At 36.1% G+C, this 142,867-nt stretch overlaps 12 protein-coding genes and 3 pseudogenes across 16 annotated transcripts; 6 read left to right on the top strand and 9 right to left on the bottom strand.

Moving 5' to 3' along the window:
- Positions 1 to 2,213: 2,213 nt before the first annotated feature.
- On the top strand, positions 2,214 to 6,865 carry LOC137739605 (receptor protein kinase TMK1). Its single transcript, XM_068479231.2, has 2 exons — positions 2,214 to 4,878; positions 6,143 to 6,865. The coding sequence occupies exons 1-2, from the start codon at positions 2,559 to 2,561 to the stop codon at positions 6,670 to 6,672; spliced, it is 2,850 nt and encodes a 949-aa protein (XP_068335332.2). The 5' UTR covers positions 2,214 to 2,558; the 3' UTR covers positions 6,673 to 6,865.
- A 398-nt stretch (positions 6,866 to 7,263) lies between these two features.
- On the bottom strand, positions 7,264 to 8,839 carry LOC137741034 (U-box domain-containing protein 21 pseudogene; annotated as a pseudogene). Its single transcript, XR_015966509.1, has one exon. The product of XR_015966509.1 is annotated as a U-box domain-containing protein 21 pseudogene (transcript).
- An 11,307-nt stretch (positions 8,840 to 20,146) lies between these two features.
- On the top strand, positions 20,147 to 22,438 carry LOC137741165 (zinc finger protein 4). Of its 2 annotated transcripts, XM_088699547.1 has the most exons (3): positions 20,147 to 20,427; positions 21,338 to 22,012; positions 22,162 to 22,438. In XM_088699547.1, the coding sequence occupies exons 2-3, from the start codon at positions 21,432 to 21,434 to the stop codon at positions 22,382 to 22,384; spliced, it is 804 nt and encodes a 267-aa protein (XP_088555673.1). In that variant the 5' UTR covers positions 20,147 to 20,427; positions 21,338 to 21,431; the 3' UTR covers positions 22,385 to 22,438. The 2 variants fall into 2 exon arrangements, with proteins under 2 accessions (XP_088555673.1, XP_068337075.2); XM_068480974.2 differs by having other exon boundaries at positions 20,152 to 20,427; positions 21,338 to 22,438.
- Positions 22,439 to 26,291: 3,853 nt separating this feature from the next.
- LOC137738909 (protein GAMETE EXPRESSED 1-like) lies at positions 26,292 to 28,726 on the top strand. The gene is made up of 6 exons (XM_068478380.2): positions 26,292 to 26,808; positions 26,900 to 27,487; positions 27,559 to 27,685; positions 27,774 to 27,960; positions 28,050 to 28,197; positions 28,286 to 28,726. The coding sequence occupies exons 1-6, from the start codon at positions 26,330 to 26,332 to the stop codon at positions 28,536 to 28,538; spliced, it is 1,782 nt and encodes a 593-aa protein (XP_068334481.2). The 5' UTR covers positions 26,292 to 26,329; the 3' UTR covers positions 28,539 to 28,726.
- A 96-nt stretch (positions 28,727 to 28,822) lies between these two features.
- LOC148694475 (pentatricopeptide repeat-containing protein At3g14330 pseudogene) lies at positions 28,823 to 29,375 on the bottom strand (annotated as a pseudogene).
- Positions 29,376 to 33,853: 4,478 nt separating this feature from the next.
- LOC137740315 (putative oxidoreductase At4g09670) lies at positions 33,854 to 35,908 on the bottom strand. The gene is made up of 2 exons (XM_068480176.2): positions 35,361 to 35,908; positions 33,854 to 34,547 (listed from the first exon to the last, which is right to left on the bottom strand). Exons 1-2 carry the CDS (start codon positions 35,826 to 35,828, stop codon positions 33,921 to 33,923), a joined length of 1,095 nt encoding a protein of 364 aa, XP_068336277.2. The 5' UTR covers positions 35,829 to 35,908; the 3' UTR covers positions 33,854 to 33,920.
- Positions 35,909 to 72,443: 36,535 nt separating this feature from the next.
- On the top strand, positions 72,444 to 80,021 carry LOC137741071 (transcription repressor KAN1-like). Of its 2 annotated transcripts, none has more exons than XM_088700774.1 (6): positions 72,444 to 73,981; positions 74,128 to 74,204; positions 74,740 to 74,785; positions 75,283 to 75,457; positions 78,367 to 78,463; positions 79,556 to 80,021. In XM_088700774.1, the coding sequence occupies exons 1-6, from the start codon at positions 73,162 to 73,164 to the stop codon at positions 79,667 to 79,669; spliced, it is 1,329 nt and encodes a 442-aa protein (XP_088556900.1). In that variant the 5' UTR covers positions 72,444 to 73,161; the 3' UTR covers positions 79,670 to 80,021. The 2 variants fall into 2 exon arrangements, with proteins under 2 accessions (XP_088556900.1, XP_088556899.1); XM_088700773.1 differs by having other exon boundaries at positions 78,364 to 78,463.
- Positions 79,835 to 83,975, bottom strand: LOC137740748 (BTB/POZ domain-containing protein At2g13690-like; annotated as a pseudogene).
- A 5,512-nt stretch (positions 83,976 to 89,487) lies between these two features.
- LOC137740085 (uncharacterized) lies at positions 89,488 to 92,824 on the bottom strand. The gene is made up of 3 exons (XM_068479884.2): positions 92,241 to 92,824; positions 90,405 to 90,642; positions 89,488 to 89,951 (listed from the first exon to the last, which is right to left on the bottom strand). Exons 1-3 carry the CDS (start codon positions 92,532 to 92,534, stop codon positions 89,797 to 89,799), a joined length of 687 nt encoding a protein of 228 aa, XP_068335985.2. The 5' UTR covers positions 92,535 to 92,824; the 3' UTR covers positions 89,488 to 89,796.
- Positions 92,825 to 97,775: 4,951 nt separating this feature from the next.
- LOC137740298 (transcription factor MYB1-like) lies at positions 97,776 to 100,808 on the top strand. The gene is made up of 3 exons (XM_068480158.2): positions 97,776 to 98,124; positions 98,449 to 98,578; positions 100,199 to 100,808. The coding sequence occupies exons 1-3, from the start codon at positions 97,995 to 97,997 to the stop codon at positions 100,677 to 100,679; spliced, it is 741 nt and encodes a 246-aa protein (XP_068336259.2). The 5' UTR covers positions 97,776 to 97,994; the 3' UTR covers positions 100,680 to 100,808.
- Positions 100,809 to 113,605: 12,797 nt separating this feature from the next.
- Positions 113,606 to 115,750, top strand: LOC137740158 (transcription factor WER). Its single transcript, XM_068479976.2, has 3 exons — positions 113,606 to 113,801; positions 114,473 to 114,602; positions 115,097 to 115,750. Exons 1-3 carry the CDS (start codon positions 113,675 to 113,677, stop codon positions 115,572 to 115,574), a joined length of 735 nt encoding a protein of 244 aa, XP_068336077.2. The 5' UTR covers positions 113,606 to 113,674; the 3' UTR covers positions 115,575 to 115,750.
- Positions 115,751 to 116,555: 805 nt separating this feature from the next.
- Positions 116,556 to 118,058, bottom strand: LOC137740872 (protein C2-DOMAIN ABA-RELATED 4). Its single transcript, XM_068480676.2, has 3 exons — positions 117,778 to 118,058; positions 117,124 to 117,219; positions 116,556 to 116,987 (listed from the first exon to the last, which is right to left on the bottom strand). The coding sequence occupies exons 1-3, from the start codon at positions 117,886 to 117,888 to the stop codon at positions 116,697 to 116,699; spliced, it is 498 nt and encodes a 165-aa protein (XP_068336777.2). The 5' UTR covers positions 117,889 to 118,058; the 3' UTR covers positions 116,556 to 116,696.
- A 6,243-nt stretch (positions 118,059 to 124,301) lies between these two features.
- On the bottom strand, positions 124,302 to 127,143 carry LOC137741013 (protein C2-DOMAIN ABA-RELATED 4). 2 transcript variants are annotated; one of them, XM_088699523.1, is made up of 2 exons: positions 126,775 to 127,143; positions 124,302 to 124,929 (listed from the first exon to the last, which is right to left on the bottom strand). In XM_088699523.1, exons 1-2 carry the CDS (start codon positions 126,883 to 126,885, stop codon positions 124,540 to 124,542), a joined length of 501 nt encoding a protein of 166 aa, XP_088555649.1. In that variant the 5' UTR covers positions 126,886 to 127,143; the 3' UTR covers positions 124,302 to 124,539. The 2 variants fall into 2 exon arrangements, with proteins under 2 accessions (XP_088555649.1, XP_068336922.2); XM_068480821.2 differs by having other exon boundaries at positions 124,302 to 124,926; positions 126,775 to 127,140.
- An 8,683-nt stretch (positions 127,144 to 135,826) lies between these two features.
- Positions 135,827 to 136,947, bottom strand: LOC137740935 (protein C2-DOMAIN ABA-RELATED 4). The gene is made up of 2 exons (XM_068480739.2): positions 136,710 to 136,947; positions 135,827 to 136,439 (listed from the first exon to the last, which is right to left on the bottom strand). Exons 1-2 carry the CDS (start codon positions 136,818 to 136,820, stop codon positions 136,053 to 136,055), a joined length of 498 nt encoding a protein of 165 aa, XP_068336840.2. The 5' UTR covers positions 136,821 to 136,947; the 3' UTR covers positions 135,827 to 136,052.
- A 3,968-nt stretch (positions 136,948 to 140,915) lies between these two features.
- LOC137740305 (protein C2-DOMAIN ABA-RELATED 4) lies at positions 140,916 to 142,102 on the bottom strand. The gene is made up of 2 exons (XM_068480166.2): positions 141,831 to 142,102; positions 140,916 to 141,539 (listed from the first exon to the last, which is right to left on the bottom strand). Exons 1-2 carry the CDS (start codon positions 141,939 to 141,941, stop codon positions 141,153 to 141,155), a joined length of 498 nt encoding a protein of 165 aa, XP_068336267.2. The 5' UTR covers positions 141,942 to 142,102; the 3' UTR covers positions 140,916 to 141,152.
- Between the last annotated feature and the right edge of the window lie 765 nt (positions 142,103 to 142,867).

The following is a 142,867-nucleotide window of genomic DNA, read 5'->3' as shown; positions in this document are numbered from 1 at the left end:
GAGCTATTGGCTAGCCAGGATTGATGAGATATGGATAAGTCGTACAGGTCACTATAGGTGACTCCGACTTATATGCTAGCCAGGATTGATGAGATATGGATAAGTCGTATAGGTCATTATAGGTGACTCCGACTTGATGAGATATGGATAAGTCGTATAGGTCATTATAGGTGACTCCGACTTATATGCTAGCCAGGATTGATGAGATATGGATAAGTCGTACAGGTCATTATAGGTGACTCCGACTTATATGCTAGCCGTGATTGATGAGATATGGATAAGATGTACAAGTCATTTTAGATGACTCTGACTGATATATCACTTTGTATTGATTTAGTTCATTTGGCATACTTATTAATGTATGGTGGAGTTGATGGCAAACCGTGGTTTTGGTCATTTCTGAGTATGGTTTGGATATATGTATATATGTTGTACTGTCTTATGGAAAACGATACGGGTTTTACATTTAGGGGCATTACTTTTTGAGAGGTAGTAACTTTGGGAAGCTTGGTTTTATTGCTTACTCACACCTTCTGTTTGGTACCCTCCAAGTTTTAACTGCTGAGTTTGTATCGACAAGAATTTGTGGCGAATCTTAGTATTGATGGATATTTTTGAAGGTATGATTCTTACCCACACTACTGTACCTTACTTATGCTCTGACATCGCGTGTGAAATGAGTTCGCTCCCACTCGTAGCGCACTCTGGTATTTAGACACTTTTAGATTCAAATTCATTCACTTTTTATACACTATCACATTTTATGGCTTCGTCACCTTCCAGGTGTCGGCCAGCACAGCTCGATTCAGGGTCCAAGTGGACTTTCTGGGTCGGGGTGTGTCAATTTTCATATTTTGAAACCATTGCATGATAATCTCGTTATCCATACTATTAAATTTAATAAGAAGAAGAAATCAAAAGGTTCAAACTCTAACAATTAAGTAAGATGTAAGATAGATGAGAAACAATAAAAAAAAAAATTATGGAAAGTAAGATAGATTCTACAAATAGTACTGTTTTTGTTGAATTAATTTGAATTTTATATGAAAATAGATATAAAATTTCAAAAAAATGAGAAGAATAATAGCTTATTAGTCTTGGACTCGTACTCCTGGGTTGATTGTGAAAGACCAAAGAAGTTTTTTGTTTTAATTAAAAGTTAAGGGGTTTAATGTTAATTAAGAGATTTTTTTTTTTTTTTTATCAAAATGTTAAAGGTTATTGATTTTATTTTCAATAAATAAATATTAATTTAGTGTTAGGATGGAATCAAATATGGGAGTTGGAATTTTAAATAGGAGATCGTTTATAGTGTGTTTTGTATTATTGACCAATAGGAGAAGGGTTGTAAAGAAGAATAATGAAAGATGCTTACAGGTGAAGGCTTGCAAAAAAATGTGAGGATGGGCCTGGGCCTATCCTATTCTCTTCTTCCCTCCGCCCCTCTGCGCGTTGTTGCTCACTTCAACTCTATCTGGACGGTTTCAGATTCTGGCTCTCAACATGTGCATCAGTACATGAGATATAAAAACGTTACTACTTTTATACATATTCTAATGCCAACTTGACCCTCCCTCTGCTCATGGCCACCTACCGAAAACCCACTCCACTCATGACTCATTTCCAGCCTTTTAACTCATTATTGCACAAAAACTATCCAGTGCTTCGGAATTTCTTATACTTTAGGTTTCTAAATCTTTAGATTTTAGTATTTTTGGCTTTAATTAAAGATTTATTAAAAAATTTAGAATATTCAATACTCCGGAGTACTCTGTCAAAAATCTTGTTAATGCAATCAGACCAGAAGAAGAAACTCTGTTGTTGTGAAGGGCTCTTAATAGTTCATTTGGCTAAGACAATTCATCTTCGCACACTTTGCATTCGAAGTATCTGTTGAGGGTGTAAATCTTATGTGGGAGAATAAGGAACCATGCATATGCTTCAATTGTTAATTGAAACTTCAACTAACGTCACTCAATATGTTGAGTACATGTTCTAATGTCACTCAATGTGTATTATACACATAGACTTAAGTAATATTACTTATGATGATATTAAGATAGTAAATTTCATATAAAAATATCCATATATATTTTTATAAAAAATTAACATTAAAATACTTTAATATTACCAATTAATTATAAGTGAATCTTTTAACTTTGTTGACCTTATTGGCAAAACATTAACCACTTCTCATAAAGTAGAACCTTGTCATCAACAGCCTTTTTAAGCCAAACACCTTCACCCACCATGTGCATGCCAGTCAGTCCTTCCTTCCTTCCTCCATTCCTAGAAAAAGCTTCTCTCCTCTCTGCCTACACCCTCTCTTCCTCTCTCTCTCTCTCTCTCTCTCTCTCTCTCTCTCTCCCTCTCTCAGCATCCTCATCTCCTCCTCCTACTCAAACATTCTAACTTTTTCTCAACTCCCCATTCCCTAGAACCTTGTTATCATACCCAATAATATGGAATCAAGTTCTTGACACAAACACTTTGTACAAAACCCACCTCCTAAATCTCTCTCTCTCTCTCTCTCTCTCACATCTGAAAGTTTTTTCAAGATGAAGAAGAAAACCCATGCTGGGTTCAAGTTTTTGGCCATTTTGCTTGCTGGGTTTTCATCGTTCTTGCTGTGTGCCAACTCCCAACCGAGTTCAAGCAACGATGCTGCTGTAATGCTGGCTCTGAAGAAAACCCTTAATCCATCTGAATCTCTCGGATGGTCCGACCCGGACCCCTGCACATGGACCCATGTGGGCTGCTCGGACGACAAGAGGGTGACCAGGATCCAACTGGGTCACCTCAATATAGAAGGTACGCTTCCTTCAAGCCTCCAAAACCTCACTCAACTCGAGCGCTTAGAGCTTCAATGGAACAAAATTACAGGTCCTCTTCCGAGCCTTAGTGGGTTAAGTGCATTGCAAGTTCTAATGCTCAGCAACAATTTGTTTACTTCAATTCCTGGTGATTTTTTCTCTGGTATGACTTCCCTTCAATCTGTTGGGATTGATAACAACCCTTTTATGAGTTGGGAAATTCCTGAAACTCTCAAGAGTGCAGCATCAATTCAAAACTTTTCGGCCAATTCGGCCAACATTACCGGAAAAATACCCCATTTTTTCGGTGGAGATGGGTTTCCGAGTCTGGTTAACTTGCACTTGGCCTTCAATGGCCTCCAAGGAGAACTGCCCGCGAGCTTTTCCGGGTTGCAAATTCAGTCTTTGTGGCTTAATGGGCAAGAAAGTGTAGGTAAGCTCGGTGGAAGCATTGCTGTGTTACAGAACATGACTCTGTTGAAAGAGGTTTGGCTGCATTCGAACGCGTTTTCAGGTCCATTACCGGACTTTTCAGGTTTGACCGACTTGCGGAGCTTGAGTTTGAGAGATAATTTGTTTACTGGACCTGTTCCAGTGTCATTGGTGAGCCTTAAGTCACTAGAGGCTGTGAATTTGACAAACAATTTGCTTCAAGGACCAATGCCGGCTTTTGTTCCGGGGGTTGCGGTAGATTTGGTTAAGGGTTCTAATAACTTTTGCCTACCGAGTCCTGGTGAATGTGACCCTCGAGTGAATACGTTGCTTTCAATTGTGAGTTCAGTGGGTTACCCCCAAAGGTTTGCAGAGAATTGGAAGGGGAATAATCCCTGTGCAGATTGGATTGGGGTTACTTGTAATAATGGGAACATTACGGTCCTCAATTTTCAGAAAATGGGTCTTGCTGGAACGATTTCTCCCGAAATCGCGTCTTTGAAGTCCCTGCAAAGAGTAGTTCTTGCTGATAACAATTTAACTGGAACGATTCCAGCGGAGCTTGCCACGCTGCCTGCACTCACGGTATTTGATGTGTCAAACAATAACCTCTATGGGAAAACCCCAGCTTTTAAGGATAAGGTGCTTGTAATGTTTGGTAACCCTGATATAGGGAAGAAAAAGAGTACTTCAGCTGGACCGTCTCAAAATTCCACCAACCCTTCTACAAGTGTAGGTTCTGGAAACAGTTCTAGACCTCATGGAAAGAAATCTTCAACTCTAATAGGAGTCATTGTGTTCTCTGTAATCGGGGGTGTTTTTGTGATTTTATTAATTGTGCTGTTGCTTATCTGTGTATATAGAACAAAACAAAAGCAGTTGAGTAGAGTTCAGAGCCCGAATGAAATGGTAGTTCATCCCCGCCACTCTGGATCGGATAATGAGAGCATGAAGATAACTGTTGCAGGCTCTAGTGTTGGTGTTGGTGCACTGAGTGAAGCTCATACTCTTCCCAGCAGGGAGCCCAATGAAATCCAAATGGTTGAGGCAGGAAACATGGTGATTTCTATTCAAGTGCTCCGGAATGTGACAAACAATTTCAGTCAGGAAAATATATTGGGGCAAGGAGGTTTTGGGACAGTGTATAAAGGGGAACTGCACGACGGAACAAAGATTGCTGTTAAGAGAATGGAGGCTGGCGTAATAGTAGGAAAGGGTCTTTCCGAATTTAAGTCTGAGATTTCTGTTTTGACGAAGGTTCGTCACAGGCATCTCGTAGCTCTTCTGGGGTATTGTTTGGATGGAAATGAACGGCTTCTTGTATATGAGTATATGCCTCAAGGGACGCTCAGCCGGTACATCTTCAACTGGCCAGAAGAAGGACTGAAACCACTGGAATGGACGAGACGGCTCACAATTGCCTTAGATGTAGCAAGGGGTGTTGAGTATCTCCATGGTTTGGCCCATCAGAGTTTTATACATAGGGACTTAAAGCCTTCAAATATTCTTCTTGGAGATGATATGAGAGCTAAGGTCGCAGATTTCGGTCTTGTGCGGCTTGCTCCAGAGGGTAAAGGTTCAATTGAAACAAGGATTGCAGGGACTTTTGGATACCTGGCACCAGAATATGCAGGTAATTCTTGTTTCTGTTTACTTATGCTTAATTTTTTGCTATAAGATTCTTCTAAAACCAGGCCAACTTTCAAATTTATTTACTTCAATAAAAATAGAAAATAAAACATGAGAGTGATATCAGGTCCGTTTGAGTACCCGATAGTGCACGCGAAATAGAAACAACTTACATAATATATTAATATGGCATCACCCAGATGCAACCTTAGTCCTTTGCCTCCATTTCCTGAGATTTTTGTAAACGTTCAGGAAACCAGTTTAAGGAAAAGGGTGGCTACTGGCTCTTAATTTTTGGTTCCAAACTAGAGAACCTTTATTTTAATTTCATATCTCTGCTTTACGTATGATTTTCTTACAATTTATCAGAATTTTATGAATGGTTCAGTAAATATGGACTATGTGCGGATCTAAAAATGTATTAAAAATGTTTATTATTTTATATTTTATCTCTTAATTTCTAGTTGGATGTGTTATTCACCAAAAAATAAATAAACTCTTGTAATCCACACTGCACTTGGATTATGTTAAATCAATCTTTAATAGAGGAGAGATCTCAACGATTCAATTTTCCGTTGTGTTACAAATGTATCCATTATTGTATTCCATTATGATCAAGGTTGGACGCTCTCATGAGTCATGACTGCCATTCTTAAGAAAGCAGATTAGAAATGTGGAGTCATGATTTTCTTGGGAGTTTGTTGGGTGGTTACAGGAAAAAGAAAGGCACCAGCATGATGAGTATTCCCTAAAATTCACCAAATTGCATGTTCAATAATCATCTTAGCGCATCTTCTCGTCTCTGCCAGCTGTGTATTTCGCCTTTTTCGGACATCATTGCTAAGGGTCTCTGAAATCACTTGAGTAACCCGAATATTATTAAGCCATTTTCCTTGCTGTTTGTAATAACAGAATGGTAGAATATTTTGCTTATTGGATTGTTCTCATTGGAAATCTCCATCATATTAGTTGTTCCCAGCTGTTTTTGCCCTTTTGGACCTTAAAGCAGTCGATTCTTTGAACCCACTTTAGTATTTTTGTTTTTCTGTTCTTTCCTTTTTAGGTCAGCTGATCCCACTTACCTAGCTTTACAACAAAGCTGAGTATTGCCTTTCTTCTTGTGGTTCTGCAATTTATAATGTCGTAGATGTTTTGCTTTTCAGTAGTTCGTTTTACTTTTCATTTAAAAGTAAATATAGTAGATTCTGGTTAATGGTTGGTAGTCGGTATTGATACTGATCGTAAACAAAACATTTGTGATACTTCAGTTACTGGCCGTGTGACAACTAAAGTAGATGTGTTCAGTTTTGGAGTGATTTTGATGGAGTTAATCACTGGGAGAAAGGCACTTGACGACAGCCAGCCTGAGGAGAGCATGCACTTAGTAACTTGGTTCCGGAGAATGTTCATAAACAAGGACTCATTCAGCAAGGCGATTGATCCCACAATTGATCTCAACGAGGAAACACTTGCCAGTGTGAGTACTGTAGCCGAGTTAGCAGGTCATTGCTGTGCAAGAGAGCCGTATCAAAGGCCCGACATGGGCCACACTGTGAATGTCTTATCGACTCTGGTGGAGCTTTGGAAACCAACTGATCAAAGTTCTGAAGATATATATGGTATAGACCTTGAAATGTCGTTGCCGCAAGCACTTAAGAAGTGGCAGGCTTTTGAAGGTAGAAGCAATTTGGAATCCTCTTCTTCATCGCTTCCTCCCAGCTTGGATAACACTCAGACGAGCATCCCTACACGCCCTTATGGATTTGCTGAGTCTTTCACATCTGCAGATGGGAGATAATGATTAACTGTAAATTATTGTAACGATTGGTTTGGTATGTTTATTCTGGTTGATTCTTACCTTGCAGGTTTCTGTGTACAATTTGTTCAAACTTTCATGCTTTATCCTTCCCCCCTCGCTCTGATGTTATCGGATGTTATCAGTTGTTTTAGAGGTTTTGTGAATGAAATGGGAAGAGGTTCTTCACTCTCAAGAATGAATGTCTCATTTCTTTTTATTCTGAGTGATAATTTAATAGAATGAGGATCCTCTTTATGAGCATCCAAGAGATCCTTTAATCGTGTCAGTTCATTATATATCATGCGATCAGAAATCATTTAAAATTAAACACAAGTAGTACCTGATGAAAATTAACCGCATGATTTACAATGAACGAACACTGATGAAAATTAACCGCATGATTTACAATGAACGAACACGATTAAAGGATCTCATGGAACCTCACAAAGAGGATCCGGAGAGGATGCCCATTCATTTTAATATACTCTTTATTACAATTTACTCGTGAAAATGATTCAAACTCGCGTGCGTATAAGGAGCAACTGTTTTAGTCAATTTGGCTACGCTAATTAGATCCAAAAACAATACACATATCACAGAATGAATGTTTGTTCCAGGTTTTGACCTGATATATAATTGAGTAATTGGTATTTTGCTTTACAAATCTCTATTTGTACAAAACGAATTTCGAACACAATATAATATAAAGAACAAAAAATGTAATTTCTTTTCTCTCTAACTCAAAGATGGCCTCTTGAGGTACTTGAAATTCATGGATGAATCCACACAGTCCAATTTACTCATGTGCAGATTGAACAATTTCAGCAGATCAGTAACCTTGTCCTTCATTCCATCACAAACCCCGACCTGCAAGAGCACCAAGAGCTTCTGAAACGCGCCCACTTGAAGCGCCTCAATCAAAAAGCTTTCCTGGGTTTCAATGGTGCACAGCTTCCAGATTATAGACACCGAAAACTCCGTCCCCAACTCCGAAATCCTCAAAATCTTCTTCACCAAAAGAGGCATTGTGAGAGCATTCTCGAGGGCCTTTTCTCTCCCTCGTTTGCAATCACAGAGACCATCCAAAACCCCCAAAGCTGTCTCTGAAACGCTTTTCTCTGCGTCAACAAGAGTTTCTAGTAGCAAAGAAACCAAACCCAATTCCACAAATCTTGATCTGTATTTATCACTGGTTCCTGCGGATGGCAGTGATGAAATCATGAAAAGAACACAAGCCAGAGCAGCCTTAGTCACTTGAGGACAAATAGGCTCTCCAATGATCCCAAAAATCGCTTCAACGCCTCCTTCAATCTTCCCGAAAGCATCCACATATTTTTTATCCAAAGAAAACAACTTTCTAAGTACCAAAACCGTGTTTTGCCGTGCTGTTAGATCTTTGCCCTCTAGAAACGACATGAAAGATCGCAAACACACTGAAGATCCAAGCTTCGATTGGTCTTCTTCACCCAATGGAAACATCCAAGGTAGCACAGTTAAAATTTCCACCAATATCTCAACATATTCGTCCGCTGAACTGCTGGCAAAGGACTCGAACACGGCTGATAAGCAGCCACCAATTCCGTTCTCCGCCATGCACTTCTTGTTCCTCTCGCTTTCCTTGCCCCACGCTTTAATCTTCCCCACCAGTTCTCGACACTTCTTCTCATCCAAACGCCGCGCTGCTCCCATGACTCTCTCGCGAATCCTCGAAACCTCGTAGGGAATCACAGGGATCCGCGGCGTTGGAATCCGCTCGATGCCATAAGACCTATTCTCCACGCACCAATCTTGGATCATCCGACGTAGTGCATGGTTCGGAATCTGGTCAAAACTCATGAGTTCCTGATTAGTCACCGGACACGTACTGTTGCCAGTCTCGATCCACTTCTCGATGCTCGACCTGTCGTACGTCATTCCTGTCGGAAGTGTCACCGGATCTTTCATCAAGTCGAGGGAAATCGGGCACCGGAAATGCGTCGGAATCGCGATCTCCTCCACGTCCATGTCCAAATTACAAAATTGCTTCTTGTTTTCGGTCTTACGGCCGGCCTTCCTTCTTCTCCAAGAAATGATCATTGTTTGTTGCTTCGAATTAATGGAAAAATCACAAATGTATGAGAATTTGCTTTGAGTATTTGTGTTGTTTTGGTTGTGAGGAATGTGGGAATTTGATGAGCTTATATATTTGTATACGCATACGCGGGGTCAAAACTCAAAGGCGGAGCGGGACTATTATTGTAATGTTGCGAATTTGAATGTTGAACGTTGAATCGAATGATTAAAAATTGTATAAAGGAGACAGGTGGGGGGTGTGGATTGGGTGGTAGGAATGGGGTGTGGGTCCAGTCGCCATTTGTATAGTTTGTAATTTTTGTTTTTTTGACCGAAGTATAGTTTGTATTTAAGTCGGCAGAAGATTGCCCAGCTGTTTTGAGCTCTGCTGGTGCTGGGGTTTTGGTCAAATGTCCATTAGTCGGTGCTTGGACTCGGACCCAAACTCTACAGCTGGTCACTGCGCGTTCAGTGTTTTTCTCATTGATCCACTTAATTTTTAAAATTTTTTTTAGTTGTTCGTAAACACGCAAATGAGAAATCGTACTTATTTTTTTCAATTTTTTTGCCGTTTATAAACACATGAATGGAAATTATATCTTGTAACAACTCTTTCCTAATTTTATGATTTTATTGATTTGAAAAAGGTGAATTGGCGAATATGCCCGTAGAGACGAGTATGTTGACTTTCGTTGACCAACATATAGTGAGATGTACGAAGCATTCTTTTAGCGTATCCTTGTACTACTCGTCGCTATGAACGTATAGGCGTAAGCGGAATCAAATTTGGAGTTACGTTGGAGATTCTACAGACTTACAAAGTTCAAGGGCATTTTAGCAAATTCATAATTTCAAATATTTTCTATTATATATCATATTTTTATTTTTTTTACTTTTAAAATTTTATTTAGTGGGACCTGTACCCCACTTCCTTCCCTTACTTCCACGTGGTAGTTCCTCCCTTACATTTTTGGGACTCCCTTAAACCTTCCCTGTCTATCTCACTTGATCTCTCCTCTCAAACTTTCTTGCCCTCTGTGTAAACAAGAGCAATGAGCACCACCAACACTCGCTGTATTCTCGGGCGAACTCCATAAGAACTACTAAACCACACCAGACCATCCATATTTGTCCATCTCTGTCTCTTGTCCTACATCTCTCTCCCTCAACCTCTTTGTTGTGCCTCTCTTATCTCTGCAAACATGGTACATGCCTAGATAACCACGGCCATTTTCCATGGAGGATGACGACCGAACCACCACTTCCACGTTATCCTCTCACTTGAAACCTAGCCTAGGCCCTAGGTTTAGCCCTATAAATTCGAACAACATAACTCTCAGATCATGGAGCTCCATCACAGTGGAGATTTCCCGACGTGGATCTTATCGTTTTCAGTGAAGGTGAGTGCTAAAAGTGCTTTGAATGATCTCCTCTCATCATTTGAATTGACTTTTATAGTTGATGAGTGAGTTTCGGACTAGTTTTATACAAGGTTCTAAAAAACGCTAGGCGCTAGTTGGGCGGTGAGCTGGCGCCTAGGCGGATTTCGGTAAATTTATTGTATATCTTATAAATAAATGCATATTGACACTTACAAAAAATTAAGGGTAAATTACACTTTCATACCTCAGGTTTGGGGTCTATTTTAATTCCTGACAACATCATTAAAACATTTTACTTTCATACCTTAAGTACTATTTTATTTCAAAATAATATCTCCGTTACATTTTCCATCTATTGATCTGTTAAATGCTGATGCGGCTACCAAATGTCTACCACGTGGCAAACAATTTTTTTTTTTTTTTTTTTTTTTAAAACCTGAATTTTCTCAAAAAAAAAAAAAAAAAAAAAAATGAAATAGACCCCATCCCATCTCCTCGTAACCACCCCCTATAAACCCATAACCCTTTCTCCCCACCCACACCCGCCCAATTCGTCTTCCCCCTTCCTGAGCTAGAACCCTGACCCTCCTTCTGCCTATACCCCCCATGACGCGACCTACCTCGACGTCTCCCCCCCCCCCCCCCGCCCGCTACCTCACCCTGCTTCACCCTCCACCCCCACTGCGACTTCACCCTTCTTCCCCCCTTCCCCCCTTCAGAGACCTCACCTTGCTTCCCCCCTCTGGCGACCTAACTCCCTGCGTCCGACCTCGCCCAGAACCCGACCCTCACCCTCCTCTCATCTGCAACACCCATCCTCTTCTCCTTCCTCCATCTGTGCCCTGCTTGTCACATCCCCGCCTAGGCGGGACCACTTCCAGGGCCTGACTCCACTACCGTAGCACGATATTGTCCGCTTTGGGCTTACTATTCCCTCACGGTTTTGTTTTTGGGAACTCACAAGCAACTTCCCAGTGGGTCACCCATCATGGGATTGCTCTAGCCCCCTTCTCGCTTAACTTCGGAGTTCCTACGAAACCCGAAGCCAGTGAGCTCCCAAAAGGCCTCGTGCAAGGTAAAGATGGGAATATACATTTAAGGATCACATCCCTGGGCGTTGTGGGATGTCACAATCCACCCCCCTTAGGGGCCCGACGTCCTCGTCGGCACACCACGGCCAGGGTTAGGCTCTGATACCAAATTGTCACATCCCGGCCCAGGGCGGATCATTTCCCGGCCCGAGTCCACTACTGTAACACGATATTGTCCGCTTTGGGCTTACTATTCCCTCACGGTTTTGTTTTTGGGAACTCACGAGCAACTTCCCAGTGGGTCACCCATTATGGGATTGCTCTAGCCCCTTTCTCGCTTAACTTCGAAGTTCCTACGGAACTCGAAGCTAGTGAGCTCCCAAAAGGCCTCGTGCAAGGTAAAGATGGGAATATACATTTAAGAATCACTCCCCTGGGCGTTGTAGAATGTCACACTGCTCGTCCGCAAGTTGATCGGCTCCGACAATGAGGTATGCATTTAATTTTATCCTTCAAATTTTGAATTTTTTTGGTGCTTAGTTGGTGGTGGTCTGGATGGAGTTAGGTTTGCTAAGGGTGAGTAGGGTTGCAAATGAGAGAAGGAAGGGTAGGGGTGAAGAAGAGAAAGGGCTTGGGGAAGGTGGGGGTTTGCTGGGTTTCTTGATAGGAGGGGAGGTGAAGAGAGTGGAGGAGAGGGAGGTGGGTCGAGGGGGGGGGAGGGGGGAAGAGGGTGGGGGTGAGAGGGTTTAAGGTTTCTGGGTTTGTTTGCCACGTGGTGTGTTACGTTGGCAGCCACGTCAGCACTTAACAAATCAATGGATGAAAAATGTAACAGGTGTATTATTTTGAAATAAAATAGTACTTAAGGGATGAAATTGAAATGTTTTGAAGATGTTGTAAGGAATTGAAATAGAGACCCCAAACCTAAGGTATGAAAGTGTAATTTACCCAAAAATTAAACTTGTATGAAATTCGTGGATAAGATAATAAAATAATAATAAAATGCAAAAAGAGTATCCAACAAGTCCAAAATTTAAAAACACATTAAGCATTTATGTCATAGAACCATAGTGAGGAGTATTGTAGGATGATACATGTACAATAAGTTCACAATTTAAAACCACATAAAATGCAAAATAGGAGGAAAATAAGGAAATATAATAATGTAGATAGATTTTTTTTTTTTTTTTTAATTTCAAAAAAAAAAAAAAAAAAAAAAAAAAAAAAAAAAAACCACCCTCCTAGTTGCTTGGCACCGCCTAGAGCCCAAGCGATTTTTCTAACCGATTTGTAAGAAAACATCTTAGGTCACCATCGCCCAGCGCCTAGACCCTTTTTTAGAACATCCGTTTTATGACAGAAACAGCGAGGGGAAATTTTCTCCCCAAATTATGATGAGAACTATGGCCATCAAGCCACATTCAAGCTATTTTTTTAATCAACGCCGACCCTGCCTTAGCCTTAAATTGGTATAGTTCTGTTCATCACATTCCTAACTTTTATTTGGTTCTTGAATAAATCATTTTGGCTAATAAATGAGCTCAAACGGAACTCTGAAAGTTGGATGAAAACCTACAAATATGCAGACCTTCGTAAGCAAGGTGAGTACTAACGTACTCGCAGGCACGTGGGCGCGCGTGGGGAAGCCACAACGAGTGGCTTGTGGTGGCCAGTGCAACCACCTTGTGGTGGTGCGTAGAGGAACCCAAAGTCTCTCCTTATGTTTCTCGACGTGCCGAATCCGAATCTGCCCTTCGTTTTTTGAAATTCGATCAATTTAAAATAGTTCCTTTATTAGCCATACTTTGTAAGAATACGTGAATTTAAGTTAGTACGTTATATATATTTACGTAAATGGTTTTTTGCTTTTTTTTTTTTGTTTTTGTTTTTGTAGAGACGGATTAGGCGAGATTAGCTCTTCGTCAACAGTTGCGTGCGAGGCACCAACCCTCTCGTAAAGGAGAAAGGATCGTTGCACCTAGAAAACCCCCATCTATCCCCCCCCTCTACAAGATGTTATTAATAATAAGAAGAAAAAAGGAAAAGTAAAACAAACGGGGGGACTAGGCCAATACCCACTAAAAACAATTAACGAAAATGATATGGACTAGTTTAAGATTGCTTAGCTTCAGTCACCTGAAGTTGATTTCTCATAATTCAGCTGCTCATATTTCATTCCCAAAATCCTCTTCGATAGCAACAATTTGCTCCTCATGAGCTCGAACGGAAGAATGGAAGCCCGACACAGTCTCTTCTATAAGACGCATCAGCAAAATTGGTACCAGGTCCCACCACGTAAAGCTATTATTCATTGCACCAAAATTAGCAAAAGCATCAACCAAACAATTCCCTTCCCTGAAAATATGTGAAAAACGCAAATGTAAGCGAGCAATATGCCATAAATAATTTGCCCAAGAAACTTTAAGAAACCATGGAAAATCCATGGAGTGAGCTGATAATAGGTTGATGATATGCATAGAATATGTCTTTAACCAAATGTTATGCCATTCTTTATCCCATGCAATCTGAATTGCCTCGATGACAGCCACAATCTCTGCAACAATTGCACTTGGATAAGAAGACGAGGAGGCAAACGCTCCTAAAAAAAGACCACTGGAGTCACGAAAAGCACCACCACTACGCACATGACCATCCACCCAACAGGAGGCGAATGCCAAAACACAGGCACAAAACTAAGAGCATCCAAAAAAAGGGATGAAATTTTTAACATGGAGAATATGGGAATAGATACACAACCAGTGAAAGAAGAAAAACAAATAGAAGTTGATCCCCTCCAATGTCGTAAAGGACAATGTTGGGACTCGACAATACTAAAACTTTTGTTCTCAAACTTGGTCTTGTTCCTTTCGTGCCAAAGCCAACAAAAGAAACTGTAAATAACCAAGAACCAAAGTTTCCGAACATATGTGGGGAAAGATGAGACCAAAGAACCATAAAACAATATCTTTAATGCATTGCCAAGGATCATAAGGCTTGCCAAAAAGAATGAAAATCCATTTCCATAAAGCAATTGTTTGAGGACAATGCAGAAGAAGATGATCATAAGATTCCCTAGCAATAATCTTCGATGCCCGCAATAATCTTATACGTAAATGGTTTCATTTCTAGGTGAAATGCATCGCAATAATCTTCGATGCCCGCAAGGCGGGTTTGACTCGACAACATGATTTGTGAGTGGATCTTTGCTTTTAAATGTTAAATATTTATTTAGTTTCCATTTATATATTTAATAAAGAATTTTTCTACGTTATGCCTAGATTAAATTAACGTTTATAATAATTAGCGAAATAACGGAAATTACGAAATTATGAAATAATCTTACTGGATGCCTTAATTAGATTTATGGCTATGAATAGTATTATGTTGCCTAGAATTAACAAATTATTGTGGCATGACCATACTTACGTCTTCTGCTCATCGTGTGCTACATAGGTGTTTGTACTCACCGAGGCTAGAGCCAAGCTTCACATGTATGTTCATTTCGCACCGCATGCTCATTTTGGATCCATTGTAGGTACCTGTCCTATCCTAGATTGCTATAGGCAGTTAGGACTCGTATATGATGCGCATAGCACCAGTCTTCACGTGATTGTAGTACTAGAGTGTAAATCATTATTACACCTAGTCCTTTTCATGTGAGAATATCCATGCGTGAACTCGTGTGTCAGCATATGTCGATGAACACTCGATATGATATGTTTATTTATGCGAGATATTGTGATTACTGGAAGTTATGAATTTATTTACGAATTATTGTGATGTATTGCATTTTTTAGGTATTGCTGGCTACGGTAAGTATTTTCATACTATACGTAGTATGTTAAAATTGAAAACTATACTTGTTTTACGGCGAGGGTTTATACATTTTCAAAAAGGTTTTTACAAAGCTTTATTTTTAGACCCACCCACCCTTATTTTCCCCCCTCCAAGTTTTAGTAGCAGAGCTTCTATATCGACAAGGATTCTTGGCAAATGTTGGAATTGGAGATTACCTTCGATTGTATAATTCTCATTCTACTTTTACTGTACTTTACTTATGGTCTAACATCACGTGTGAATTGGGGTCAATCCTGCTCACATGCGCACTCTTCCATTTAGGCACTTTAGGTTTAAATTTATTCACATTTTCCCCCTCACTACACTTTCTGGCTTTGTCACCCTACATGTGTCGTCAGCACAGCTCGATTTGAAGTCCAGGTGGACATTCTAAGTCAGGACGTGTCATATCTATTTTTTACGAGTTACAAATTTATTCCTTAAACTTCGAGATTGATTGTGCCGCCTACGATATGGGGGGTATTCGACCTAAGTGATTATATTGGAATTAATACCGGGGAATGGTTAGTAGATATATGGAGTAACATACACAAGTGAAAGGTTTGTATCCGAATTTGAAGTTTAGAAGATTAACTAAAGATAAATTCATTTCAGTAATACAACTTTACATCGGATCTTAAATTATTTGGACATATATGCAACATATTTATGTTATTAAAATTAAAGCTTTTGGGGTGGGTGGGAGCTTTGTAGATATTATTAGCAGTGTTCTAAAAAACACTTAAGGCAGCTGTCTAGGTGTTCAGCAGTGGAAGCCCGTTGCGATTTGGGGAAAATTGTTTAAAAAATTGGTGGGGACTTGGGCGGCCGCCTAGGCACTCGCTAGGCGATTTGAAATTCTTGCCATCACACAAGGTGCTATACAACTCTCACCACCACCGAAGGCTCTGCAAGACTGCAACTCTCTCGCCTCGAACTCTCGTAGCATCTGCAACTCCAAGTTTCCAACACCTGTATCGCATCTCGCACCTCGCATTTGGCATCTGCACCTGCATCGGAAACTATGGCTGCTTGCTAGAGTTTTCTGGAAAAGAGAGGGAGCAAGAGAGAGGAGAGAGTGTGGTTTTGGGTTTTTGCGTCATGGGCTCACGGGAATAGTGAAAATTTATGTAGGAAGAGGAATTTTTGCTTGACTTTGCCATGTGTGTGATTTTTTATGACTAAAATAAATATATTTTTAATGAGGGAAACCTGGTCCAATTGTTTTTCCAATTAAAAACAAAGTCCAACCATGATTAATATATATGGGGTAAGTAAATGTTACAAAATTAACAAAATAAAAAAGTCCTCAAATTATACACATATACTCATATTTTATAATATATATTATAAATTTATGTAAATCCGTCTAGGCCGCCTAGCCGTCTAAGCACTAGGCCCCAGCTTGCAGCCCAACTAGCACCTAGCGCCCAGCATTTTTTAGAACCTTGATTATTAGTGCATCCCTCGTAGTTTAAGCTTTTGGAGCTAATGGTTTTAATAGAATCGTCGCAAGTTGTTAAGATTAAAACATATAAGATTGTTAGGGTGGTCATACTTTGTTTTCAACAAAATTTTATAAATCAAGCTAGTGATGTATGTTGTTTTCATTTGTTATCTAATATTTATTGCTTAAACATAGGCCGAGTCCATCTTCATGTTCTTTTACACTGCAAGTGGCATGCTAAAATCAATGAAAAAATTATGCTTCATTTGATAATCATTTCAATTTTCAATTTCCAATTTCTTGAATAGTAGCTGTTTTTAATTTTTATTTTTCATTCCTAAAACAAGCTAATTTTTTAGTACTCAAAAAAAAAAAAAAAAAAAATTAGTTTTAACTTGGTTCTTATTTATTTTTAACTAATAGCTGAAAACACTAACGAAACAGATTTGAAGACTTTATCAACATGGAAGTGAAGATGAAAATGAAAGAATTGGCTCTTTCCAATTTTAATATTATTAGGATAGTTTGTGCTATTCACAAACTCGCTATTATCTCTCACATACCTTTATTAATTTTTCGTCATTGATTGCTGTCAATCTATTACGGTCGAAAATTAAGAGGAGTGAACGAGTGTGTGGATAACACTACCCTATTATTATGGCTTTCTGTTGAGAGTATGAATCCACATCAAGGAAAGGAGAGATCTGTATGCACTTAAAAATAGTTGCATTACTTTCCATGTTGTTATTTGGTATTACGATGAAACTTCAACTTTCTTCATGTTATCAGAACATGTTGTCTCGTGTGTAAAACTCAACAATTAAACGTGTTTAACGTCACTTGAATTGTGTTATCCACACGATAAGCTTAAAAATTCGCAACACATAAAGATGCGTGTGTTGAGAATATAAAAAGAAAGGACTTTGCTATTTCATTGTTTTATCTCTGCTATGATTCATCATTTCATATCTTCTCTGGGGTGCAAAACAATAGAGTTCCATTACACAAACTCAAGGTCACGTGAGCATGTAATATGTCAAAAACCCATCGTTGGATTCCTCCACTTTTCATGGCTTTACAATACTTTACTTATCGGAAAATAAAATATTGAACATGCTGGTCATGTATTACCTACTACCTAGCTAGTTATAGGTATGTCGCTATCCTAGTCGAGCACTCGAGGATACAGATAACTCAAGAGTTTAGTTCTCTACACTTTTTTTGTTCTTTTGCAGTATCCATGCATAGTCCCACGTTGTCACACATGTTCTTCTTTCTTTCTTTTGAGAATTATTGTTGTTATTTCGTGAAACAAAGAAAGTGCTATTTAAATAAGAAAAACTAATAAAACGAGTTTGAAAATTTTGAATTTTAATGATAAGAATAAAATAAAAGGTAAAGTGAATAGTATTAAGTTTGACTTTTTAGTGTAAAAATGTGATTTTTCGTTAAAGTGAACAATACCGTAATCTTTTCATTAAAACTTCCATTTAAATATCTATTGTTAACTGTCACATGTCTTTTTAATGTCCATCCATTAAGGGTTTGTTTGAAAACGTTTTTAAAATGATTAAAAATGCTTTATAAAAAAATATTTTTGTGACATCCCACAGTACCCAGGGAAGTGATCCTTATATGTATATTCTCATCCCTACCTAGCACGAGACCTTTTGGGAGCTCACTGGCTTCGGGTTCCGTAGGAACTCTGAAGTTAGGCGAGAAGAGGGCTAGAGCAATCCTAGGATGGGTGACCCACTGGGAAGTTGCTCGTGGGTTCCCAAAAACAAAACCGTGAGGGAATGGTAAGCCCAAAGCGGACAATATCGTGCTACGGTGGTGGAGCGGGCCCGGGAAGTGATCCGCCCCGGACCGGGGTGTGTCAGTTTGGTATCAGAGCCTAACCCTGGTCGCGTGTGTGCCGATGAGGACGTCGGGCCCCTAAGAAGGGTGGATTGTGACATCCCACATTGCCTAGGGGAGTGATCCTTATATGTATATTCTCATCCCTACCTAGCACGAGGCCTTTTGGGAGCTCACTGGCTTCGGGTTCCGTAGGAACTCTGAAGTTAAGCGAGAAGAGGGCTAGAGCAATCCCAGGATGGGTGACCCACTGGGAAGTTGCTCGTGAGTTCCCAAAAACAAAACTGTGAGGGAATGGTAAGTCCAAAGCGGACAATATCGTGCTACGGTGGTGGAGCGGGCCGGGGAAGTGATCCGCCCCGGGCCGGGGTGTGTCAATTTTAGATTCTAAAAACATTTTTAGTACTTTCTGAAAGAAGCATTTCCTTTTAGTACTTTCTGGAAGAAGCATCAGGAAATACTAAAAATATTTTTCCAAAGTTCACTTGTGTTTTACTAAGAATTGGTTACAAAATATTTTTATCAAAAATACTTTCAGTCATTTTTAAAGAACTTTCAAACAAGCCTGAAATAATTGATTGCAATACAACCGCTGGACAAATGGGTAACCACAACCCAGCCTCAACCTTCTTTTCTTCTATTAATGTGAAAACAATCACCAATAGAACCATTTCTCTCTAACAAAAGTAAATTTAGAATTTTCTAATACTGATTCATAATTCGTTCATAAAATATATAATTTTATCTAATGTTACCAAATATATATATATATATATATATAATTGTATCTAAATATTTGTAATAAATAATAAAAAAGAAACTAATAATTGATCAACATCATTGTATTAACGAATGTAGCTTTCTAGTTACCCTGTAATTTGACTGAGATTTGAAACAATGGTGGAGTGTTGTATTCTAGTGAAACGATGGCTAATAGCCAAGGAGATGTTGCACATCTAACATATCATGAATAAAACAATAATAAAAGAAATTATTTGATGCATAATTGATTAATCAATATGAGGTAATGGCAATACCTAAATTGAATTCTCTTGAAATTTTAGTGTGTGAAGTTGTTGGAAATTTTTTATATTACAAATATTGACATATTTAGTTTTATGTGATCACTGCATACGTCCACGCCCTAGCAAAGAAAGAGTAGCTTTCACGTGAAAAAATACACACTTTTAATTACTTGAGTTCCGAGTTATTCAGGAAATATGGTTTGATGTTAGGCCGGACGTGCACAGTGAATGTGATGAATGAAAGGAGACCGGACCCATGCATGATGGAGTAATCTCAAATCAAACACTTGAAAAGTGGGAGTGAAAGATAGAGAAACTCAGCGTGGGACTAGCTTTGTTTGCAATTGGCTTGGCTCTTGGCGATGCTTCTCTCTCTCTGTCTCTGGATGTAATTGTTGTACTACATGGTTGTAGAGGTAGTTGTCTGTGTAAGCAGGGGCCCAAAAATCAACAAAGCCGTTGTTCCTATTAAAATAGAATGGTTGAGAGATGAGAAGAAATTACATAAAATGAGTTTATTATTATATGAAATTTCGATTTAATACTATATAACTATGTGTAATTTTACTACAAAATAATAATACATTATTACATAGAAATATTATACAATGATCTCGTTCTACGTAAATTATTTTCTCGAGAAGGACTAAAGATAAATGGTACTAGTAGCAGCTACTAGCAGTAGTAGTATGTCATAATATTCTTCCCTTTTCTTTCTAAATTTTTTCCCAACAACAATTAACCTTTTTCCTCTGAGTACTCTCTCTGACTTCCCATCACTGTCCCCCAAAGCCCCACCACCACCACTCTTCTATTCCTAGCTTTTGCTTTCCCATAATTTATCATCAAATTCTCACTACTTTTCCTCTTTCTTCCACTTTCTTCCACTTTCTTTTGTATTTTTAAGTGAACTGTTTGTTTGTTCTCAGTTTCATGATCTCACCCACCACTTTGTTTTATCAAAAGATAGCAACCCACAAGCCTGTTCTTTGTCTTGAGATGTTCAACTGCAATTCTATGACAAGAAACACTCAACTGGCAGATGTCTGCTAATTCAAGCATTGCAATACTATGGAATCCAAGAGCTAGCCAATTGTACTTGGTCTTCAACCAGATAAATGGTATACTTTTCTTTGCCTTTCGTTTTCTGCATGTTCTTGTTTATATATTTGTGATTGATTGCATACAAATATCACCAGTTGATCTAGTCTTTTATGGTGTATCAATGCTGATTTGTGGTCTTGCCTGGTTTTGTGATTGTTGAATAATGTAAATAATTCCACATCGAAGAATTGACAAAAATTTCAAAATTGCCGGCACAACATGCACGTGGTAATAATGTGCTAGTTGGAGACATTATCGATGTGATTAGTAGTGTACCATAATGGTATGTCTCTCTGAAATCTTGATAACAATGATATCCTGGGCTACTTTGGATTTTTTATTGGATTCAGGATTACATCTATATTGGTAAACTTCTAGTCTTCTGATATATTTTCCTGCATCTCCTTGATTTCCCAGGTTTTTTTTTTTTTTTTTTTTTTTTTTAAATAGCATCAGAATTTTGGTTGGTCTAAAGAACATGATTTCTATACATATTTTATTTCATTTTTCTATTCAAGATTAAAATTGTACAGGAAATATGCAAGGATTAAACAGAGGATTTGTGCTTTTGACATGAAATTCCTAGGTTGCATTATAACATGATTTCAGATAACAAGGGACGTTGCTTAAACGCAGTTAAATGACCATGTTTTGTTCTTCTAGCATTATATGACTTAGTTCGTTAAGAAATCAACCATGTTTCCCCTCTCTGCTCCGGAGATTCGATGCTCACCTTTCAAACTATGTTTCCTTAAAATTCATACCAAGTGAAACTGCAATCGATCAAAACAAAAAAAAACAGTAGTTGTGATGGATAAATAATTAATAAATTTACACTGCAATATTCACGATCTTGCATTCCATTCAGGTAAAGGAGAGTGAACATTACCTCTAACATTTGAGCATTCTTTGTTTCCGAAAATGCAGGATGTATAAGATCAGCTAGTCCTTACTGGACCAGCTCAATCCGGTTATTTCAAGTCTGATATATAAACTATCCCCCCCTCAACGACAGCAAATCATGAACACATATATTGACCTTGAAGTGGAAGCCTCGGCAAATGACTCTGATATTAGTAGCCAAGTTGCTTCTAACATCTCCATCCAAGATACATCTGCTAATACCTCCAAAGACAGCGCGGCTAACTCTTTCCATTTTTCAAATCTCAATGCAGCTCATCAAGGATTGGGTCCTGCAGTTTCCCTTGATTTGACACTTAGCTTCAATAAAGAGGACTTAGGGGGAAGGGATTCGACAGGACTCTCATTGTCGAGCACGAATGAGAGCAGCAATGAACCTGCATCTCAGAACATAACATCACCCGGTCCAAGACTTTTTTCTTGTAATTACTGTCAATGCAAATTCTTGAGCTCACAGGCGCTTGGTGGACACCAAAATGCACACAAGAAAGAAAGGACGCTGGCAAAACGCGCTATGAGAATGAGTATTTTCTCCGAGAGCTATGCAAGTCCGGCATCTTTGCCTCTTCACGGATCTTCATTCAGATCACTAGGTATCAGAGCACACTCATCAGTGCATCAAGGGTTTGCACCGCCAGTGAGGCCTGCCGAGATTGGGAGCGGTGCACGATCTGAACACGGGTACATGGGGGTACCAATTTTCTTCGTGGATGATGGGGCGGAGCTGTTATGGCCTGGTAGTTTCCGCCAGGCTAGCGCTGCGGAGACAAGTAACTCTACTCACCCAAGTTTTGTACTGACTCATGAAAGTTCAAATTTGAATTTTGCAGAGGTGACACCGCCCGTGGACGTCATAGACAACTCTGCACCAGATCTCACACTGAAGCTATGAAAGGGTTGGTTCCCGAAGGACATGGAAAAGCATCGGCATTTATGTTTGTTGCTCTTAGTTTGTATACTGAGATACACATGAGCCATATGACTGCCAGTTTCACTTTCTTCTTACTGGTGCTTTTTACCTTTTCAAATTGTATAAGAGCTGTATGGCTATGAGGCTATTTCAGAGCTCCTTCGCTTTGATTTGATATAAATTGTTCTAGTTTGCTATGGTACTAGTACACTAACGCTGAAGCTCTAACGAATAAATTAATACATTACTGAATGCTCCATACAATCTAATCTCCTATTTTGAAGTTAATACAACGCTAACCACTTGTTTGAATGGTCTATTCAATCTAATTTCCTAATTTGAACTGTTCATTTTCTAAATCCTCGATGAAAGATCATATATCAATATTTAAATTCATCTATAACAAGCATAACTATAATTTTCATTATAAGAGCATTTTACTTCACTTATGGAGACAATTTGATTTTAAATGTTCACTACTTCAGCTATAAGTCATTGAAAAAATAGTTTAACATATACGCTATGCTCATAATGAGGGCCGACTTTGAATAGTATGGGTTGTAAATACGCACTAGGCATCCAACTAAATATGTAAGTCGAGTTTGTCATTAGCACTACAATGGATCTAGTGGTATTTATCTTTATATAAGTGAGAGATCTCAGGTTTGGCATGATACTAAATTATAATTAACATATTATGTGGTTTAACCCAAATTGCTCTCCTATATCGTTATATCAAAATATAAAATAGCATAAAATAAGTAACATGGTAATCCGAAAAATTCAAGATTTACATAGTAATTAATCCAATTGCCACACCATCAAGTCTAAAAGACGCTAGACGGGTAGGGGCCTAGCGCCTAGGGACTAGGCGAGCCTACACGGGATCTGATAGGTGCATTATTTATCACATTTTCATTTTAATTATCCCTAAGTTTTGTTAAAGAATTGGTCTTAAAAGAGCCTTATTACTTTCCTTTTCTCTATTTTAGTCAATTTGCGCATGCAAGACGTTTTTTTATGCTAATTCAACTTTTCGGAGGAGTTTTGATGCCAGGTCAATTGGAGAAGGAAGCTAAGAGGTGGAAGATCATTGTATCCAAATTTCATAATTTTTCGTGGAGCCAAACGTTCCAGTTTTCAAAGTTAATCCTGCAGAAGTAACTTTCTCGTCAGAATTGCGCAACTATAGGATAATAAAGATTTGGAGGCTTTCCCGATTTTTCCTATTGGCGTGCGATATATGCTTGGAAAGTTAAGAGATAAATCCACATTTCCTATATTTTTACAGAATTTTCCAAAAAAGAAATCAACCTCAAATTTGGCATGCAAGTCAGATGCCGTGTTTCCCAAGTTAAGAAGGATTCTTTCCTAGTTTCTCTCATTGATTATTTAGGAATTTGTTCTCTTTTAAGAGAGTTTTTTTTTTAATTTTTTTTTTCAGACTTTATAGGATTTTATTAGAATAAATAGAGTGACTTATGCCATCTTAGGTCAAAGAACGGAATACAGAGGATTCTTCGAAAGTGAAGGAGAAAAGCTTAGCGTGTTTTACCATTCTTTTCCGGGTTTTATCTTTTTCCATGATTTCTTTTGTGATTTTTATTATGACTGTGTAACTAAATTACTTTTCTAAGGTTTATGATGAAGCCATGACATGATTATTCCCGAAGTATCTTGTTGATTATTATATGATTATATGCCATGTTTAGTTCTTAATCTTTGTGCTTAATCTATTCTAGTTTCAAACGTTCTTGTGACTGACCATTATTGTGAACTTGTTTCTAGATAATTAGATAAATCTAAGAGGATGACCAATCAATTAGGTTTATTGGAACTAAGATTAAGAAGAGTAAATAAAACTAGTGAGGATGACCAATATCAAACTAGTCCTACTTGGTTGACATAATTCTTCAGTGCTTAATGGGTTTGTATGTGTTTAACTGTATGCCTAACCAATATGATATAGTTGTCACGTATAGACACATGAGTTGATGCCTAACTACGAATTAATTCATATTTTAGAAAGAACAACCTTAAATATTGGCATGGTTATTGGAGAGTAATCGGCTTGAAGAAAAGGAAATAGGATTGTTATTGGTGGATTCATGACCTTAGGCTTTCATCACATTAATTTCTTTTAAACTTTCATTCGTTGTGTGTTTTCATTATTCATATTTTTGGTTTAATTTTAAGTTGGAGTTTTAATTATTTTTCATAATCAATTCACCAATCATTCGTTTCCTAGTTAAGTTTCACGAAATCAACTGACTGAATTGGTATTAAACGCAATCCTTGTGGGATCGACCTCGTAATTGCATATATTTCTACAATTGATTTGTGCGCTAATTTGGTTTAAATTAATCTATTATTTAGGTTAGTTTAAATATATACAAGGATCCCAATCGGTTTTTACTTTAATTAAATTTATTACAGAAATGAGTGTTATTTATACTTAAAAAAATTGTATTAGAAAACTTAAATTGAAAAATAGAATGATAGATATCAAGTACTAGAAGATATGGGAACAAGTATATAATGAATGTTCATCCATCTCTGACAAGTTTCTTACAATTTATTAAAAACATAAGATGCAAATTTGATGTTATCGTTTTCTATCCAATTATCTTCGGGCCAAGCAGGCTCCTAGGAGGCCTAAGCACCTTTACATTTTTTTTTTTGAACAAACGATATTATCTATACTAAGGGAGTGGAGGAATAGGCTAAACCTCACAATGAGCTAACAATAATGTGGTTCAAATTCGCCTTTGGTGAGAATCAAACCTAAGACCTTTTACTTACAAGTGAAGAGGAACACCACTAAACTGTAATACTAAATGACTCCATTTATATTTTTTAAACATCTAAAGATTAATCGTGGCAACGACCAACCTAGCACCTAAGTGCGATCCTTTAAAACATTGAAAAATGCCAATAACTACTCCAATGTGGGAATTGTTTTGATTTTAATATATTAATTTATATTTTGCTCCTTCTTAGTTAAGTTATCTTCTCTAACTGTTATTAGAAGGAGGATCACTTTTTTATATTAAGATAGTTTCATCAAATTGGTCTTTTTCTTTTATATGTAGAGATTAATAATAGAAAAATAAATAACAAAATAATGAAGTAAAATATGATGAAGTAAAATAATGAAGTAAAAAATAAATAATAAATAAAAGTGGGCCAGCAATTATAATTTAGAAGTGTGGCTGATTGGCCCAATTAAGGATTTAGCAAACCCGAAGTGGCCTGTTTAAATGCTTCCGCGGGAGAGGAGAAGACGAATGTGAACCATTACGCGCCTTATTAAACAAAACGCACCGGTTAGCTCCTTCCTTTTATATCAAAGGTTACGTCTGTGATTTTTATTTTTTTTTTCCTATAAATTATTAGATTGCGATTTGTGGAGACAGACACAGAGACCCATTGGAATTTGGAAACAAGAAATCTCCAACCCACCCAGGCAGTCAGGTCACACCCCCCCCCCCCCCCCCCCCCCCCCCCCTCCCCTCTCCTTTCCCTTTGTACTTTTTCATATTTTTAACTTCTTTTGTTCGCATAATCTTTTATCTTTAAATCCTTAAACTTGATTAGATTGTACGATTTGGTTAATCAAATTCAGTAACTATTTTTGTTTACAAAAATTCACTGTTTAAAAAAAAATACTGATCTTACTAAACAGTTTAAGATGAATACGACAAAAGATTATAAAATAAATTACGAAATTTTTTTATATACAACCGAAGATACATCTTCATGAATTTACATCACGCATTCATGTGACTTGTGATGAACCATGTAGACTCGTCTCAAAGAAATTAAATGTCGTTTTTGGATTCATTTTCTACTTTGTCTTTTTCATATTCTGTTTTTTTGTTTGGCACAGATGGCTAAAGTCCTGCATATAAATTAAACAAATAAAAAAGTAGCAATCTTTTCAATTGCGTTTCTTGAACTCCAAGCTTCAATTCTTATGGATGGATAATATTATATATATTATATTGCAATAGAAGAATATATAAACTCGTAAAATTGTGCAGTGCAGGTTTCACAAAATTGCTCGAAAATTCAAATACCTACCTCAGATGGGGAATCTTAGTAATCTTCTACTTCTGCTGATTTTGATATCGACTCCGTTGGACTGTCACTCATGGGGTTGGTTCTCCTCGTCCGACGAGACCTACTCGAGCGAAAACCCTTCTGGTACGAAGGACGCTTCCGGTGGTTCAGTTGGTAAATTCTCCATGGATGGTCTTGATGACCAGAAGGGAATCCGGCTTGTCGAAAATGCTAAGAAGAAACTGGTAGGTTCAGACTCTTGTTGGCAAAATGCTTACCGACATCTCTTTGCTGGGTGCTCGGAGATTTTCGCTGTTGAAGACAAGCGGTCAAGATTTGCTTGGCATCTCAGTGATTGCTTTCAGAAGGATTCCGGCAGGCCTCCTTTTCCTTCGTGTGACTCGAAATCTGCCATGCATAAATGCCTCAAGAGTTTGAATGACAATGAGCACAAGGTCTATTTGGAATTCTACCTTGAAACCAACTCCATCTGCCATCAGTTACAGTTAAGTATTATAGTTTTTGTGCAAAGTGAATGAAATGTTTATGTTCATCTTAGAAAAACTAAAATGAATTTTGTTTCATGTCGTTGCCAGGGCTCGAGTATTTAAACATGAAACAGAGAGATTAGTGAATGAACTTAAGAACTCAGCACAATATGCAGAGAGCAAGTTGGAAACAATTGAAGAGAAAGCAGAATACCTGCTGCAGGGCTCAAATCAAATATACGACTCTTTGAATTCAATTGATCTTCGGACGCAGCAAGTGGCGGAAACTGCAAAAAATGTAGGAGATCATATAGGCATAGTTTTGAAGCATTCGGCAGCAGTTTACGAGCAATCCAAGAAAATCGAAGCTTCTCAGTCAGAGCTACAAGAAGGTCAAGTAGAAATGAAGAGAAATTTAAACGAAGGGATGGCAGTGCTGCAAGATTCATACAGCCAATTGGGTATAGAAATCGATAACTTGAGAGATGAAGCTGTAGAAATCGAAAAGGAGATCATTAAGGTTGGAGGTGAAATGTCATCTCGGATGGAAAATCTGCAATCCAAAGCTGACGATATCGGGAATATGGCTGGGCTCTCTTTGGATAAGCAGCATCAGCTTCTAGATGGACAGACAACCGCTCTCAAGGATCTTCAGTTTTTAACCAAATTTCAATCTGAAGCGTTAGAAGAGAGCAGGTAAAACAACGAAAATTTTGTCAAAGTCCAGAGAACCTGTATAATTTCTCTAATACATTAACAAACTGCAGGAGTACACTTCAACGATTAGCAGAATATGGCCATAGACAACAAGAAGAGCTTCTTCAGAAGCAACAACAACTTCAGCGGGTTCACGATCATTTGATGGAAAATTCTAAGTCTATCTTGGCAGCTCAGGTTTGTTTAGCTTTTAGTTTCTTCTTAATGAGGTTTCTTCGACTGGTTTTTGTAATTGTCTCATTGATTCTCGGTTTTATGCAAACAGGAATCTTTCGAATCAAAGCAAGCCAGCATGTTCGTTGCATTAGATAAACTCTTTGCTTTGCACAATGCTATGTTGCTTGAGTCGCGCATAATCAAAGCTTTCTTTATTTACTCTATATCAATCTTTGTTATCTACATGTTCACAAGCACAAAGCAAACATACACAGTGAGACCATGGCTATATATTGGTACGTAATCTATATCATTACAAAAAAAGGAAAAATGCTCAGAGTTTGCAGTGTTCACTAAACTTATATTCTACTGTTGTATATTACAGGGCTGTGTACTACATTCTTGATAGAAGTAGCGATAATTCGCTTCACAGTGAGTGACATTGAACACCAAACATGGAAAATAAACCTTTTCCGGTCAATCTTTGCAGTCATTGCTTTAGTTCATATAATATATGCAATTTTCACATACAGGTATGACAAATGCAGAAACTTCGAAATTCTAGCTGAAAGATGAATATTTGATTTCTATATCTAAAAGCATGCCTTTTAAACGATGCAGGGACTATGAAGTGTTGAACCATCAGTTGTTACATACATTGATTGAGAAGGTTAATGGCATGCAACGGAACCAGAAGTTGTCATGGGAAGCAGATAGTGATTTAAACTGGTCCTCGTGGATTGACACCAACTTACCTGAAGATGTAGACAGTTCTGAAGACCCTGACTACTTAGTTCCTGAAGAAGTTGGGGGAAATTTTATCACAGCTTCAACTGTAAAAGAGTATGATCTCCGCCAACGTCTTCTTCATTGAGAACTCTTTGTAGGTTTGAACTCATAATTCTTACGTATTTTCTGGGGTTCCATCTATTAGTATTTAAACAGAAATTCAAATGAAGATTACTTGTAAAAAGAACCTCGAAAAAAGCTAGAAAAACTTGTATTGTTACCAGTAGTCCTTAATTACAAGAACATGATCCTCCTTTAAAATGGTGGAAGCGATTTGCGTCTCTCAAAACAATCTCTCTCCCTGTAATCAATGAAACTATTTTCATCCAGGAGTGGCAATCTGCACAAATGCGTAAGTTCTTTATAATCCTAATTGGTATTCCGGCAGGCTGCAGCAGTGTGGACAAGTGCGAACTTAAGTGCGACTCTTTCACTGTATCCACAAACCCACATTGCTTTCGTTTCTTCATTTACATCATGTAGCACAGCACTGGTCTCAAGGATGTAACCAACCTCTTCCATAGCATCCATCAAATCTTTCCAAATGTTTTTAAACTCAGCTGAATTACGAAATTCAAAACCGCTACCTGCTACAAATGTGTGAACTTTGTTCTTTATTTGTATCCAACTGCATCCAGCCTCTCTTTTAATTCCCCTAGCCTTCATTAGTTCCCTGACCCTTTTCACACCCTCCCACATCCCTGCATTTGCATAAATGTTTGAGAGCACATAGTTCCCAGGATTGTTTCGTTCAAGCTCAAACAACTTCATTGCTGCACGCTCCGCAAGAAAAACATTGCCTTGGAGCCGGCATGCCTTCCACTTCATCTAAGGCCTCCTTAATTCTACCGGCTTTACCCAAGATATCCACCAAGCAAGCATAATGCTCAACTGTTCGTGACACACCATAACCCACCTTCATTTTATCAAATTAGCTTCGTCCTTCTTCAGTAAGCCCTGCATGGCTACAGCCAGACAACAAAATTATAATCCAAAACAAAAAGGATAATTATTAAGTTATCAATCGATTATTAATCCCAAACAAAGAGAGAGAATTATTAAGTTATCAATCAATGATATGTACCAAAAATTAAAATCAAACGTACTGCCCTATCCGACAGCCGTTAACTGCCTTGCAGGGAATTCCTTACTCAAAAGTATGAGAGTGCAGCATAGCAAGAGTGAATCCTCCCACCTCCCTCTAACGCTTATCTCTTTTCTTGCTTCCTTGCTTTAGGAGTTTCTACATAAGAGCCAATTGGTATTCCTTGCTAAACGTACCAATCAACGACATATACAAAACTAAACATACAAAAATAAACATACCAACCGATAATATGAACAAAATAAACGTATGAAAACCAATAATAAACGTACTAATAATGTATACATAATAATTCTCTCAACAAAATGTGTACATAATAATTTAAAAAAAAAATACAAAGATCCAACATCCACCATTTTGGTTATCTTGAAGATAAAATAATATTTTAATTTTGGGAGACAAAAATATTTTGTACAAAAAAAATAAAAAAGAGATAATTAGATAAATATTTTGAATGAAAAACCATGATTATATCTTAAAAAAGAGTCCACAAGTTCTAAAATACTTTAAAATATTGGCAAAAAATTACAACAATAATTTTGAAAATTTCAATAATGATTTTTAATTTGATAGATAGACTGATGTGGCCTAATCTACCTAAGGGCCTTAAGCAAAATCCTGAAAGGCACGATGTTAGATAAAAAAAAAAACCTTAAATTTTAGGCGTTTAAATCTAATTAAGCCTTCTTAATAAGTTATAGTTATTGGTATGATTATGGGGATGAAATTTATCATTTTTTCATATTGATTTGATCATGTATTGGTTAATTCATATATATTTTTAGCTTAAATAATTGATATATATGACTTTGTGTTTAGATTAATTGCTATGAGAGACCAATGATTAAGTAATAGTTTAGTTGTTTACATTAAAAAAAAGTGTTTTCTTGTTTCTGATAATGAAACTATCATGAAACATTTTTAAAGAATGAAACCTTGCCATTGCCAAATTTAGCATTTGTATTTTGTAATGTTGTTTGTACAATGATTATGTCCAATCATTTATAATTTTCTCTTTTAATTTTCCACGTAATTTGAAATATTAATTTGGTAATAAGTGCATGTTAAACCGTAGTGCAATATTGTTGAACTTAGCACATCGGTGCTATTATGGTTAAGTTATGGTTTGGTATTTAGGCAAACCGCGGTGTGCAATTTGGGTGGGGACTTGGACCCAAAATCGAACCAACCGGAACTGCACCTAGCCCTAATCACGACTAGTCTCGAAGTAGTGGTAATCTGAATGACAATACACTATGATTAATCAACTTCATCCATATTTCACCACTTGCTTTAAAATAACAGACCACAATAAAGGAGGTTTTTTTTTTTTTCGAGAAAACAGGCTACTGGTGGTGACCTCAGGCAGGATCGTTTCCGAGAAGCCGACACCAGCATTCGAGACAATAGATAATCCAGCCTGAAGCAACAGAGGTTGGGATTATTGTACTACATTAGTGGATGAGTTCCAGTTTACCTAGAAAAACTGGGTCATCCTTAAAGGAGGCCAGCGATTTCTTTAAAGATGATCTTCTTGGCTGAATTCTGCAGAAGGTATGCAACCTCAGTATCCATGGCTGAAGCTGCATACCTACTTACATTCGCAGACCATTCTGCCCTAAATGTCAGTCTTTAAAGATATCACTGACCGCCCAAAGGACGAACCCATTTTTCTAGGAAACCTGGAATTCATCCCACTGCTCCGACAGTATCGTCAAGTCTGTTAGTTTTAAAGCAAGTAGTGAAATATGGATGGATGGTCCATCTTTCCAAAGCCAATATCATCTCACCATTTTACCTTCCGTCATCCATTCAAGATTAGAATCTCTTTGTTTATGTGAATCATATTGATCATTTAAAATGTTAAAAGCAATGTAATGTGTCAACCTAAGAACGAGGGGATCAACAAAACAACGAGAGAATGGACAAGCCGGTGTCCGAGTGATTGTTCGGAGCAAAACTCGAGTCTTTTGGGGCCTATGAAAAAGGTAGTTATATAAATGTATCGCTGTTGTGGATCTTGAATAACAATTTCTTTTTGACCAAAAAATAGTAAAAAAAACTTCTTTTTTTTTTCCTCGAAAACTTTTGTCATGAAGAAACACTCACCTAACAATCAGAGTTATTTTATGATATTGTAAATGATTTTTTTGTGTTACCACAACTCTTCTCGGAACGACAAAAAAATATGAATTTTATTTGAAGTGAGAAGAACACATCCAATAATATCGTATTGATTTTCAAACCATTTGTTCATTAAAGAAGCCAAAGATCTTACACTATCTAAATTTTTATTAAGACATTGCATATTATATAGAGAATTGTTATTAGTACTCTAAAAATTTCTTTTGGCACTCAAAATTTTCTATTATTGGAAAGAAAAATACACTAGTGAGGAGTGTAGAATAAGATTTTTGGAGTGCTAATAACAATTCCCATTATATATTATGTAGAAGTAATTTTTTTAAGAACAAATCTAAAAAAATTACAACTTATTACATTCTGGAGAGTTTATTGCGATATATAATTGGCCTAGTTCGGTTTTTATGCTAATGTGGGGAATTAATTCAATTCCCTGTAACCAAGAAAGAAAAAACAGGTGAAAAATTGTTACACAGGTGTAATGTGAGTCAAAGCCTCTCTGATGCCTAGGTTAGACCTAATTGTTGGAACGATGAATTTTGAAGCTATAACTATATCTTTTGATGGAAATGATCATATCTTTACATAGGGTTAATCATGGGCTTGAAGATGATGATTCATTAGGGCAAGTGCGCGGCTCCCTAAGTGGTTAACAACAGTTGACTACGGAAGACGTGTTGAGGGACACCAAATAAGAATCCCGTTTTAGGATAGTGCTTAACAATATCAATGATCATGGACTATGCCTAGGCCATGATTTTAGGGATCATTATCCCGTGGAGATTTGGCTGGATCTTTCCTTACTCAGCTGTGGGATCATGAATTTCCATCTGCTAGAGTGGGGCGAAGTAGAGTAAGTGTGCCTCCATAGTCCAGCCATACACTAAACGAATTCGATTAGACACCTTGTTGGGCTTCAAAATGGTAGGGAAGACCCCCATGCCTTGTCGAGAAAGACCTACTTGCTCTGCAAGACATAAAAACCTAATCTAACTTGAGGTTAGATTGGTTTTATATATTCTTAGAGATTCTCACAATTTAGCGTGTAGCTCAAGTAATCATAATCTTAAAAGGAAGCAATATCTTATGGTGGATATCCTTTAGGATTCTCCCATTTAATACAATTCACTATCCTAAAAAGGCTCTCCCTTGGCTAGTATAAATAACCCATCCAAGGTTCACCAAAGGTACTATGATATTGGCATTCTGGAAAGCATATCTCTCTTAATCTCTAGCCCGCTTCTTGAGTTTTAAAACCTTTCACTCGATTGTTGGAGATCCTTTGGCGTTACCATACTGATGCAAAGGAATTGATGATTTTTCGCTTCTCTTTGCATGTGGACGATCAAGTGCTCCTCCATCCACGATGGTGTGGAAATTTAGTTCAAACGCTAGCCCTTCTGGGCTAATCTCATTTGTGAGTCCCTCTAGGCTCATGAGATCCTTTTTGGGCCTTGTCAGACCAACTAAGCCCACTTGCTGCCGGGCCTTATTTGCGGGTACATCTCCTCCATGGATTAGTTGTCAACCCATGCGATAGTTGAGTATTGGCGTAACTTTGGGCATAATTTCGTCATCGTGGCTTGCTTTAGTATAACTGCCCTTCTAAGGCAGGTGAAATTTGGTTACCACAACGAGCAATCTTAATGTTTCAAGATCGATTACATTTTTTTAAGGAGCATTTCCTTTTAACTTGTGCGCAGTGTTTGTTCTCTAACGTAGTTAATAATCTGCATGTACATTTTTTTTTTGGTTATTACAAACCGTATTCTACACTAAGAGAGAGAGGGAGAGGAATATTTTAAACTCGAATTGCAGTGGGTCGACAAGTAAGGCCGTAAGAGTCCTAACTATCAGGGTATTTCACCACTTTTGTGCACATACTCTTAAACCCAAACCTTTTTTCTACTTGGAAAAACTGAACAACATTTGTTTATTTATTTTTCCTTTTCCTTCTTATTATTAGTAAAATTTGTTAAACAGAGGGCGGGTGGGAAATTTCTGGGTGATATGGCCTTTTTTGCTTCACGGAGAAGTGGCGGTGCCTCGCACGTGAGCATTGATGAATAGCTAAGCTCGGCTAGTCCTTCTCTATTTTCATTTAAAATGAAAATCTTCTTAACTGTAAGTGGAAATTTTAATCACGCGTCTCGTAATAAAATGTGCCTAGACACATGCAATTCGATATTTTACAAATGAAAATAAATGTGTTTTGTAGGTTTATTTAGCTACAGTAACAGGTTTACAACCAAGATCAATGGATTTCTTCACAGCATCCGATACTAACTGCGTTTTTCTGCTGATATCGGGCCATTTACTCTCCGGACGATTTCCAAATTTCCTAATGTTCTCAGCATTCCTTGCAAACTCTTGAACCATCAATGCCTCTTGCGGCAGCTCAGAAGTGACGGTAACTTCTTCCGGTTTTACATTCCACCCAATGTGGAGTTCCACAAATGTTGCCCCGGATGCGTAGTCAAATGAAGCCGAATTCTCTTGGTATGGAATAATGTAGTCATTGCAATGCAGCGAACCATTAGATCCAGTCATAGCCAAGTCCATGGACGTGTGGGAGAGGAAAGAGCAGTGAATTGTGGCGACGGTTTTGTCTGCGGGTTCCCAATGAAATGATGCAGAGCAAGACAAGATGACCCCTGCAGAGTTTCTTATGACATCAGGTAGAGCATTCACCACAGTTGGTAATTTGTAGTCCTTTGCCCACAAGATGGCCCCAATACAGTACCAGCCTACGGCCCCAAGTGCACCGAGAGCATCCAAGTTCGGTTTCACTCTGATGTTGCTCTCCAAGAAATCCTGGGTTCCTGGCATTGTTGACGTGCTACGGATCTTAAAAGCACAATAACATGTTAAAACACACAAACAAACATATAGACATTGCAGGTAGACCAGTTGTGTTCCTAATATTAATCAATTGTCAGTAAGCAAAGAAAGTTCGAATTCCTCTCGGATTAATTCAGCACTCTCTCTCTTTTTCCTCTTTCCAGAAGTTACGTAGGCACTTGTATGTGCCTCTACCAATGTTGTTGAGGAGTACCATTCTTATGCGTTGAAGGGCACACGTTCTTTTGTTCATTCTGTTCTTAAAAGAAACTATTTTCACAGATCAATGAGACAGGAGCAAATTTTGAGATTACTAACCTCTTCTAAGAGACATTTTCTTCTCTCTACCATTTAGAAAATTAATCATTGCATCGTGATCGAGGACCGATTTGCTATACCAGAAATGGTCTCAAACATTTTAGTGTTTCTTTTCGTTCATAGTTTAATTGGGAAACTCTGAAAATTATCCCACTTTTGTACATGTTAAAGACTTGTAGCCCATTTCTCGACCTTTAGAATTTGACCAACTCAAGGGGGTTCGAGCACTGCTCGATACTACCTCCAATGAAGCTAAAATCATTAATGTGTTACAAAACAAATGGCAGCTTTCCAAACTTTGTAGTTTGTTTTGTTGAGCGTATGAATCCCACATCGAGAAAGGAAGGTCTTATCTAATAGTTTGAAGCCGACTCCCTTCTATTGTCAATTCGTTTTAAGATGGACGATCACTTAGTTTTTCGTTTGCCACTAAAAAGTAAATATAAAATTGTCAATCAATCCCTACAGAATGACAGAATATGAAGCCAGAAATATACTTACAATGTCAGTTTGACCAAAAAGCTTGGGATCAAAGATCAAGTCCTTCAGTTTTGCAGTCCTTGGATGATGCAGCCACATGCTCCCATCCATGAACTGCACACCGTTGGATTCGCACGCTTCCAGTATCCGATCAAGCTCTCCCACATCAAGAGCCGTTGGTTTTTCCAAAAGCAAATGTTTCTTCTTCCGGGCAGCCAACACCGCATATTGCAGGTGAAGACTTGTGGGCAGGGGCATGTACACCGCATCTACACATGGGTCGTCGAGCAGCTGCTCGTAGCTTCCGTAGATCTTGACGGCTCCGGAGAGTCCATTGTGGGCTGCGAATTTCCGGGCTTTGTCAGTCGAACGGCTAGCGATGGCGTAGAGGGTGGCGTTGGGTGCTAGCTTTATGGCTCGAGCTACTTTTCTGGCTATGTCGGCGCATCCTGTTATGCCGAAACGTATTGCTGCTGGACTTTCTGCCATTTTTTTCGATTTTTGGCTTCTGAGAGTTGAGAGACTCTTGATTTGGGTGGTGGTTGTTGCCTTTGTTTTAGAAGTGCCACTATTGTTGGTCGAAATTACTTCAAGACCTCTGCTATTTCCTTTTTTTGGTTGTCCAAAAGTAAATTTTGGTAGACTAGCCACCAACAAGATTTTTTTATTTTTTTATTTATTTTAATCAAACAATAGGTTTTGTTAGATATGTTACTGACGGGATTTGAATACACGCCATAATGTAAGGACTTAACACATTTTCACTATTATGGTAAATGACCATTTCCTACTTTTGCTATTTCATTTGTTTTCTATTTGATGTTCAACATTGTTTCGGCCCAATCCGACAGGATTATTAAACAAGTTAATTCTTCCTATTGTAGGATTAAACTCAATCGATAAATGACTGCGATTTTCTCGGACCCTGAGTTTAGGAGAACAAGACTCATGTTGTTGTACAAACATTTATACTGAAAGTTATGGTTTAATGTTTCAACGTTGTTTTCATCTAAATATATATATATATATTTTCACATTTACATTAGGACCACTCGAGATTAATATCTTGGATCCGCCACTGTTTATGGGAGCTGCAAATGTTGACAACAGTGAGAAAAACGGAGAGGATGAGTCGTCAGCTAAAAAACAAGCTTCTTTTTTAAAGGATCAACTGGTGACAAGTCACGGTAGTCCACCCTTTTAGGAGGACAAACTCACAAAGGCATTTCAATCTTTCCTTGACCACCATCAGGTAATTCACCAACACCAATCAAACATAGGATGAACCATGTAGAATATAAACTTGGAATTTATCCTAAACGCTAGGCCAACCTGTAGTTGTTAACCGAAAAAAAGTTGTTGACCTACTAAAGTTTGATAGTGTTTTCGGGCCTTTTGGGGATTGGGGTTCAAACCCCATCAATGCCTTCTATGCATTTTCACCATTTAATGGACTCAGTACACAGTAATGAAGCCCCGCCCAAAAACGGGCCTAGTTCAATGACAAGATATGCAAAGCCCGTTCATCTCTTTTCACCAAATAAAAGGTATTTTTGTTATGAGAAAAGCAGTCTGATTTCAATGCTATGTACTTATGCAGCACAAAGTGTTACGTGTATTTTAATTATTAAAATTTAATTTTCAGTACTAAAAAAAGTCTTTTACTTTCATCTCATTATTTACTCTTTATATCACTCACTACTAATTACAAATGAAGAAAAATTGTGAAAAAATATTAGGTTTATGATAAAAGTAAGGGTGTGCTATCCACACACCATATTTTACTTCTCACATACCCTTTCATAATTTATGTATGTTGATCTTCTTTAATTCATTCGATCCGACAATCTAAAATTAAAAAAAGTATGTGAGAAGTAAAATGAGATGTGTGGATATCACATGACTAAAAGTAGTAGCATTGAAATACATACAAAGCCCTAAATGCTGAAAAGACAATAGGGTTAAGTAATTTGTTGATAGACAAATGTCAACCTCTCAACAAAGTATGATGTGAAAGCTCAGTCACACATCCACATTAATCGCCCTTTTACTCCCTCCCACACAAATTACAGCCTAAGGTTCCAGTCTTGCCTCATTTTCACAGCCACCTAGTTACTAGGTCCAAGTCCAACCAAGCCAAGTAAAAAAAAAAACATCTGAAATTTTTACAACGAATTAAAAACGAGAGATGTTTTTTTTATTGATTATAACAGTTAAATTATATATCATTATATAAGAATAAAATAATATATATTATTTTTTATTTATATTATGATACTTAATATACGAATTTGTATTTTAAGTGTAGTGAGAATCTCTCATTAAAAACAAGGTAAAAAACAAGTCTTCTGTATACAATACTATTTCACACTAGTACAGTAGAGAAAGACCTGACAAGATAAATCCATGCATGAAAACATGCATTATCATACGGTCATCATACCCTCATGATACAAACGCTTTCTTTCTTTTCCACTTTTTTGTGTTAGAAAGGAGTGGAAAAGTAAAAGTTGAAAGAGCTTTGAAAAATCTTTCTAATGAGTTGTGAACACAATTTGGTACATCAAATATAATAATATAATCAATTAAAAATTTTAAAAAATATATTTTAACTATTTATATTATAAAAATTGATGTATCGTACTGTGTTTTTATACATTAAAAATGTGTCGTTGGTTTTGAAACTGTATCTATTATTTTATAAAAAAATTTACTTTTATTTATGTCAAAGGATGATCAATCATAAAGCAATCGATTACAAAATCATTTCCTGACCTCTCGCTTTCACATTGGACCATCTTTTGTGTTCTGCCGAAAAAGTCATGTGTCCTTCTGCCCCTTCACATTTATTATCTCTTTTTCGGGAAATGGGCCTTCGTTACCACCATTCCCTTTTCTCTCTTCTTTTATTTATTCATTCATTAGTCAACTTCATAAACGTTGAATGTTGTTCTTCACTTGATTACAAGAAGAGAGATGCTAGAGAGACGCTTTTAAAAGTAGGTTTTTTTTGTGAAGTTTTTGTCACTTTATATTAGTAGCAGAATGTTTTATAATTTTATTAAAAAAATTGACGTTAAAATGTGAAGTTGTAGAGAAACTATAAAGTCTAATTTTTAAAAGAATTCCTTAGCATTTCTCTTATAAGAAAACTATTCTTACCAAGCCAATTAAATTATGAATTTCTAAATTACTTGACCAGAAAAAGTAAGGAACCCTAATTTTTATGCAACTTGTGGTTTTCATGCTTATACAACCTGTAAATTGAGAAATATATGCTAAGGAAAAGTGAGGTTTTTTGCGCAATGCTTTGTAATGGTGACACAATAATTAACGTTAAATTGTGGTGACTGATAGTCCATAGAAAGTTCGACTTTGAGAGTCTTTTTAGGGCTAGTTTGGAATTGTTGTGCTTTTAAAAAAAAAAAACTGCATGTGCTTTTCTATGAGAATAAACAACTATAAAATAAAGTTGTTCAGTGTTTGGTAAATTTTTTTTATTTTTTTGTAAAAGTGCTTCTAAAAAAAATATTGTCTGAATGTTTAGTAAACTTTTATATAAATTGTTGTAAATATGTTAAATGACTAAAAAAAATGGTATTTAATGGGATAAAAGAATTATCAAGTTAAAATGTAGGGGCAAAGATGTGGGGTATAGTTTCTATTTGAAAATGTGGGGTATACTTTCAAATAGAAAGTATACCCCACATGATATTTAATGGGATATAAGAATTTCATGAAATAGGCACTAATCACTATGCTTTGAAAAAAAAAGTATTTTTTTAGAAGCATGGTAAACTCTGCTTCTACTTTTCTATGTTTTTCTAAAATGGTTTTTTATAAAAAGCATGGTATTGTTGTGCTTTTCTACTCGTCAATGACATGATTTGAACCTAATGATTTTCACTTAAAACTATAAAAGAATGTCACTGAAGTATAATACTAAATTGCATCTAGTTAAGAAGAAAAGAAAACTAACTTTCAATCACTTTTTCCCAAGAATAAACCATCTCGACTACTACAGTTATTAACTTAAAAAAAAAAAAAAAAAAGTAAAGAACATCTCCGTTCCTTAACGAAAACTTTTTATTTTTATTTCTGTAAACCCAATGTTTAGACTGCATCAAAAAGTTCCCAGTTGAATACAAAGCAAACTTAAAATAGCTTGACAACTATACTTGAAGGGGCTTCTCCTTTTCAACTTTATCAATTTGTAGTAAAGAAATAACTGAAGGTGTGAAAGGACACACCTACCTTCCATGTAAGCTTCTTAATACTTGCTTCCTTCGGTATCCTTATATTTTACTCACATGTAGATAAACAAAAGATTAACGGCCAATATCATTCCATGGTTTATGCCACTTATAATGGTATTTGTCGATATGCAGCCTATGAAGTGCACCCAGTTACAGTATTCACACCTAAACTTTACAACCACTACGTCCAAAGTCTAGTGCCTAAGATTGAATTATTAAATAAAGAAGTGAAGTCAGTTTCTGAATTTTCCCAATGCTAAAGGTACAAGATGAACTAATAATGAAAAAAACGTAATCTTTAAGGTCGTCGTACCATTTTGTAGAGATTGAAAGAGGATAAGTCTCCTACATGAATCATGATTAATCCATCTGATAATCTGATTCCTTTATAAAAAAAAATAAAAAATAAAAAAACTACATTTATACATGTTATACTTCGAAGGAAGTTGAAGTTTTCACCGTGCAACTAGTTAGCAAAGGGGAAGCCACAAGGGGAGCGTCTAAGTACTGGTTTGGTACTGACGTGTTTTTATAAAAAGTGGGTATAAAAAAAGGCTAAGCTAAAAAACAATGTTTGGTGAACACTTAAAAACAGCTTATTTTCACAGTTTTTGGTAAAAAAAAAAAAAAAAAGCTAAAAACGTGAAGCAGCAAAAATGAGTTTATTCTTACAACACAGTAGAAACAGTGTTTTTTCAAAGCACAGTAATACCAAACTAACCCTAAATGGGTTTAAACTAAAGAAGCAAGTGAACGTGTGTGAAAAAGAAAGTGAGAATTTGGAGGTTGGTAGGGTTTGTGGTGTCGGGTTATGGCATGATAATTTACAGTGCATTCTTTGCGTTTACGTGGTGGTCTTTCACCTTCAATACATTCGCTCGTCAATGGGAGGAACCACAAGGGGACCCCTATACCTCCACCCCCAAGTTTCTTTATTCGTATCCTCACATCACATTAAAGTGAACTTTCACATCTCTCTCTGAATTAAAGCATGCTTAATCCGTTAACCAACTTCATACTTACATACATACATACATACATACATAAGCATGCATATTACTATACATACGCATGCATATTACTATAGAGTATAAAGATTATGCATGTAACTAATTAATTTGCCATATCTTAATAATAGTTCGACTGTAAGTGAGATAAGGCACTGACTCTCCGTCTAATCTGAACTTAGTTGGCTCTCCCTTCTCAAGTTAATAGATTTTGTATTTGTATATGTTCAAATTTAATTTTGAATATTTTATTCTCAAGGCATGACTCTTCTCACTGACTAGACTTTTAATGAAATAAAAACTGACATAAATCTCACAAATATGTAAATATTGAGTGGTTGAGCGGTATGTTTCTAGGTCTCATAGGATATAAAAATGGTAATATATAGTTGTGGTTATTTTTAAAATAATTTTTTACACAAGTGAAAATTACTACCCCCGCATGGGCAAGCATTATTATGACATCTCAACCCGTGAACGGAGGGAAATCAACTTGGACCTAAGGATTTTGTGCTATTAGATGATTTTATTTTGTCTTATTTTTTTTAGGATACTTTGGATGCGGTCCCTAATCTTTAACATTCTTAAAACCTTAATAGTATTCAAAGTTTGATCAAGGTCCCTTGACTTTGTACACATCATTATATTACTATTAATATTTATACTTTTATAGTTTTGACATTAATTGTTTGATATTTTATGAGATTTATAATTGTCACATCCCGGCCCGGGCCACCACCACATCCCGAGCCCGGCTCCGCCGTAGCACGATATTGTCCACTTTGGGCCCCTACCATACCCTCACGGTTTTGTTTCTGGGAAAGCCTTGATTTTGGTCGGGGTGTGTCAATAATCCTATAAATTTAAAATCCCTCGTTATAATACTATTAGAAATGATTACAATAAAAAAAAATTCAAACATTTTGATTGAATAAATGGATAATACTATGTAAAAATAAGAAATAATAAATGGCAAAAGAATGTATCCATAGTGTTAAAAAAAATCGGTACATGTCACATATAACGAAGTGGTACATTAATAAAGAAGAATGGGTACATTATAAATAAATTAGGGTACAGATAAAAGACTAAAAATTATGAGTACTGAATTTTTAAAAATATAGGTGCTAAAAGAAATTAATACATGGGTACAAAATAAAACTAAAAAGAAAATACTACAAATTAAAAAAAATGTTGCAAATTAAAAGTGGGTACAAACTAAAAATATAAATATATGATACAAAGTTTAGGCATAAAACATAAATATACCATATGTAATTTTTCTATCATTGATTAAAGTATACAATGTCACGTGACGGTACACACATGAGTACAAACACAAATAAGACTTTAAAAAATATGGGCACAAAAAGAAACTAATATATGGGTACATGTGACATCCCGTCCCGGAAATATCGAAACGTACGTATGAAATTACAATTTTACCCCTAGTGTGCTTTCGTCACGTTTTGGTTGTTTGGTGTGTTGTGGCATATGTTTGGAACCTCACACACTCCCACACACACACAGACACTATCCTTCTCTCTCTCCTTCTGTCTTCTCTCTCTCCCCCGAGTCCTCTATCCTTCTTCTTCTTCCTAAAACGTACGGACCAACACACACACCCACTCGAATGTTCACAGATCGAGGAAACCAAGGACACATTTGAGCTCGTGAGGTCGAGGGGAACACAACCATATCATTTTCAGGTGAGAAACACATCGTTTTCATGTCGATTCGACGATGTCCGTTTTGAGTACTGTTCATGCAAATTTAATCTAGCTTGTTTTTGGGATTTTGAAGCTTATAGTTGTGTTTGTGAGGTTCCCAGGAGCTTGGGAGTAGCTCGTTGGGTGAATTTGGACTTCAGGATCGTTGGATGTGGAGTTGGCCGAGTTTTGAAGATTTGGACAGGTATAATCTCGTAATTTTAGGCCTTAAAACTTGTTGGGACATGTTCTACTAGCTCTAGGGTTGATTTTGGTGTAAGAAACGTGGAAAAAGGTGGAAAAACAAGCGAGAAATCGTGATTTGCAGGTTTTCCGGCGACGGCGCCGGCGACGGCGATGGCGACGGCGCCGGCGACGGCGACGGCGACGGCGCCGGCGTCGGGGACTGATCGGAGAAGAAAGGAGAATATTCCGTTAAGTTTAACGGAATATTCCTAACGGCAGTGACGGCGTCAGTTAGGTTTAACGGAATATTCCGTCAGTTTAACGGAATATTCCTGACGGCGTCTGTTGACACCGTCAGTGTGCCTGGCACGTGGCCGCGCGTGGGGGCGCGTGGGTCCGTGCCTATTCTGGCGCGTGGGGGCGCGTGAGAGGTCCAAAAATTATTTTAAAAATATGGTTGTGATCCTGAGGTTGTGTAGAGCACGTGGGTATATTCATTTGTCCATTTTGAGCAGCGTATGAGAAGTTATTACGAGAAGTTGGTTATGTGCTTTAAAGTTAACGTTTTTATAGTTATTTCGCATATAGGTGACACGTACCCCGAGGACGAGCGTGGTCACGCGAGGCAGGGGGGCTACGACCCTTCCACGTATCAGTGAGTGGGCTTTTGTTTTCCGTATATACCTATATACTATATTTTCCCAGAAATTGAATAAATGTCTATTAGTTTATGCCATGCATTATTTCATCATTATTCGTGCATTGATGGTTATATTAGTAGTTGCATATATTTATACATATGCATATTGGGTGTTGTGGACGCACAGGTAAGTGCCAGGTAAGTGGTATTCATATTTACATTCAGCAGTAGTTTGAGATGATTAGAGAGCTCATAACCTGCACCCCCCGGTGTTAGTGCTCCCGCCCAGAGTAGGGCACAGTCCTTCACGTGATGTTCACCTCCCGCACCACACGCTCAGCTTGGATCCAAGTTAGGTGCACAGTCCTGTCGTACAGACCACTATAAGTGGTTCCGACTCGTAGGTGACCCTCGATTATTCGCACAGTCTTCATGTGATCGTAGCACTAGAGCGTACATATGTTTTACACCCAGGCCTGTCGTACAGACCACTTTAGGTGGTTCCGACTCGTGGGCAGGTTCAGTTATTGATTGTGAGATTTGAGCTCTATGTGCAGCCGTACAGGTCACGTTAGGTGACTCCGGCTGCCAGATTATTTGATATTGATATGTTTATACCTGGGCACTTGCATATCGTTATGAGATTTCGGCATGGCATATTATCGAGCATGATTGACATACCTGTAAGCATGTTTGGCATACCTATACATACGTATATATGTTTATTTATCTGGGAAGTATACAGGTTTTACGGCGAGGGGATATAAAGTATTTCTATAAATGGTTTTCGAAAGATTTGTTTTTGCCCACTCACGCTTTTGTTTTGCGCCCCTCCAGGTTCTAGTTGCTTAGTTGTTGCGGTGGTTTCCCCAGAGGGCTTTCCGGTGTTTCTGACAGACACTCACTATTGTAGGGTCACCTTCGGGTGTACTATTGTCGTCGTTTTAGTTTGGGCTGCTATAGACCTGCTCTGAAATTGTATCTCACTTACTAGCACTTGTTTTAGTACTTTGTATGCTAGTCTTATTTTATTCGTACTTTACATTAATACTTTATTAGCTTCCGCACGTGCACATGGCTACGTCACCTTGGTGTGACGGCCAGCACGCTCCGATCTCGGTCGGGGTGTGTCAGTACAAATTAAAAATAAAATGAAAATTGGTACAAATTAAAAAATATTTGCAAATTAAAAATAGGTACAAACTAAAAATAAAAATATATGATAAAAAATTTAGCCCTAAATATAAATATACTAATTGTAACATTTTTAACACTAAAGGAATATATTAAAAAATAAAAATATTTTATTATTCAATTAATTAATGATGTTATTAATACCCAAGGATCTTGATAAAAAATTCAAAATGAATAGGATTTTAATTAATAGAGTAACAAAAAGAAGGATGTGAACCTAATTTCCCCTTTTTTTTTTTTAAATTTAAGTTGACCCCCTTTGGTATATTTTCTGGCTCTACCACTCCCTCCCTCCCTCTCGCACCAAATGGGAGTTACTAGGGCCGACCTTGGCCTAGTGCCAGTAGGGTGATCGTCCGGACCTAAAAAACATGGGGGCACCAAAATTATTAGAGTGGTATATTCATATTTGGTTGCAGAAGAGCATAAATTTATAAAATTTGGCTAAATGATCAAGAAGTTTGACAAGAAAATGGTGGTTTATGCTCCTTAAAATTAAGGATGATGTTGTGGGTTTGAAACCCTACATGTGTTTTTTTATTTTCCAATTTTTATGAATTTCTTTCCATAAATGTATAAATTCACAAAATTTGGTCATATAATCAAGAAGTTTGACCATAATTGGTGGTTTCCACTATTTAAAATTAATGGGGAGGTGGTTGGAAATGATATGTTTGTTTTTTTTTCTTTCCAATTTTTTACAAATTTCTATTGTATTATTATTTTTTACCTCCGATTCGATTTATAACTACTGGTTATTAGCTATGTGGGTTGCAATTTTTAGATGTTCATTCCAATTCATGTCTAACCTTCAATAAAGAGGAATGCTATGTAGACAAATTGTTAGACCAAATTTGCAAACCATATGACATGTCACAAATAAAAAATAAGCACGTACGTTAATCAACACTTAAATAATAATCCAATTATCAACAACCACATCATATTATTTACAAAATTTGATTTAAAAATTTGGTCTCCCTAGCTTTAGCTTTCAATAAATTACTGTATGTATGCCTTTACCAATACTAGCCTATTAGGTTTAATCCCATATTGACAAGGTTAGTTAATAAAGTACCTCAAGATTTGATAAAAATAATTTAAAAGTTCAAATAAAAGGAAGATAAAACCCATCATCTATCTACTTGTACACCTGGGGTTTTTTTTGTTTTTTTGTGTTTATAAATTATTGAATTTGAACAACATTATTGCTTAGCCTATTGTGAGGCTAATCCTACGCCCTCCTCCTTAGTGTAGATAATATCTATTAAAAAAATTCATTGAATTTAAAGTGTTTTTCTAAGTATAATTTTACCGAAATCTTCCTTGTGAAACCAACTTTTCTTATAGGAGTTACTCAAGAGCTCAGTTCCTCGTTCGGTTTTCATTTGTTTAGTTTTTCAGTAGCAGATTAAAAAAAGGGAGCTTTGATTTCAATCCAGTCAACCGAATGAATTGTGGAAAACACTACATATAACTTTTTAGTTCATTAATGTTTAGATTTAGGCCCTAATCTTCTATTTTATATTTTAATGTCCATTTTGCCCTAAATTAAATTATAAAAATAAAACCGATGCCCCCCTTTTATGCATCATTTACTTCTTAATGTAAAATTTGAAATTTGAGTCCTTCACAACCGTAAAAAATACAAAATAAACAAGCTCAAAAAAAAAAAAAAGTAATAATAATGACCGATTCATGGAAAAGTAAACCCTACCTAACCAATATACAGTGAATAATTTAGAAGAAAATTACCTATTGCGAGAAACTACACTCCAATTATAGCATATCTATTGAGGGGGTACTATACAAATTGATATGAAAAAAAAAAAAATAGAAGACAAATAAGTACAAAAAAAAAAAAATTAATGACCTATTTATACAAAAAAATTAAACTAGAAAAATTGCACTTCTAGACCAGAGGTTTATTGTTGTTCAACAACGAGAAAACGATACCTATTGGATAACCTTGGTAAAGCAAAAGGAAAGGGAGGAAAGAGACCACCACAAAAAATAAAATAAATAAATAAATAAATAAATATAAATAAAAATTTGTACCGGGAACAACATAGATATACAAAAGATTAGTAGTATACCTATATGTTCATATGTGTAGAGATGGAATAGGAGAAAGAATGAACAGAGGGCCACCACTTGTTGCTTGCGTTGGAGAAGACAACCAATTAGGGAAGCAAATATTATATAAATTTTAATTTTCAGATATTAACTCATTTGGCATTAAACTCCATTGAATTACAGACCTAAAATTATGGAATTTCCTCCTAAGGGTAAATCCAGTTTGTAGGAATCGGTTGAAAATATTGGAGGGCACAATGGGTATTACAATATAGAGGAAAATTGGATTAATAAACGTAGGCTGCCTCATCACCGCAAGGAAAATTTGCTTACGTGTAATATTCGTCAAAGAAATTTTGTTTTTTGAGGAATTTTATTAAAGTTGAAGACCTCTAATACAACCGTTGCCCATACAATCAAATCTAAAGGCCTCCATGGCTGACAATGGCATATAATAATATTAGAAATAAGGGTTTTTAACAAAGAGTCCCACATGAGCTATAGCGTCTGCTAAAATTAGCTTCGCTGAATATATTGCTTCTAACTAATATTCTCGAAATTAGACGCCAGCCACTTGATATCTTCAATGATTGGTTTAAGATGCCAAGGAGGAACCCAATTACCTTGCACCACTTGGATGACCAGCCTTGAGTCCCCTTCTACCATTAAATTCTTTATACCTTTCTGATTGACGAACAAAAGTCCTTCCTTCAAAGCGTTAGCCTTCTCAATAGAAATAGTGACTCCATCAAGATTAATCGTACCATCACCAACTGGTTGTCCCTCCTTATTTTTTAAAACAAAAGCAGCTGCAGCTTTATCCAAACTGACTGATCCATCAAAGTTCAGTTTCATACAACGTTAGGGGGAGGAAGCCATCTGATGGGTTGCATATTAGTATGATCACCCTTGGAAGTCTTCTTGCAATTGGCCTTAAAGTATGATAAGCCAACACTTGCAGCAACGGCTAAACTCCTAGCTGGAATAGGATTTAAACTTCCAAAAACTTTGCTATTTCTAATTCCAAATCTGCCAACAGTTGAGAACAACTTTGCTTAATTCACTCAACTCCTTTCCCTCACCAGAATTAAAGAGTTTCCAACCAATCTATTACATTATTTACATGAATCGAATTATTTTTCCAAGGACTTACAAGAGAAAGGTTCCGAATCTCCATAGCGTGTTGACAGTCGAGAAACAAATGATTTTGGTTTTCCTCATCAATACCACATATAGGGCAAAGTTTGTCATTAGTCAAGAGAAAAATTTCATTAATCCAAAACCAAAGCTTATTATCCAATACAGCTTACGTGGAATATAGGTCAAAGGAAATCTAAAATATAAAATTTTATGGGTTTTTTCATGAATACGCTGATACTTTTGGGTTGACATCAAATATTCTAAATAAAAAAGATTTCTTAGTTGATCTTAAATTTGTGATTTTTCATCTTTCGGTAAAAAATAATTTTTTTTTGTTCAAAATTTCTTAGGCTACGTTTAGGTGAGGGATTTCCAAGTAATGGCAAGCCAAATTATAAAAAAAGAAAAAAAAAAAAAGAAAAGAAATGCACCATATGGTCATTACGAAGACGTATAAGTAAGATTAGCAATCTCTCTTTGGAATGTGTCATTTACAAATCAAGTTTAAGTGGGATTCAACTGTCATCAAACTAGCATTCACGTAAGTGAAACAAGGAATTTATTTTTATTTTTATTTTTTTGCAATTACAAGCGATATTATACACTTATTTATACGAAAAGAAGGGAGAGAGTTTAAACTCGAGACGCAGTGAGTTTAAGAAAAATGTGACAAGGCAATTCACCACTTAAAAAAAAAATATATTAACTTACTGTTAGACTTTTATATCATGCATATTCAAGGTTCTAAAAGACGCTACACGCTAGTTTAGCAACTGGTTGAGGCCTAGCGCAGCGCCTAGGCGGTTAGGTGAGATCTAGGCGGGGGCATGGATGGACAAGGCGGATTTAAGTAAATTTATTATATATGGTATAGATAAGTGCCTGTTTATACTTAAAAAAACACATAATTGTCTTGGCATACATAATTGCAAAATAAAATGATATATAGATTATAAAGTATTAGAACATATTGAAACAACAAGCATATAATGAGTGTTCATCCAATTATTCAACAAATCTCTTACATTTTATTGACAAAATAAAATGCAAAAAGAAAGTTATTGATTTTCTATTTAAGTGAGAGTTGTGACCTAGACGGTTGGGCGGGTTTAGGTGGGCTAGGTGGACACTTAAAGCGGGTCTAGGTACACTTTCTTAATTTTCAAATGCCTAGGAACTAATTGGGACGGTGGTTAGATGCCTAACACTTAGGCGGGAATTTTTAGAACAACGTATATATCCATTATAATCTTAAAGGATTAGTAACTTTACATGACTGACCTAAAACAAGAGAAATACAAAAAAGTAAAACATAACAAATCCTAGGTTGCCACACTTACTGGTCATGAGATTTTGGATCCGAAGTTGAAGATAATTCAGAAGTTTTGTTTTATAGAAAATAATAATGTTGAGTAAAATGTTTTATTACCAGACAAATCTGGACCCCTTCCAGCCTTAGAACGATCACATTCTCACTTAATAGCTTTACTTCTTCGTTAAAATTATGCTACTGTTTCTTTTACATTGTCGAGTGAGCAAAAATATACAAACAGACAAAATAAAACTATGCTCCATGATTTGTCACTTAATACTACGGTCTAGTGATATTTCTCTTCATTTGTAAGTGAGAGGTATTAGGTTCGATTCTTGCCAAATGCGAGTTTGAACCACATTATTTCTATCCCATTATGAGGCTAAACCCACCATCTCCCTTTTAATGTAGATAATATCGTGTGTTCAAAAAAAAAAAAAAAAAAAAAAAAACTATGCTACATGACCTTAATGACGTAATTAGAATGTCTTTTTTATTTCTTCAATTTCTTTTTAATAGTACGTATTTCGGTCTGAAACGCTAAGGTAACTTGCTTATTTAGTGTTTGCGCTAAGGGCTAGGATTGCTTTCTTAATGACTCTAACTGGAGACTTTGTACCTTGTCTCTTTCAGTATCGGTATGCCTTCGATGATTACTGCTTCTTAGTAATCCGGATATTTAGTAGTTTGAATATTACAAATAAAAATTTAATGAATCGTGCAACAATTTTTTTTTGACGTAGCATGATAGAAAGAATGGCTCAGATTGAACGGCTCAGATTGAATGGGACCAAAGGTAATCGAACGGCTCAGATTGAATGGGGAATGAGCATCATTTGTATGGTATAGGAGGAGCTGTACCAAACAAGAAGCATAACGGTACACAGGCTATTCCATATTCTCCACCATATATTCTTGTCAAACCGGCAGCCAATAAATGTGATACATATGGGAAATCTTCTGCTCAGATAATGATAACCTTATGATGAATGGGGGGAATTTCTTAGACATTCAAAATGTTAAACAGAACAATCCTTCCCAAGGACAACCTTAAACCATATGTACATCAAATTTTATAAATTGATATCTGTAACAAGGAAAAATGTTCTGTATTAACAAAAAAAGTGTTTCAGTTTTGAGTAATTTTTTTTTTCCTTGTCTTATAAATAACTAGAATATTTTAAAATCGTTTATTAACTAGCTTTTAATTTTCTAGAAGAATCAACTTTTGATATTTCTTTCAATATAGAGAAATTTAGTTTATTTATTTATTGGATTTGTCGTTTGTCACCTTTATATGTTGTTTCCAGCAACATCACGACGAATCGTCATAAAACTAATAAGCAAAATGGTAAGGGGGTTTTTGGATTATCTGTCATCTCACAGTTTATTGTTAATTTCTACATTAATATTATAAAATATTATGCTAAAAGCATGAGACGACAGATAATTCATAAAGAGTCCTACCTTTGAGAAAGTTCTCTTAACATTTCTCTACTAACAAATGGTCGCTCACCTCCATTAGACCGATCTATAGACGTCCTAATTCTTCGTATCAATAACCTACTGCTACAAACTTAAAAATTCCGTCTCTGTCATAATTGAGAAGTCATCCTACATCTAACGACTGGTTTCCCTCATTGGGTTGTGCGATTATTCTAGTCTGCGGGAAATCGACCGTTCTCGAGTATATATTGCTTCTTTTGACTACAATACCAATATCAGCAAACCAATTGTCTTAGAAGGTTGCAACCCAAAGTAACTCCTTAGACCATCTTAAAAAAAAGTCAAATTAAAAAAGTCATATTACAATTAATGACTGATGTAGCAATATAAAATCTTATGTCAAATTTTTTACTTCTCCAATCGAATTGTCAAATGTTATTTTATTATTTAAAGAGAGCTTTAAATGGTTGTAATTATTAAGAAAATATTGAAATTGTTGTAGCCTATTTTATCTGACTAAGGGGAGAGGGCAGGCGGCAAGGGTAGAGAGAGAGGAGAAATCTGTTTTTAGAATTGTAGGGGAATGTGTGTGTTGAGGATATGTTATCATCCCTATGCAGTGCCTTTATTTATAGTAATAAGAGGGAGAAGAATCCATCATCCCCAAGGAATACAAGTCCATATAGGAAAGAATAACTAGAATAAAATCTAATACAAGATTTACACAATCACACTTAAACTAGGAAAGTTCATAACACTCCCCCTTAAGTGTGTAAATACTCAAGGTAGATTCAGCATCATGTAGAAGTTGAAGTCGACTCGTCGGCACTGAATATGGGAACAAAGCTTATTCTCAATAAGGTAGGAACTTTCATAAAGAAGTAATTCTAACTTAAAAGCCCTAAGGGCATGGCAAAAACCCAAGTAGGGACAAAATCCATAGTCTAAGGAAAAATGCAAAATCAAAAGAAACGTTTATAGGACGTCATCAGGGATATGACCAACGCCTCGTTAAAACCTAGTTAGGTATCAAAAACCCAGTGGGAAAAATGCTCCTAATCGTAGGGAAAAATAGTACATTAAGATCAAGCAAGTATACTTCAGGATACCCCCCTGAGTTTGACATAATTCCAAAAAGAAATATCAATGTTACAACTCAGAAAGTTTAAGCATACCAATTCCTTGAACAAGCTTTTGAAACGTTGCCTTCTGTAGTAATTCGGTGAAGAGATCGGCCAGATTGTCTGGTGAATGGATTTGCGTGACTTTAATCTTCTGATGCTCTTGTTGTTGATGTGAGAAGAAGAACTTCGACACAATATGCTTGGTGTTGTCTCCTTTGATGTAACCCTTCTTGAGCTGTTCGATGTATGCTGCATTGTCTTCAAAGATCATCGTCGAGGCATTGGTAAAGATCTCATGATCTTCGAATATGGCCCACAACTGCTCTCAACCAAAAGTATTCCCGAGTTGCTTCATGTAAGGCTATAATTTTAGCATGGTTAGATGACGTGGCAACTAAGGTTTGTTTAGTTGACCTCCAAGAGATTGCGGTGCCTCCAACAGTAAAGACATAACCCGTTTGAGAACGCGCCTTGTGCGGATCAGATAAGTATCTTGCGTTAGTATAACCAACAAGGCAATAATCGACTTGAGAAGTGGGGGGTGCAACATCACTCGAGGATCCGTAGGGATAGAACAAGCCCAAATCTGTAGTATCCTTAAGGTAACGAAATATGTCTTTCACGCCAGTCTAATGTCTACGTGTTGGTGCATTACTATATCTTGCCAAAAGATTAACAACGAAAGAGATGTCGGGTCTAATGCATTGAGCTAAGTACAATAAAGCGCTTATTGCACTTAGGTAAGGAACCTCAGGCTCCAAAATCTCTTCATCATCCTCATTCGGACGGAAGGAATATCGTTTTGCATCTAGCGATTGAATGACCATAGGAGTACTTGAAGGCTTCGCTTTATCCTGGTTAAACCGGCGCAACACATTCTGGGTGTAGTTTGTTTGATGTACTAAGATTCTATCCGAACAGTGCTCTATCTTAACACCGAGACAATATCGAGTCTTACCTAGATCTTTCATCTTAAATTCTGACTTCAGGTGTGTGGCAGTTCTTGCGAGCTCTTCAAGAGTTCTGATAAGATTCAAGTCATCAACATATACTGCAACAATCGTAAAACCGGAATGTGGCTTCTTGATGAACACATAAGGGCATAGTTCGTTGTTCACATATCCCTGACTAGTCAAATACTCACTCGGACGATTATACAACATTCTTTCGGATTGCTTCAAACTGTAAAGTAACAGCCTCAGCCGAATTAAGACTATGTTCCGGGATTTGGAAATATTTGATCCAGTCAATGTAAGTCCTTCGAGAACTTTCATATAAAGTTCCATATCAAGATCCCCATAGAGATACGTAGGTACTACGTCCATCAGCTGCATGCTCAGTTTTTCAGAAACCACCATATTGATAACGTAGCGAAAAGTAATCACATCCATAACGGGTGAATAAGTTTCATTATAGTCAATCCTGGGGTGTTGTGAGAAGCCTTACGCAACAAGACGAGCATTGTAACGCATAATTTCGTTCTTCTCGTTACGCTTCCGAACGAAAACCCATTTGCATCCAACGGGCTTCACATGTGGAGGAGTAGGAGCTACAGGTCTAAACACTGTACGTTTCGCAAGTGAATCGAGTTCAACTTGGATTGCTTGTTTCCAGTTTGACCAATCAGTTCTACATTAACATTCATCAACAGAACGGGGTTCAATATCATTGCTTAACATGATCTCAGTAGCTACTGTATATGCAAATCATCGACGATCATCTTATTTCTACACCATACATCATCCAAGCTAGCATAATAAATCGAAATCTCACGATTCTCGGGAGGAGGATTCGTCTCTTCAAGGACACTACCGTAATCTAGAATTTCCTTATAAGTTAGATAGAATAAGTAGGCGACAATCGGATTCACGGTAGGTTCTTCAGGGGCTTGTCCTGTGGGTTTTCTTTTTTAAGGGTGTGAATCTTTTGAACGAAGAAGTATGCCATGCTTTTGTGTAGGGGCAGATGATTGGTTAACCGCTAATGTACGTGGATCACCTAGGTTGGCATCCCGAGCCTCTAAGAGGGAAGTCCATCGTACATTTGGTACATCCATCTTTATAGGCGCATTCGCAGCTGGAATATGTGATCTTGTCACTCGCGATAGATCAGTGAAAAAATCTGGCATGCTCTAAGCTAAGCTCTGGAGATCTAATATGCGTTGCACTTTAATTTTAGACTGAGCGGTGTAGGGATCTAAATGAGACAAAATGGTAGTCGTCCACGATAATTCGAGTTGTTCTTCAGGAACGTTGACGTTCTTATCTTCCCGCTAACGATGGGAATACTGTCTTATAGAAGTGACAATTCGTAAAATGAGCGGTAAACAGATTGCCTGTCAAAGATTCTAAGTAACAAATGATCGAAGGAGAATCATATTTGACATAGATTCCCATCCTTTGTTGAGGCTCCATTTTTGTATGTAAAGGCGGCGAGATCGGCACATAGACCGCACATCCAAAATCGTGCAGATGCGATATGTCGGGTTCGTATCCAGTAACCAACTGAAGGGCACTGTATGGTTGGGTTGCAATAGGCTTCAAGTGGACCAACATGGCTATGTGCAATATTGCATAGCCCCAAGCAACGATCAGAAGCTTGGTACATATGACCAACAATCGAGTAATCATTTGTAAGCGCTTAATTAATGCCTCTGCCAAGTTCTGGGTATGAGCATGAGGTACTTGATGTTCAACTTCAACCTCAACCGACATGCAATAGTCATCAAAAGTTTTGATGTGAATTCTCCAGCGTTATCTAATCGAATAGATTTGATTGGATAATCAGGGTAGTGAGCCCTGAGCTTGATAACTTAAGGCAACAGTTTGGAAAATGTAACATTCCTTGTGGACAACAAGTCCACGTGTGACCAATGTGTGGAAGCATCAACCAAAACCATAAAATATCCAAATGCTCCACATGGAGGATGAATCGGTCCACAAATGTCCCCCTGAATCCTTTGTAGAAAAATGGGAGGATTCAAACGAATCTTGTCATAAGAATTCTTAGTAATAAGCCCATATAACATGTTTGACATGCGATCCCTTGAATCGAACCTAAACTTCGGGTTTCTGGATGCTCATATGATGATTTGAGGATACGATGCATCGCTATTCATCTAGGATGTCCTAAATGATCATGCCAAAGTGTAATTTCATGCGTGGTCCCAGAGGTAGAGCCGGCCACATAGTGGCTTTCTATAGGACGTATGGTCGTAGTATACAGACCACGTAGGATACGCTTGATCTTCTCTAGAATACGGTCTTGGCCATATTCCTAGGAAGTCATGTACAGAAATTCAATTCCGTTTTCTATATGGGTTTCAGCGTGGTAATTATTATCTCTATTGTCCTTAAAGCTCAACAACGTTCTTCCGGAACGTGAAGAATAGAGTGCCTCATCAATGGTCAAAATTGTATCATTGGACAACATTATACGTGCCTTACCGTATCCTCTAATCAGGTTGGATAAGCCTGATAGGGTTGTCAAAGGTGCATTCTTAGGTATGAAGTTAGTGAAATAGACGTGTTCACGCAAAACGGTGTGCGTGGTCACACTATATGCCAGACAACTAACTTTCCCACTAGTTATACCTAGAATGAAAAGTTAATTTGAAACGGTCATATGCATAAAAGTTATAAAAAACAAATATCCATTCAAAATAATTTAAAGTATTCAAGGACAAAAATTAATTAAAACTTAATATCCAATAAACAAATCACCAACAAATAATCCAAACATAAAGGAAAATTGTTCAAAATTAACCAAAAAACAAGGAGGGAGTTCGGCCACTACTGTGGAATTTGGCCCCGTTATCTTATTTCAACTAAAAAATAAGTCTATGTCTAAGTTTCTAATCTTTGTGATAGCCTCTGGAAAGTTAGAAACCTCCATCTTCAAACTTTCCAGTTCGTCCATTTGCATAAAGTTTGATTCAAACTTCTTACGACGAGAATCATATTCAACTACAACCTTCTGGAGAGCTCGGTAAACATAAAACCAATGGTCCTTTGAGTCACAGTGATAGCATATATCCGCATCCATGGTTTCAGGTGCTTTGCCCTTATTCTTGAAGTTGGGGGCCTTAGGAACAAGGTTTGGGTGCTTCGGGACTTTATTTCCTCCCTTAAATGGGCCTTGATTATGATGACCTTGGCGGGATAGATTCTGGTTGCCCTTACCAGACCTCTTTTAGTGTTTTAGGCGTTGGTTTGTGCTACAATGTGCTTCAGGCACAACAATTGCCCCAGTAGATCGAGCTTGATGATTCTTCATCAACAGTTGGTTCTGCTTTTCAGCGAGAAGCAAAATAGAGATCAAATCAGAGAACTTAGTGAACTTATGAGCTCTATATTGTTGTTGTAGGATAATATTCATACCACAGAAGGTCGAATAGGTCTTTTCGAGGAGATCCTCTTCGGTCAAAGTCTCATTACAAAACTCGAGCATTGATCAGATTCAACAAACTTCATAATTATATTCATTCACAGACTTAAAGTCTTGGAAGCATAAATGCTGCCAGTCATGTCATGCTTCAGAAAAGAAGATGTCATTTTGGTGATCAAATGGATTAGCCAAAGCGACCCATAATGCTTGTGGATCCTCCTCAACAAGATATTCAGTTTGCAGTGCATCATGAATATGTCTTCGGATGGAGATCATGGTAGTGGCTTTCTTAGCTTCACCAACAGGGCTGTCCATCTCATCTTCAATGGCGGGACGTAAATTCTTTGCAGTGAGATGAAGCTTCACATCTTGGACCCGCTTGAGGTAGTTCCTTTCAAAGACCTCCAAAGTGGTAAAGTCGAGTTTGTTCAAATTTGACATGTTCCTATCACATAATACAGGACAAGATGTGATTAATGTAATGGAGAAGGAAAAATCAATCCATTCATATATCAGTAGAACATTCAGGTTCTAAATATACATGTATTGGTTAAAATTCGCATGAAAAAACTTCGGGTTTTCATGGGTGATGTTTTTAATGAAAACTTCAGGTTTTCAAACAAGGCTTGTTTATTGAAACATGAGGTTTCAAAATAATGATGAACTTCAGGTTCATATGTTCCTGCAGACAAACGCAAATATATATACAGAAATATGCAACAAGAAAATATGCAAATAGAACTTCAGGGTTAGAATTATAATTGAATTAATTATTTGGACTTCGGGCCAAAAGTAAAGTGTGGGTGAAAAAAATAAAACCCAAATTGTCTAAAAATTTTAAACAATTGAAGCTTGGCGCCTATAAATATAAGGCCAAAGCCCATGAGTGGGCTGAGCAGATATGTGCCGTAAGGTCCAGGCTTAGATTGGGCTGGATTGATTGTAGATGGGCTGCAGGCCCAAATGCAAAAGAAAGAAAAGAAGAAAAGGCTGGATCTAGAATAAGAGCCCATGAAAAAGTATGATCTGGTGTGGTGTGAACAGTGAAGTCAGTGGAGGACGTGATCCAGTATGTCGCAGCGTATGGGAAACCATAGCCCTCGGGAGTCCATATTGGTATATCTCTCCATTAGGCTTCAAAAGGAACATCGAAGCCCAAAAGGCTGGTATGTAGACCAAACCAAACCCACATGGGCTCAGGTAAGAACCAAAGCATCCTAACGTTTGCTGGATAAGGTCGCCAGAGGACTGCTACTGTTGATGGCTGTGTTCTGGGTAAATTTTGGTCGAGGGAAGTACGGGTTCGACCTGTAACCCTATATTGAACGAAGAAAATTCGATTTCTCAACGTTTGGATGTGAAAACCATAGGGATTCGAATTGAAATCCTTGAAAACCTAATGAAATTTGACGGGAATTTCAATGATTATTGTTGGAGATGATGAATTTGTCCTAAAAATCACAACTTCAGGTTGTGGTTTTCGATGGAAGTCAGCGTTGGTGCCGTGACTGGGTTGCGGGCAAGTGAAGGTTTTTGGAGATGATGCCATGAACGTCTTGTGTTGGTTTTCATGGAGAAAGAGAGAGAGAGAGAGAGAGAGAGATAGAGAGAGAGAGATGTTGGTTCTCAGCTAATGGCTTAGCTTAGCTTAGCCACATAGGCTGCGGGCCTAGGCGAGTCGAGGTTGTGGGTTTGAAGAACCCTAGTGCTGCCGATTTCAGTTTGTTTCTTTTTATTTCAATCCATATTCAATTCAATTCAAATGTTTTAATGCATGTACATATATTTGATGCAATTCATGGCAATATCAAATTCACATAATTCAACAATTATGAATATAATGCATACACAATTTATGTAGAATTTAAACTTCAAAAAATGTAAAGTTGGGTCATGCATTATGGTGAATGTTCAGACTATCAGGACTACAAAAATATCGAGATAAAAATCGTTGTTTTGGAAGAACCTGATTGCCTGATGATATGGAGGAACTGGTTTGATGCAGAAAAAGCTTCAACGTCATATTCTTAGGAGTGTGATGATAACGTGTTGTAGCTTATTTTTTTTTACTAAGGGGAGAGGGTCGTGGCAAGGGTAGAGAGAGGAGATATGTGTTTGTAGAATCGTAAGGGAATGTGTGTGTTGAGGATATGTTATCCCTTCTACGTAGGGCTTTTATTTATAATAATAAGAGGGAGAATAAATCCTTCATCCCCAAGGAATACAAGTCCATATAGGAAAGAATAATAGAATCAAATCTAATCTAGGATTACACAATCGCACTTAAACTAGGAAAGTTCATAACAGAAACAAAATTTTTATTGGTTGAAATGTTAATGGAATAAGGAACCCGCCATTAAAACGAATTAAAAATAAATTTGACATTAATGTCAAATTTGACATCAAATCACAAAGCCTTCAAAACCAGTCAACAAATAACACTTCAGTTGAAGAGACTTTTGATACAAAATATGCACAACGGCATTCCATCTAGGATTTTGACATTTCATTTGAAGATGTTGTTATACTAGATTAAGGACTTATATTTAACTGATTTGTTTTTTTTTTTTTTTTTTTTTTTTTGAGAGAATCCTACATATGGTTCATAGTAAAAAAATATCTCCTCACATAAAATTTTAAATCCAAAATCAAGTACTCTTCTAACAAATCATGTTTTTGCTCAAATAATTGCTATAATTACATCACTGACACAAAATGTTCATAATGACAGTTTTAAATTGTCATTTGGTATAAAAAAAAATTGTTGGTTAAGTTCGTGTCATCCTATAGCTTAGTAGACGATGGTAGATTGGACACTTTTTGTTGCGTCCGATAAAGTGAAAGAAGAGAGAGACTTTACTTATAAAACAAATTGGGGGTAGGGAGCTCATTTAAGTGTGAACAGTATGAAGTCAGGAATTATTTGCAGAGGGGCGAAAATTAAAAGAATAAAATGTCCCAAAAAATTTAGACAACCAAATCCTTTTAGACAATAGACAGTATTAATGTCATTCATGATTTACCAATATCAAGAGCTTTCTTAATTTGTTCTTTTATTTTCTCTCTAAATGCGTCATGAGGCTAACATGATGATCCAATAATATTAACCAAACTACTAGCTGTTATGAAGAATGTGACAACATCCTCATTTCCTTTTGCTACAACCATAAAGTTAGTTGAAGTTGGTGTGCAAAACAATGAACATTAAATGCTTGAGTATGTTAGTTCAAAATCTTGGTTTTAAGACTATTTAGCTCACCTCTTATATTACTAGCTCTATCATAGCCTTGTCCTCGTAACTTGGACGTACTCAAATTTGCTGAGCAAACAATCTCTTAATGACATGTTCAAGTTTGCTACTAGTTTTGGAGACATGTTGAAGACCTAAAAACTTGTCAATTACTTTTGTTCACATAACGAATAACACCATCATTTTCTCTTTAGTTGAATCATCATGTTATTCATCAATCAAAAGTAAAAAAAAATGAACATTCCATTATCTTTGGTAATTGCATCAATAGTTTCAACGGTACAAGGGTGAATAAGATTTTTTTTTAATATTGGAAGGGATAAACCAGAGATCTTTTGGGGAGTATTCTCAAATACAACATTCCTAACTTTCTCTTCATGATTGGCAAAAAAATTGGCATAAGCTCCACATAATTGCCCATATTGCTTGTTTTCAACGATTCATCAAAGCTGCAAAAAGGAAAATCTTATCACAACAATCATCTAGTGCAATCAAGTGCGCCGCTAATAAAATGTGATAATTAATGCGAGCTTCATCGATCGGTTTGCTTGATCACAAAGGTTTCAATATGTTGCTATTGTGTCATCAAATCTTTAGCTTGTTGTGAAGCTTTACTATGAAGACTTCCAACACCTCCCACATAATCTTGAAAATTTTCGGGTCCTTTCCTCCAATTTGTAAACCCTATCTCTATGAAAGATTCATTGTTAGTGTTTCCTCTTTATCAAATCACATTTGAAAAGATAGAAATGAAGGCAAAATGCAACATCTTTTGTTATAATATACTTCAACCACTCAAATAAATCAAACTAATAGGTGATAAAACATCAAGGGCCCTTGACCATAACTTTTCTTGGTATTTTGTGGGTTTTAGGTTGACATTACCCTTATGTAGATAGTGTCTACGAATTGTTTCATGATAATTAGGCTTATAATCAATCATTCAAGGTTTAAGTCCAGGGTCTGGAGGAAGATTAGCCAACATTTCATCCAACTCAATAACCTCACTTTGTTGTGAACTACCTGGAATATTCGAAAGAGGATTTGGGCCGACTGAAACTTAAGCACCATTTCTTATATAGTATCATTCCATTATGTAACTGTATAATAAGAAAAAATGATCTTAGTCCTAGAGTCTACTATGATTAATAACTAATTAAAAAACAATTCAATTAATCAATAGCCATATTATATCAACTAATTAATATATATATATATATATATATATATTACACCATATCAATTAACTACATAAATTAATTTAAATTAAACTAACAAAAATTCATATTAATCATTAGTTAATTTAAATCATGTAAGTGAAATAAAGTAAATTTCAAGTACTAATTAAAGAAAATTTCACATTAAATTATCAATTATATAAAAATAGGGATTTAAATAACCAAATTTTGAAAAATTAGGGATTTACCTCAAAATTGAATTGGCTGATGGTTGCACACGACATCGTGGAGCTATGGAGGGTGATGGGGTGGGGCGTCGTAGTGTGAGTTGGCTGGGCGGCACCGGCGGTTGCCTACTATAAGGGTTGGCTGCTGGAGACAGGAGACTAGGTTTAGGTGGTGGTCCTCGTGGGTGATTGGGTTAGGCGTTTGAGTCTCTGTATGATGGGGCCAAGTGGTCCCCGTTTTGTTATATATTTTCTTTAACCAGCGAAACGACATCGATTATCATTTTTTTTAGGTCCAACGACATCGTTTTGGCCTAGGTTAAGAAAAAAAAGGCCACACACAATACAACCAAGGTTCTAAAAAGACGTTAGGTGCTAGTCGGCCGGTGTGCTGTGGTCTAGCACCTAGGCTCAGCCTAGGCGGATTACGCAATTTTAAGTAGATTTATTATATATCATATAAATTGCCTATTTATAATTACAAATATACATAATTGTATTAGGATACACAAATTGAAGAATAAAATGACATAAAGATTATCATAACATATTGAAAATATGGGAACAAGCATATAATGAAGTCTTTAAGAAATCTATTTGCCACCCCTTTTTCAAATATTTGGCGACAATTATAGGCTTAATTTGTCGTTTGGAAAATTGAAATGACAGTTTCATGAGCAATGGTTGTCTGCTTAGTGTCGTTAATGACCAAAATTGTACTAGTGATGTGGATTTTATGAAACAACTAGCTTTCATATTTATTCTGAGTAGTGTGCAGATGGCCCAATTGAGAGGTATGAAACTAGACTATAGCTAAAAGATATATATAGAAATATGTAGTGGATTACCAAAAGATATTAACTCTTGCAACAAAGATCAACATCATCCATATAAACACACAAGAGGTCTAACGATGTAATGGAATCTTAAACAACTTAAAAGAAAATATATGATTTAAAAGTATTTTAGGAACATTGGATTCAAGTGTAGATTAAGAGGTAATATATTTACTCTTCCATTTGAGTTTGTAGGTACTATGGTGAAATCTTGTTCTTATTTAGTATCTACTATACTACAAAATCTTAAGTAAGGTTACCTAACCAAACATATCCTTTAATATTTTGTTGCAAACTTAGACTAGCTATTGCATCGATTTGATGTGAAACACGTTTTCCTGCAAGGAGATTTGGACAAAGAAGTGTATAATGGATCCTTTATTAGATTGTAACATAACTTGAAATATTTGTAGCACGTTCTTTTGGGGCGTTAACATAACGTCTGTTAGGCACATTTATCCATGCATGCACGTTTGCAACAAGTATATGTGATCTCATCACTTTTGCTAGATTAGTAAAATCGTCTGGCATGCTTTAGACAATGACGTGACGATCTAGAATGTATTGCATTTCAGTCACAGATTGGGAGGGTCGGGAGTCGAGATGAGACAAAATGGGTATCGTCCACACTAATTCGCACCTTTATTTAGAAATATTGATGTTCCTATCTTCCCCCTAACAACCGGAATACATCATCAAAGTTCCAATATACAAAACAAGCGATTAAGAGAATATATGTCAAGGGCTATAAATAGCAAATGATCGAAAGAGAATCATAACTAACATAGTTCCATCCTTATTTGTGAGCCCATTTTGGTATGTTTTGGTGGTGCAATTGGCACATAAACAACACACCCAAAGATGCATAAGGGCAAAACATTACGATTGCATCCAGTAACTAACTATAACGTGGGGTAGGGTTGGGTGGAAATGGGTTGTACGTGGAGTTGCATGGATGCCTATAATATTGCATAGCCCTATGCAAAAACAGGTGGCTTGTTGTGCATGACCAAGGACTTTGCAATCATTTAAAGACATTTAATGAACGCTTTTTCAAAACCATTTTGGGTGAGAACATGGGGAATTAGATGTTTAACTTCAATACCTGAGTCATGCCATAGTCATCGAATATTTTTTATGTAAACTCTCCAGCGTTATCTACTTGAAACGACTCTATGGGATAATTAGGGTGGTGAACCCGCAATTTAAAAATTTGCGCCAAGAGTTTAGTAAATGTAGCATTTCTTGTGGACAATAAGCAAACACATGATCATCTTGTCAATTCATCAACCAAAACCATAAAGTATCTAAATGGTCCATACGGTGTCCTACTGGTCGACATATCCCCTTGTAGTATTTGAAGAAAATCATTGAGAGTTCGTAATAATCTTTACAGGAGATGGTCTAGTATTTAAATGAAGGAAAAATTTGTGAAAAAAAGTTCATTTGAGCAACATCTATGCATGCAATTAGTAATTAAAGGCGGAAGCATGCTTGTCTGCCCTCAAAAACAAAACTTTACCCATGAAATTCAAGGCCTAGTAGTTGTGGTGAACTAAGACTCAACTCAAATCTTAAAGAAAAGAGTTGAGAAACTTTTATACCATTTAAGCACCTCTTTGCTTAGCAAAGGATATTCACCCAAGAGAGAGGGCCTTCATTCCTTACTTCTTAGCTTCATGAATTTCTTGGAGGAGGATGGTTGAATGGATTCTCTAAGTTCCCAAGAAAGGGAACCTCTAAGTTTTCACACCAATGAGGGACTTAAAGAAGAGATAAGTGACATTGGAGGAGGATTGATACTAGTAAATCCCCTCCAAGGGGGTCGGCCTCCTAGATAGAAAAAGAGAGCTTTTGTTCTCTCCAATTTCCTTAAAAGAGAACCCTAGTGAATTTTAGCTATAAAGTCATTTATACAGTCACTTCACTTAAGTGACAAAAAGAACCAAAAAACTTTCATTCATGATATGGCCGACCTTTTAAAGGCTTGGTTTGTTCAGGCCATTTTGAGTCTTTAGTCATTAAGTTGTCATACAACTTAAGTTAATGGGCTTGGCGGTCCATTAGGTTCCTTTTAGCGAGGTAGTGGGCGATTAGAACTCTTTAAATCGATTGTGAATTGAAACTTACTTTCAATTCTCCCTTTAGTGATTAAACACCTTTAGGGCTTCCATAAACCATGAGTGACACCTAGCAGTATGTCATGACTACCCAAGCTAATCAAAAGAGGTAGAGAACCTATTTAGTTTGGGATAGTTTATTCATGTCTACTATCCAATGTGATTCTCTTACTTATATGATTACCTTGAATGTGATTTGGAACAACTTCCTAAATCTCATTCAAACTCTTGCTAGAGATTCTCAATCATATCATAGAGAATTCTCCTTCAAACGGTTTAAAGGTTAGAGATCCCTTGTTGTGCATTTACTTGCCTCCATGGCTAAGTGGCTTAACCCCAACTATGTCGTAGACACCTTCTGATGGAGTGACTTTGACATTGTCAAAGATCAATGATCTAACCATAAGACACCTATGATGACTTAAGTCAAATGACTACTTTGCATTATCCCAACCATGAGTTCTCATGTGACATGAGTATGAGAACTCCTTGTTGATCGCGTTCAACGGATTCATTCCCTATTGAGCACCTACATGTTTGTCTTGATGTCAGTCACACCAATAACTCGAGACTAGTCACTCTCTCTCTTCCAAGGAATACAAGTTATAATAGGGAAGAATAACTAGAATTAAATTTAATCTAGGATTTATACAATCACACTTAAACAAGAATTTTATAACATGAAAGAAATTCTGAATCTTTGGAATTAATTCATATTGACATTTGTGAGTTTGAAAGAATTTTAACTCATGGAGGAAATAGATACTTTATCACTTTTATTGATGATTATTCCAAATATACTTATGTTTATTTGATGGGAAAAAAAGGTGATGCTCTTATAAATTTAAAGAGTTCCTCCTTGAAGTTGAAAATCAACTGGGAAGAAAAATTAAAAAACTTCAAAGTGATAGAGGGAGAGAATATGAGTCTTCTGAGTTTAATTCCTATGTACAATCATTAGGACTAATACATGAAACTACACCACCATATTCTCATGCATCTAATGGTGTAGTGGAAAGAAAAAATAGAACTTTGATTGATTTGACAAATATTATGCTAATTGATTCAGGTGCTCCTTCTAATCTTTAGGGCGAAGTTGTTTTAACTGCTTGTTATGCGTTGAACAGGGTGCCACACAAGAAAACAAAAATTACACCTTTTGACATATGGAAAGGTCATAAACCAAATTTGGGATATTTAAGAGTGTGGGGCTGTTTAGCCTATGTAGAATTAACTAATCCAAAAAGGCCTAAATTAGGTGCTAAAGCTACTACTTGTGTTTTTCTTGGATATGCTCTAAATAGTACAACTTATAGATTTCTTGATATTGTTTATAATGTTGAGGGAAATTCACTTACTTTGAAAGGTACTTTATCATCATCTGATGCTATTATTTGGAAAGAAGCTGTAAATGATGAAATATAGTCGCTAATTTCTAATAATACTTGGAAATTGGTAGATGTACCACCAGGTTGTTAAACTATAGGGTGCAAATGTGTCCTTAGAAAGAAATTCAAACCAGATGGAAGTATAGATAAATTCAAAGCCAGACTTATTGCAAGGGGCTTTAAACAAAAAGCTGATCTAGATCTCTTTGATGTTTTTTTCTCTAGTTACTAAAGTAGCATCCATTAGATTCTTGATTGTTATTGCTTCTATTCATGATTTGATTATTCATCAAATGGATGTGAAAACAACATTTTTGAATGGAGATTTGAATGAAGAAATCTATATGGACCAACGTGAAGGTTTTATTGAACCTCACCAAGAAAACAAAGTATGTAAGTTGACGAAATCTCTTTATGGTTTAAAGCAGGCACCTAAACTGTGGCATGAAAATTTTGATTCCTGCATGATTAAGAATGGTTATAAAACTAATGAGAGTGACAAGTGCATATATTATAAATCATGGAATGACGCACATGTTATTATTAACCTTTGTTGTTGATTTGTTAATTTTATGTTATTATTAACCTTTGTTGTTGATTTGTTAATTTTAGGCATGAAAATTACAAAAATATTGATCGATATATTGAGAAAATTTTGAGAAAATGTAATTTATTGATTGCAAGCATGTTTCCACTCCTCTTGATTCAAGTGTTCACTTATTTCCAGTTGAAAAAGAAAACGATGTGATTAATCAAAAGAAATATGCTAGCATAATTGGTAGTTTGAGATATGCGACTAATTGTAACTAGACCTGATATTGCATATGCAATTGGAGTGCTTAGTAGGTTTACTAGTAAGCCAGGTAAAGAGCATTGGCATGCCATAGAAAGAGTAGTGAAATATTTACTTGGCACTAAGAATTATGGTTTATTTTATAAAAAAATATCTTACATTACTTGAGGTCTTCAGTGATGCTGACTGGAACACTATGTCAGGTGATTCTTTTTTTACTACTGGTTATATTTTAACATTAGGTGGTTGTGCTTGTTGTTGGAAATCCAAGAAATAGACCATTATTACTAATTCAACCATAGAGGCTGAACTTATTGCTTTGACATCAACCACTCAAGAAACATAATGGTTGAGAGATTTTTATATATCCCACTTTGGGAAGACCAATACCACCTATTGTAATTCATTGTGATAGCACTGCTGCTATTGGCATGGTAAAAAACCATTATTATAACAATAAATCCAGATCTATAAGAAGAAAACATAGTGTCAGGAGATGTCATTTGAGCAATGGTACCATTATTGTGAATTATACTAAATCTGTTGATAATCTAGTAGATCCATTAACCAAGGCCTTGGCAAGAGAAAAGGTCTAGAGTACATTGAGAGGGATGAGATTAAAGCCCCTAAAATCATGAGCCATGTATGAGGACACCCAACCAGGTAATTAGAGATCCTAATAATTGGGTTCAATGGTAAAAAGAATTATATGATGACCGTAAGAGATGCACTATTATTTTTACTCATCCCTATAGTGTAAGTGCATTTATCCTGTAATGCTTTTTTGGAGGTTTATTTAAACTCTTAATAAAATATGTAGCTCGTTTTGAGTGGGATCCTATAATTATTGGAGCATCCTTGACAAATTTTACCTATATGAGTGTGAGAGTGAGACTGCTTTCTATGAGTATTAGGCTTGTTCTGAAATACACTCATGAAAACCGGGATTAGCACAATGTCATAACGTGCTAGATATTAAAGCTCAAATTAACACTTGGGTTATTATGTGTAAGCAGTAATTCTTATTTTCCCTTAAGCACTTGTAGTTCAAGTCTGAGACCACTATCAACTCTGGAGTATGAATTATTGTTTCACAAGTGGAGGTTCAATGCATAGTCACACCTTCATGATGCATAATGATCCGTCTTGGCCAGTATTATTTTCCTTCTTTTCTTCATAACTAATACTAAAAACGAGTGGGGGAACGTTCATTCATTTTTAATATGAAATTAATTAAATTAATTATAATTGTCATTATTTAGTTGTTAGTGAGAAAGTAAGTTTATTTGTCATTATTTGTCGTTAGTGGGAAATTAAGATGGAGTCTTTAGCTTTTCATCTTTTGTAACTCTTGTAACCTTTTTTCTTTGTCAATTTTTGTTTATTATCCTATTCACTAAGGGTGATAATAAACATATAATTATTAGCATGTTTCCATAGTCTTTTTATTTATGATCCCACTACCAATTTCCTGATAACTACAATCTTTATTCCTCCATACTTTGTATCTTTCACTTATATTGGCCAAAGAAGGGTGTTCTTGTGGTGGAGTTTTGGATTCTTCTCTTTTTGTGTAGAAATGTTTGAGTCAAACACAATTTAGTTGGGTTGTTGTATCCTGGAGGGGATAAGTCAAGAGATATACTACTGCACCGGTTCATGAACTTTTGTAAAACTACAGTGGGCTTGAATCTCCTTAAAGAGAGCGAGATACCCGTGCTTCAACCTAATTGTCTATGTGCTTTTTAGAAGAATATTACAATTTTCTTGTAACTTTCCCACCATCTAAAAAGTTTATATTCTTGTTTGGTAGTAATGTTATTGTAATAGAATTTTAGAGTGGTGGGGGTGGTTGAGGCGATGGTGATTGCGACAAGGGTAAAGGTGGTAATTGCGGGGCATATGGCACTTGTGACAACAATTGTACCGGTGGTGGTAGGATACGGATGATGGCAATAGTAGGGAGATGAGGGGCAATGGTTATGCGAGTGCTAGTGGTGTAAATGGTGATTTTAATTTGCAGGGAGAAGTGGTGGCAACGGTTATTGGGAGGTGGCGGAGATGGTGCTGGTGATGGTGGAATTGGTGGCAGTGTAGGTAATGGTGATGGCGGCAGCGGCAGTAGTGTGTGGTGGCAGCCGCGATGGTGTGTAGTTTGTGGTAATGGTGACACTAGTAGTAATGGTATGAACAATAGTGGTTGTGGTACTTGATTGTGATGATCATGATAAGGTGGTGGTGACATATATGCCTTTTTTTCCTTCTTAAAACTCTACCTTTGTTTTATACACACGTTTAATTTTTTATTTGTTTTTTTTTATTTGAGTTGCTAGGTAGACCAACTTTTTAGATCACATTTGCAAACCATGTGTTGTGTCACCAATAGAAAATAAGAAAGTTAATCAACACTTAAGTAATAATCCAATCATCAATAACTACGTCATATGGTTTAAAATTTTAAATAGATAGTTTTTTGAACATTACCTCTTTTTTTTGGGTTATGTTTTTGGAAAACACAAGAACCAAATTTGATGTTTTAGAAAACTTATGTTAAATATTGTTTTTCACGTGTTCCATTTTTTGAGTTTATCTTTAAATATAACATATCAAAACATTTTACACCCGTTATTGAATCTGTAAAACGAAAAATTATTTTGCAAAACATTACCAACACAAACCCTCATTTTTCTAAGTGCTACTATCATTCTAGGCGTTTTTTTTTTATTTTTTTTAATTACTCATTCCAGTTAATGTTGTCGTGATTAGGCCTAGCAAACAGGTCGTGTCTGTCGTGTTCGTGTCGTTTTCGTGTAACATCTGTTATCTTAACGGGTTGTGTCGTGTCACACCCGTTATCTTAACGGGTCCTTAACAGGTCAGGTCACTTTACTTAAAGTGACCCGACCCGTTATGACCCGTTAAGAAAAAAATATTTTTTTCTTAAATTTGCACTACCACACATTGCCACATAAATATTACTTCAAAACAGTAAAACACATTTGTCGTTTAAGTACAATATCTACACTCGAAAATAAGAGCCTAATAAAAAAATAATACATACATTACTAATCTATTACAAAATTGAAGATCGAATTTATTCATTGTATTCATATAGGGTCAAGGAGTATAGCTGTTAAAAATCATCAAAATCGGAGTTAAAATAACCGTTAAATCATGATTTTTTGTTTTATAACCGTCGAAAAGTTTTGTGTCGTTGCTTGATCTTTGAATGTTTGTGTATGCGATCTCGAAGTATATACAAACATGTTTGATGGTTGGATTGTTGAAACTAGTTTCGTAGAATGCGTATCTCATCAAAACAATAGATTCACTAACACTACTTAAGAGTTTATTCATACTTTTATTAAGTATAACATAAGATTTTGTGGTATCCACTAGTGTAAATATTTTAATTTGAAGATCGAATTGAATCATTGTATTCATATAGGGCTTAGGAGTGTAGCTGTAAAAAAATCATCAAAATCGGAGTTTAAATAACCGTTAAATCTTGATTTTTCGTTTTATAACCGTCGAAAAGTTTTGTCCCGTTACTTGATCTCTGAATGTTTATTTTTTTGCAATTTTTGGCATATGCGATCTCGAAGTATATACAAACATGTTTTACGGTTGGATCGTTGAAACTAGTTTCATAGAATGTGTATCTCATCAAAACAATAGATTCACTAACACTTAAAGAGTTTATTCATACTTTTATTAAGTATAACATAAGATTTTGAGGTATCCACTAGTGTATATATTTTAATTGAAGATCGAATTCAATCATTGTATTCATATAGGGTCAAGGAGTGTAGCTGTAAAAAATCATCAAAATCGGAGTTAAAATAACCGTTAAATTGTGATTTTTCTTTTTATAACCGTCGAAAAGTTTTGTCCCGTTACTTTATATCTGAATGTTTTTTTTTTTGCAATTTTTGGCATATGCAATCTCGAAGTATATACAAACATGTTTGACGGTTGGATCGTTGAAACTAATTTCGTAGAATGGGTATATTATCAAAACAATAGATTCATTAATACTTAAGAGTTTATTCATACTTTCATTAAGTATAACATAATATTTGTAGTATCCACTAGTGTAAATATTTTAAATCTCACCCAGCAGCTATTTCTTACTTTCCCTTTTCCACTCTATGGTGGAGTCGACTTTTCTGCTCCTTCGGAGCCGTCGGTGCCTAGCGAGAAAATGAATCAACGCAATTTTGGCTAATAAGAAGGGGTCGAGTGAAGATCGAATTCAATCATTGTATTCCTATAGGATCAAAGAGTGTAGCTGTAAAAAAAATCAAAATCGGAGTTAAAATAACCGTTAAATCGTGATTTTTCATTTATAACCGTCGAAAGGTTTTGTTCCGTTACTTGATCTCTGAATGTTTGTTTTTTGCAATTTTTGGCATATGCGATCTCGAAGTATATGCAAACAAGTTTGATGGTTGGATCGTTGAAATTAGTTTCGTAGGATGCGTATCTCTTCCCATCAAAATGGTAGATTCACTAACACTTAGAGTTTATTTATACATTCATTAAGTATAACATAAGATTTTGTGGTATCCACTATTGTAAATATTTTAAATTGAAGATCGAATTCATTCATTGTATTCATATAGGATAAAGGAGTGTAGCTATAAAAAATAATCAAAATCGGAGTTAAAATAACCGTTAAATCATGAATTTTCGTTTTATAACCATCGAAAAGTTTTGTTTGGTTACTTGATCTCTAAATGTTTGTTTTTGCGATTTTTTGCTGATGCGATCTCGAAGCATATACAAACAAGTTTGACGGTTGGATCATTGAAATTAGTTTCGTATAATTCGTATCCCATCAAGTTCAATGATGTGTGTCTATATATATATATATATTTATTTATTTATTATGTTGATTTAAATCTATTTATTTTGTACGTATAATTGACCGGTATATGGAGTAGTACATCACGTGTCATTATAAAAATAGTGGGATATGTGTGATAAAAAGTTAATAACTTAAAAAATAAAATTTCTCACCACTTCTATTAAAACACATGATGTAATTTGTGTTCCCGTTACAATGAAAAATTTTTCAAGAAAAAAAGAGAGAGAGAGATAGGTAAATAACGTACACATGTTAGGAACACAGATGTCGGATCTTATCCTAACAGTAACAATTAACAAGTGCACTCTTGAGATGAGAGAACTACGATGGAAAAACCCACCCTACTTCTAGTAGCAAGCAAAATAGCACTAGGTCCCATCTTTCCCTCTCTTTTTTGTTTTCTTTTCTTATAATTTTCATTTTTCCCTCCCTTTTTCTTCAAAGGGCGGATGCATCATGCATATTAATTATTATAGTTTTTACTCTCATCTTTCCCTCTCTTTTTTGTTTCCTTTTCTTATAATTTTCATTTTCCCTCCTTTTTTCTTCAAAGGGTAGAACGGTGGATGCATATTAATTAATCATTATTATAGTTTTTAGGGCTATAAAATTTAATTTAAAATTTAATATATATATATATATATATAATTATTATAGTATTTTTTAGGGTTATAAAATTATTAAATTAATATTCTGCTTATCGTGTATCGTGTTATCCACGTGTATATCCGAACCAATCCGTTATCTTAACAGGTGCTTATCGGGTTACCCGATAACGATCTGATTCGTTATCGTGTCGATCCGAACACCTATTAATTTCGTGTCGTGTCGTGTCGAGTTATCGGGTCATGTCAGAAATTGCCAGACCTAGCCGTGGTGGTTGTTTGATACGAACTCCAAGGTCTGGAGACAATGAAGTATGCATATCACTTACTTCCTGCATTTACCCAAACAAAATTTAATAGAATACATCACTCTTCTGTACTTCATGGAAAAGAAAAATCATCCCTTTGGAACAAGGCATCAGTAACTACACACAAGTGAACTTTGTGGAATTCTTTTTGGAGGAGGATGTGATAGAAACCTGCTCCAATAAATCGAAACCACGACAATTACTATAATCAATTCATAATTTAATGCACCACAAAAAACACCACTTATGGATGAGTGATTCAATTTCAGTAGTAAGAATTAGGGTGGATGGAGAGGGTGGCACGGTTGTAAACTGAAAACCCTGTCAATTATATTCAAGTAAAAGATTAGTATGATAAGGAAATAGGTAATTAATCAAGGATGTAACTAGTTGCCAGTATTATACTCTTTTTTGACAAGTGAGAAAAATAATCATATTAAATGCATTTAAATTAGAGATAGACGGAGGAATTCGGATACAAGTGGTGAAATATACTAGCCAGCTTGACTAAATCTAAGTCTATGTTACTATTTTTATGCTCAAGGATTGGATTTGAAAACCCTAGCTAGCTGCAAGCATAAGAGTGGAGATCGTTAAAGATGGAGGAGGATGGTGGGCTTGGAAAGGAGAGAGTCATGTCGGAGAAAGACATAATAAAAGCGCCATGTGTGGCAGACAAGGTTGGTGAGAGATTAGAAGGGATTATCTGGGAGGGATGTAAGGGGGGAATTAGACGGTAAAATAATTAACGTGGGATTAGGGTTTGCGAGGTATACAATGTGCAAGCAAACAAAAACCCCTTTGTGGGTCTCTAGCTAGCTAGCTCACTCAGATATCATAAGGTCAATGCCTCAATATTTTTCAATATTATCTTATCATCACACACTCATAATTTCAGAATCTCACGAGAATTTGGAAAATCCAGGGACAAAATATTTTGTTTTTATTACTATTATATATATTATGTGCTTCCAATATGTAGAAAATTTAAGCTAATAAGTACAAACCCTATATTGGTTTATATATATGCATATATGTTCTATTGACTGCTGTACTGTGAAAAATACAAAAAGGTATATAAAAAATTACAAAAATAGAGAGAGAAGAGAACCAAGGAGCGAAGAGGGTGGGGGGAAAGGAATCAGGAAGAGGGTGTCTTTCTCTCTCTAATATTTTTAATCCCGTCGTCTCCGGAGCAGGGAAACCCAAAGGGACCATAGTTTTTGGTGCATTTGATGGGTTTTGACCAGAGAGGGGAGAGAGGAAAGAGAGTGAGGGACCTTGTGCTCTTTCTTTTCTCCTTCTTCTTCTAGTGTCATTTTCCAAGATATACTCTCGAGAATAACCAAACCCAAATACTATAACTTAAGACTTTCTCTCTTTTTTTCTGGTTTTTCTTTCCATGACTTCTCTCTCTCTCTCTCTCTCTCGAGCATGTCTGTTCCAGAAGATTGCTGTCTTTGTTTGCTTTAGCTCGGTAACCCTTTTAACTTGTTCCTGCACTCAATAATTTGGCCTTCAAAGCACACACACACAACACTTCAAGCCTTCTTCTTTAATTGATAGCTAGCTTTCCGCATATTCTTTTGAAAAAAAAAAAAAAAAAAAAAAAAGAAAGAAAGAAAAAAAGAACCAAATCTCCCCCAAATATCTTGAAGCTCAAAAGAAATTACCTCTACCTTTTTCTTTAATTATTTTCCTCAATTTTCTACACTCACGAAGAAAAGAGAGGCTAGCTAGTATTTGGTTTAGTAAAGTAGCGAATCAGAAAATGCCCTTGGAAGGGATTTTCATAGAACCCTCTACAACCGGAACTACTAGTTCTCAAATTCCTGATCTTTCTCTTCATATTAGTCCTCCCAACACTACTTCCTCTAATTCATCATCAATTTTCAATAATAAAACCACTAATGAACCCCAAAATCCCACTACCCAAGCTCACACTGGGCTATCCCTTGGGCGATGCTTCACCGGCGGAGCTCACGAACAAGAACCACCACAAAACCCATATCAACAACAAAGTTTTCATCTTCACAGTTCCAACAGTCATTTAAGCCACTTAAATCACGGCGTTTCGCTGCTTGATGTCTCATCATCGGAGCGTTTAAGGCCGATTAAAGGGATTCCTGTCTATCATCAGAACCGTTCATTCCCTTTCTTGCCTATGGACAATATTATCACAAGAGATCATCACAAGGATTCCAAGATGTGCTTTTACCCAGGACCTCTTCCACCTTCCTTTAACCATCCTTTTCCTTCAGCTGCCACCCATAACACGCAGTCTACACCTTATTTCGGAGGAGGAGGAGCCACCGGCTTGGAGCTCATGTCAAGATTTACCGGGTTCTCACCAGTGGATGCGTTTAAATCAAACAACCAACTGCACCACCACCACCATCTTCATCATCACAATCAGTATGGAATTGGAGGAGTTGGACCTATTTCTGAGGGTTCTCATCATGGTATTATGAGATCGAGATTCTTGCCAAAGCTACCGACAAAGCGGAGTATGAGAGCTCCGAGGATGCGATGGACAAGCACTCTCCATGGTAGATTTGTTCATGCTGTTGAGCATCTTGGTGGCCATGAAAGTAATCAATTATTCAAACCCCTCTTTTTTACTTCATTTCTTAATATATATTTGGAAAAAAAAAAGAAGTAATTCCCTTTTAATTCCTTCATTTCTTGTTCTTAATTTTCTTCTTTTTCTGGCTTAAATTTTTGTTATGATTTTAAGGAGCTACTCCAAAGTCAGTTCTTGAGCTCATGAATGTCAAGGATCTCACTCTAGCTCATGTCAAGAGCCATTTACAGGTAGCAAGCTACTCTCTCTCTCTCTCTCTCTCTCTCTCTCTCTCTCTCTCTCTCTCTCTCATGTGGCACGGTTACCAATGCGGAGCTGTGAATGAACGAACGAAAGAGTAGTAAGCTATGATATTTGTATTGAGTTTGTCTGAAACTTCTGGACTACTACAGTACTGTCTTCCCTCTCTCTGTGTCTGCTTTATTTCAGAGTAAATTTTAAAAAACAAATGCATGTCATAAAACAGACAAAAGTAGCCATCATTTCCCAATAATGAAGTATTGTTCATATAATTATTTCCTTATCCAACATCAACCTCGTGATTAATGTGTCGTCCTTCCATCTTTATTAATTCATACATGGAAACCAAGACAGTCCCAGAAGCCCGCGGAGAGAGAAACCTAGCTACAAATTAAGAGATCTGAATTATATTAACTAGGTGATTAATTAATGGGAAGGGGAATAGTTTTATGATTTTTATGTGAGTTTTTATTTAGACATTGAATTTATAATTATTATTAATTAAATAGCCGATGACTTTTGCAGATGTATCGAACTGTTAAGACCACTGACAAGCCTGCAGCTTCTTCAGGTAATTCGTATTGCTAACCCTTTTACCTCTTTTTCTGATTTTTTGCTCCTTTAGCAGCCTTAACTAGTTAACTTTTTCTTACTTATTACCCTTCACTTCACATTAATTTTTTACCGCACAAATTTATAAATCTTTGCTTTCCTTTCCTCCTGCTTTCCTTTCCTCCTGTTATTTATTTTCCTTCTAATTGTACTAAACCCTGTCGTAGATAGATAGAGCTAGCTAGGGATATGTATATCTATGTGTGTGTGTGTGTGTGTGTGTGTGTGTGTGTAGTCAACATTTGACCATAAAACCTAGTTTGCTAATACATATATGCACTCACATGCATCCCGTGCTTCCATTCCATGAAGACATCATGTCATCATGTCATATACACATAATATTATTGTACCATATTCGAATAATACAATGTACATTGTACATATCGCTTAAATAGAAATAATTAATACGGGTGTAACTTGATTAATTTTGATTTGTTTTCCCTTGACATTAAGGGCAATCGGATGGATCTGGCGAGGACGACATACTCTCTCCGATTAGCAGCGCAACGGATCATCATGGACTACACAATACTCAACAGTTTCCGGAGCAACGAGGACCGTCTGATCAGTCTGTGAGACCAGACGTGGACTACACTTCCAGTACCACTCTTTGGAGTAACTCGTCAAGGTAGAGTCCTCATCACACACTCTCTCTCTCTCTCTCTCTAATGTTATATATACGATGCTATATGTATATATATGCCTGAACTTTTTAATTGTGATTTTTTTTTTTTTTTTTTTTTTTTGTGTGGGGGAACTTAAATTATAACCGTACTATAGGTGATTCCCTTCTTTGCTTTTGCATGGTACCTTATGTAGCTTAATGCAAAACCACGTCCACCATTTTTTTAAAGAATAAAAGGGTTCCCGGCTGTGGCCAAGCAGCTTTTGCTTTATTTTCTGTTGGTTATTTTCCTCTTTCTTCGTCTTTTCTCTTCTGCAAGATTTTCTTTGGTTGATTAAGAATTCTTATTAAAATATAGCTAAGACTCGCACTGACAAAAATCAAAGTAAGAATAAAACAATATATTCCATTATACAAAATTACAAATAAACTAAAGAAACAATTTTAGATCAATATTCTTTCCTTTAAAAAAAATTCCAGCTCAAATAATCAGATTTGTGGCATCAGCTTTGATGGGTTTTAAAGAAAAAGCAGCAAACACAATCAGAATCGTTAGCTGAGATAACAGAAAGCAAATACAGTTACACTTTTTCTGTTTTCTTGAGAATTATTAATTTAACTTGAGAGCTGTTTCCTTATGTTACTGATATTATAATCTGGTTCTTATTCTTTCCACGAAGACATTGCAATATATGACCAAAAATGTCATTCCCTCTTGCTCTTGCTCCCCACCTTTTTCCGAAGTTCGAATAACTATATGTATTTTATAAACTGTACTCCACCCTTGACATATCATCTCAAATGTCTTTTGGCTTCTCTTTAACTAAAACAAAAAGATAAAGTCTTATTTTTGTATTTCGTTTTAATAGTTTATTTCTTTGAATAAACTAAATTTAAGAAAATCTCAGAGCAACAAACTCTTGAGGGAAGTGTTCCTTAATTATGCGCACTCATACCGACGTATCATATACCCAATAGTAGCAACTTGAGTCCTGCTAGTTGCCCATACGGCTTTTGGGATGATCTAACTAGGTGCCATATTCGGAGGACAATAACCAATACATGCATGGCAGGAATGTGAAATTTATGGAGACGAAGTATGCGAATGGCGATCACAACTAATAACGGAGAGATATGCTCCAATGCCACTCTTGGCATGTGGATCGACTAGTAGTATAGCCTCGGCATCATGGCTATTAGGTTAGGGAGCTAACTGTAACTTCTATCCCACCAGCTATAGCTACATATACAGGAGAATTACTTGTGGATATGCTACTAAACATGCTCAGACGCACTAATTAACTCAACTCGTTCAACAATTGTAAAGTTAGTTGCAAATAGAAGATCAGTTGGATGAATTGACAAGGGTTTATGCATAATTTATAGAGGATTTAGATGAGTCAATTGTAAAGTTAGATACGTTAAATTGAATTTTGTAATCCTCGCCATGAGTGAGGAGAATAAATCTTTCCTAGGCTTTGATACCATGGTGACTAGAAGATTTAGAGAATGAAAGCAAGCAGATTGAGAAAACCTTTGAAAGAATTGAAAGCTCTATATTTGGTATCTAATAAGAATGATTACATGGTAGTGATCAGTACATCAATGAGTAGGTATATACCCAGATAGTAAAGCAACCAACTCTTATTAATCAAGAGAGTTAATGAACTAATGCTTAACTAGTTATAACAAAATAGTAATTAACAACTAACTATACGTGCAACACGTGTACTCTCTCAGCACTTGAGTTATCAGAAGACCGAAAAATGGCGGGGTATGTGCATTGATTGAAGAAATCCTGAAACTCATTTAAGCTAGAAGAGATCATCTCTTGTGTCACGTCAAGCATGTACGTCATTCTTCTTGTGCCTCATCATGCCCGATTTTGCCTAGTTTTGGGAGAATCCTGGTTGTGGCCCCAGGAATACCACAATCGAATGCAACATTATTCTGTCTGTGCTTTACTCATATGGTAGCTTAAATGGGCTTAGCTAGATACTAAATTAAAGACTAATAAGGCATTTTATTTAGAAAGTTGATGAATGTAAATAAAATTATAAAATGCATAATTTTAGTTCGATATACATTATTATTTCATTATCTGAATCTTTTGGAGCGTCTGCTAGTTATCATAGCTAAGTTCACCAAGTTCATCTTTTAGAGTTCTATTGTATAGTCTATTTTGGAGTATTTGGAATTTACAATAGGTTTATGTGATGTTTCTTATGGTACCCTAGGCTAAACTGTGCACCCGTCATTAAGTTAATCCGTCCTTTACCTTCCTATGTTTGGTAGAGCTTGACTATTTGGGATTTAGGGTTTGAATTTTGCTAGTTTGTGAGATTTGAGTGTATTGAGAATTCTCCTTTATGAATTGTGCTTAGAGTAGGTAATTATTTGAAAATTCAGGAGACATTATTTCGTTTTCAATTTGTAATAATGTTCTTCTTTTGTGATATTTGAGTTGGGGCTTTCAGTTGTTGAACATGAATATTCTAACAGTGACTATTCAAGCAATGACCGAAAGGAATGGTCCGTACTTTATAAGGATCGCCATGAACCTTTGGAGCGAATGGTTGATGAAGGTTGAGTGTGAAATAGTGGGCCGTGCTTTATAAGAACTAACATGATTGTGAAAATTGTGTTACAAGACAACAACATTTGTGTTAAATGGCTGGTGGAGGCATAGTGAACCCAAAACTTAGCCTAACGAGTGGCCCTTTTTACTGGAGACCTTCTCCTCAACTTTACGGAAGGTTTAGTTTTAGTTGCCATAAAGGTCTAAAAGATTCCACACATCATATAACGGGACAATATGTTATATATTGATCTTTTGTGCTATATATATCACTTGAAATTTGATTTGAATTTGGTGCTAAAGTTGTTTTTCTCCATGAAATTAATCTCTGTAGTAGAGAGGAGTTTCCACATGCTAATTCTCATGACATGGACGGGCAAATACCAGCAGTATCATCCCAATTACAGAAAATGTCTGGTCATAAAATTCAGGTACTAAATCAATGTTTTCAATTTTCATAATCATTTAACCAACTTCAATAACGCCTGTATAGAGAACATCCACCGTACGAGCATTCGTGCAAGAGCATGCATAGTAGCCCATTAGGACCTATAAAAGTTAAAAGTTGTGATGATTTTCATTTAGATTGACGAAGCTCATTTTTCCTTCTTGCTAGCAAATCTCAGTCTAACGTAGACAAAGTTAAAAAGAAAAGTTTATGCATACCAACCACACACAAACGGTTAGGAATTTCATATTTGACAACCAAAAAGAAAGTGAGATGTGAGCCCATTTCTTGCCTCTAGACCAAAATAAAGCATAAACTCAATCCCACATTCCACACATTCGTACACTCTAAAAGCTGTTGAGAATGAGTTTCCCATTGATGGGGGGATGAACCTTGCATGGGCTTATAAGAGGTTGGGCTACTCCCCATATTGTCAATTGGTTTTATGGTAGAACCTCAATTTTTTTCATGGTATCAGAACAGGTTGTCTCACGTGTGAAGCCAAACGGCCACATGTGCTCCACGTCACCCCGTTGTGTTGTCCACGTGTTAGGCTCGAAGATTCGCTACACATGAGGGGGCGTGTTAAGAATGAATTCCACATTGATAGGAGTGCATGGACTTATAAGAGGTTGGGCTACTTCCCATATTGTCAATTGATTTTATGGTGAGACCTCAATTTTCTTCAAAAGCTAACACGAAATCCTAGCTTCCTTCTGAGCCCAAAAAATTGTATATCCCCTCTCTCCCATGCAATCTTCATTTACTCAGTTCCAAATGGCCACCATCGCCACTGTGCGTCCCTTGCTTGAGGTCATTAAGGCCTCCATTTGCCCGACATAGCCACCTTCCACTTTCTGTTTTATACTCATTAGAATCGAAAGCAATTATCTGGGCCTTATAGTACTTGTTTTTGTATTTGTCATCATATGATCTAGTCTGATGAGAGAGAAACACAAAGACTCATAAGGTCGTCCCATCAAAACTTTTCTCCCGCATGGAGCATCTCTTCACATGCACACCAATGCATTTAATGCATAAATTTTGGTATAACATACTCCTGGATGTCTTACAGGAATGTGATTCAGACAACCTGAAGAGCTATTTGGGATCTAATTTTGATACCAGAAATCCAAGCTTGGAGTTCACGTTAGGCAGACCGGACTGGAATGGCAAAGCACATGACTGATTCAGTTTCCATCTTTTCATGGTTTACTTACTCTCTTGGAATCAAAGTGTTAGAAGAGGTTAGTTGAGTTATTTGAGTGGATAGAAATTCTTTTAGGATTTCTATGACGAGCGGCTATATCATATGTAGTTGCTTAAGTTTCATTAGTCCTTTAACTGGGAGTAATCACATAACAATGGTGGTTTGTTTCACCTCCTCAAACCCATTATGGCTATGTATATCCCAGCCATCCATGTCAGCCGGAAACTTGGAATTTTCCTGGTGAATTCCAGCTTTGGTTTCGTGCAAAAATCAGTGTAAGTTAGACGGAAATTCGTGATTTTTGTGTTTGATAAAATGAGAGTTTACAACATCATACTTGTAACTGTTGGCAGTGGGTTTTTTTCTTTACCAGAAATGCTTGTATTTCATTAGTTTGACATCGTCTTTGTTGTTGCCCAAGTACTTGTTGTATCCAACCATAGTTGGCTGGGCTACTGATACAGTAACGATTAAAACTCTGCTATAGCTAATTAGCCATGGTGTTTGTCCCTACCAATTTCAAAATTTTCTTAATCCGGAAGATTTATTTATTTGATTATATCTTCTCTTCCCCATGCAGTTCTAGTGTCGCATGAGGTGATAGCGTACTTTTGGCCATCAAATAAAAAAAATGCGGATTCATTGCTCCAACTAGGGTTATAAGAGTTCACTTGTTTTTAGCTTATTCAACCTCAATTCGTAATTGAAATGAATTGAGCTAGAACAAAACATAAATTAGGCTCCTTTAAAATTTGAGCCAAGCTTGAACTTTGATATGTTCAACATATATAAAACTCGTAAACAACTTATACTTTTTTGTGATACAGCTTGATTTGGTTTGAGTTTGGCTCATAAATTAATTTTACTTTATCTTTAGGCTTAAATGTCAAAATGGTCCCTGTGTTGTATCCCTTTGGCCAATTTAGTTCATGTATTTTTAATTTAGCCAATTTAATTCTAATGTTTGAGAGAGTTAGCCAATGTCATCCTTTTAGTTAAATTGCGGTCAAAATTTTTTCTTAAAATTAGTTTTCTGAATTTATAAGGGTTTTGAATCTATTAAAAAAATTTAAAGTTGATTAGCATATTGTTAATATTCCATAAAAATTGATTAGAATCCACGAGCTGTTGCCCCAATGGTAAAGGGCAAATTGCGAGGCTTCCTTCAACTAAAAACTGGAGGTCTCGGGTTCGAAACCCGATGCTGGAATGGAAGCTAGACTTGTAGCCAGGGGGAAGCTAAAATGCCTCTATTAGTCTTTCTGGCCCCCGGAAGGGGTGGATAACCGTGGCTTGCCACTAATTGTCCCCCTTTTTAAAGAAAATAAATAAATAAAAATTGAGGAGGAAGATCAGGATATTTCGACAAAGTTGAAGGACTAGAGGAGAGGGATGTTGTGGGAGATAGACTTGGCAATTTTTTATACGACCTGTTAATTCAACCTAAAACGACACAAAAATAATGAATTTCAGGTCAATACGTTAAGTAATTAGGTCATTATCGGATCATACATTGAAAAACCATTATGAACAGGTTTTATTAAGTTTACCCGCAAGTAACCATTTCAACCCATTACAAAAAAAGTTAGTTTGATAAATTTAAACTACTAAAAAAAAATTCCAAAGCATAGTAGTGACAGTATTCAATCTCACATAAATGAGACTAAAAAAATTCCAAAGCACATTAAAAAAACCAGGGACTCTACCGAGTCCAATCCACTAGTGCACATAAGGTTCATATAAAGTAGGGTAAATTACATTTTACCCCCTTGGGTTCGGGTCCAATTTTGATTTCTTACGATATCTTTAAAACATTTCAATTTCATACATCCGTTAGAAAATCTGTTAAGTTAACCGTTAAATGATGACGTGATAAATATAGGGTCCCAATTTGTGCTGACGTGGCTACCACATTTGTGCTACGTGGCTAAACACTTAATAAAAATTTTAAAATATTAAAATAAATAAATAAAAAACCACATGGGAATAGTACCTGAGCATGAACCAAAATGGTTCCAGCAGGGACGGCATTTGCAAGCCTCAAAGTGCAGCGAACAGGATGCTAGGCAGCAAACCAGGATGCTTTCCATGCATCATCCCGAAAAGTCCTTTGCAAAAAGGCAGCGAAAGCAGGCTGCTCACTCCAAACCTTTACGGCTGAGTTCGCGACTCGAAGCTTGATCATCTTCTCCACGAGCCACACCAGGTGTTTCCCATTGGTCATTATGGTGTGGAGGTTGAGCCTCTGGATGGCCTCAGTCTCCTCATGGTCGCTGTGACTCCGGGACTCGTGTACTCCTCCATAGACTTCTTGACGACCTTGAAGGTGGCCTAAAATGCCCAATCCAGAACTTGCTTGACCAGATCTCTGGACCCAAACTTCTGCAGCAATTTTTCGACGAAGGCCTTAACGAACTTCATGCTCGGGTTGTGAATCAATGCGAGGAGAAGACCGTACAACATCTCCTCGTTTAAATTGGGGGTTCCAGAAACCCTAGTGATGAGATCTTTGGCTTCGTCTTCGCTCAGCTGAGGGATTAGGGCAAGCACTCGAGCTTCATCATCTTGGGTCCAAGGGACGGCCTCTAGGAATCGGAGGCAGAATCGAATGCAATCCTCGAAGATAAACTTCGAAGCCATTGAAAAGAGGTCGATCATCGTCAACATGGTGGTTATGGCGGAGGTGAGGTTGGGGTGTAGAGGAGTTGGAGGGAAATACGAGCAAAAGGGGTCGACATAACCCGCAGACTGATGTGGCGGATGACATCATCTTGGGCATTAGGGTTCTAGGGCAATGGAAGGGTTACGGGGGAGGTAGGGATGGGGTGGGATGGGATGGAGAGTTGCGAGGAAGGGATCGGTTTTTGGGGGGTTGCGGAGGAGGAGAAGGAGAAGTGGGTCTGGGAATTCTGGGTTTTTTTTTTTATATAATTTTTTTATATTTTTAAAATTTTATTAAGTGTTTAGCCACGTCAGCACAAATAGGAACCTCATATTTGTCACATCATCATTTAACGGTTAACTTAACAAATTTTCCAACGGATGTATGAAATTGAAATTAAATAATAAGTAAATGTATAAAATTGAAATGTTTTAAAGATGTTGTAAGAAATTGAAATTGACCACAAACCTGAGGGGGTAAAATGTAATTTACCCTATAAAGTACCACATCAAGCTCATTTCCTAGATCTAATCCATGAAGCAACTTTATCTTTGTGCAACCTTATTTTGCACGTGATGGAGACAAATTCAGTTTTCACAGGATGTACTCATTTCCTGAGCTCATCACCTTATGGCACTATGAGCAACACATCCAAAACAAATTATGTGATGCTGAAGATGATATGGAATGTAGTTTCAAATGACAAGTCAGTTTCTAGTCAAACAGTTGAAGGGGGAAACTAAATGAGATTCCAATCTAAGGTCTATATGAAGATTTGAAACTGAGATCTAGACCTAGAATGATCCAAACGTTAAACCAGAAATCATATACTGTAGAGTTGACACACAAATTTAATGCATGAGAAAAGGTTATGCAGCTAGGGTTTCTAGTAAAGAACACAAGAGGAAGCTCAAAACTTTTTAATGCACTTTTAGAAATCTAAACTATCTAACCAATGAACAAATGAAGCCTATGACCCTTTTTTTATGGAAGGCATGAATATTTCAGGGGACCAAGGGACACGTGTCAAGTCAAAAACCAATCTTTACAAAGCCGTTATCAGGAAAAAGTTCTCAATTAGCCCATGTGGGTTGTCTTAATATGTGTGTCCAGCTTGAGTGAAAGCAACAAGAAATTTTGACAAGACATGACCACTAGACAAAAAGAAAATTTTAAGCATGAAATGCATATACATGAACAAACCTTTGAGGTGATATGCAACAACCTTGAATATTTGTTTCCAATAACAACAACCCATAATCAGAGTAACTCCTAAAACCTAATTCGAGCATGTGTGGTACAAATTAAAATAATGAATAATGACAAAGAAATTATATAAGTCTAGACTTCACACATATATACGTATACACACATAAAATACATTTTCAAAGGATAAACAATATGTTGTCGTCACTTCATGAAATAAGACAACTCTAGATTTTGTTGGTGAAAAAAACATCCTTGGACTAGTACAGCCATATATTCCACTTAAGTATTTACATTACTGCAATACAATTTCTAGGGTATCCTAATATATACCAACTCATAGAAAAGGAACTCGTGTATCTCGACTAAGAGGCGCACAAAAGTTATAGCACAACCAAATTTGGCAACGAATGCCATTACATTAACTCATTTCCTTAAATTTTCTCTTCCTTTCATTCAACCTAACTATCCATCATTCAAATCCAAAAATTCAAATCCCTCCACTACCAAAAATTATCATTTGCCCGATGAACCTTATTTGGTTAGGCAAACAAACTTTACCTGAATAAAAAAAAGATTTAATCGGGCAAAAGTGGTCAACGTTTAAGTTTTTATTTTTAGATGCTTTAAGCAACAAAAACAATTTGCTAGACAAAGTATTTTTGTTTGGCAATGTTTTGGCTCCAAGGAAAACTTTAGCGTTTATTACGTCGTATCTTGCACAAAGAAAATTCAGTACGTTAGCTTATTGATATAACTATAATTACATACATTCTCATGCCCTTTAGTTTAGATTCTTGTTATGTTTTTTAGTGAATTTAGTTTGTTTCACTTAGTTTAATGTTTTTCTTAGATTTAAAGAGTGAAGATGAAGAAAGAAGAAAAATGAGCACTTTTGCGATAGAAATGAGTTTAGCATGATGGAAGCAGAAGCTTTTGTGTAGTTCAGACAACTTTACGGATTAAACTGTAATTCCTCATAATGAACCAACTGTTGAGCCTTGTACCATTAGAAAGATATGGAAGTTAGCTTTCAGAGGAATTTTAAGGTTCATGATTCCAAGTTTCCTAGAAGACGTTATAGTGATTCTTATACTAGAATTCTGCCAGCAATGCTTACATGGGATTTGCAAAAAGATTTCAGATTTACAAATTTTAATCAAAGGAAACGTGCAAAGCAAATGGAGAGCTATTAGAAGAGTTCAACATTATCCTAAAAGGTTTATAGTTAATATATTTACTAGTTTGGTGCACCACATCATCAATATACCAATCCAAGTAAGAATAGAATTAAAGAGTCTTATTCAAGTAAGGATTACAACATTTATTCAAGACAAAAAGAAGGAAGACAAAAAGGACTTTTGGGGGACCAGATTTGGGGGAATGTGATTTTCGAGTTCAAGGAGAAAAGGAAAGGTCACAGCCGCCAACCATCTATCCTATCCATTTTCATCGTTCGAAAGTTTTTCATGTTTTTAAGATTTGTTTTCATATTCTATGAGTAACTAAACTCTTTTTCTAGGATTAGGATGATGCCCTAGCATGGATGTTTATGATTTTTAATGTTATTGATTAGATTTCTAGTTTCTTTCAGATGAATGCATAATCACTGTTTGAATAGTTACTTTTTATTTGAGTTCTCTGATTGATCACCTTAGGACTTTGCAACTAGTAAGATTGGAAGATGAATTTGAGGCTAAACTTGCAATATAAGTCAATTAGCTTCTTGTGGTTAGGTGTGGTAAATTACATTATTGCTTGACAAAGAATAATGGTTTGCTTGGTTCCCTTGTTTTCTAGAGCATAAAGAGTCCTACTTGTTAAATTTATGCCATAACCAGGATAGACTGGATGTTAGGATATATGACCTCTGCCTAAACTAGGAGAAAATCATTCACTTAAGGAAAACTGTGGTCTAATGTGCCTGACAACTTAGATATGGGAATTACCATCTAAAGAATCAAAAGATCTATTCAATGCATTGAAACCTAAACTAGATTGCTTGTGGTTGATTTTGAATCCCTAGATTCTCACCATTGTTTGTCAAATCTCAATTTTCAACGTTATTATCCCATAGTACTTTCTGTTTACTTTTCTTTTTAATATTGTTTTCGTTTGCTTAAAAATCAAATATTCAAAACAATTCTCTACAATTTCATTGAAATCTTTAGTTTAGATTGAGTATAAGTGGTGTTTGTTTCATTAGATTTTCTTTAGGTTATCAAATATTGATTAAGTAAGAATCTTCGTGGGAATGACACTTGGAGTAAGCCATTATATTCCGATATTCTTGTGCACTTGCAAGTTTACACCACTTATGCGACCTTGCCGACTATGTGTTTCATCGGTTAAACTATAAGGTTCATTGAGCAAAGTGTAACAATGACTTGTCAAAAAAACCACCGAAACTTCATTTGCTCAACATGTTTTCGTCATTGCCCAACAAACCATTTTGTCAAGCAAAATCCTGTTTATTAAAACAGGTTGTGCAGCTTTCTCTTACTTCTTCTCCTTTCTTTCTTTTCTTTCCCTACCTTTGAAAATATGCTCTCTATCCCTTGCCTATAAATGGAGCCAGATGCCTCAATTTTAGGACATTCATCAAATACAATCTCTACAATTAAACAAAACCATGAAGGATTCTTCAATCAACCTAACTACTTTTCAGCACAAACCCAATTACTCTTCAGCAAAACTATCTTAGCTCTTCAGCTACAACCTCAAAGCCTTCTTTCAAAGAAATAACATTGCCTAAGATCACTAAGACCTAAAAAAATTTCAACTATGCCACCTCATGGTATGATTTGGTTGATAAGCAATTCCAACCACCCAGATTTCCTTTACAAGGCGTATGTTTTGTACTAAGTCCTATCCGAAAACGGTGATCTCAATGGACTTTTCTAAATTATCTTACCCTTCATGGCGTGAGTCTTGCTAGAATTTATCTATTATGTTCTTTATATTTTCAGTCAATTTAAAATTCAAGTTATATATCTCAGCCCATCGGCATAGATTTTACTTTTGTGAATGTTTGTAATCTTGGCTCCATCAATGAAATGATTATATTATGCTCCCCATTTTAGTTTCTATTTCACTTTCATTCACTTTTTAGGCAAGTATACATGAAGTTATACTGAATTTTAAGTCCTTATTAGATCGAGGCACATAAAAGAACTTAACCAATCTAACATCTCACCTGGTGCACAATCATATAGTTAAGATGTCAGATTAACGCACATCTTCACATATTCAAACACAAACAATGTCTGTTGGCACCCTCCAACAATGGCAAGCCTATTCTTTCTTTCTCAGGAATCATTCATGGCACTAAGTCTGAAAGCAACAATCTGGCTAATACGTGTTTAAACCAATCCAGACTCTGTCTGAGTTTTGACAACAACATTTTATCTGTCGTATCTTTTCATTCCAAATTTTTCCTTAATCTTCTTTCATGACGGAGACAATTCTTCTTCTGAAAAATTGTAGATAACCTTCACCCTTAAGTTCATGGCCTAGTTGTGCATGAAGCAAATTAACTTTGTGCACCCACATGGAAGTGCTTACAACAAATTTCGACCAAGAATCGAACTCTGGTTTGATGCCAAGTTGAAAAATAAAGAGTTTTGGTAAATTGAGAGTTCTCTAATAACCTCACAAACTTCATAATACTTTATTATTTTTCATAAGGGATTTTTATATGATTACAAAGGAGCCATAACAGGAAATAAGTAAAATCAAACCTTTGTCCACAAGACAAGGAGACCCAAACGAAATCAAATCAAATCCTAGTTAAATAAAATCTATAAAATACTTTCTTTTATGTTTTCCAACAAATTTGAACTATGGTGCAAGAGGTGAGCACACTACTCTTAACAACTTGGTTTAATTTATCATGTACAACAATATCTTGTTTAATTATCATAATATGGAAGCATTCTTTAGTACAAGGTCACATCCATTATCTCTTATTTTTCTCATTATTGCTTATGGCTTAGTGACCATGTCATTGGTAAACTCAAACATGATCATAAGGTGCATACTTTGATAGATAAAGCTAAAATAAAAAGATATTAGAGTAGAATATATCCACCCATTGGAGTATAATATTATATATCTCACCTCTTAAGGTAGAATATCGTTGTATCAAAAAAAAAAAAAAAAAAAGAACTAAAGTAAGAGTTTTATTCAAAGGGAGTTTATTACAACACAACAACATAAATTATAATGGAATGCATATTGTTATCAAAGAACTTTTTTTTTTTTTTTTGAACAAACGATATTATCTGCATTAAGGGAGTGAGAGTGTGGGCTTAACCTCACAATGGACTACCAATAATGTGGTTTAAATTCGTATTTGGCGAAAATCGAACCGAATACCTCTCTTAAAGAAGAAAATAATTAAAACAAGAAGACGTTATAGAATAATCATTAGTTTTATTCAAAGGGAGTTTATTACAACACAATAACATAAATTATAATGGAATGCATATCGTTATCAAAGAACTCTTTTTTTTTTTTTTAACAATTGATATTATCTGCATTAAGGGAGAGAGAGAGTGTGGGCTTAGCCTCACAATGAGCTACCAATAATGTGATTTAAATTCGCATTTGGCAAAAATCGAACCGAATACCTCTTTTAAAGAAGAAAATAATTAAAACAAGAAGACGTTATAGAATAATCATTAGTTTTATTCAAAGGGAGTTTATTACAACAACAGAAATTATAATGGGATTCCTTCTACCCTGTCCCTGCCCATCCCTCAATACACAAGGCCACTATTATTTTTCACAACAACAAATTAAATTGGTTAAATGGTGGATAGCATTTCCCTCCCTTATAACCATCTCTCGTGCAAAAAGGCATTGCAACAAGCAATATCTTCACAATATCCCTCGCATATTATTTCAGCGCTTACTGAAAAACAATTGAAAACATCAAAATACTTAACAGGAACTTAATTTGGTGCTTAAGAAAAATGCAAGAAATTAAAGGTCAAACATATATATCGACTACATACCGAGTGAAAAGAAGATGATGACTATGGCTACTGCAACGATTAAATTCTTGGTAATGAGAGAGAGATAACCACAGGCCATTTTACTTTCGATTTCTACTGATTATAATGCTACATGGCTTTGAGATGGTGATGGTATTTATAAAATTAGGAGCATATCTTAGTTAAGAAATATAATATTAGGTTCATGCACACATTTATGCCCAATATTTTTGCATCCTCCAATTCTAGTAAGATTTTAATGTCAAATGATTCAAAACCTTATGTTTAAATCTCATAATTTCCTTTCCATCCACAGAGTTTCGAAGTCAACAATGCACTTGCTAAACTATAACCTCAAGTTAATGAAAATAGAAAGGGAAGATTTATTTGAACCTATATAACCAATCCAGACACCTCTGGCGCAACAATTAAACCCTCCATCACTTAAAGTTTGTGTGATGGCAGAGTGTAAGAACCTTGACTCATTGGGAACACAAAGCGGGGAAGACATCAACGGTGGCATTCACAGGTGGTGAACCTGATCGGGGTTTGGTAGTTTGTGGAGGAGTCAGGCTGCTGGAGCTCTGGAGGGCCTAGAAGACAAAGTGGGGAAGACATCCACGGTGCAGTGAGAAAAGTTAAGTTTCAGAAAGGGTTTTGTTTGCGGCTTATTTATTGGACGAGATTTCTTGGGTATCAAGATTTGTTGTTTTGTAACTAATTGATATCTAAACAAGTCAGTCAGAAATGCTAGGTGTGATTGTCTGATTGACTAGTCTCAGTGTTCATCTCCATGCGAGATTTTTCCATGTACCCGGAGCACGAGCAGTATACCACATGGACTGGTTAACTGGAATCCAAACAAATGATACCCAGTGCTCCTAACACAGCCTGTTCATACATGTACAGACCAAAAAAAGAACGATACAGCATTATACGAGCAATAAACGACCCAAGCTGCAGATTGCTATATACGTGAAGTTCGTGAACAGATCACAAGTCCTCGAGGGAAGAGTGGCTACGTTTAATTATACAAAATTGGCCAATACATAGTAGTTGCATATGGACAAGAAAATAGACAAACTAGGTAAAACCTATACAATAGCTGGCCTATCTTGCCTTAATAGTAGTCCAACAAATATGTATCAAACTGCAGATAAGAAACGACGTTGTCATAGATCTCAGGAAGGGCCTAGAAACCTGGTATATGCTTCAATCGGACAATTTCTTTTTATTATTCTTCAATCGGAAGCTTTACCTATCGCTGAATGATGGCGAGCATGCCTACCGTAAGAGTAAGATGAAATCACCGAACCAGTCACATTCAACGATTGCTTAGCAAGGCCTAGAGATTTCTTTGTTGCCAGCCACATGATCCAAAAGAATCCAATCCAACCTAGTTAGGGGAACAAAGAAAAATGATAAGAACCTTGACTCAATAGGAAGTGGATTTATAGACAATTCAAAATATAGATCCATCAGCCATCAATAAATTGTATTATACAGGACATGAACTGATCTGAAGCCTGGGAAATCGGTACCAAGGGGCACACAAACACTTCAACAGAAACAAAACAAAGTCAGTCAATTGGTCCTTCTCAAGTAGATAAACTAACTACTTTTTTCATCCATGTGTAGGCCTGATAAGTAATTTTCATCCATATGCGTAGGCCTGATAAGTATAGTGGTTGAAAATTTAGAAACCTACCATCAATATAGTCGTAAATGCGATACTTCTGGTTATATAACACTTTTAGGCAATAAGGTTGTCCTTAGATATGTAGGGGTTAGGTATTAAAAACTAAAAAGAGGTAGGAGAAGTAATGGTTAATTGGTTAACTAGCCCTACCTGCAGCTATCAGAACAGCTCCAATTGCAGATATTGTTGTGGCGGAAATAACAAAAACAGCCACTGATAACGCTCCAATGTATATCACTGTTACACAGGCAAAGAAAATGGCCAAGAATCCTCCTGCAGCTGCCAGAGAAAGTAGGAGAGAGATAGCAACGGCATTGAAAGTTGCTGCCGCAAAGAAAAGCGTGAAGACAAGCAACCCTGTCAAGGCAAGAAGAGTAATCGTGCCAACCTGCATCAAAAGAGTCAGTTGTTAACTCAAGTGTCGACTTGAATCAATCTAATATATCAATCGATATCAGCACTTACATTTAAAAATTAGACTTGTTGGAATCACAGCAAGTGAAAAATTAGAATGGATCTAATAAAATTAATTGAAAAACCAAGAACAATAGGAAAAGAATTTGAGGGTAAGTACATTTTCTGTGGTGATTAGTTATTATTCATGAAGACTCATTAAACATGAAGAGGAATATCAATAAGATCCTACAAGGAATAATATGCATAACATAAAATGTCTTGCGTGAACTCTGTTGTCTATCATGCCCCCGCAAACTGGGAGTGCAAAGAGAAATCTAGCAGAAGCCAAAGCTTCGGGAAATATCTCAGTAAGTTGATCCTGACTGAGCACATAATGAAACAAGGGATATCCTTACAGGTAACTTTTTCCCTAACAAAGTATTCACTTCTTTGAATTTCCTTGAATTGTTCTAACAACAATACATTCTTCGACTTCTATTCTACTTTATGTTTCATCTTGTTCTTCTAATTCTTCTTCCTCTATTTTACGTGCAGTTCTTATGGAAGATTTATCAACTGTTTCATCTTTAGCTTCTTATGACACTTCAGTCCCTGTGAATACCCTTGTAATGCCTCTTTCCTCTCCTTTTTCTGTCATTAACCGCCATCCTAAGCAAATGAGATCCAAACCTGGCATCTCTAAGGAAAAGGTTAAGGTTCCCAAAGCACTATATTCGTCTGTAATCATCGTGTACCACAGATTCTATATTTTCTACAGTTGTTAAATCCCTGAATGGAAGTCTGCAATGCCAGCCCTTCAACAAGCAACTTGCTCTTTAGTTCCTTTTCCATCCAATAACAAACTTGGCCACCCCCACAATATACAAGGTCAATGCAATGGGACAATGAAGCAGCGGATAATCGAGACATTCACATTCATTTGTACACATCACAGACCAATGGGAAGAAAGACACTAATAAGTCCCACTCCTACATCTGTCCCTGATTTCCTTGTAAGCCACCTTCATACAATGTGAACGAAATGTCGTGCAGAATGCCCAGTGGGACTCCAAATTATGAGCTTTTCCTTGTGTCCCATTGATGAATTGACCCTCTATTCCATTAAATTTATAACGCGCAAAAATTTTGATGTGGATGAATTCCGCCACCATAGTTATCAACCTTTTTTTTTTTTTAAGCGTATCCGGGGTGACAAAGAAAGAAAAAAGGGTTTCGTCGTCTTTTCCTTCTTCTCAACTACAGGATTTTCTAGAATGCACCGGAGCATACTATACACCGAGAACCTTGGCCACTGAATCCCCTTGACGCACATCGTGCATAGCATACACCGGAACATAAAAGAATTTTCATTAGAACAAACAAAATGTTACTTCCAGAGCTAAAAAAATCGTGTTGCTTTTATATCGATGTACAAACCCCAGATGCAAAATGTACAACCTTCATAAGCACACACGTCTCTGGAAACAAAAAATAAATAAATAAACTCCATCTTTCCTAGATTGCAATGTACAAGTAATCAAAGCACAAGGTACAACTAATTCAAAAGCTAAGATCACCGACAATACTCACAGAGATGACTAGCAGTGCACGGAGAGGGCTCCCCCTCCGAGTCCAGAGAAGAACGTTTCGCCCACTGTTTCTGGAAGCTTCGTGAAGCAACGGACCGTTCTTGGCCAGAGAGGTTTTGATCCGTTGAAACAGCGGAGCAGCAGCACCGGCACTGGTGGAGGCGGGGAAGAGGATCTCAACAATCAGACGGTGGAAGATGCCGTAGAGAGTCTCCTCCCGGTTGGTGTGGATCTCGCCGTCGTTGTCGGTAACGTCCACGTGGACTCCGCCGTTGGTTCCGTACGGCTCCGCCATTGGGGGACTTAACGGACGGTTGAGTGAGCAAGGACTGAGCAAATCTGATAAGGCGATTAGCGAATTTGGCAGTGGGAATAATACTGTTTCTGATGATGATTATGGGTCCAGGTGGTGGACTCGACGGAAGGCCCAACGGTCAGAAATTACCGGGCTTATTTAGTTTTCTTTATGAAAAGGACGGTTGTGCCCCTTTATGGGTGAACATAGAAGGTGGTTCTGGACAACTCCCAAGTCCCAATCATAGTTTTCTACGCAATCGTAACGAATGACGAAAGAGGAGTTCTACTGATCCGAGTAGCTATTGACCTGTTTAATATAATCTTACAAGCCAAATAGTAGTGAATAGATTTCAAACACTATTTATATTCACTTAGCCTAAGCTTCATCACACGACAATCACTTTAATACCTTGATTAGTCACAATTTTCTTCTAGGCGCCAAAACCTTGCCCGACATATTTATTCTTGCCCTACTACATTCTTCCGTCTCCTAAAGCTTTTTAGTAAAGCCTAAATATTGATTGTCTTCGCCCTACCAACTAAAGTTAAAACTTAGCTACCTACCTACCTACCTTTGTAATACTATACAAGGTTCTAAAAAATGCTAGGCGCTAGTTGGACGGCAAGATGAGGCCTAGCATCAACGTTGGGCCTAAGCGGACTAGATGGCTATATTCGGATGCAGACGCGAGTTGCGATGCAGATGCAGATGCGAGATGCGATGCGACAGTTGGAGATAGGGATGGGCAACGGTTATGGCGAGCGAGTAACCGCGGTTATTTACCCATAACTGTTTATGCTCATACCCGCATAACCGTTTACCCATTGGGTAATTGCCTAAACGGTTAACCATACCCATAACCGCATACCTATTTAACCGTAACCGTTTAATACCCGTTTACCCATTTACCTTTTTTAACCCGTTTATCTTTTTTTTTATTTTTTTTATTACTATTACCCCTTTGTCACCCGTCATGTTTTTTAACAACTTGAAAATTTAAAAAAAAAAAAAAAATTGTCATAATTTTTTTTTTTTTTTTGACAATTAAATACCATTATAGGTACATTCATCATACATTTCCGTATTTTAATTTTTTAAGTCCTTATACCATTCCAATAATTGAAATAATAGTTTACGGACGATAATTTTAACTGTTACCAATGAAGGTAATATAATATTGCTAAGTATTATTGGGTTACGAAAATTGTTTTGAAGACATTTCAGTCAATTTCACGGTTACCCGCAAGGAATATAAATTAGGGGAAATTAGGTTCTCATCCTTCCTTTTGCTATTCCGTTGATTACAATCCTATTCCTTTTCAATTTTTGATCAAGGTCCTTGGGTATTAATAACATCATTAATTATTTCAATAATAAAATATTTTTTTATTTCTAAATATATTCATTTAATGTTAAAAATGTTACAATTAATATATTTATATTTTTGACTAAATTTTTTATCATATATTTTTTAGTTTTTGTTTGTACCCATTTTTAATTTGTACCAATTTTCTTTTCAGTTTTAATTTGCACCCATATATTAATTTCTTTTTGTGCCCATATTTTTTAAAGTTTATTTGTATTTGTACCCATATATATTTTTTTATTTGTACTTTTTATTTTTGCTAAATGTACCCATGCTAATTATATGTACCTATTCATGTAAAACTTTTTATTTTGTTATATGTAAAATGTACCATTTTTTTTATATAACATCTATTCAATTTTTTTTTAATCCATTTTTAAATTTATATGGGTACATTCTTTTTTCTTTGATTGTAAAATGTATCCATGTCAAGTTTAATCGAAGAAATTTACTAATGTTATTAAGCCTAATATCAATTTTTTTTTTTTTTTGTGATTTTGAATTAAAGAATATTCATAACTAAAGACCGTATCCAAAGTCTCCCTTTAAATTAATTGGGCCAATTCATTGCGGATGAGAATCATCATTCCTGCAACAATGTTATTGAGAGAAGGATCGATGAATTCCTTGCTAATTTATTGGAAGCTAAGTATTATTGGACCGAGAACGTGGTTTGTGTTAATTTTACATATATAAAATAAATGGGTAAACGGTTACCCGTTTCTAACCGCGATTAATACCCAACCACCCATTTAAAATTCACTAGTAACTGTTTATTTATTTAAACGATTACCCATAACCGTAATCGTGAAGTTTAAATGGGCAGGTACCCGCGGTTACCCATAACCGTAACCGCGGTTACCCATAACCGCGGGTATTTTGCCCATCCCTAGTTGGAGATGCGATGCTAACCAAATAAAAACTAGACGTCATTAAATTTTACTTATTTAAATTGCTTTCATTATTGGAACAGGTAGCAAGAGGTTGTTTTTATGACGCGAAATCAAAGGCAATGCTATGACCAAAATGATAAGCCAAAATTAGTAAATTACAAAGTAAGAACTCTACTGATCGATCAAGCAAATCGTGGTCCCAAAATTTCAAGCGAGAGGTTAAGACTATTTACTCTGTATTAAATGAACAAAACAAATATAGTACAAGATCGAAACTGAAAACGATCGAATCAATGGAGGATACTCACTCTACTGATCGATCCAGCAAATCGTGGTCCCAATTTCAAACTGAGTTTTTTCAATCCGAGTTACGAAACAATTATAGTATAAGATCGAAATTGAAAATGATCGGATAGAGGACACTGATTACTAAACAGTGCATGGGTCTACTTTTTGGACAATCACTTTCATATTATTATTTAATTTTCTATCACATATAAGTGACATGCAGTACTACGTACTTAACTGTAACATCATATTAGGTTAGTTTCTTCATGTAAACAATCGTTGTGATTGATTCGCTTTCACACATAAGACCCACTGTGGAATATCACTCTCTTCTTTTCCTACTCATCGCACTTTCGCATAATGTTAATAACTTTGAAGTTTATGTAAATAATTTTTATCTTTCAGGATTTTTATTGTATGTGGTATATAAATTGTGATTATCCTAATTGATTCTTGATCAGGTATGTTAGTTAACATTAAACTCAAATTAAAAGTTCTAGATTTTTATTTGTTTTTTAAACAAATTATAGAGAGTAGCAATAATTGAACTTGAAACTTCTTTCGTCATAAGAAAATTAGTGCTCAATCAAGGGTAACCATAGTAAAGTTTCAAATAATATTTTCATAATTGTCTTGAATTTTCTAATAATATTTTCATAAGAAAATAGTACCGGTACCATTTATTTGAACCTTAATATTGTTGAGCATGAATCTTCCATTGATGAGATATGAGACTTTGCATGGATTTATAAGTAAGTTGGGTTACTCCTCATATTGCCAATCGGTTTTATGGTAGAACATCAACTTTCTTCATCGTATCAGAGCATGTTGTCTTAGTGTGAAGCCCGCCGGCTACATGCACTCCACGTCGCCCCTTTTGTGTTGTCCACGTCTTAGGCTTAAAAATTCGTCACATGTGAGGGAGCGTGTCAAGAATGAATCCCACATTGATGAGAGAAGGGACCTTGCATGACTTTATAAGTAAGTTGGCCTAATTCTCATATTGCCAATTAGTTTTATATTGGAACCCCAACTTTCCTCAAATATTGTAATGTAATAACGTCTAATTATTATATTACAGCTATATAATTTTATGCCCTAGAAAATTGACTTCTCTTTGTCAAACCATCTCCAACCCTTAGGTTAAACCTAAAATTTTTAATCCAGAAACCGAAATTTTAGTTCGAGATTATTAAACAATGAATTTAGGGTAATTTTTTGTAACTTAAAAAAAAAAAAAAAAACAAAACAATAAATATGTAGACTATCATAATTTAATTTTATGAACATTGTAACCTAAAAATATTCAGATTCCGATAAATATTGAACAATCACTAAAGTGAAACCATGAAACTCTTTAAACATTATGAAAGAATATGAAACACATGAAAGAATTTTTTTTTTTTAATTCTTTTAGCCGTTGTATTTAAATTTGGATCAGCTCACTAACTCAGGGGAGAATTATGGCATGAACCAAAAATGGGTTTGGATTAAAACTCATATTTGGCCCTAGGGTTGGAGCAAGTTAGGGTAGGTTTAGAACCTAAAATTTGAGTTTTACTCCAAGAGTTGTTGTAGGTCTCATGCATAAATGTTAGTTTTTCTGTGTTATATATATATAGGGATAGGATCAAGGGACAAATAGTTTTACATATATGTTTACTCTTCTTTGTAGCCTTTAGATTTTATAACATCCAACAATTCTTATTTATTCATTAAATGAATGGATACTTATGTGGATTTTAACTAATATTAATGATATTTGAAAGAAAGAAAAAAACTAATATTAATGATAAAAACAAAACTGAAAAACATAAAATCTGGAAAATTAAAAATAAATTTAAAAAAGGAAAAAACCCTAGCTAGCTGTAATCGTGAAAACAAACTATCAGACTTTGAGCCCTAATAACACAAACACATGAAATCTCTTCGAGGTCTACAATGCCTTGGATGAAAGCTAATTAACAAGCCATTGAAAAGCTTTCTTGTCAATCAAGGACATGCTTAAGAATTTAATGCGAATTAATTTAAGGTTTTAAAACCTCATCCTTTTCTATGAAAATTTGATTTTATTTCGGATATCAAGATTCTGTTTCTAGGCTTAGAAGCACCATCGGGACATCTTCACTGATTGAAAAAAAAAATGGACTTCTTTAATAATGGGGCAAGAGTTCTCTGAAGCTATCTTTTAATCCCCTCTTTTTCTTCAGCCACTATGTATTGCTTGCTTCCCATGACCTGCAATTGCAGACAACCCATGAAAATACACTATTGATACTGAGGATGATTCAAGGGAGGAGAGAGAAGGAAGAAGATAGTGACAGGTTCAGTTAGGTATCCACCATGGATGATTTAGTCTTGTCATCTTAGTTAACAATGGCCTATAGGGGGTTAGAGGAAGATGGAGGCTGGAAAGTTTACGTTTCACTAACCTGATATTGTTGCTTAAAATGTTTTAATTGAATAAAGTCTTTTTATTTCCATGTAATTGCCACATCATTTAGTAGTTTATCTTTAGTCATATTAGTTTTAACTTTCATTCGGGACCATTAGATTTAAAAAGATATCCAAGAGCTAATATAGAGTGTAAAGATATTTGTCAAAATATTTGTCTCTTGATCCTATATATATATATATATATAAAGTGTGTGTGTATGCATATATTTCAAAGGTGGTAGCTAATAACAACTGTTGAAATGTTTTAAACTCGTCACTTTTTGCTTCTGTGGATATCAGACATGCACGTCACTGGCCGTATAACATTTAGTTAGTTCGATCGTATCCATGGCTTTAACGTTATGGCAAACCCTCTATTTATACATAATGGTACCTAGGTAGCTTTCTGGAGTCTTCGAAGTGGCTAGCAGGCAAAAGATAAGCTAAGCTTTGATGCTAGCTAGCAGATAAGAGATGGAGGGATATAACGTTAACTTGAGTGTGATGAGAAAAGGTGCCTGGACTCGAGAGGAAGATGATCTTCTCAGGCAGCGCATAGAGATTCTTGGGGAAGGAAAGTGGCACCAAGTTCCTCACAAAGCGGGTATATATGTTAATGCGTATATTTAACTATGAAAGATGGATATGTGTATTGCTAGTAAGCATTTCATTGGTGTTACAATCATACAATGTAAGACCTTTCGCTAATTGGTTTCAAGAAATTGAATGTTCTAATTTTTATTAATACTTTAGAACATGCTAACTGTATAACGGTCATACCTGCTCTCACCTCACATAATATATGTTGTTTACATATATGGCTAAAGTGACCTCTGTATATGTGAAGAGGGCCATGTTGAGAGACTTAGTCCCTCACATAATTGTTCACGTAGAAAGATGTTATATAAACTTTGAATTATGTACTCAGGCTTAAACAGGTGCAGGAAGAGCTGCAGACTAAGATGGTTGAACTATCTGAAGCCAAATATCAAGAGAGGAGACTTTACAGAGGATGAAGTAGATCTTATAGTTAGACTTCACAAGCTTTTAGGAAACAGGTACTAATAAATGAATAAATGTCTCTTTCAATTCCTATCGTCCTCATTATTGTACTTCTTGTTGAGAATGAATCCCATAATGAGAGATTAAGGGACCTAACATGAAAAGTAAATTGGGCTAGTTCTCATACTGCCACTTGGTTTTATGGTAGAACTCCAACCTTTTTTATGGTGTCAGAGCACGTGTGAAGCCCAACTGCCACACGTGCTCCACGTTACTCTGGTTGTATTGTCTACGTGTTTGACTTGAAAATTTACCAAACGTGAGGGGGTGTATTGGAGATGAGTCCCAAATTGATGAGAAAAGAAACATTGCACGTACTCACAAGTAATTGAAATACTCCTCATATTGTCAATTAATGCTCTAATATTACGTTCAACTCAAACAATGCTTCTTATAGAAGGTAAATATTTCTTAATGATTTTTGCAAGTAAAGTCATTTTCGTGCTTTTCATCCCTACTCGACTAAACAAACCTTTAAGATTTTGTATTCGGCCTCATTTGGTATTGAAGCCTGGATTAGAATAGATGAAAATTTATCCCCACAAATAGTGTATTAGAAGGGAGAACTTTTCTTCAAGTCTAATCCCTGTTTCAACCCCCATGAATAAGAAAAGTGTTCTTGTCTACTTTCAATATACCTTCAACTTGAAGGTAAAATATGAATTACTCATGAAGAAAACTCATTCATCCCTATCTCCTCAAAGTTATAAGATTAGAAGGAAGAAGTTTCCTTCATGTCTAATCCCATTCTAATCTCTCAACATGGTCTTTTAGGCTATGTTTGGGTAAGAGATTTTCATGTCCCAAGAGATTGAAGCCAAATTAGTAACAAATAGACGCAAAATGTTAATAGAGGATTAAAACAGCATTCCATGAGCTTTCTGAAGGCGTATAAGAGGGATTTACAAATTACAATCTAAAAAGCGGGCGGTGTATAGGGCATGATAGACGTACAAAGAGAAAGCTTCTTCAATAATTTTTGTTTAGGAAAAATAAAATTGGAAAATCTTGGGTGTAAGATATATATAGTCTCTTAAAATATATTAACCGCCGTGTAGAAACACCCCATTAAACGGCACTTCTCCTGTCTGCCTTATTTGGTGCCTCGAATAATACCAAATATAGTATAAAATAATAGTTAATATTTTTAATCAGATACAACACTAAACACCTGATAGTACGATCAACTGCTTGACAATATAGACTAATAATTAACAATTTTTTTTGTAAATAATTAATAAAGTTCAACTTACCAAAGGAATTCAAATAAATTTTTTTTTATTCCAAGCGTTGTAGGATGAGAAATGGTTTGAACTCAATATGCAGTGGGTTCAAATAATTATCTTAAAGTTATTATATTTTATTTGTTAAAAAAAAAGTTATTATATTTTAGAGCTTAAATTAATTCTTTACCAACCTATATTGTTATGTAATAATTACACGCAGAAATGTAATTTTTGTATTAGAATTAGTTCACTCCATTAAATTCTAGAGAAGAAAAATGTTTATGCAATCTAACAACCTCTTTTTTTTTTTTTTTTCCTTCTCTTTGTTCATCTTATTTCTCATCCAAATGTAGTCATAATTTTTTTTTTTCATGCGTATAATGTACACAGGTGGTCATTGATTGCTGGAAGACTTCCAGGAAGAACATCGAATGATGTGAAAAATTATTGGAACACTCGATTGCGGATCGATTCTCGCGTGAAAACGATGAAAAATATATTCCAAGAAACGAGGAAGACCATAGTGATAAGACCTCAACCCCAGAAATTCATCCAAAGTTCATATTACTTGAACAGTAAAGAACCAATTCTGGACCATATTCAATCAGCAGAAGATTTAAGTACGCCATCACAAACGTTGTCATCGACAAAGAATGGAAATGATTGGTGGGAAACCTTGTTAGAAGACGAGGATACTTTTGAAAGAATTGCATGTCCCAGCCTTCAGTTAGAGGAAGAACACTTCACAAGTTTTTGGCTTGATGATATGCAACAGTCGTCAAGATCATGTGTCACTTTTCCTGAAGTAGGACAAAGTAGAGGTGATTTTTCCTTGAACATGGACCTTTGGGATCATTCAAAAGACGAATAGCTAGAGAAAATGATTCCACTTCTTTAGTATCATCAAGCTTGCTTACTATCTTTGCTCGATTGTACTAGTTTAGTATTGTCGTATGATTATTAAAAAATACAATAAATAAAAGCTCCCCACCTTATTAAACATCTGTAAAATCTTGATATATATCTTTATTTGTAAAAATCACATAAAAATTTCCAACAACCAATTTGATTCTCGATTGGATGCGGTCGTCGTTGTAAACTTTTGCTACAATGGTTTTCTGTTGATTTTGTTCTACAATAACTGAATCAAGCTTGCAATTGAAAGCTAACTGAATACATATACTTTTTTGATATATACATATATAGTAAATATGATATTTAAAAATGAAAATCGATGGATGTAGTCATTGAAAATGAACGTTGCAAATCACTATGATCATTCCGTCATAATTTTGTCAAAAATTTTGTAATGTGCTGCTGAGGCACATAATTTGGTCTCATAAGTCTAATTAAATATTTTTATGTTGAAATTTAAATACTGAATACATAAATTTTTTTGTATTATTAAAAACTTGAAAAAAAAAAAAAAAAAAAAAAAAAAAAAAAAGAGTGGAATCTGCGTGGTTGCACAACCCAAACGATGTTCATCATCTTCTTCCTCAGGGTGCTGAGTACTCACCTGCCTCTAGTCGGTGTACATCCAACATGCCATTTCTGCCTCTAGCCGGTCATTTCTACAAATTCATTTAGTTTTTGTCGAATCTGTCAACTATTTCGTCAAATATGAGGACGAACACCGGCATGGAGGAGCCGTGCACGAGGGTCCCTAAGCTTCTGAAGATCATTAGCAGCCAAACGTACTGCAAAGGAGAAGAGCTGGAAAAGGGCAGGTTCAGTTCCTTCTCTTCTCCGCCTTCGGCAATGTCTTCGACTCCGCCGCTGTCTCTGCCTCCGCCACTGCAGCAGCTCACCTTGTTATGATAAAAAGGCATAGCACAGAGCACAACGAACCCAACAAAAATAAACAAGCTTTAGAGTTTGAGATCTAAAGAACCCATCTTTTTTCCTTCCTCTCTTTTTTGTTTCCCCAAATCCACCACCTTATCAAGAAAATGTTTTCTTTGGAGTAACTGAAGGACAACCCACAAGAACACTTGTCAAATACAAATTCAATCTGAAAAAATTCAAGGGTGAGAAACTCACACTGGTATGAAAGAGTGTGACAAGCTGTCAAGGGCGATTTGTTCAAGGTGATCAGCCCAATACAGCTTCGTCAGCCGGAGAGAAAATGAAGAGGCGAGAGAGGAGAGAGAGGTTGGATCAGTGGTGAAGGAGATAATTCCTCTTCCTTTTTTTCTTCTTTCTCAAGTTTTTATTATACCAAAAAAAATATATATGTATTCATTATTTAAATATTTTTAATCCACATAATAATTTGTAATTAGATTTGTGACACATCAATACATAACAGAATGATCACATAGATTCACGACACCCATTTTTAGAGGCTACATTGATCGATTTTCAATTTCAAATATCATCTTGCTCAAGTGGGCCAATTTCAGAGATTATTTTTTTATACAAACCCAAAACTTAATAAAAAAATTTGTTATTATTTATTTGAAACTAATAAAATATATTTACAATTTGGGCCCTAAATTAATGAAATCCATTCCCACACGAGATTCTCCCCCGCCTACTTGATCTCATCATCCCCATCTCTTCATTCTCATTCAAATATCACTCCGCCCAGCCACCCACCGTCGTAGAAAACCTCCTCTACCTGCGGGAACAACTCGTGTTCCTTGAGCTCGAGTTAATTGCTGGCCAAGCTCTTGAAAGCGGAAAAATCGTGAAAAATAGATATGGACATTGTTGAGACCGAAAAATGTCACATGCAAGCCTAATTAAGTCTCGAAGCTTAATTGTTATACAAGCCTCAAGCCGAGCCCCAATACATGCAAGGGTGCGGAATCAAGAATGAGTTATATTCGCAATCATGCTATGCTATGTTAATCAAGCCGAGTCCAAATACATGCAAAGGTGTGGAATCAAGAATGAGTTATATTCATAATAATGACATGCTACATTAATCAAGCCACATATTTGCGTAAATCATGCCACACTCGTGCAAACTCATGCATATTCGTCACGCCAAGATTTATCACGCAAATCACTATTCATGCTAAGATTAGCCCAAGTCACATGCCCAGGGACTTTCCAAGTGGATTATGGTGTAGATGGTTGCAGAAGTTCATTGGGACTACGCGGAGTCAAGATTATGGAAGACTTTGGGTTGCTCGGGAGCCCAAAAGTCCAAGCTCATAACCTGTGTATTCCATGTGGGTAAGTTTGAGAGAAAACCAACCTAGTTTCTTCCTTTTCCTAGCAAACTAACTAACTTAGTTAGGAAGGAACCAAGCCCTAAGCCTTAGAGTCACGTGAAAGCCCAGCTAGACATGCATTGAAGGAAGAGAGAAGCAAACTTTCCTTTCCTAACTCACACAAAAAATGTAACATCCCACATCGCCCAGGGGATTGATCCTTAAATGTATATTCTCATCCCTACCTAACACGAGGCCTTTTGGGAGCTCACTGGCTTCGGATTCCGTAGGAACTCCGAAGTTAAGCGAGAAGGGGGCTAGAGCAATCCCATGATGGGTGACCCACTGGGAAGTTGCTTATGAGTTCCCAAAAACAAAACCGTGAGGGAATGGTAAGCCCAAAGCGGACAATATCGTGCTACGGTGGTGGAGCGGGGCCGGGAAGTGATACGCCTCGGACCGGGATGTGACAAAAAACCAACTCATGAAAGCCAGGAGACGAAGATGCGTTACCAAAAGTAACGTTTGTGGAAAACTAACCCAAGAAAGCAACGCCCGGAGAAGGATGCACAACGTAGTATTCAAGTGAGTGGCTGCGTTTAGTTGTCTTACACTAATAAGGAGTTGTGGTTAGGTCAGGAGAAAGGGGAGAGAAAACTAAGCCACAATTGGAGATTCCTTAGGAACCCTAGAAATGAATCATTCACCTATAGAAGAGGTATCAGAAGCAATTAGAAAGAGGAGGACATTATAACATAAGGGAGGGTTCAAACATTAGAGAGAAAAACATAGAACCATTTTTCTACAACTTTAAAGTATTCCCCCAGATTTCATTCAACCCTTTCAGTCAAGGAAAACCTCTTTAGAACCCAAAAAGCCAAATTATCCAACCTAGGACACCATACAACCATGCCAACTCTTTCTTTCTCTCATGCCAAATTAATAACCTTCTAGCTTTCACACTATGCCTCACTTGAGCAAGCCATTATTTTCTTAATCATGCTAATCTTCGAGTCACTAATCTAAATAAGATATTGTAATACCCCGTATTAAAATATATAAAAATTATATATATATATATATATGTGTGTGTGTGTGTGTGGGGGGGGGGGTGATTATTTATATGTAATGATTTTATTTGATTTATTTTTGTGCAAGAACCTACTTTCAATATGTGAAATAGTTTCAATGTAAAATCTTTTTTTTTTTTTTGCTACAAATTATTTCAAAAACTAGCTAGTAGTATTTCATGTTCGTATGTAATTAGAGATATTTTTAGTTTGAGTTGGAGAAGGGGATAATGATGAGTTTGGCTAGATTTTTCTCACAAAGGCTAAGTGGTGTTTGGCAACCATTAGAGAATAAAGAGGAGGAGTTAGTCACTACTCTAGATAGGTTAAGGTGGAAGTTGGTAATTAATAGAAGCTAATAATTAGGGTGTGGAGGTGGGAAGCCTTTGGCTTATACATGTGGCTAGGTGTTGAGTTTGGTTTGATATTTTTTACCAAGTAGGAGTGAGTTGGCAAGTTGAGGTAATGTAGAGAGATTACTCACCCCTAAACATTGGAGAGGTGTGAGTCTATGTAGAGCCATAGCTAGGTATGAGTATGTATTGGCATGCATGTGGCAATATGTTGTTGTTTTAGAGTGCTTACTCACTAGCCTAGGGGAATTTCATTTAATTGTCTATATTCTCTCTTCAATGCTTCAATCTATCATTCCAAATTTTCCAATGAGGTGAGAACGGGTGGGATGCATATTCCTTAGAGATGAACGTGGCCTTGGATGCTTGTATCCACCTTGCATAATATTGATTAACTTCACACATGTCTCTTTGCCATTTGAACACATATTTAATTCATGATTAATCTAACACTTGTTGTTTTTCCATTGGAACACATCTCGTTGCTATTGATTAGGACAACAATTGTTGCTTTGTGATTGGAACACATTTCATGGTAATGATTAGCACAACACTTGCTTTCTTTCCATTGGCACACTTGTGGAGATTCTTTGGAGAAGAAGATGTCATGCAATCTACAGAAAGGAAAGAGAAAAGAAACAACGGAAGGAGATATAAAGGAAAAGAGGAAGAAGAAAAGAGAGAGGAAGAAGAAGAAGAAAAAAAAAAAAGAACAACTCCAACAAAAAGTCATTCTCCCTTTCATATTACCTTCCTATTTTTCTTTTACATGTTCTTAGGGCTTAAAGCGATCTTTCATTGTATTTGTAAGTCCCTCATATATAGTAAAATACAATGAAAGCAAAACCCAATGGATGTAGTCGATTTGGTGAACCACCTAAATCTTGTGTGTTTATGCGTTTACATTTGAGATCATTTCCATGACAAGCACTTCCACCAAACTATCAAAAATCTCCATTTATTTTCACTTGAGAATGATGTACAAGAATGTACAAGAGTGTGAGACAAATCCCAGAAAAATACATGAGACTTTACCCAATAAATCTTTCCATCAAACTACTATCATTTTCATCTATTAAAAGAAAGATATCCAAAAACTAGAAATTCGTCCAGCCTAGTTAACAGATCAAAACACTATCATCCATAGATTAGATCATAATACTTTCTCCATGAGAGTTCTTCATCTGTATCTCTACCATGATATATCCAAATTTCAAGAAAATCCAACGGTGCGATCTTCCAATATGTTTAAATTACCAACTCAGTCTCTAATCCTGCAGAAAACTGGACAACCATGTTATGAGTACCAAAACCTCATTTTTTGTAGCTTCAATCGAAACACTTCCTTCACAAAAGTTGATAGTTCTTTATCATCTCCTCTATAACGTATCCAAAAACCAGATCAATCTAATCTATGTGCTGATTTGAACAGCTGATAGTTTCAACTATATTAAAGAAGAAGAAGTAAAAGTGGTGGGCTAAAATAAAAATAAAAGATGATGTTTGGAAAGGGAAAAGCTAGAAACATGATTTCATGCCTTGAGGCTTTGAGACATATATTTCACTCTAAAATTATTTCCTCTAACATGGATGTCTATTCTTTTCTAATGAAAACAGGTTGCCCGACCAAGATGCACGAGACGTTGGAAAAACATATATGGAGTGGTCTACGAGCAACATTTTATATGATGGATTATAAATAATTACTTTGTTATTAATATTATGATTATATTAGAAGTGTAATCTTGCCTTGGCCCAAGATGGATCCAGCCAATGGACAAAGAAAGATCCATACATATGCTAGAGAATTCTAGTAAATTTCAAGTTGGTGGAACAGTCTAGAAGAATGGTAAGGTTTCCACAAACATGCAAGATTAGTGTAGATAATTCTAGCTTAGGAAGTTAGTGGAATTATCTAGATATCTCTAGCATGATGTTTCCATCCTTCTCCAAGGTTCTATCCATGCCTATAAAAGGAGAAGGCATCCTCACCATTTGTATCAATTAAGAAGACTAAGTGAGAGTGAGAAGTAGGAGTAGTCTTGTGAGGAGTGCGAGTGGTCTAGAGTTTGTCTCTAGAAAGAGTTAGTGTCATAGCTTCAAAGAGTGTTTTTGAGAGTTTGTGTGTTGTAATATTTTGTGAGTTAATACAAGTAATTTGTTTACTTGTGTTGTCTCTCCAACACTTGTGTTAAAGTTGTGTACTCTAAGTTTTTTTCTCAACAATTGGTATCAGAACGGTACGATTGGGGACCGTCTCTAGTGAAGTTTTTTGAGAGTCGTGAGAAGTTTAGTACTTCACAAGATTATTCGTTAATCTTGTTTGGTTTATCGAATCTCTGCCAACACGATGAGAGATCTTCAAGTTGTTGGAGGAATCAAGAAGTTGAACAACAAAAATTACAACACATGGACAATGTGTATGGAGTCTTACCTACAAGGTCAAGATCTTTGGGATGTCATCGGCGGTAATGAAGTTACAAGCCCGATGAAAACACCAGTGGCACTTTGAGGAAGTAAAAGATCAAGGCTGGTAAGGTAATGTTTGCCTTAAAAACTACAGTTGAAGATGACATGTTGGAGCACATACAGAAAGCCAAGACACTGAAAGAAGCGTGGGACACCTTCGCCACATTCTTTTCAAAGAGGAACGATACAAGATTGCAGCTTCTCAAGAATGAGCTATTATCAATGGCCCAAAGGGACATGACAATTGCGTAGTATTTCCACAAGATAAATTCTATTTACTGTGAAATTTCTTAATTAGATCCTAGCGTTGCCAGTGTAGAATCCAAGATAAAAAAAAAAAAATTATCCATGGATTGAGACCCGAATATAGAGGGTTCGTTGCCGCTGTACAAGGATGGCCGACCCAACCATCACTTGTTGAGTTTGAGAATTTGCTTGCCGATTAAGAAGCTTTGGCAAAGCAAATGGGAGGGGTCTCGTCAAAAGGTGAGGATGAAGCGTTTTACACCAAAAGTAAAGGCAGCTTTAAGCAGCGTGCTGGTGGTGGATCTAAAAGAAATGGTGACAAGGAAAAAGGACATTAAGGAGAAGGGAGTTCTCGACCAGATGGAGCTTCGAAGTATCATGGCAAATGTGGTCAGTCCCAGAATAATAAAAGATTTAAGGGCAAGTGCTACAATTATGGAAAGAAGGGCCACATGGCGAAGGATTGCTGGTTTAAAAGGCCTGCAGAAAGTAACGTCCCCAACTCAAAGAAGAAAAATGAAGATGATTGGAATGCCGTAGTGTCTCTACCTGTGGAGGAAGAATGGGACGCAAAAGCATCATCTTATTGGTGTTCAGAAAATGAGGTGTTGCCCGACCTGAAAGAGTTTGAATATACGTTGCAGGGGAAACTAGGAGACCAAGTTGCCCAAATCCAATCAAGTCCCGATAAGCCTGAAAATTTGCTTGCTGAAGACAATGTCGAGCAAGAAGTACCCAAGAGTCCTTGGCAAAATGGTGTGTATCAACAACCACTCCACAATCACAACTAAGGAGATCCACAAGAGTACAAAAGCCAAATCCTAAATATGTCAATGCTGTTATAGCTGATAGAGCAGTAAAAGAACCTAAGACGTTTGAAGATGCATCACAGAGTTCTGAATGGATAAGAGCTATGGAAGAAGAAATCATTATGCTTAAGCAGAATCAGACTTGGGATTTGGTGCCAAAGTCAAGGGATATGAAACCCATATCCTGCAAATGGGTGTACAAGGTAAAATGTCATCCTGATGGTTCAGTTGAAAGGTACAAGGCTCGGTTGGTGGCTCGAGGCTTCTCTTAGCAGTATGGACTAGACTATGATGAAACATTTAGTCCAGTAGCAAAGCTTAAGACCGTACGAGCCCTACTTCCACTTTCAACTAACAAGATTGGAATCTATACCACATAGATGTGAAGAATGCTTTCTTGCATGAAGAGTTAGATTGAGAAATCTACATGATGCAGCCAATGGGCTTTGAAAGCAAAGCTCATCCCAAGTACGTGTGCAAGTTGAGGAAAGCACTATACGGTATGAAACAAGCACCAAGGGCGTGGTACGGTAAGATTGCAGAATTTCTAAAGCAAAGTGGTTACTCAGTGGTGCATGCAGATTCTAGCTTATTTGTTAAAGATAATAGAGGAAAGTTAGATGTCATGCTGGTGTACGTGGATGATCTAATCATCATTGGCGATGATGAGGTCGAAATTCTTCGAACAAAGGAAAATTTGTCAGTTTGGTTCAAGATGAAAGAACTTGGACAACTCAAGCACTTTCTTGGATTATAGGTTGATCGCACACAAGAAGAGATATTTTTGTGTCAACAAAAGTACGCAAAAAACTTGTTGCAAAAGTCTGGGATGCTTAAATGCAAGCCAATCTCAACACCGGTGGAACCTAATGCCAAGATGTGTGTACGTGAAGGCAGAGACTTGGAATATGCAACAATGTATCAACAATTGGTAGGTAGTTTGATCTATCTGACTCTGACTCGACCTGACATTTCTTATGCAATTGGTGTAATGAGTCGGTACATGCAAAATCCAAAGAAGCCTCATCTAGAAGCGGTTCGGCGAATATTGAGATATGTAAAAAAGTACAATTGACTATGGTCTATTGTACAACAAAGGTGAAGATGGTAAGTAGGTTGGCTATTGTGACGCAGATTTTGCAGGAGATCATGACACCAGGAGATTGACCACTGGGTATGTCTTCAGAATTGGTTCTGGAGTAGTTTCGTGGTGCAGCAAGAGACAACCAACTATGTCTTTTTCAACCACGAAAGCAGAGTATAGAGCAGCAGCAATGGCAGCTCAAGAGAATGCATGGCTGGTACAGTTGATGAGTGATCTACATTAACCAGTAGATTATGTAGTACCATTATACTATGATAACCAATCGGCAATTCGCTTGGCGGAAAATCCAATCTTTCATGCAAGAACTAAACATGTGGAGGTACACTATCATTTCATTAGAGAGAAGGTCTTGCAGGAAGAGATTGAGATGAGATATATTAATACAGATGAACAAGTTGCAGACTTGTTCACTAAAGGTTTGAGTACCGGCAAGTTCGAAAAGTTCCGTCATCAACTCAACATGGAGGAAAGAATGAGTTGGTGTTGAGGGGGAGTGTTGAAGATCAACACCATCCCAATTGGTGTTTGTGTTGAAGTGTAATCTTGCCTTGGCCCAAGATGGATCGAACCCATGGACAAAGAATATCCATACACATCCTAGAAAATTCTAGCAAAGTTCAAGTTGGTGGAACAGTTTAGAAGAATGGTGAGGTTTCCACCAATATGCAACATTAGTGTAGATAATTCTAGCTTAGGAAGTTAGTAGAATTATCTAAATATCTCTAGCATGATGTTTCAATCCTTCTCCAAGGTTCCATCCATGCCTATAAAAGGAGAAGGCATCCACACCATCTGTATCAATTAAGAAGACTAAGTGAGAGTGAGAAGTAGGAGTAGTCTGATGCGTGATTTATACGCACACAAATTAAACCCTCTTTTCGTCAAATTATAGTATATGTATAAGTAGGGATCGTTCTGGACCGGGGATTAGGAGGGATTGTTAATCACTTGGATTTGACTCAAAAACGTAAAAACACAATATAAAACACTAAACTAGACTCAAAGAATGTAAAACTAAACTTTAAAACACTAAGACAAACCAAAGACTCAAAATGCTTTTAAAAACACAAACTAAAATGATTTCTAACTAAATTGACATTAAAGTAAAGGGGGATTTAAGTTTATACGAAAATTGAAATAACGAAACAAGTTAAATAAACTAGACAGAATGTAAATATGAAATTGATGAAATGGAATGAATGGATGATAGAATAGCTAAGGGGGTCATCTCCACATATGTTACACTTGCATAATAAAAAGATTTCCAGTTGATCTTTCGATAAATTATGAAACTCATCACCCCGGGTTAATTAGGTCCGCTTAAATTAACCGTCAAGTTTTCCTTAAGTTAATGAATTGGATGGGTTAGCGCAACGCAATTCACAACATTCTCCAAAAGTCCTTTACGTGAACAGCACAATAAAGATACAATCAAAGATCATTAAGCATTATGAAAACTATAAGTGTTGACGAGGCATTCGTTACTATGATGAGCATGAAACTCGTGCCAAGAATTCATTTAACGCGATTGTTTATAAGCAACCTCCACTACTTGTGAATATAAGTTCATAACGATTAGGTGAAAATCACTTATATTCTAGCGTCATATTCATGCATGAAAATTAAGCGCGCATTCTTAATAAACATACATAAATAAGTTATCAATCAAACGGTTAAACAAATTGAATCAACAACTTATGAAATGCAATTAGAAGTAATCAAATCAAAATGCAAGCATAAACATATATTTCGAATCACCCCCTAGCTAAGGGGGGGTTTAGTTCCTCATACAAAACAAAGAGAATTAAAATTAAACATTGAAATCAAAGAAACACCTAAACATTCCAACAACTCAAACTTGAATTGTATGAACGTTTAGGCCCTCTTCTCTTCCTCTTTATTGTAGCATAAGGTCTAAGGATAGTTGGTTTGGGGGAATGGAAGTGTGGAATGGAGTGAGGAGTGATGGAAATGGAAAGATGGTTTTTGGATTCTAAGGGAGACTCACGGCTAAGAGAGAAAGGGATGTGTTTGTGGTGTGTTGTGTATGAAAATGAGATGTGATTTTTGTGTATGAATGCATGGGTTTTTATAGGGGGAATGGGAGAATATGTGGGTGATTGTTTAAGAGTGAATGTGGTTGTTATGATTGAGAGTGCATGTGGATGAAATAATGATGGAAAAAAGAGCTAGGTTGTTGGTGTGTGAATGCATGTGTTGAATTGGTGGTGCAATGATGAAAGAGTAAGTGCATGTGTGTGTGAATGGTGGTGCAATGATGAAAGAGTAAGTGCATGTGTGTGTGAATGGTGAATGGTGGTGCAATGATGAAAGAATAAGTGCATGTGTGTGTGAATGGTGGTAGCTAGGGTGAATTCTGATGAATGCATGTGGAATAAAGATGGAGAAGGTGGTGTAATGATGAAGGAGTAAGTGCATGTGTGTGTGAATGGTGGTGCAATGATGAAAGAATAAGTGCATGTGTGTGTGAATGGTGGTATGATGCATGTGAATGCATGTGGCTAAGGGTTGTTGATTGGGCTAGAGGTTTTGCATGGCTCAAAGGATTGTTTGATTGGGCTAGGCCCTTTGTTTTATGTCCAAAGTGCATACAAGGCTTTCAAATTCGTCCAACACTTTGGCTCCAAGCATATGCTATCCATTCCAAGCCCAATTTTGCTCCAAAATGCTCCAAAATGCATCTTTTTGCTTCCTTAGCCATATGAACCTAAAAACACACGAAAATGGCTTAAACTACTAAAACAATTATGAATTAACAACATAGATGCACGAAAACAAGCTAAGTAAGTCGCCTAAATATGCTCCTATCATAGTCTTGTGAGGAGTGTGAGTGGTCTAAAGTTTGTCTCTAGAAAGAGTGAGTGTCATAGCTTCAAATAGTGTCTTTGAGAGTTTGTGTGCTGTAATATTTTGTGAGTTAATACAAGTAATTGTTTACTTGTGTTGTCTCTCCAACACTTGTGTTAGAGTTGTGTACTCTAAGTTTTCCCCAACATATATCACTTCACTAATAAAGACAACCTTCGTAAGGGTTGCCGTAGTTCTCTACTTGAAATCCAATTATCTAGCATTGTAACCCTAAGTTACAGACACAAACATAAACTTGAGCAACTTCTATGCATAAGAATCTAGGGTTTCAGACTAACTCAACGGAACCTAACAAGAAATTATATTCCGGACCGCTTAACGGAATCCAACCGAAGACAAGGTTTCGGACCACTCAACGGAACAAATAAGGGAAAAGGATATAAACCACTCAACGAAGTTCATCTCTAGAATACGTATAGTCCCCAATACGGATTAACCAAGTGAGAACATACACCATCTAATAGCATGGTCTTGCAAGACAGATAACTAGGTAGGACCACCGATGGTATAATGTGACCAAGTAAGTAGTGACCCTAAATGTAGATTAACCAAGTGGAGTTAAATTTAGAATGCATATGCCCCCCACCCCCCCCCCCAAGACGGACTAACCAGGCGAAACCATATGCATTCCCCCAATAGTGTGGTTCCTTAATGCAGATTAACAAGGCGGAACCACCTATGAAAATAATGTAACTAGGTAAGGCCCGACGAATATCTATTGCCTGAAATCTTAGGAGAGAATTCTTGCTCTAGGGGACAAATGATTTTCGTATGCCTAAGTGTTTTTTATTTAGTGACAGTAAACTAAGATTTGAGTATAGAGACATTAACAGAGATTGACTCTTGTGAAAGCTTAGTGAGTTGAAGCACGTAGGCCAATTATATTGAGCAATGTGTTAGGTGTAGCGTCTAAACTTCCGTAGGAGTTTTGTACAACAAGATAGTGGGGGTGCCACAAAATGCAGACAGTAGCAATAAATTATGGGCTAGGATTATCTCCCCTCCTTTTTTCGTTCCATTCCATTCCTTCCTCTCACATTCTCTATTTTGTCTTTCTCTTTCTAAAAAAAATTAATATAAGATGTTGATGTAGCTTAACCGAGACCGTTCAAATAAGAGGGGAAGGAAGAAGAGGAAAAAAAAAAAAAGAGGAAGGAAGAAGAGGAAAAAAAAAAAAAAAAAAGAGGGAAGAGAATTCTACTTTATAAATTACAAGCAGACACTTTTTTTTTTTTTTTGGCAAGCAGAAGCAAACAAACACTTGAAAAAGCAGCGAAAGCAGGCTAAAGGTATCTTATGGTGGTCAAAGATGTGTGTTGTAACTAGTTACACGATTCTGCCTTCACATTCATAGAATGTGCTTTTGAATATTATATTACAGCTAGAGAATTTGATGCCTTAGGATTGATTTCCCTTGCATAATGTTGTCGTGCAGAAATGTCATCTTTTCTATATATAGTGTGTGTGTATTTCACAAGTTAGACTGGTAGCTAATAACAACTGTTGAAATGTTTCAAACTTGTCACTGTTTGCTTCTGTGGATATCAGACGTGCACGTCACTGGCCTTGGAAGATTAATTAGTCCGATGGTATCCATAGCGTTAACGTCATGGCAAACACACTCTAAATATATATATATATATATATATACATACATACATACATATATATATATATATAATGGTAGCTAGGTGTCTTTCTGGAGTATGAAGTGGGTAGCAGGCAAAAGATAAGCTAAGCTTAGCTGCTAGCAGATACGAGATGGAGGGATATAACGTTAACTTGAGTGTGAGAAAAGGTGCCTGGACTCGAGAGGAGGACAATCTTCTCAGGCAGTGCATTGAGATTCATGGAGAGGGAAAGTGGAACCAAGTTTCATACAAAGCAGGTATATATGTTAATGTGTATATTTAACTGTGAAAGATGGATATGTGTATTATTTTAAAGCATTTCACTAGTATTTCATTCTAAGACCTTTTGTTAAATAGTTTCAAGTTGAAAGTTTTACTTTTACTAATGTTTTAGAACATGTTAATGTGTCTAAAGGTCATACTTGCTCTCACCTCAGTAATCTATTGTGTTTACATATATCGCTAAAACGACCTCTGCGTGTGTGAGGAGGGCCATGTTGAGAGACTTAGACCTGGTTTGGTACTGAGGTGATTCTGAAAAAAGCTGGTATAAAAAAAAGCTGGGAGCTGTTTTTGTGTTTGGTAAACATTCAACTTCAGCTTTTTTTTACAGTTTTGGGTGAAAAAAAGCCAAAAACAAGAAGCTGCAAAACCCAGCTTTGAAAAATCGGCTTTTTTTCACATCTGTTTTACATAAAAGTTTACCAAACACTACAATACTATTTTTTTTTTTTTTCAAAAGCACTTTTACAAAAGTTTACTAAACACTCTGCTGCTTTATTTCACACCTGCTTATTCTCACAGCACAGCAGAATCAGCTTTTTTTTCAAAGCACAGCAATACCAAACCAGCCCTTAGTCCCTCATAAATATGTGTTGTTCACGTAGAAAGATGTTATGCAAATATAAACCTTGAATTATGTATGCAGGCTTAAACAGGTGCAGGAAGAGCTGCAGACAAAGATGGTTAAACTATCTGAAGCCAAATATCAAGAGAGGAGACTTTAAAGAGGATGAAGTAGATCTTATACTTAGACTTCACAGGCTTTTGGGAAACAGGTACTAATAAATGGATCAGGATCGCAAATGGTGAGGATCCTCCTGAACAGGCCCATCGGGCCATTCAAATTTTATCTAACGGTTACAAACATGAGATCCCTCTAAAAGTTATAGGCAATGGGTCATCATTTTTTTACTTGTAGTGCCACTAGAAAGTGCTTTTTGGTTGATAATGAGTTGATCTCCATCACTTGTCACTTCACTCTTAAGCATGTGGCCTATATTTTAATTGAGGAGGCGCCAATTTGTTCCAAGCTTGTCGACTGGGCCTTGGGCAAGTCTTCACTTAATTTGACATCCATGGGCCTTGGCTATTTACAAAACCCTATGTTAAATATTAAACCAAACAACCAGTCCACTCCATTTAATTCTAAAGAAGAAAATCGTTTAAGCAATCTCTGTTCTTTTTTTTTTTTTTTTGGTCGCTTTATTCATCTTATTTTTCAGCCAAATCTATTCATCATTTTTTTTCTTCATGCATGTAATGTACTCAGGTGGTCATTGATTGCTAGAAGACTTCCAGGAAGAACAGCGAATGATGTGAAAAATTATTGGTACACTCGATTGCGGATCGATTCTCGCATGAAAACGGTGAAAAATAAATCTCAAGAAACGAGAAAGACCAATGTGATAAGACCTCAGCCCCAAAAATTCAACAAAAGTTCATATTACTTAAGCAGTAAAGAACCAATTCTAGAACATATTCAATCAGCAGAAGATTTAAGTACGCCATCACAAACGTCGTCGTCAACAAAGAACGGAAATGATTGGTGGGAGACCTTGTTCGAAGGCGAGGATACTTTTGAAAGGTCTGCATGTCCCAGCATTGAGTTAGAGGAAGAACTCTTCACAAGTTTTTGGTTTGATGATCGACTGTCGGCAAGATCATGTGCCAATTTTCCTGAAGAAGGACAAAGTAGAAGTGAATTCTCCTTTAGCATGGACCTTTGGAATCATTCAAAAGAAGAATAGCTAGAGAAAATGATTCTCACTTCTTTAGTATCATCTAGCTTGTGTGCTATTATTTTCCTTGCTTGTAAATGTGGCATGTAAATATCATTAAGCTGACGAGGAATCCTAATCACTGGACTTGTTTTAATAAGTGAACTATTTTTAATAGCGGTTCACAAAATTGGACTTAAATCAAATTTTCTCCAAAATAAATTCAGCAACTACCACAGCCAAGTTCTTTCATGTACAAATGTGGCTGAATCATATTGGCAATAAAAACTAACAACTTAAGGAAATTCTATACTCGTAATCTTCTGCATTTTCAAAGATTCCAAAGGTCCTCCATAAAGGAGAAGCCCCTGCCACTCCTTACCTTCATCAAAACTGCCACATGATCTTGTTAATTCGACCATAGACTTCAACTCAAAAGTCTGAATGGATCTTCATGTAACCCAAGACTAGAAATTGTTGTTCTGTGAAGTACACTATCGGGGATCTCATTTCCAACAACCAGTTTGATTCTCTATTGGATGCGATCATCCTTGCAATTTTTTGCTACAATGGTTTTCTGATTAATTTTGTTCTGCAATCACCACTTCTCAAACACAGTGAACTATATATTGAAGAAGGTTTGTCTAAAGAAAAAATGGAAGTGTTTCCAGGAGAAATGTGCAAGATGACCAGATATGAATAATTGGGATCCGCTCCAAGTGCAGCGACAAAATTAAGCAAACCACCATTCATCCCTCCCAAATTGTGCTTCTTCATAATTAGATGACTTTTCCCATGTGACATTGTTACAAGCTATTGGACCTAAGAGATCATTGAATCTTGAATAGGTCTAACGTAACCATAAAACCTTATTTTTTAAGAATAGTTGAAACCTTGTTGAAAGAAGTTTGTTCTCAGGAATATGTTGTGTATGCATTTTCTTGTATGTTTGATTTTCAAGCAATGGTGTTTACAGCAATAAAGTGGAGGATACACTCAAAACTAGTCTGCTTTTATGTCTATGAAACAACAGATCCAATTGAAGAAAATCATCTAGTCTCAGAGGTTGCAGCGTTACAATGCTCTAAATGCAAACGATAATGCAAAATCATGGGATTAATTTCACAAAAATTGTAGACAAAATCACATAATCTACAAACCCCTAGAGCCAGGAACATCAATCCACTGTAATTGGAGCTCCAGTTCGCCACTCTCCACATTTCTCAGCCTGATACACATATTCTGGACAACTTGACCATCAGTACAGACGATGCAGCTCTCTTCAGCTAGACAGTTTTGCCGGCTTGGTTGGAATCTTGAAATTATGGTTCCACTTGGTACGCCTTGCAAACCCACACGTAAAGCTTGAACAAAAGGACCAATCTCAAACTCAGCATCCCCCATCTTGTCATCAAGACTAAACGTGTCTTTGTCATACACAAACTGCAATATAAGCACCCCAAAAAATTCAGAACAACGTCCAAAGTTTCATTTCATGCCTCACACAGGCCGAAAAATCTCAGGACCAGCCCTGTATGCGAAAGACAATCAATCCAGAATGATAGAAAATAGTACTTACAAGTTTGATAGGAAGGCTTGGATCTGCAACCGAAAGAGTTAAGTCTTCGTTCCACTCCGGATTGACAGTCTTCTTCACTACACGAGTCTTTAACTTCTACCATCACACATTACATTTAGAAACCATCAGTGGCGATATGTACAATCAAAACCATTTCGCTCTTTCTGTTTCCTTGTAAACATCTTCAAAGGATTAAGGACAAAGTTGAAGGGGATCCCGAAAAAATATTAAACAAACAAAATTGTTTGCTTAATTTACAGCATGCATGTGGTCTTTTAACTATCTAAAACATTTGACAACGTAAATAAGTTTGCATTAAAATCTTACAAGATCAAAGAAAATCTTGACCTAGAAGTCAACCACCAACAAGAAATCCATAATCTACATCTGCAAAACCCCCAAGTCCAGGACTAGAACACTAAAACTTGAAAGTTGAAGCAAGAAGGTGGATTGACCTTCCTCTTCAATTCAGTGGCATCTCACACTAAAACCCTTCCCCTCTCAATTAATGTTGTTTAGAGTAGTAATATTGTTTGTAATAAAAATAAAAATAAATGAAACTTGAAAGTCGAAAAAAAAATTCCACAAGTCCAGAAATCGAAGAAGTGCAGGAAAAGCAAACCTCAAAAGCATGAAAAGAGAAATCGAAGTTACCTGCTTGCCCATTTTGACGACGACATAAGGATCACTGCTTCGGATATCTCGAACAGCAAGGTTCGTCCCTCTCACCACTCGAACTCTAAGAAGACCCAACAGATGCTCCATTCACACACAATTTCTAATTCTGGTACAAGCAAAGGATAATATATCTATGTGAGACTTTTGAGAGAGATGATGTGATTGAAATCCAAATTTCGAACTGGTTTGATTGAATGTCTCAACCATTTTATATCATAAAAGCCAAGTATTTCTCTATTGGTTAGTTGGAATTAGTTGCAACTTGCTAATTAAATAAAAATAATATACTATGCTAATTAATTTCACGGAATATATTTGTGGATTTCTTTCCCATTTGTTTACTGATTTATATTGGTAGATGTCTGCACAAAATTAATTAGTTTCACATGTTTTGGCGACTGATTTGATTCTATTTTATCGTTACTTATTTTTAATTTTAATCGTATGCTACTATTCATTCTATTTTATTTCATTTGGTATGGTTTTGGTGCGTAAATTGACTGGAAAGTTTCTAACGCGGTTGTGGGACGGCCAAATTTACCCTTTCATTGTTGCAGTATTTATTTGACTTGGTCTTATGGGAATTTGACATTTTATTTCTTTCTTTTGGGAATTCCGCTTGGTCTTTTTTTAATGGATTTTTGCTTGGAGTTTAAGGCAAAACGAAGAAGAAATAAATCACAAAAAGTTAGATGAGATTAATTAAAAAATGCACAACATGAGTATTATGAAGATATGTAGGTGAGATTAGTAAATGATTCCTTTTAAATAGTCATTTGCAAATCTCTCTCACATGCGTATTGTAATGCTCATGTAGTGTATTTTTAATCCCTTCCATGTAACTTTTTATGATCTATTTCATCATTATGCCTAAATCTCTTGTAATTACACGTGGTATTTTACCATAGTGGCGAAAAGTAATCATGCCTTTATACCCTGATGCAATTCTATCCCCACCAATCCTTTTTATCTTGTAAAAATTAACAATTTAATCCACTAACACTATCGTCTATCTAAAAAATAATCCCTTGAAATTTGAAAGTTCCTCACCCCAACACATGTCCTTTAAGTTTTACGAGTATAGTATGTGGAAATGTGACAAGCCAACTCAATGATGAGACAAGTATGAGCTACCACAACCACCCTTCACGAATGCTCTTAATCCTCTCCCTGGTTCGTGGCCCTCAATGGTCTTTAGGGAGACCAGTTTCTCCTGTTGATCTGTACTTGTGATCTTTTTACCAATAGGTTCTTTGCTTCTCACATGAATGGCTTGTGTTGAGGAAACCATCGATTGTTAAAATTTCACCTTTGAAGATAGCCTAGATCTTGAGGAAAGGTGTGAAGACAACATCCACTTGGAGGGAAGATTGATTGTTGATAATAAACCCTCAAAACAAGTGGTCAAGGAAGTCTTGCGTAATCCCTAGAACAAAATAAGAGCGATCAAAATCCTTAAGGCCAAGGCAAATATCTTCGCCATCATGGTGGGGGAAGAAGCAGTGACAAGCGATTACTAGTAAGGGAACCCCGGCCCTGGTTCATTAAAGATTACCTCCTCTATGAAATTCTGGTCGTCCTTCCATTCGCTTGACAACATTGTTGTTGATAGCGTTTTCTGTTTGATCCAAGCTTATGGAGTCCACGTGATGATAGGATTAAAAGCACACCACAAAGTAGCACACAAATATCCTATTGATTTTCCTTATTAACACTAAGATTTGTCAATTGTAGCATATGAAAATAAGGGTCTTTCCCGCAGAAGATTGTTTTATCTAACTACTTAAAATGTCACAAAAACTGGGCTGCTGTCACTACTGACCAGCCACCGAAAAATAATTATTATACCGACTTACACTTATCTAAAGTCTACGAAATTTTATATGCAGATACTAGACACATAGAGCTACACTCACACAAATTTTTGGGATTTTTGGAGTTGATTTGATATTTAAATTAAATCGAACAAAAACAGGACAAAAACAGATTTTAAGTAGTTCGCAAATTAAGAAAAACGAGTTAGGGGAATTGCTATCCACCACCAAATAATCATGCAAAAATGTTATGTTTCATTCAAATTCCTTCTATTTCCGGATGAAGATGCTCAAGTTGGCTCAATGTTAGAACTCAACCTATTAGTCTTTCTTATGTAGTATGTTAAGAGAATGACGTTTTCAACTGAACTTAGTCCCTAACATGCAATCTAGAATGGCGTGTTCATAGATTTAACAAGTAGAAATCATTAAGAACGAAAAGAGTTTGAGTCATCACAAGGCATCCTAAGTACTGGCGTTGTCTTACTTATCCTAGAAATTGGTTCACATGTTAATCACAATTAACAAGTACTACTCTAGAACATATGTAGGTCCTCATTTGACAAGGGCAATCACACACATATTCATAGCATTAGAATCCTAGATATGCTTACTAAGTATGCATCCGTAGAAAACACATAAAGAATTCATCAATGAGACAAGTAGTGAATCAATTTTCATCCATTCATAAAAGTAATTCAAACGAAATGTCATAACAAACTTGCAATCATATTCGGGGCTTCAAACAGCCCCTAACTACTAAAAATTTGGTTACACAATCCTTAAGTTAAAACAAAAGATAGACATGAGTTTGAGAAAATAGAACCGAAAGAAATCAACTAAGGCTCTCTCTCTTTCCTTCCTTCCCCAATGCTACTTTTAAACCAATTCTTGCTGCATCATTTTCTTCTCCTTAACTCACCCACTAATAGCCATTTAGTGATGACAATAAGTGAGAGGAAATGTAAAACAATTGTAACTCCTTGGGTAACCTTTATGCCAATTACTCCCTCTTAATCTTCATCTTTAATTCCATTTCCTCTGATATTTGAATAGGTGTCAGCTGGTTTGTTCTTGATTGCATCAGTTTTGGCTGCTAGATTTATTGGATTTATTGCTTTCAATGCTTTCTTGTCAGTTACAAACTGCTCAGCCTCTTGAGAACCTTTCAGTGTTAAAACGGCCATAACTTCTTCTAGAAAAATGATACTAACAATCTGCGAAATGCTCCAGAAAATAGACATCCGTAGCTTTCCAAGAATATAAGGCTCATTCTCTAATTCATTATGAGCTGTCCGCAACTTGCTTCCAAAGTCAGTTGACCTGCACAGGCAGTTTTGACGAATTTGTTACTTAAAATTTCACTTGTGTTATTTTTTCCTTTCTTTGCTTGACAAATCCTACAAAACACAAAAACAAAGTAAATAACTCAAAAATATAAGGAACTAACTAAGAAAAGACAAGTAAATTTGATATAAAATATATATAAATATGAGCTTATCACGTGACACTTTGTACCATCGAAAATGCGAGATGTCTTGGTGAGAAGATTGGGGTGATTCTGGAAGTTGAAGATCCTCTAGAAACTGGCTTTCATGGTTTCATGCGACTCTGTGTTCATTTTGATGCTCAAAAGCCACTTATGACCTGCTTTTCAAGTGATATGTCAAAAAAAAGGGGTTCTAGGTTGATCCACCTCAAATATGAAGATTTAAGAATCTTCTGTTATGGCTAGGGTCTCCTTGGCCATGCCAACGGGTGTTCACAGCTGGTGTCATCATTGATATTCGGCGAGAATAGGTTTACATATGAATTAAGGACAGTTTCGCCTTCAAAGTTGTCTTCCTCCCAACAAAGAAGGCTAAATAACTCTTTGGGTTGACAAGCGTCACTGGAGAAGGAAATGGGCGGGAGAGAGTGGTTTTTATGGCTTACTGGATGAAAGTTCGTACACTTCAGCAAACAAATTCTTGGCCGGAAAGCGTGACCGAGAACGTGCTTTTGCGTAGCTTTATGCTACAATAACGGACAAATTCCCCGCTGCTACTATGGACAAATCCTTTGATGCAACGTCTACTTTGCCTAATGCTGCAACTTTTGAATAGACTAACCTTAATACCTCGGTCTTATGTGTCTCGTCTGGCACCCTGAATCATGGTACTGGTGGGTCATATACGCCTTGTCTTAATACCTCTCCTGATTATGGACACATGTTGCACCCAAACGGCTTTGGGGCCCTATTCACGACACTTTTACAATCGCAGTCAATGAGCTTTCTCTCTTTAAAACTTGGTGCAATCCAGAATGTGCTCCCTTTGGGCTTTTAACAATGCAAATGGTCTTCTCCAAGCAACTGACGAATTGAGGGCCAGCCTAATTCTTTTCACACTAAGGGATTGCTTCCCTCCTAGGGTCCAATTACACGATATTGAGGATTCGAATCTGTCGAAAATTTCTCCCCCAACCCACCTGTGGGGCAAAGAGCAAAAGTCAATTCAGCTTCTACTGTCCCTAAACCTAATCCCCTAACTTAAAAGGCTCTACTCTCCTATGGTTCTAATTGCAACCGCCCGTTGTACCTTTCCAACCTAAGTAATCGATCATCACAATACAAAGGCGTGGTGTTGGCGTCAAGGGTGGAAAGCACACCTTTAAGGCTAAAAATTCCCACAGTGAGGTTGGAAGACACTAAGAGGAAATTACGAGTTTGTGCGAAGTAATTGTCAACCCATCCAGAAAACTTGAGGAAGCGAAGAAAAACGAATGGATTGGCTTGGAAACGAAGATATGTCAACATTGCATCGGTGAAGACTGATGACTGTTAGCTCTGTCAACACCTACAAATATCCTACGGCTGCTGATAGCCATATAACATGCATGATGACCATGTGGTGAAAATAAATCACCACAAGTAATTACATTAAAACGTCATCAAATAAAAAAAATAAATCTATTTAAGTCTCATCAAAGGCTATGTCAAAATTATTCAATTTATAAAAAAATTGTTTAATCGAAAACTTAGTTTTTTATAAGATCCACTCATAGAAATATTGAGTGTTTCTCCTCGCTAGGTGCCTTATCCTTGTTCGTATCACTTTCACTTGCACATGTAAGGTATCATTTAGTATCACTCAGTAAATACTAAGATTCACTAATTTTAGTCTAAAACATCGTAAACAACTCATATTTCGAAGAAACAGAGTGTAGCACGAGATTCGAGACATCGACTAACCTAAGGTTAGGTCTTGGGTTCCCAAACGTCGCCGCACGCACCTATGCGGTGACGTTATGCACCGGTTGTTCGCCCATTGACGTGCTGCCGTTGTCGCCGCCATCGCCATAAAACGCGTCGCCATTTACTCACTGCTGCAAAATGGCAAGCATAGGCTACAGCCGTCAGTGCTAGTACCACGCACCGATAGTGGGTTTCACTTTAAAAAGATAACGGAATATACTTTCGCGGTTAGAAATTTTATTATCTCTAAGGGTAACCACTGTTGTCGCCGTTAATGTAAATGATGACCGCCATTTGCCATTACCGAATTCTACAGATCTTTAAAAGAATTTGCAGAGCTTCGTTTAATCAAGCCTAAATTTCACGGCTTCGAACTCCAATCATAACCAAAACACACAAAAAAGGTCTAGGACTTTACTAAGTCCAAAATAGAACGAATTGAGTTGAAATCTACCTCGGACTTGACGAAACTCAACTGGAGTCCTTCGCCGATTTCTTTTTTTTTCTTTTTTTTGGGTAAAAGCTCCAGAGAGCAATATTTATTACAAACCAAAAATACAAACTTTACAAACCAAAAAACCAAACACAAACCAAGGGCCCAAAGCTAGCATATGAACAAGCAAAAAATGGGCCAAAGAAAAACAAACAAAAGCACAGCTCAAGCAACAGTTTAAGCCCAAAACAGAAAAAAAAAAAAAAAAAAAAAAAACAATTCGAGAAATCAACTGCAGCCACCGCTGCAACATTCCAGCACAATCTGTCCAATTCCACTCTTCCAACCTCACGTTAGCTCGCCGATTGTAACATCCAACTCCAAGCACCACCATGTACGCAACTTCAATTGAAGAAATCCAACAACCAGATGAAGAAATCCAGCTGCCAGAAGAAAGAAGCCCGTGAGAACCCACAGACAACACTACTGGTGAAGGCAGACAGAGATGAGAAGGTGGTGGTGTTAGGGACACCCGAGCCTGTGCAAGCATCGAAGCTCTACACACCATCTCAGTAAAGCAGAACTGCATATATGAGTAAGGATGAACGAGGACGAGGGATGTAGATGGGATGAGAAGAAAAGGGCAAATCAAAATAGAGAGCAAGGGGAAAATGCAATCAAAGGGTGGAAAAAGTGACAACGAGATGAAGGGGAGAACAGCTCGAACTGTGCAAATTTGAAGCTCTCACACAGACAGTTAGAAGAACTCTCAAACTGAGAGAAAGTCTCTCAAAAGGAGAGAAAAGTCGCCGGTTTCTGGAAATCGCACAAAGGTTAAAGCTCAACTAATTCACCCAAATTTCAACGCATAGAGCTAGAAAACATTACCAGAAACTTCCTGGAATTGAATCAAGATAGATTAACCTCGGATTCGAGTTCCACCTCGACTCGTCGGATAGTCTCGGTGATTCAAGTTCGACTCTTTCCAATTCAAATTCGCTAGTAATGGATTAAAGAATAAAATGTAAAGTTATCGGGATTATTCTTGTCAAGCTCTAGCGTAATCTAACAGTTCTACATCATGATCAAGCTGTCAAATTTGTTTTCTCACATCCCATACGATTGATAGCAATACATATGTGGATATGTAGCCCTCTACATTATCACTCTACTTTGACATCTATGAACAAAACACACGACAACGAAGTTATCTAGGTGCAAGGTTATACCGATTGAAAGAGCTAGCGGATGCAAATCTACAGACCTCTAGAACTAGGAACATTAATCCACTGCAACTGCAGTTCCACTTCCCCGCACTCCACATTCCTCAGTCTGAGGACCATGTTTTGGACAACTTTGCCTTTGGACCAAACAATGTAGCTCTCTTCAGCAAGGCAGTTTTTTCTACTTGGTTGTACTTTTGTAATTATGATTCCATCTGGGAGGCCTTCCAATCCCATCCTCAAGACTTTAATAAATGTACCAATCTCAAACTCTGCATCCCCCATTTTGTCATCGAAACTAAATGTATCTTTGTCATACACAGAAAGCCTGATTGGAAAAATTGCGTCTCCAACTGAAAGAGTCACTTTTTCGTTCCACTCCGGATTCACATTCTTCTTCACCACCCGAGTCTTGAGTTTCTGCTTTAGCAACAAAGGTACAACAAACAATCAGTTGAAATGAAAAGCCAGTAAAAAGACTAAATTATTCTGTTCATAATCTGGAGACACATTTACAAATATTCTAAATTTCTAAAGCAATCCAGTAACAAATTGCATAGGTATTTTGAACCACATCCATTTCTCAAAGCTCCAAACCATAAAAGACATAATTCAGAAAGTAATTTGGTGGGCTTACGTGGGTAAAATTAAGTTGGCTAGAGTAGAATGCTCCACTCTCTGCACTCAAGTTTGAATCCCCAATTCCATAGTTTAAATGAAGTTAGTGTTAATATCTAATCGTTTGCCAAAAAAAAAAAAAAAAAAAAAAAAAAAAAAAAATTGAAGTTAGTGTTAATATCTCATCGTTTGCAAAAAAAAAAAGTTATTGGTAGAGAACCAGACAAAGTGGGGTGTTTTCTAATATTGTTGTCCCGTGATTAACGTGTATGATGTCAAGTCTCTTTCATACCAGTGGGAACAGCTTACTGAACAAACAAATGGCCTTCAACATTACCACCAGAAGATTTAAATGCCTTCCTTTACTTTAATTCACAAAGGAAGAAAAAAAATGCCCTTTTGTCTGGGTGAAGTCTTGACTATGAGAAAGCAACAATTATCAATTCTAAGAAAAAGACCGAATTAGATTTAGATGCTTCCAGAAGTAAGACTTAAATCCAAACCAAAAACTAGTACATTTAAAAAATAATAATAAGACAATAGTTATTAGCATTTCAAAATATTCATCATAAACTCAACACCAAAATTTCAATGAAATAATAATAATGAAAAAAAAAATGCTTGATACTAAACCAATTAAAACTTTCGAGCTATGTTTAATCGAGGAATTTCCATTGGAAAAGCTTGACACTAAACCAATTAAAACTTTCAAGCAATGTTTAAGCGAGGAATTTCCAAGTTTCAATGGACTGATGCCAAGTCAGTAAGAGAAGTATAAGAACATGTTAGATATGAAATATTATAAATAAATCATATTACGAAGGCACATAAGAGGGATTTGTAAATGACTATTTCTGAGTAGGAATTTACAAATATCTCACACATGTCTTTGTAATTCTGATATAGTACGTTTTTAGGGAGGGTGTAGTTAAACTAGGATTTAAGAGAATTTTAAAAGACTTTAAAATCCTAGTGTAGTCAATTAAAAGATTTTAAAGAATTTTGAAATTTATTCAAATCTAGGTGTAGTCAATTAAAGGATTCTAAAATCCTTTAAAATATAGGTGTAGTCAATTAAAAGATTTTAAAGGATTTTAAAATCCATTTAAATCCAATTGTATTCAAAAAATTAAGATTTTGGAGGATTTCAATAAGTTGTGGATTTTATGGGATTTTAGAGCCAAAAGTATATATAACTAAGACTAAAAAGAATCCAGCCTCCCCCTAGGATTTCAAATTCTTCCACCACAATTCATCACAATCCATTCAAATTCTTTAATCCATATGAATTTTGTAAGAGTCTTTAATCCTCTTAAATCCTATCAAATCTATCATTTTTTAAATTCTTTAAAATCCTTTAAAATCCTTTAAAATCTTAGTTTGACTACACCCCTTTAATCAACTATACCTAACATTTTGTGATACATTCCTTACTAACTTGATTTCAATCCCTCGACCAAACATAGTCGAGTGATCCCACCGAATCTAAGTATTGTGATCTACAGCCTAAATTTGAAGAAAAGTAACCAAACCCAGAAAACCAACAGTGCAAAAGGATGAAATTAGAAATGCAACACCAAGAAATTAAGGAGAGAGCGAAAACAATTCCAAAAATTAAAAACAGGCAAAATGAATATCCATATACATTACCTGCTTGCCCATGTTGACAACTACGAAAGGATCACTGCTTCTCATGTCTCGAACGGCAAGGTTCACTCCTTTTTGGATGTGAATTCTCAGCAGACCCATCACGTTCTCCATTGGATCAAGATTTAATTAATATTTTTCTTCACCAAAGACCCCAGGAGCAGGAACAAAGGAGGAGTAGGAGAGTGAGAGATTTATATATTGGGGGATCTCCGTCTAAAGTTCTCTAAATCTCTGTTGAAGTCTAGTGAAGGAATTGGATTGGATGTGCAGTTGGATGCCAAACCACAAGGACGCAATTTGTTTTGCTCCGAGTGACGAGTGACGAGTGACCGGGAAATACTAGTGCGGACTGTGCAGTCTACGCGTTACAACATACAATAGAAGCCAGTGCAATACTTATGTCTGCTCACGCGCTCTTCGAGACTCTTCCACTCGTTTACCTTTTTCAATTTTTCACTTCTCTATTGTTTTATTTTTTTTGAATTTTGTAGCCAAACGAAAAATAATCATGTTTATACTTTTTAATGCGGATTTGATCTTTACCAATTATTTTATTTTTTCAACAATTTATTATTTAAAATCATTTTTACCGTGAACGTGTTTTTAAAACTCGTTTGGAAATGTTACTCAATAAAACGCTGTTACTCACTAACACTTTTTGTCAATAACACTTGTTCGTAGGGTTTTAAAGAGAAAATAAAAAGTGTGTTGTTTGACAAGCAACCAAATAGGTGATTTTACATCGCACAAAAGTGCTTTCGATACTATAGTGATTGGCTGCCAATGAAAACAGCATTTCAGTAGTGACAAGTCAAGGACAATATTGTCCAAGGAACTCGGCTTCCCTCATACCAGATATGCATCAAGTTCATCTCCAAGCATGTTGACATCTGCACTGCTCCTTTGAAAAATATGAGAAAGGTGTAAATCTTCTGATTTGATTCTCAAAATATTTTTTTACTTGACATGAACACCAGCCTCCAGCAAAAAGCTAATACATTAAATGAAGAAATTAAAGCAACGAATTCATTTTTCCCTCTCACTTCCAAGTTTGTCGCTGCAAATAGCAATATAATTTCCCTTGATAAAAAAAAAATAGCAATATAATTTCTTATTAACATGTAATAAAAAAATATTAGGGTATGTTTGGTAATTTTGTTTCAATTTCTTCTAATGGTTTTCCATTTTTCATTTGGCCTTCTATTCCATTGAAATATTAGGAAAACTAATGAAAATGACTTGAAAACTTTGAGTTTTAACGATAAAGATAAAATAAATGATAAAGTGAATAGTACTAGAATTGACTTTTTAAGTATAAAAATGTGATTTTTCGTTAAAATGAACAATACTGGGAGTTTTTTTATTAAAGTTTCCAAAGCATATTGCGGAATGTGAAGGGCATTTTAGACCTTTCAATTTATAACTAGGGGTAGTTTCGGACTTGAACAACTTTCATTAAAGGGACCAAGTGCTTCTCGTTAAGAGCAGTTCTAGCGTGGTCCATTGTCCCTAGGGCAACCCACTATGTTATCCATTTAGTGAACAGTAACTGCCATTAATGAACAGTAATTGCCTTTTGCATCTCTACCCCTGCACTCAATAGCCCTGGCAATTGGCAATAAAATATTAATATTTTATTTATTTATAAAATAATACAAAATAATTTTATGTGTAATTTCGGATAAGATTCTTTGGTTCTTTTCCCAGCAATTTTCTCAACATAATTGGTATGAATAAGACCCCACATTTTTCTCAACTACATCTCATTACCCGAAATCAGATCATGAGTAACTTTAACCCAGCTAGTACACAACATAACATCTTCAATAAGCGTCCAATTCGTACCTGCATCATTAGTCATTTTTTTGGAAAAAAAAATTGGATTGAAACTTTGAGAGAAAGATAGGTATTTAAGAAAGTATGAAATTGGATTGAAACTTGACAATATATGAAATTAGATTTATAGAAAAGTAAATATATAAAAGTATGAAATTGAATTCAAACTTGACAATATATGTTGAATTTATAGAAAAGTAAATATATAAAACTATAAAATTGGATTCAAACTTGACAATATATGAAATTGGATTGAAACTTTGAGAAGATATGAAATTGTGGTGTAAGGTAGAAGATAATGAGAAGGTATTTATATAAAAGTAAAATCTTTTTTTTTTTTTTTTTTTAGTTTTTCAATTTTTTTTTCGGATTTTTAATTAATTTTTACATTTTTTTTAATTTTTATTCACCTAATTAATCTATACCATTGGATTTAAACCAATTTAAATTCCAACACTCCAGATTGTGCCACGTGGCACAATGGTAACATTTCTGATTTTTTTAACTATTTTTTCTTTTTCTTTTTTTTAATTTTTAAGTCTAATAATGTGGACCGTTGATCTCAGATCTAACAGTTGGTATTAAATGAAGTTTTTTTTAATTTTTTTTACCGTTGGAAATCCAACGGTCCAAAATTTATATCCGTTGTAATCCAACGGCCATGGGGAAGCCACGTGGCTCCCCAAAGGTAAGATTTTTAGGTGCCCCACGGGCCCCAATTTCTGATTTTATGTCGGATTACGTGCGCTTTAAGTCCACGTGCCTGACAAAAAAAAAAATAAAAAAAGCGCAGTTGACGTCTCCCTAATGTCAGCCCACGTCAGATGGTCATCGGGCGCTCGGGCCAGCACGAGTCCACAGCCCGCTTGCTCGAGCCTGCTCCGGCTCCATCGCCAACTCCCGCTGGACTTCCTCCCTCAGGCAATAGCCCACTGTTCCTCAGCCCGTCCCTCCAGCAATCCTCCCGCTGGAGCTGCTCTAAAGAGACCAAGAGCATCTCAATTTTTCTCTTGGCAGCACTTTTGAGAAAATGCACCTCCTAGGTAATTTTATTAAAAAAATCACTCCAAGTAATTCAACTTCTTATCAAAAGTCCTTTTATAATGTGCATTTCAACATCTTGGTGTGATATGTGGTATCTTTAAAAAGTTATAATATAAGTTGATGCCTCTTTTAGTATTGATGGAGTACTCAAAGACGCAGAGTGGACGTAGTTTTGTCCTTGAACCTGGACCATTATGACTTTCGTGGGAGTTTTTTTTTTTTATTTATTTATTTAATAAACGATATCATCTGCACTTAAGGTTGAAGAAGTGAGCTAAACATTACATTAGACTAGTTATGATAATATGATTCAAAATCTTTTATGGTAAAAATCGAATTTAAAACTTTTTACTTATAAATAAAAAAGAATATCACTAGACTGTAGTATTAAGTGACACGTCGGGGTGATTTATTAAAGTAGTTGGAAATGCCCCACTTTATTGATAATTTTGTCATATATAGCACTAAAATGTGTACTCAATTTTAGCATCAACAACTTTACACCCCATAATTTGTTTACTTAGATGCATGACTGGTTAAGCTGAAATTAAATAAACAGTATTTTAGTGACTAAAATTGAAAATGAAATTGTTCAAACATTGTTAAGTATAACAGCAAGAATGATATTATGATGAAAAAAATAATGCATAAAATTAAAAAGCTTCTAACGGGTTCGAAACCCGTTATTGGTGTGGAAGTCAAAGTTGTGGTCAAGAGAGGCTAAAATGTTTTTGTGAGTCTTATTGGCCCTCAAAAAGAAGTGGATAACCGTGGCTTGTCATCTGTTGTTCTTTTCTTAACAAAAAAAAAAAAAAAATTTCTAACTAATAACTATAGATGGAGACACGTTTAGTTGATCTGCCAATTTGTATTTTTTTAGGACAAAATTTCAGTCATCCCTGTCACAACGGCACAATTTTTGCAATAATTGACATATAAATTATAAAAACGGTTCATTTTAAATGAATGAATAAAATAAATAGTGCCAACGAGACACATATTCATTTATTTGTTAGTATCCCATTTTAAAAAAAATGTAAAACTATGCTACCTCCCATAAATTCTTCCGATAAATAAGGTGGAAACCATTTGCTCGTCACTACCCGATATTGTTTTGCATATTTTTGTTCAACGAATTGTTTTTTCATTTGTTGTGTTAAGTGTATAGTGTAGCATTTATTGTCTCGGTTTCCCAAAAGAGGGCAAAAAAAAAAAAAAAAAAAAAAAAAAAAAGTTGCATTGTCTCAAAACCAGAGACCATGGTTGTAATTGGTTGCCTTTTTTTTTTTTCTCTCTCTCTCTCTCTCTCTCTCTCTCTCTCTCTCTCTCTCTCTCTCTCTCTCTCTCTCTCTCTCTCTCTCTCTCTCTCTCTCTCTCTCTCTCTCTCTCTCTCTCTCTAAAGACGATGACCTACTGGCTATCATGTCAGTCCACTCTTTTGCGAGTCGGGAAAATTCACAATAGCATTTTAGTTTCTTTTTGGTTATTATCGTGTAATTCATCAGTATCAGAAATCGAAGCACGTTCACAATAATTAACTTTCATATTAAATGTTATTTTTTCAATTTTGAAAAAAAAAAAATTAACTAAAATTAAGTGAAAAGACATTTAGTATATCATTATGTGTATGATGAGCATACATCAAAATTTAAGATGGTGAATAAAAACACTCCCAATGTTGCATATGTGTTTTTTATGCATTTGGTGCCAAAGAAAATTAAATAATATCAATCCGATGGTGTATTTAACAATATTTTGTCAATCCCGACCAAAAAAAACAATGATATTGGGTGCAATCCTAATGTAGTTTTAAGCTATTTGCGGTCCAAATGTTCTGTTTATAAATTTACACAAATTGCCATTATTCTAATCAACACCCAAATAAATACCAAGAAATATCAAGATTGACGTAACCATTGTCTGGAAGCTCCAATTTCGGCAACAATCACGTTGAATGCGTTTTGAAAATTGCACTGGCTGTCTCATAAAAATTAAACGCAACACCCATGTAATTGAGTATTAAACCTGTTTTTTTTTTGTTTTTTTTTTTTTTTGTTTTCTTCGAACAAAGATATTAAGTTATAAACCTCAACTTTAAAATTTCAGTATAATTGATAATAAGCTTTAATCCAGCAGCCCAAATAAAGGTAAAAGGGATATCATCTATTACATATAAAGTCGGAGGTGTGATGAACAGTGAAACACAGTGAAGATCAGATTTTTGATAGCCAATTATCAATTTACTCTTGCATAATTTGAAATATGATTTGAAATATGATTTTGGACATGTTTTGAATTTTTTTGGCTGAGGGTCATTTTGGTCCAATTCTTTTTGTGAAAGCGGGTGACACCAAAGTTTTTGTCTCATGTGTAAAGACCAAAAAAAATGAAAGGGAAAAGAGAAAATAATAAACAAATGACAAAATTGATGGTGCCCACGTGATATAAAAAATGTATTTCATACGTGGATAATAATATGATTAAATAAGCTGTCAAATAATTGTTTTTTTTATGTAACAAACTATATTATCTACACTAAGGGGAGGGGTGGGCTTAGCCTCACAATGGGCTACCAATAATGTGATTCGATTAATTGTTTATTAAACATTATTTTCTCTATTTTTAAATACGTTCAAAACATTGTAAGAAGCGTGTAATGTTGGTTATAAAAAAAGTCTTTCGCAGGCGGATAATAATGTGATTAAATTAATTATCAAATGATTTTTTTTTTAAACAAACGATATTATCTACACTAAGAGGGAGGGGGTGAGCTTGGCCTCACAATGGCTAGCAATAATGTGATTCAATCAATTGTTTATTAAATATTATTTTCTTTATTCTTAATGTAAATTCTATAAAGACCGATTTTATTATACGAATTCAGCTGCTTTAATTGGTTTATGAGAGGTTACTTCTTACATTTAAAACATGTAAGTCACGTTGGTGTCACCAAGCGTCAACAAAAAAATTTGGACAAAAGTGCCCCCAAGACAAAAAAAAATTCAAAGGCATCCCAAAATAATGCATCAAATAAGGTAGAGGTATTTTCTTCATTTTAACAGTATTTTTTAATAATTAATTTTTTGGTGCTGTTTTTTTATTTATTTTTATTTGTATAATTAATACCTCACAATAAGCTAGCAATAATGTGATTCAATTTCTCTATTTTTAAACACGTTCAAAACATCTTAATAGGCATGTAATGCCGGTTATAAAAAAAGTCTTTCACACGCGGATAATAATGTGATTAAATAAGTTGTCCCCCCTCCTCTTAATGTAGATAGTATCATTTGTTATATATATAACAAATGATACTATCTACATTAAGAGGAGGGGGTGAGCTTAACCTCACAATAGGTTAGCAATAATGTGATTCGATCAGTTGTTTATTATATATTATTTTCTCTATTTTTAAACACGTTCAAAACATCCTAAGAAGCGTGTAATGCCGATTATAAAAAATGTCTTTTGCACGTGAATAATAATGTGATTAAATTAATTTTCAAATGATTGTTTTGTTTTTTTTATTTTTTTTTATTTTTTTTTAACAAATGATATTATCTACACTAAAGGGGAGGAGGTGAGCTTGGCCTCATAATGACTAGCAATAATGTGATTCAGTCAATTGTTTATTAAATATTATTTTCTCTATTCTTAATGTAAATTCTATAGAAACCGATTTGATCATGTGAATTCAGCTGCTTTAATTGGTGGTTTATGAGAGGTTACTTCTAGCATGATCTAAAATTATTCATTTACTTCAAATATTTAACTTTTCTTTTGTCAATTTACGTATATAAATACATTTAAAACATGTAAGTTGCGCGTAGCATGCCGTGATTCAAAAAATATCTTATGCATGCACATAAGCTCGTGCACGAAAGCTAGTATTAAATTACATGCCCATGATTTTAGTGCTTCAAAGCATTTTCATTGCGTATTAAGGTGATGGACACAATAAAGACTAGCCAATGTCAACTATCACCAATTGAGGAAGCTTTCCCTTGATTGACGTGATCACGAGGCAACGTATTTCGATAACCACATTAGGATTTATTCGGACATATATGAGCCCTATAAATATAAGCTTTGAAGAGGATCAAAAAATCTCCGATCAAAAGCGAACGATTCAGAGGTGGTATTCGATCCGCCTCCTGAGGCAGGGATTGCTCCGTCATACACACAACTTGTCATTATATTTTTCTTGAATTCCTATCCTATCATAATGTAGGCTCTAGATTATTTTATTTTCATGCAATTTACTTGCTCGATCTTCACCATCACTATCACACATCATTTGGTTGTTTGTTCAAATCTTTGTCTTCAAGGTAGGGAATGAACCTACACCGAGAAGAGGGTTTTTACTCGGCCGTTCAATCATTTGATTAAAAATCAAATCTAAATCGCAAACACAATTTATATTCATAGTTTTTCTACGTCGACTAATTTAAACCACATGGTGGCACGCTCACGCATCTAAACAAGGGACCAAAAATGCTTCTAAGTTTACGGCCAAAAAAGGGAAGCATGATTTAATGCTTGTACCACAAAATGAATTCTTAAACTCTCAGACCAATAACGGCCCAGACCAAGCGACCTATAATGTTGACAAGATGGTCCAACATTTCCCTATGAAAATGGTAAGACCACGAGATTGGTCCAATAAATCATGCAAGGCCTAAGACTTCAAGTTAAATGTCTGATCCAAGGTTCAAAATCAATCTAGAGAGATCGGATATCTGTGTTCCACAAACAAAAATGTGATGGTCTGAAGAAGCTCGCACAAAACGTAAGAATAGTAAAGATCAAGTATGTATGCAGAAGTAATTTATGACCAATCTGAGGCAATCATGGTTGATGCCACGAAAGAAAAAGGTCCACGATTTCTTCTAGGGAGCCAAATAAGATTTGGTTGCCTATTGTTTTGCCCGACGGAAATTCGTCAGCAATATCAGTTGGGCAAAAGTCTCGCTCAAATGTTTGCCTAACAAATATAGAACTCTGTCAAGTAAAAGTCGTCACTCAAACATTAGCACATGAAAGTCAATCAACCAAGAAAGGCTGGACATTTCAAAGTGAGTTGATTTCATAGCCATCATTTCAAATTTCTTTTAAGTTAATAAACACATGTGAACGTCTAGAGGTGAACTTGATTCTCATTCTTATATTTTAGTATAGCATGGAACTTGAAGAATCAAATCGATTCAAATTTTCCTTCTCTGTAAGTAAACATGTCCTAATTTCGACACTATTTTGATAGCCTCTGCATTCCTTGATTTGGTCAATCTAAAGTAGGGCAGAAAGAAATGCCAAACTTGATTGAACAAGCTGGCTGTTAATCCAATTTTGCATCAACAACTTAGTACAATGAATAATTGGTTGACGCCTACCAATCTTCCAGCGGTTGAACCTACCATGTAATATGCATCTCACAAAGTTCCCTATACAATTATCTTTGGTCCGTTTGTCTTTTTTATTTTCTGTGATTCAGCAGATGCTGGTTTTTTGCTTGTTAATTGAAGACTGCGCCATTTACTACTACGGTTTAGTGATATTCTTCTTCACTTGTAAGTGAGAGGTCTTAGGTTTGATTCTCGCCAAATGCGAGTTTGAACCACATTATTGCTAGTCCATTGTGAGGCTAAACCCATCCCTTTCACTTAATGTAGATAACAGTAAATTGACTTCTAGATTGCTACTCGTAATTAGGAAATTAGTAGATGGTTAATTAGGGTGTTATTGATTAATGATAGTGGAATCTGATACCCTAATATTTCTCACATTGGTTTAACTCAAACTTTTATTCTCTTGCTTAATTGGTTGGCGATATTGAACGCCTGTTGCAGTCTTGCCCCAACGTTTGTGTCTCTGATGTCCATCCTACTGCCCAATTGTGTGGCCTATAAATTGGCCAAGCCCTTGATTTTGAAAACGATTCATTTTGGTTTGAAGAACCTCTAGACCTTATTCAGGCATGTTCTTCTAAACAGTTTGTTATAAAATCTTTCATAATTCAATACCGCGATCTTATCGCTACCGCATCTCGTCCTGAAATGTTTTCTAGTAAGATGAAATTTCTCCTTATTCCACCCACCACCTCAAATTGTTTTCTAGTAAGAAGGTGGAATCCTATTTTTCGAATCAACAACTTCACATTCGTTTACATAAGAAATGAAATCAAATATTTGTATTTTATTGATTAAGATTGAAAAAAATGAAGCTGTTCAAACATTTCTTGTATCCCAAATGATTGATGCGAACACATGCGTGGGAGAACAAAACTCAAACATCGTTAACTCTATTTTTCACATATTTATTAACAAAAGAATTGAATTAGCCAGGACACCAAATACAACAATATACATGGAGAGCAAGTGGATGCAATTGCAATCAACAATCTACAGACCCCTAGAACTAGGAACATCAATCCACTGCAGTTGGAGTTCAACCTCCCCACACTCCACATTTCTGAGCCTGAGGGCCATGTTCTGGACAAGTTTGCCTTTAGACCAGATGATGCAGCTCTCTTCAGCAAGGCAGTTTTCCCTATTTGGTTGTACTTTTGCAATTACGGTTCCATCTAGTAGGCCTTCCAATCGCATCCTCAAGACTTTGATAAATAGTGCAATCTCAAACTCTGCGTCCCCCATTTTGTCATCAAAACTAAATCTGTCTTTATCATACACACACAGCGTGATGGGAAGATTTGGTTCTGTGACGGAAAGTGTCAATGTTTCATCCCATACTGGATTCACATTCCTCTTCACCACAGCAGTTTTCAGTTTCTGCATCATCAAAAAATTGGGTTAAATAAGCTGTACTATTTTCATGTCTGAGTTTAGTCAAGTTGACTATAATAGCGTGATTCGCTGCACCAAAGTTTGAATCCTCCCACGCCGCATTGTTCTAACATGTCATCGAAAACCTTAATTTCAAGGACATATATATGACCAAACCCCAGAATCCCAAATGGATCAAGAAATGCATCAAAACTAGAAAGAAAGAAAAAAACACAGAGTAAGTAGTAAAATGAAGGAAGCTAGCCAAATGAATACCTGCTTGCCCATTTTGACAACGACGTAAGGATCACTGCTTCTCATGTCTCTAACAGCAAGGTTCACTCCTCTCTGGACGTGAACACTAAGCAGACCCATCATGTTCTCCATTAGATAAACAACAGATTTTGTTTAATTTATTTCCAAAAATGACAGGAGTACAGGAAGGAATATGCAGGAGAGGAGGGTGAGAAATTTTGCTCTCTTTGTATTCAAGTGTATCTGTGGATGAAGGAGTTTTGATGTCAAACCACTGCCCTTCCTCCCTTTTATACACAAAATTGTCTGAAGAGTCAAAGACCATCCTATCTGCTTTTGATTTTCAACAAGTGGATTACGTGACCCTCAAAATCAACCCAACCAACAATAGTCACGCGCTCTCATGGACCTGTTCTCTCCAGCCTAATAATAAACAATCAAAAGAAAGGAATAAAAAAAAGACCCTTTCTAATTGAACAAAAAAAATAAAATACTGAGTAAACAGTCGAGGGAGACTCATTGAGAATTTGGTACGCAACCGAATAATCAATAATTAAAAGAAGGAAACAACCAAAAAGAAGACCCTTTCTAATTGAACTAAAAATATAAAAATTACAAAGCAAACAACTGAGGGAGACTCATTGCGAATTCGCTAAGCACCCAATAATCAACAATTTAAAGAAAAAAAAAAAAATAGAAGACCCTTTCTAATTGGACTGAAAAATAAAATACATAGTAAACAATTGACAGATATTCATTGTTAATTCGGTATGATTACTGTACACAAATCGTCGTACCAATTATCATATCAAACTTTTAATATATCAAATTATACTAAATTTTTTGTATACTGAATTTCAATATACCATAAAATTTGGCTGACATGGTATCTTAATGGTACTGTAGCAATTTGGTATTGGGCTATTTTTTCTGGGCCCACAACTTGTTTTTGCTTCGCCTTTTTGCTAAAGTAGCCCACGTATGAAGATGAAACTAATATCATCTTTAATTTTGAAATAATCTAATATACATATAACATTAAACCTACAACCAAGATTCATAATTCACCATTATTTCTCACATTTAGTAAGTCAAACCATGCACTCATGATTAAAAATGAAAGTTAGGGTTAGAAGCCAAATCAAACAGAAGGTAAAACTTTCAAGTTGCAAACTAATGAAATACATCAAAGATAAAAGTTAACAATTAGTATTATATTTGTATAGGAAATTGTTTTGGCATTCCAAAAATTCATTTTACTCTCCAAACTTTTTAGAATTAGAAGAAAAAAAATTACACTTATAGGTGATGCATAATGAGACTTTTTTTTAGTGCTAGTTGCAGTTCTCTTTATACATACATACATACATATATATATTTAAAGTAATATAGCACCGTACCATTATTGTTTTTCATCTATCCTCCATAAATTTTTGTCATGTGACACACTTAAGAGATCGTAACAACGTCATTTCTCAATCCTAAACCCTTAACATTGCATATAAGTTTTAAATCTAATTGCCAAGTTTCTCTCGAAAGTTAAACCCTCTACCAATTTTTTTTCTTGGTCGAATAAGTTCTTAAACTTATTATAAGCTATCAATCTATCCTTCAAAATGCATCACATGAAAGTCATGCTGCTTAAATTGACAGATAATTGGATATAATAGTTTCGAATATATGAGCATGAAGAAAATTGACAACTTTTAATGAATTTCAAAATTCTTTTTTTAAAAAAAATTGAAAGGCTTAATTTTTACTTAACTAACAATTCAGGAACCAAATCACCAAATTACTCATTACATTTTTTTTTTACAAGGCATAGAACTTTTCTCACTTGCTTGCCTTAAAATTGTGTCTCCTCCTTCATTTTTTGGTACGTATCATATCACTTAACCCCAACTTAACTTTGTTAACCCTTACTAAATTGAAAAATAAATAAATAAAACTTTAAACAAAATCTCATAAACCAAACACCTAACGCCTCCTACTCATCCATAAAAGCCAGCCACCCCCGGCCTTACTCGTCGTCGGCCCACAGCCAAAGCTTCCTCTTCCTCTCTCACTAAGCTTAAGATTCAACCCCTTAGTATATGGTCTAGTGATATGGTCTTAAGTTCATTCTCGCCAAAGGAGAATTTGAATCATATTATTGTTAGCCTAATGTGTGGCTAAACCCATCCCCTCCCATTTAGTGTGGATAATATCGATTATTAAAAAAAAAAAAAAAAAGATCCATCAAAGATCATTGTTTTTTTAATCAAATTGGCTCAGTGGCCTCAATCTACTAGTTCAGTGATAAAAATCATTGCTTTACGTTAATTGTACTCTAATTGACAAGGATGAATGTATTATTTTCAATTTGATTGATTTAGGAGCAGTGAAGGATGGGGTTATTTCCATGAGTTCGAGATTGATTTGAAAATTTAGGAAAGCTAATTGAATAGTCCCCATGGATGAGATTATTCAGAGAGAGAGAGAGAGAGAGTTGGGAGGATTTGGCGACAGCAAGTAGAATCAGGGGTTGCCACCAATAACTGTTGGGAATGGTGGCCGGACTTTGGTGGCAGCTAGTTTCTTGGTTTTGTTATGACATCTGTTTATACATGGAGGACACCATTTCAATGACAGGAAACCCGATGTCATTAACTGAAGACTCCATGACTCTTCCAATGATATTGGCTCCATTAAGTTTCATAAAACACTCTGGGAAGGCTGATGAAGTGACCTCTTTTGGAGAAACTATCAAAGAATCTTCACCAACTGAGACATAGGATAAATAGCCAACAACAGACTCAAGGAGAATCTCTGTCTATCTAGTCAGTTGAGACTTCTAAGGCAAACTAATTCTACATCTCCAGCCCCATCTATCTAGTTGGTTGGCTTCACTTGTTGCTTCTTAAAAACTCATTCACCCAGGTGGTTGTCGTCCGTTGACAGCAAACCCATACTCATCTATCCAATTGAAATTTGTGTTGATGGTTCATGAATCAGTTAGTTTTCACAAAAGGTGTAAAAGGATTTCACGTAAAGCCTTGATTTGTGTGTCGAGTTGAAGGTCCTCTCTATGTTGCCAACACTCTTGCATTTGTAGGAATAAATTACTTAATGTTCAAGTTGTAGAGTCTGATAGTATTGCAAATCTTTGGAATATTATCTTGATATACTTAGAATTATCCTCAATTTCCTCACAAATTCTTCCACCAAAACTCTATCACTGCCGAGTTTCACCTTCTTCAACTCGAACTATGATTCTTAACCGAAACTAGCTATGCGATTAGTTCAAATTTCATCCAGACGCCAATCATGGTCATTCATCCAGAAACTAATTCTGATCCTCAAGCAATTCTACTGTCTAGAACTCAATCACGCCACCAGCAATACACTACTGGGCCGAAATTCAGTCTCTTTTCTAGGCTGCCTCCTAACAACTCAACTGAAATCAGGAACGCATGCCGGAAGTCATCTAGATCTTTTTTTAATCTAACAGCTCCAAAGATATGGTTGATAATGTAAAATCTGGTATAAAGAATTGGATACATAGGTTGCTTTGGTGTTGTACTTGTTAGGCGCAGAAGATTGACATAAGAATTGGTAGGTGAATAATTAGGGTTCTATTGATTAATGGTTATGGAATTCGAAAGATGAGTGTTACACTTATCATTTATTTGTATCATCATTTGTACTCTTCCTCTAATAAAGATAAAGTCCACCAACACATGTGGGTACTATCTATTAGAGTGATATGTACAAATGATGGTACAAATAGATGATGAATAACACTTTTGAATTTGAAACCCCAATATTTCTTACATTGGTTAACTCTAAATTTATTCTCTTGCTTAATCAGTTGCATGCTCAATCTAGTATTCTTAAATCAAATTCACTTTTCTCAACTAGGTTGGTGTTGAATTAGTTTGAGTGAGGTTATTTTTTTATTTTTTTTTATTTTTTTTTAGTAATGATACACTTACCACCTATTTGTACCATCTTTTTAGTAGATGTTACGTTAGACTCATCTATTTGAGAGAAATGATATAAATTATGGTATTTTTTCCAACTTTGTGAGTTCGACCTCGTGCTTGCATATCTATATCCCACAGACTTGGCCACCACAACCCTCACATATATAATAACAAATTTTCTTTTATTAAGAATGGTAGAATCCAATTTTTTGAATCAACAACTTCACACAATAATTTGTTTACATAAGAAAATGTTGTATGATTAGTACAAATGAGAAATGAATTTATCGATTAAAATTGTAAAAAAAATGAAGGTGTTCAAACAACTCTCGCATCCCAAATGATTGATACCAATACCTGGGAGGATAAAACTCATAAAAACCGATCACTCTATTTCACATCTTTATGAACAAAATAATTGAATAAGCCACACCAAATCCAACTGTATACATGGGGGGAGGGAGAGAGAGAGAGAGAGAGAGCAATTGCAATCTACAATCTACAGACCCCTAGAACTAGGAACATCAATCCACTGCAACTGGAGTTCAACCTCCCCGCACTCCACATTTCTGAGTCGGAGGATCATGTTTTGAACGAGTTTGCCGTTGGACCAGATAATGCAGCTCTCTTCAGCAAGGCAGTTTTCCCTGCTTGGTTGTACTTTTGTAAGTACTGTTCCATCTGGGAGACCTTCCAATTGCATCCTCAAGACTTTGATAAATAGTGCAATATCAAACTCTGCGTCCCCCATTTTGTCATCAAAACTAAATGTGTCTTTATCGTACACAGAAAGCGTGATCGGAAGATTTGGTTCGGTAACTGAAAGTGTCAATCTTTCATCCCATTCTGGATTCACATTCCTCTTCACCACACCAGTTTTCAGTTTCTGCATCATCAAAAATAGGTTTAATTAATAAGCTATCAAGGACTATATGCATATATAAGTTTAGCAAATTAAGTTGACTACAATAGCGTGATCCACCCTCCGCACCAAACTTCGGTTCCCCCCACCCCGCGTAGTTCTAACTTGTCATCTAAAACCTAAATTTTCAGACACATACAACCAAAAGCCACAAACCCTAGAAACCCAAATGGATCAAGATATGCATCAAAACAAGAAAAGAAACGCACAAAAAAGCTAGTAAATTGAAGGAAGCTAGCAAAATGAATATATTACCTGCTTGCCCATTTTAACAACAACATAAGGATCACTGCTTATCAGGTCTCGAACAGCAAGGTTCACTCCTCTTTGGACATGAATCCTCAGCAGACCCATCATGGTCTCCATTAGATCAACACCAGATTTTGTGTAATTTATTTCCACAAATTCAACTAGTACCAAAAATGGCAGGAGTGCGAAGGAATATGCAGGAGAGGAGGGTGAGAAATTTGGTTTCTTTGTATTCAAGTGAATCTGTGTATGAAGGAGTTTTGATGCCAAATCACTGCCTTTCCTGCCTTTTATACACAAAATTGTCTGGACAGTATTGTTTATGCTTTTACTAGAAGCCACCCACTTGACCGAAAAGAAAAGGGTAGATGCCACCCTCTAACGCAAATCCCTGTGCTTTTAATTTTCAACACGTGCCTTACGTGACCCATCAAAATCAACCCAGCTAAGAATAATGAAAAAACAAATTCTAATTGAACAAAACATAAAACAAAGTGTAAAGTGTGGACTTCGTCTTGGATTATTACTGTAGTTACAATTAAGTTTTAGACTAATGTTTTTTTGGGAATTTCATTTTTTGAAATTCGCTAAAATTATCAATTTTCTTCTAAATGATAGGTCTAAAGATTTTTCATCTAATCCTTTATAAATTTTTATCACGTGACACACTTAAGAGATCGTAACAACGTCATTTCTCAATCCTAAACTCTTCACATTGCATATAAGTTTTAAATATAATTGCCAAGTTTCTCTCCAAAGTTAAACCCTGTACCAATTTTTTTTTCTTTGGTTGAATAAGTTCTTAAACTTATTATAAGCTTTCAATCTATCCTTAAAAATGTGTCACATGAAAATTATGCTGCTTAAATTGACAGATAATTGGATATAATAGTTTCGAATTTATGAGCATGAGGAAAATTGACAACATTTAATGAATTTCAAAATTCTTTTGAAAAGAAAAAATCGAAAGACCTAATTTTTACTTAACTAACAATTCAGGAACCATATCACCAAATTACTCATTACATTTTTTTTACAAGGCA

This window comes from Pyrus communis, chromosome 9, assembly GCF_041283825.1.
Source record: "Pyrus communis isolate YQ-2024b chromosome 9, ASM4128382v1, whole genome shotgun sequence".
NCBI classification, from domain to species: Eukaryota; Viridiplantae; Streptophyta; class Magnoliopsida; order Rosales; family Rosaceae; genus Pyrus; species Pyrus communis.
Note: the sequence above shows the minus strand (reverse complement) of the source record. Positions and strands in the feature narration are given on the sequence as shown.

What these genes read in the sequence shown, in the direction of transcription:
- LOC137740085 (XM_068479884.2), bottom strand. Translation starts at nt 92,534, where the DNA reads ATGGCGGAGCCGTACGGAACCAACGGCGGAGTCCACGTGGACGTTACC. An exon ending in GTGCACTGCTAGTCATCTCT is followed by an intron (nt 90,643 to 92,240) that starts GTGAGTATTGTC and finishes CTTTTGATGCAG; the next exon opens with GTTGGCACGATTACTCTTCT. An exon ending in AGCTGTTCTGATAGCTGCAG is followed by an intron (nt 89,952 to 90,404) that starts GTAGGGCTAGTT and finishes TCCCCTAACTAG; the next exon opens with GTTGGATTGGATTCTTTTGG.
- LOC137741071 (XM_088700773.1), top strand. Translation starts at nt 73,162, where the DNA reads ATGCCCTTGGAAGGGATTTTCATAGAACCCTCTACAACCGGAACTACT. An exon ending in CAAGCCTGCAGCTTCTTCAG is followed by an intron (nt 74,786 to 75,282) that starts GTAATTCGTATT and finishes CTTGACATTAAG; the next exon opens with GGCAATCGGATGGATCTGGC. An exon ending in CTTTGGAGTAACTCGTCAAG is followed by an intron (nt 75,458 to 78,363) that starts GTAGAGTCCTCA and finishes AATTAATCTCTG; the next exon opens with TAGTAGAGAGGAGTTTCCAC.
- LOC137740935 (XM_068480739.2), bottom strand. Translation starts at nt 136,820, where the DNA reads ATGGAGAACATGATGGGTCTGCTTAGTGTTCACGTCCAGAGAGGAGTG. An exon ending in TTGTCAAAATGGGCAAGCAG is followed by an intron (nt 136,440 to 136,709) that starts GTATTCATTTGG and finishes TTGATGATGCAG; the next exon opens with AAACTGAAAACTGCTGTGGT.
- LOC137740872 (XM_068480676.2), bottom strand. Translation starts at nt 117,888, where the DNA reads ATGGAGCATCTGTTGGGTCTTCTTAGAGTTCGAGTGGTGAGAGGGACG. An exon ending in TCGTCAAAATGGGCAAGCAG is followed by an intron (nt 117,220 to 117,777) that starts GTAACTTCGATT and finishes GTGTGATGGTAG; the next exon opens with AAGTTAAAGACTCGTGTAGT. An exon ending in CAAGCCTTCCTATCAAACTT is followed by an intron (nt 116,988 to 117,123) that starts GTAAGTACTATT and finishes CTTATATTGCAG; the next exon opens with TTTGTGTATGACAAAGACAC.
- LOC137740305 (XM_068480166.2), bottom strand. Translation starts at nt 141,941, where the DNA reads ATGGAGACCATGATGGGTCTGCTGAGGATTCATGTCCAAAGAGGAGTG. An exon ending in TTGTTAAAATGGGCAAGCAG is followed by an intron (nt 141,540 to 141,830) that starts GTAATATATTCA and finishes TTGATGATGCAG; the next exon opens with AAACTGAAAACTGGTGTGGT.
- LOC137739605 (XM_068479231.2), top strand. Translation starts at nt 2,559, where the DNA reads ATGAAGAAGAAAACCCATGCTGGGTTCAAGTTTTTGGCCATTTTGCTT. An exon ending in CCTGGCACCAGAATATGCAG is followed by an intron (nt 4,879 to 6,142) that starts GTAATTCTTGTT and finishes GTGATACTTCAG; the next exon opens with TTACTGGCCGTGTGACAACT.
- LOC137741165 (XM_088699547.1), top strand. Translation starts at nt 21,432, where the DNA reads ATGAACACATATATTGACCTTGAAGTGGAAGCCTCGGCAAATGACTCT. An exon ending in GGTGCACGATCTGAACACGG is followed by an intron (nt 22,013 to 22,161) that starts GTACATGGGGGT and finishes TGAATTTTGCAG; the next exon opens with AGGTGACACCGCCCGTGGAC.
- LOC137738909 (XM_068478380.2), top strand. Translation starts at nt 26,330, where the DNA reads ATGGGGAATCTTAGTAATCTTCTACTTCTGCTGATTTTGATATCGACT. An exon ending in AGTCTATCTTGGCAGCTCAG is followed by an intron (nt 27,686 to 27,773) that starts GTTTGTTTAGCT and finishes TTATGCAAACAG; the next exon opens with GAATCTTTCGAATCAAAGCA. An exon ending in TATGCAATTTTCACATACAG is followed by an intron (nt 28,198 to 28,285) that starts GTATGACAAATG and finishes TAAACGATGCAG; the next exon opens with GGACTATGAAGTGTTGAACC.
- LOC137740158 (XM_068479976.2), top strand. Translation starts at nt 113,675, where the DNA reads ATGGAGGGATATAACGTTAACTTGAGTGTGAGAAAAGGTGCCTGGACT. An exon ending in CCAAGTTTCATACAAAGCAG is followed by an intron (nt 113,802 to 114,472) that starts GTATATATGTTA and finishes TTATGTATGCAG; the next exon opens with GCTTAAACAGGTGCAGGAAG. An exon ending in CACAGGCTTTTGGGAAACAG is followed by an intron (nt 114,603 to 115,096) that starts GTACTAATAAAT and finishes TAATGTACTCAG; the next exon opens with GTGGTCATTGATTGCTAGAA.
- LOC137740298 (XM_068480158.2), top strand. Translation starts at nt 97,995, where the DNA reads ATGGAGGGATATAACGTTAACTTGAGTGTGATGAGAAAAGGTGCCTGG. An exon ending in CCAAGTTCCTCACAAAGCGG is followed by an intron (nt 98,125 to 98,448) that starts GTATATATGTTA and finishes TTATGTACTCAG; the next exon opens with GCTTAAACAGGTGCAGGAAG. An exon ending in CACAAGCTTTTAGGAAACAG is followed by an intron (nt 98,579 to 100,198) that starts GTACTAATAAAT and finishes TAATGTACACAG; the next exon opens with GTGGTCATTGATTGCTGGAA.
- LOC137741013 (XM_088699523.1), bottom strand. Translation starts at nt 126,885, where the DNA reads ATGGAGAACGTGATGGGTCTGCTGAGAATTCACATCCAAAAAGGAGTG. An exon ending in TTGTCAACATGGGCAAGCAG is followed by an intron (nt 124,930 to 126,774) that starts GTAATGTATATG and finishes TTGTTGCTAAAG; the next exon opens with CAGAAACTCAAGACTCGGGT.
- LOC137740315 (XM_068480176.2), bottom strand. Translation starts at nt 35,828, where the DNA reads ATGGCAGAAAGTCCAGCAGCAATACGTTTCGGCATAACAGGATGCGCC. An exon ending in TTTTTGGTCAAACTGACATT is followed by an intron (nt 34,548 to 35,360) that starts GTAAGTATATTT and finishes TGTGCTTTTAAG; the next exon opens with ATCCGTAGCACGTCAACAAT.